At 43.2% G+C, this 144,179-nt stretch overlaps 1 long non-coding RNA gene across 1 annotated transcript; it reads left to right on the top strand.

The window, feature by feature from the left end:
• Positions 1 to 49,966: 49,966 nt before the first annotated feature.
• LOC144383405 (uncharacterized) lies at positions 49,967 to 51,696 on the top strand. The gene is made up of 2 exons (XR_013450767.1): positions 49,967 to 50,932; positions 51,460 to 51,696. It is a non-coding gene; the product is annotated as an uncharacterized LOC144383405 (long non-coding RNA).
• The last annotated feature ends 92,483 nt before the right edge of the window (positions 51,697 to 144,179 follow it).

Raw genomic sequence — 144,179 nt, forward strand, 5'->3', positions numbered from 1 at the left:
AGACGACGCACACACGATGACCTGCTCACCGAGCCACGCCGCTGAGACCGCTCCAGGTGCAGCGTCAGCTAAACCGCAACACGGACGGCTGCTGATGAAGGTGACGGCTTCGTGTTTACTTTTAACAAATAAATAACAGTTTAATAATAGAAAACTGGAGGCTGGAGACGGAGGACAACAGGAGGCTGCGTGGATGTTCGGGACTGCGGGACCTGTCCGGTTTGATGGACCGTGCACCGACAGTGGTCTTCGGACCGCTGTCCCAACCCTTTCACCCCTAACCAGCCAGTGCCTCGCCGGTCTGGGTCCTGTCTTCGCTGGACGTCTGTGCGGTCCCCGATGTTCCTGTCCCTAAGCCTAACCACAGAGGTTTTAAGCCCTAATCACAACCACAGTGACTCACCTGCAATCCACTAACATGGACTATTTCATACTTTAATATGTATTCCTGCTATTAGGATTCTTCATCTGTGTGTACAATACTGTTTGCAATTATTTAAGAGACAAAGTTAACTCCCAGAATGTTATGCATATTTATATACAGGACGTAGCTCAAAATGAAGCACAATTTGATTCCTAGTAATGTTTGCAACTCTGGTGAAGGTATGACAAATGTATAATTATTATAATGCACTGTATTGATAACGCCAATAGGGATGACTTTATGCTTGAAGGCAACATTGAAGGGCAATGGACCCATTCTTCAGTGGTTTGTATCTATCAGGGTGTTTTTAGATGAGACACCGGAAGGTGACCGGATGTCGTCATACCCAGCTCTATTATCATTGGCTCCGCTTCTTCTTCTCTCTCTCTCTCCTGGACCGTTGGTGGAGTAACATCTCCCCGTCCTTGGCTCCCGTTATGTAGCCGCTAACTGCTGTTTATTGTCCCTGAAGAAGACCTAAACCTGGTCGAAACGTTGGATGTACAGTAAGACGATTCTCATGTTTTGTCGGGCTCAAGAAAAATAAACGGCAAAGAACAATCCTTTCTCCGTTTTTTTTGCTAAAAGCTAAGTCATGCTGGAGCTAAATGCTAATGCTAAGCGGGCCCATAAGCTAACTGAGGCTATCCTAGCACAGCCCGCTAGCGAGTCCATAGACATTGAGGCGTACTACGCACAACATGAGGCGAACGCGAATGCGGCACGACGTATGACGATGCAATAACATCGAAGCAAGGGGACCGGAGAGAGGAGAGAGACGACGCACACACGATGACCTGCTAACCGAGCCACGCCGCTGAGACCGCTCCAGGTGCAGCGTCAGCTAAACCGCAACACGGACGGCTGCTGATGAAGGTGACGGCTTCGTGTTTACTTTTAACAAATAAATAACAGTTTAATAATAGAAAACTGGAGGCTGGAGATGGAGGACAACAGGAGGCTGCGTGGATGTTCGGGACTGCGGGACCTGTCCGGTTTGATGGACCGTGCACCGACAGTGGTCTTCGGACCGCTGTCCCAACCCTTTCACCCCTAACCAGCCAGTGCCTCGCCGGTCTGGGTCCTGTCTTCGCTGGACGTCTGTGCGGTCCCCGATGTTCCTGTCCCTAAGCCTAACCACAGAGGTTTTAAGCCCTAATCACAACCACAGTGACTCACCTGCAATCCACTAACATGGACTATTTCATACTTTAATATGTATTCCTGCTATTAGGATTCTTCATCTGTGTGTACAATACTGTTTGCAATTATTTAAGAGACAAAGTTAACTCCCAGAATGTTATGCATATTTATATACAGGACGTAGCTCAAAATGAAGCACAATTTGATTCCTAGTAATGTTTGCAACTCTGGTGAAGGTATGACAAATGTATAATTATTATAATGCACTGTATTGATAACGCCAATAGGGATGACTTTATGCTTGAAGGCAACATTGAAGGGCAATGGACCCATTCTTCAGTGGTTTGTATCTATCAGGGTGTTTTTAGATGAGACACCGGAAGGTGACCGGATGTCGTCATACCCAGCTCTATTATCATTGGCTCCGCTTCTTCTTCTCTCTCTCTCTCCTGGACCGTTGGTGGAGTAACATCTCCCCGTCCTTGGCTCCCGTTATGTAGCCGCTAACTGCTGTTTATTGTCCCTGAAGAAGACCTAAACCTGGTCGAAACGTTGGATGTACAGTAAGACGATTCTCATGTTTTGTCGGGCTCAAGAAAAATAAACGGCAAAGAACAATCCTTTCTCCGTTTTTTTTGCTAAAAGCTAAGTCATGCTGGAGCTAAATGCTAATGCTAAGCGGGCCCATAAGCTAACTGAGGCTATCCTAGCACAGCCCGCTAGCGAGTCCATAGACATTGAGGCGTACTACGCACAACATGAGGCGAACGCGAATGCGGCACGACGTATGACGATGCAATAACATCGAAGCAAGGGGACCGGAGAGAGGAGAGAGACGACGCACACACGATGACCTGCTAACCGAGCCACGCCGCTGAGACCGCTCCAGGTGCAGCGTCAGCTAAACCGCAACACGGACGGCTGCTGATGAAGGTGACGGCTTCGTGTTTACTTTTAACAAATAAATAACAGTTTAATAATAGAAAACTGGAGGCTGGAGACGGAGGACAACAGGAGGCTGCGTGGATGTTCGGGACTGCGGGACCTGTCCGGTTTGATGGACCGTGCACCGACAGTGGTCTTCGGACCGCTGTCCCAACCCTTTCACCCCTAACCCTAACCCTAACCCTTTTCAGCACAGGTGGGGACAATATTCATTGGTCTCGGGGCACAGCCAGTCGCATTTTTGATCACTGGGTTCACTACCTAAACTAATAGTCCCCACAAGCCTGCCTACTCAGGAGGGGGATAAGACGGTTCTAAACCTCACCAAAGATTTCAAACTCACTGACACGCAGTTTGCTCTACTCAGCAGGGGTTTAAATTTTATTCCTACAAAAGGAATTAACAAAAATCTTTTACCACAGAGTCGTTTTGATCTACAACAATATCATCGAAAACTTAAGTTGGCGGCTTATTTCGAGCTCTCTAAGGAGTCGGAACCCCTGCCGTTTATCAATAAATCTACCTGGTCTCCTCCACTGACACATATCCCCATAATTATTCGTGACCTCATTCAAGCCGACATCACACATTTCGATAAACATTTCAGGGGTCGCCAGGTGCCTCCTAACCTCAGTAGGGAGGAAGTGAGTGCACTTGAGCACCTGTCTAATAACAAACACATAGTCATCAAGCCAGCAGACAAGGGCAGCGCCATAGTTATTCTGGACAGAGAACAATACTTATGGGAGGGTTATAGACAATTGAACGACACAAAATATTACACCAAATTGGCCGAACCCATCTATTTAAACACTATTCCAAAAGTGATCACGATAATAAACACCCTACATGAGAAAAAATTCGTCACCTTAAAACAAAAACATTATCTCATGGGGGACACGGTACCGAGGCCCAGACTCTTTTATATGTTGCCCAAGATCCACAAAGACCCTGCTAAGTGGAGCAAACCGTATGTGATCCCCCCCGGTCGTCCTATTGTCTCCGACTGTAGCAGCGAGACCTACCGTACGGCTGAGTACATCGACCACTTTCTTAATCCTCTCTCGACCACACATCCTAGTTACATTAAGGACACGTACCACTTCGTGGACATAATCAGAGGACTCCAAATTTCGGATAACTCCATTTTATTTACCATTGATATTGATAGTCTTTACACTAATATTGACATTAAAGAAGGCATACAGGCCGTTAAAAATGCATTTCGGAAACACCCCAACAAAAAGAGACCAGAGAAAGAGCTCCTACAGCTACTGGAAATTAATCTGACCCAAAATGATTTTGAATTTAATGGGGAATTTTTTCTGCAAATTAAGGGTACGGCGATGGGGAAGAAGTTTGCCCCCGCATACGCCAATATTTTTATGGCTGAGTGGGAGGACTCAGTCCTGAAAATGTGTCCCAAAAAACCGTCACAATACTACAGATATTTGGACGACATCTGGGGTGTGTGGCCTCACTCGCGAGAGGATTTTGACATCTTTCTTGGAATCCTCAACAGCTTTAATCCATCCATCACCATTAAATCCACTAGCAGCCCCACATCAGTTGATTTTTTGGACACTACAACATTTAAAGACACTACATTCAAGGAAACCCATAGACTGGACATTAAAGTTTTCTTTAAAGAAACAGACACCCATGCACTTCTTTTTAAAACCAGCTTTCATCCCGGACACACTTACGCTGGTTTAATCAAATCTCAGCTGTTGAGGTTCCATAGAATTTGCAGCAGAGAGGTGGACTTTTATTCTGCTGTCAAAGTGTTGTTTCGCGCTCTGTCCAGCAGAGGGTACTCTCGCTCTTTCCTTAGAAAGTGCCAGAGGAATTTCCTTGTTAAAAAGCCCATCATGGTTGGTTCAAGCCTCACCTTTGTGACCACATACTCACCGTCCACCAGAGACTTGGTTAGAGGCTGCAGGGAAAGATTCCTTCACCACACCAGAGACAAGGACGTCCTGCAGGATTTTAGAATTATTCCGGCTTTCCGGAGAAATAGAAATCTGCAGGATTTTTTGGTTAAAGCTAAAATAAGACCTCTATATATTCCACAAGTCAGGAACCCGGTGGACTATTTTAAGCAGCGGACATGGCTCCAGAGCCATAGCACAAAAGAGGTCTTCCACATTATGGTTCGGGGTCATGTCAAATGTAAAAATTGTGTTTATCTTATTATGTGCCAGACTTGTGGCCTGCAGTATGTGGGGGAGACGGGCAACAGCATCGCCACCAGGATGGCACAACACAAATATAACATCACAAACAGAAAAAAAGTACAGACGCCATTAGTGGCTCATTTCACAGTACATGGATGGAAATCCTTATCCACTAGCATTCTCCAGTGCAACCCCAGGTGGAGTGCTCCCCTGAGGAGGAGAGCTGAGAGGCTGTGGATCAACAAGCTGGACACCTTGCATCCTAAAGGCCTCAATGAGGGTTGAGAGGTGCAGACAGTGGGGTGGTGCTGGACTGTGCATCGATGGTCCTGTTCGCAGGACTTTCACAATCTTTTAATCCCTAACCAGCCCGTGCCGCCTGCCTCGCAGTCTGTGTTCTCCTTTTCCTTCATGCAGCCTACCCTGTCACTTTACCCTAAACCCAACCACTCATCTCCCACGCCTAACCTTAACCACTTATCTCCCACGCCTAACCCTAACCAGGGAACCCATCCCCTATTGAAAGCTCTTCATTACGGGTGATCAGAGATTTTTCTTGTGGTTTCTTTGGTAATGGCGTGAGTTTGATTTACAGCTAGTTATAACAGGTCACATTATTCCTTTTTGATTTATGACTGCCAACGTCAACAACATGTGTAAATATGCTTTTTGCTCTATAATGGGTTATTATGTACGGTTTATTTGCATAACACATGTTCCTTGTATATTATGTGTTCCTCTCCGAATACATCTTTCATGTTTGTGGGCGTTCTTGATGTGACCACTCATCTTTATATTTACATATATATATGAATAATTATTCAGTTATTTAAGTGTGGTTTTGAGAATTCTTTGTATGTACAGTTTTTATTGAAGGGACTGAGGCCCTATTTTGTTACATACTACTCCATTCGAAATTCTAAGGGATATTTTATTTCTCAATGCTTTTATTCTGTTATGCAATGCCATTTGAGTTTATTCCTTGTTTACCACTGTGTATTTCTTAGTTCTGTTTTATGGGACGGTTCTATATTTTTATATATAATATATTATATTATATCGGGACGAGTGCTTATTACTGCGTGATAAGCGGAGGGCACCCTGGTATCCCGCCGCCTGTTTTCGCGGAGTGATTGGTCGGTAGGACCATATAAGGCAAAGTTCACGGCCGCCATGTTGGCTAACGCTAAAGGGAGCCGGACTTTGTTTTTAGCGAGAGGTCCTTAGGAGTAACACTTGCTCCCGTCATTGCCTCTCTGAACAAGCACCTTATAACAAGCCTGAAGAAGAATACTTTCGTATTCGAAACGTCGCTATTTCTATAGTTCTATTTAGACTTGTTCCGTTTGTTGTTTTATTTTTGTTACCACTTTGTTCGAGAATAATAAAAGGTAAAAAGACACCTTTTCTCTTGCCGTTTTTTTTCGTGCTAAGTTAGCCACCACGAGGCTGCTAGCTTAAACATGTACGAAGACGAGTATGATGACGAGGGGGATTGGACGGTGGTTCGCTACGGGAGACGTCGCGGAGGTAATAACCGCTTCCGTACGCAAGCACAGCGGGGACCTCCACCAGCCCAGCCACGACCGCGGGCTCAACAGCCTCCGCAGTACCGCCAGCCTCCGCATCCACAACATCGGCAGCAGAGGCCCCGTTTCCAGCGCGCTTCGTACGCAGATGCTACTCGGCCAGCGCAACAGTGGAGAGGAGGTCCTCAACGGCGCTACGACTACGGCCATAACACAAGGTACGCGGGTCGCCCCAACAACCCGGGACCCCGCCAGAGACCCCCCCAACCCCGTCTTTTTGCCTCCCGTTTCCAACGGCCCAGAGACAATGGTAACGATTTTAATTACAACGTTAGTAACTACCGTCCCGTTCAGAATCAGAACATTCAGGGCGCTCCGGAGCGACCCATGTCGGATGACCCGCTATTTACACACAAGTGTAGAATTCTGCACAAGATTATTAAAGTGGCCCATCATTTCACAAACACTGCCGGAAAAAACCCTCCGGCTAATATTGCTAAAATGACGCAACAATTAGCCGCTTTCATCAAGCCTGCAATCCCCAACGCAGCCACACAGGCCCTCTTAGGGGGCAACGCCCAAAACTGGGAGCACACCACATTGGTGATCCTCCAAGATCATTATGAGACTATTATGAAAAGTGAGATTCTCAATCTCTATCGGCTTAACAGCCCCGTGTGGGATGCCCCTTTTGAGGTGGCCTCAGCCTGGGCCAGAAAAGACTTTGGTCGCAGACTGAACCCGCAGACGCTGTCGGAGGCTAAGGAGGCTGTTGCTGACTGGATGGCCGTGCTGTTGGTGGAGGAACCGCAACCGCCCCCCCCTGTGGTGGCAGCGCCAGCTGCCGTGGTGGTCCAGCCCGATCCGGTAACACACCCCCTGAGGCGCCTGAGACCCGGGGACACAACACGGCCGGCGGGGGCGTCGCCCACACCCGCCGCTGAGGTTCAGCGAGACCCACAACCAGGGCAACCCACCGCTGCAGCACCACAAACACCACGTGCCGCTGTCACCCAGTCCCAGAGGGAGCCGACGCAGCTCCGCGCAGCAGCCGAGGAGCCATTGGGGCCCCCTGCAGCTGCCACGAGACCTCCACAGCCGCGCAGAGCAGCGCCGACGACAACGGCGACCCAGACCGAGGTGGCCCAAATCCACTCGGCACCGGCGGAGGCAGACCTGATTTTGGTGACGCCCTCTTCCTCGTCTGCATCACTGCCTCCGCCCCCCAGCACTCCAGAGAGAGCCTCCAACATCATGGACTCCATCATCGATCCGTGTTTCAGCCTGGGCACCCTCTCCCCTCTCTCTCCGCTTCAAGGTGAGGGCTCACAACGGGGGTCCCCACACGCCCCTGACACACAATTGCCTGCACCACTGCCACAGAGGGATCAGAGACTACGTGGTAGCAGACGTGATCCTGTGTCGAGCTCGGCTTCAGTGGCCTCATCAGAGTCCTCTCCAGCGCTCGCAACGACCCCACACCCCACTGCTTGGTCCCTCAGGCGTCACAACCCAGCTGTGGCCCCTAACGATGATGTTGTGATGGAGCTCTCTCAACAGAACGTGACTCAACTATTGCAGCAGGAGAAGCCGCGATCACTGTCCCGGATGCAGGAGGAGCTGAGCCGTGTCCCCCTGACGCCCGTCCGCAGACTTCGTGCTGCGGTGCAGACCCACCTGCTGCACACGTCGTCCACTCCGGCTCCCGGTCCGGACGCACCGACCCGGCGCCGACTACAACGGCCCACCAGGCACCAGACGACCCTGAGAAAGGCCCAGGAGTGGAGTCTCCATGTAACCAGGAAATGGTTAATCATTGGAGACTCCAATGTCTGCAAACTGCCTGCATATACAAACGAGCACCTGCAAATCGACGGCTTTCCTGGTGCTACGTTCCGGAACGTGGAGCTGCTGATGGACAAAACCACCGCTCAGGTAGACGTTGAAAAAGTTATTGTGGCTGTGGGCCTTAATAACCGGGTCCAAAAGACCCGTGAGACTGCTTTAAAACAGCTGCAAAGTGCCATGAACAATGTGAGGCGCACTTTTCCTTCTGCTGAGATTTTTGTGTCGCAGATAAACTTCTCCAGTGGTCTTCCTCAGAAGGAGAAACTGCGGCTCACACACTTGAACTCGGCCATATCCAGCAGGTATGAGTACATTCCGGCCCTGCCTACGAGTCTTTTCAGCACAGGTGGGGACAATATTCATTGGTCTCGGGGCACAGCCAGTCGCATTTTTGATCACTGGGTTCACTACCTAAACTAATAGTCCCCACAAGCCTGCCTACTCAGGAGGGGGATAAGACGGTTCTAAACCTCACCAAAGATTTCAAACTCACTGACACGCAGTTTGCTCTACTCAGCAGGGGTTTAAATTTTATTCCTACAAAAGGAATTAACAAAAATCTTTTACCACAGAGTCGTTTTGATCTACAACAATATCATCGAAAACTTAAGTTGGCGGCTTATTTCGAGCTCTCTAAGGAGTCGGAACCCCTGCCGTTTATCAATAAATCTACCTGGTCTCCTCCACTGACACATATCCCCATAATTATTCGTGACCTCATTCAAGCCGACATCACACATTTCGACAAACATTTCAGGGGTCGCCAGGTGCCTCCTAACCTCAGTAGGGAGGAAGTGAGTGCACTCGAGCACCTGTCTAATAACAAACACATAGTCATTAAGCCAGCAGACAAGGGCAGCGCCATAGTTATTCTGGACAGAGAACAATACTTATGGGAGGGTTATAGACAATTGAACGACACAAAATATTACACCAAATTGGCCGAACCCATCTATTTAAACACTATTCCAAAAGTGATCACGATAATAAACACCCTACATGAGAAAAAATTCGTCACCTTAAAACAAAAACATTATCTCATGGGGGACACGGTACCGAGGCCCAGACTCTTTTATATGTTGCCCAAGATCCACAAAGACCCTGCTAAGTGGAGCAAACCGTATGTGATCCCCCCCGGTCGTCCTATTGTCTCCGACTGTAGCAGCGAGACCTACCGTACGGCTGAGTACATCGACCACTTTCTTAATCCTCTCTCGACCACACATCCTAGTTACATTAAGGACACGTACCACTTCGTGGACATAATCAGAGGACTCCAAATTTCGGATAACTCCATTTTATTTACCATTGATATTGATAGTCTTTACACTAATATTGACATTAAAGAAGGCATACAGGCCGTTAAAAATGCATTTCGGAAACACCCCAACAAAAAGAGACCAGAGAAAGAGCTCTTACAGCTACTGGAAATTAATCTGACCCAAAATGATTTTGAATTTAATGGGGAATTTTTTCTGCAAATTAAGGGTACGGCGATGGGGAAGAAGTTTGCCCCCGCATACGCCAATATTTTTATGGCTGAGTGGGAGGACTCAGTCCTGAAAATGTGTCCCAAAAAACCGTCACAATACTACAGATATTTGGACGACATCTGGGGTGTGTGGCCTCACTCGCGAGAGGATTTTGACATCTTTCTTGGAATCCTCAACAGCTTTAATCCATCCATCACCATTAAATCCACTAGCAGCCCCACATCAGTTGATTTTTTGGACACTACAACATTTAAAGACACTACATTCAAGGAAACCCATAGACTGGACATTAAAGTTTTCTTTAAAGAAACAGACACCCATGCACTTCTTTTTAAAACCAGCTTTCATCCCGGACACACTTACGCTGGTTTAATCAAATCTCAGCTGTTGAGGTTCCATAGAATTTGCAGCAGAGAGGTGGACTTTTATTCTGCTGTCAAAGTGTTGTTTCGCGCTCTGTCCAGCAGAGGGTACTCTCGCTCTTTCCTTAGAAAGTGCCAGAGGAATTTCCTTGTTAAAAAGCCCATCATGGTTGGTTCAAGCCTCACCTTTGTGACCACATACTCACCGTCCACCAGAGACTTGGTTAGAGGCTGCAGGGAAAGATTCCTTCACCACACCAGAGACAAGGACGTCCTGCAGGATTTTAGAATTATTCCGGCTTTCCGGAGAAATAGAAATCTGCAGGATTTTTTGGTTAAAGCTAAAATAAGACCTCTATATATTCCACAAGTCAGGAACCCGGTGGACTATTTTAAGCAGCGGACATGGCTCCAGAGCCATAGCACAAAAGAGGTCTTCCACATTATGGTTCGGGGTCATGTCAAATGTAAAAATTGTGTTTATCTTATTATGTGCCAGACTTGTGGCCTGCAGTATGTGGGGGAGACGGGCAACAGCATCGCCACCAGGATGGCACAACACAAATATAACATCACAAACAGAAAAAAAGTACAGACGCCATTAGTGGCTCATTTCACAGTACATGGATGGAAATCCTTATCCACTAGCATTCTCCAGTGCAACCCCAGGTGGAGTGCTCCCCTGAGGAGGAGAGCTGAGAGGCTGTGGATCAACAAGCTGGACACCTTGCATCCTAAAGGCCTCAATGAGGGTTGAGAGGTGCAGACAGTGGGGTGGTGCTGGACTGTGCATCGATGGTCCTGTTCGCAGGACTTTCACAATCTTTTAATCCCTAACCCTAACCCTAACCCTAACCCTAACCCAACCCCTTAACCCCTAACCAGCCTGTGCCTCTTGGGTCTAGCCCCGGGGGTTCCCCCATTTGTTTATGCAGTCTCTCCATCACCTAGCCCTAAACACAACCACACAGTTTTCTATTGTCGGAGCGAGGCTGTGACCTAATCAGGTCCCCTTCTCCTAAACACAACCACACAGTTTTCTATTGTTGGAGGGAGGCTGTGACCTAACCTGGTCCCCTTTTCCTAAACACAACATTAGTACATGTATTATTTGCAAGCCTAATCTGGCCCTTTAATGCATGGACAGAATAAAACAACACATTTTATAGCGGATCTATGACATCTCACTCCTTCACAAATCTTAATAGTCAAGTTATAATTTACTGACATGCATAGAATGCCTACCTGGTGTCATGCTATTATATTCCATCACTTGTGTGTACAGGATTACAATCTTTTAAACAATGCTGACTCTTAGAAATGTATGCACTATTCTTTAAGGACGACGCTCTATTGAAGCACAATTACGGATCCACAGAAAGAAGCACGATTGAGAGTACGGCCAATATATTGTTTTATGATGTTTTGCACTGTGAACACAATAAGAGGATGTGAAATTTCAGTTTAATATTACTGACAGGCATTGAATACTAACTTTGTGTCATGCTTTGAAGGATTCCACCACTCATGTGTACAGGATTGTGATCGTTTTTATTTAAACAATGCTTATTCTTGACAATGTATACATAATTATAAATCCACGGGGATATGGTCGGTCGAGAATAGGGCGGATATATTGTTTTAATGATACAATACCTGCTAACGCTAAATATCATGATGTGTTGTGTTGAGTTTGAGATAAAATAGATCCAGCGGTGCCGGATCACGCCGGTCCGCACCTCCGATATCACTGCGCCGCCGACTCACGTCATTTTCGCCAGCGTGTCCGGAGGGAAAGGAGTCCCCGGCACGAGCTCCGCTGTTTTGTTAAATGCACACTTTTTAAACCTGCCTGAAGAAGGTCTAGTTGAGACCGAAACGTTGCGGTGTTGTTTTGTGCTTGTTCCCATGTTCCTGCTGGAGAAAATAAACGATGGCGGAGCAACAAGTGAGCAGATTATGGACGTGAGCGAGCCGGGTGCCATGGGTCACTGCGAGGCTGCTGATGCTGAGGTGAGGAGCGCAGTTCTTCCGGTCCACATCACGGAGGGAGAAGGCACCTGCACCAGCACCACGGCTAAGGCGAGCAGAGGTACACGGACCCGGACGGAGGTGATGACGCGACATCAAAGTGATGGAGAAAGCGGAGGCGCCATGTCTGTGGGTAACTGGGACTAAGGGAAACTTGATTCTGTGTTTACTTTTGGGTCCTCGGAGCCGGGCCTGACGATGGACCGTGCACTGACAGTGGTCTTAGGACCGCTGTCCCAACCCCTTAACCCCTAACCCTAACCCTAACCCTAACCCTAACCCTAACCCTAACCCTAACCCCCTAACCCTAACCCGCTAACCGCGGTCCCCGTCCAAGACCCGCACAGCCCCGGTCCTTTGACTCCCGCTTTCAACGCGCCCCCTATAATAATAATAGCAATAACAATAGCAACTTAAATAACAATAACACACGGTACCAGCGAAACCAGAACCAGAACAATGAGGGCGCTCAGAATAGGCCCAGATCTGACGACCCACTTTTCACTGTTAAATGCCGGATCCTCCATAAGATCATTAAAGCGGCACATCACTTTTCTAACATTGTTATAACACACCCACCGGTCACGATCTCTAGAATGACCCAGCAGTTAGCCGCATTCATTAAGCCGGCTATTCCCAACACGGCCACGCAGATGCTTATTGAAGGCAACGCTAAGAACTGGGAGCACACTGCGTTGGTCATTTTACAGGACCACTATGAGTCTGTGATAAAGGAGGAAATCCGGAACCTTCACAGACTCAATAGTCCTGAGTGGAGTGACCCGTTCGAGGTGGCGGCAGCCTGGGCCAAAAGGCAGTTTGGCCGCAGACTCGGCCCGGACACATTAAAAGAGGCCAGAGAGACAGTTGTGGACTGGATGGCCGGTCTGGCGGTAGATGAGCCAATACAGGCCCCTGCAGCGGCGGCGCCGGCGACAACAGCAGCACCAGCGGCCCAGACTGACCCGGCGAGTCACCCCCTGAGGCGAGTGAGACCTGTGGCCAGAGCGGAACCGGTAAACGCACCGCCCACACACACTATCGAGGCCCAGAGACGCCCAGACTCACCTCAGCCCGCCGCAGCAGCAGCAGCAGCAGCAGCACCTGTGGCACCTGTCATCACCACGACGGCGGCCCAGGTCCACGCGGGACCGCATGCTCCAGCGGCGGCGCTGGTGACGCCCTCCTCACCAGTGACGGCAGAACGGCGGCCCAGCACTCCTCCACTGATCCAGAACCTGTTAGACTTCCCGATCGAGGTTAGTTTCAACTCTGACACCCTCTCCCCCGACACGCCACAGTCGGCAGGGGGCTCACAGCAGGTGGTTTCACCCACTCCGTCTTCCCAGCTGCCCCGGCCACAGAGACTGAACTTTCGCAGACCACAGTTCACAATAGAACTTTCACCCAGCTCGTCGTCAGTGGCTTCAGCAGAGGCAGCAGCAGCAGCAGAGACGGAGGCGGAGGAGGCAGCAGCAGCAGAGACGGAGGCGGAGGAGGCGGCAGCAACAGCGCCATCATCAGCAGCGACATCACCGCCGACACCTCCACCGGCGGCAGCGACGCCCTCAATATCTGCTGTATGGTCCTTCGCACCGCGCAATCCGTGTGTGGCCCCGAACACGGACGAGGTGGAGTTCTCCCAGAGGAACCTGGAGGAGCTGGTGCAGCAGGAGGCGAGAGAGCCGTGGTCCCGAATGCAGAGGGACGTGAGGCACGTTCCCTTAACGCCCATCAGCACCACCAGGTTGAGGACAGCGGTGCAGACCCAGCTGATCCGGCCGGTGGCCACTCCCACTTCCGGCCTGCAGACACCGCAGGGAGCTCAGCGACCATGCAGACACCAGTCCACCGCGCGGAAGGCACAGGATTGGAGTCTCCATGTGACCAAGAAGTGGCTCATCATTGGAGACTCCAATGTGTACAAACTGCCAGCCCACAACATCGAGGATCTGCAGGTGGATGCTTTTCCAGGGGGCACCTTCAGGAACGCAGATCTCCTGATGAACAAGACGACCTCTGAGGTCACGGTGCAGAAGGTCATTTTGGCCTTCGGCATTAACAACCGTGTCCAAAAAACGCAGGAGACGGCCATCAAACAGCTGCAGAGGGCCCTCCGAAGCGTTAGACTGACCTTTCCATCTGCTGACGTTTTTGTGCCACAGGTCAACTTCTCCGGAGATCTTCCCCCGAAGGAGAAACTGCGCCTCACACATCTGAACACTGCTATTGCGAGAATGTGTGAGTACATCCCAGCGCTGCCAGCAGGTCTCTTTCACACAGGTCCGGATCACATCCACTGGACCCGAGCCACAGCTGCCCGCATATTTGACAATTGGGTTCACTACTTAAACTAATTGTCCCCATAAACCTGCCTACTCAGGAGGGGGATAAGTTAGTCATCAACCTCACTAAGCACTTTAAACTCACTGAAGCACAGCGCACTCTCCTTGGCAGGGGGTTAAATTTCATTCCCACTAAGGGAACTAATAAACAGATTGTGGAGCAGAGCCGCTTTGATCTACAGCAGTATCACAGGAGGTTAAAGCTGGCGGCTTATTTTGAAAACTCGAGAGAGTGTGAACGACTCCCGTTCATTTATAAATCGTCCTGGGCTCCTGTACAGGCACAAATACCACACACCATAACTGCTCTAATACAATCAGACATTCGGTATTTTAACACACGCTTCAAAATTCATCACGTGCCTCCTAACCTCAGTAGGGAGGAAGTGCGGGCACTTGATGAACTAGTTAATAACAAACACATAGTTATTAAACCAGCAGATAAGGGCAGCTCTATAGTGATCTTGGACAGGGAGCAATATTTATGGGAAGGCTACAGACAGCTTAATGATCCCAAATACTACACCAAATTGACCCACCCCATTTATCCAAACACTGTCCCGATTGTAAATAAAATCATCCTAACTCTACATGAGAAGAAGTTTATTAATCTGAAACAAAAGCATTATTTAATGGGTGACGCTGTACCTAGAGCCAGATTATTCTATATGCTGCCCAAAATACACAAGGACCCTGCCAAGTGGAGTAAACCACATGAAATCCCTCCCGGCAGGCCCATCGTGTCTGACTGCAGCAGTGAGACTTATCACACTGCAGAGTACCTCGACCACTTTTTGAATCCTCTGTCGACCACACACCCGAGTTACATAAAGGACACGTACCACTTTGTAGAGATAATTAAAAGACTCCGCATTCCGGACAACTCAATTTTATTCACCATTGATATTGATAGTCTCTATACAAACATTGACATAAAAGAAGGCATGCAGGCCGTTAAGAATTCATTTCGGAAACACCCCGACAAAAAGCGACCAGAAAAAGAATTATTACAGTTACTGGAGATCAATCTGACCCAAAATGATTTTGAATTTAATGGGGAATTTTTCCTTCAAATCAAGGGTACAGCGATGGGGAAGAAGTTTGCTCCCGCATACGCTAACATTTTTATGGCTGAGTGGGAGGAATCAGTCCTGAAAATATGTCCTAAAAAGCCACTGCATTATTATAGATATTTGGACGACATCTGGGGTGTGTGGCCCCACTCGAGGGAGGATTTTGAAGTGTTTCTGTGCACCCTCAACAATCACAATCAGTCTATTAAAATTAAATCCACCGACAATTTGACTTCTGTTGACTTTCTGGACACCACAACGTTTAAAAGTAACACATTTAAGGAAACCCACACATTGGACATTAAGGTATTTTTTAAGGAGACAGACACACATGCTCTGCTCTTCAAGACCAGCTTCCACCCAAAGCACACATATGCTGGCTTAATCAAATCCCAACTGTTGAGGTTTCACAGAATATGCAGCAGAGAAGAGGATTTCCGTGTTGCAGTCGGGGTGCTCTTTCACGCTTTGTCCACCAGGGGGTACTCTAGGACCTTTCTTAGAAAATGCCAGAGGTCATTTCTAGAGAAGAAGCCTATTACTGTGGGCTCCAGTCTCCCCTTTGTCACCACATATTCACCTTCCACCATGGCATTGGTCAGAGGATGCAGAAGGAGATTCCTCTCCCACACCACAGGGTCTTCTGTCCTGCAGGACCACAGGATCATCCCGGCCTACAGGAGAAACAAGAATTTACTGGACTATCTGGTAAAGGCCAAATTAAAACCTCTGCACAGCACTAAGGGGAGAGGTCAGAGTGATGCCTTTTATAAACACAGAAAATGGCTGCAAAGCCACAGCACGGGAGACGTTTTCCTGAACTCAGCCAGGGGAAACACCAAGTCTAAGAACTGTGTTTACCTCATCACGTGTGTACAATGTGGATTACAATATGTGGGGGAGACGGGGAACACCATCGCGACCCGCTTCACACAACACAAACACAACATCATTAAAAAGAAAAAAACACTGACGCCACTTGTGGCACATTTTATTTCGCACGGTTGGAAATCTGTGTCTGTGTGTGTGATCCAGATGAACCCCGGATGGAGCGCTCCCCAGAGGAGGAGAGCGGAGAGGGGCTGGATCAATAAATTAAAAACCAGGTATCCTAAGGGCTTAAATGAGGACTAAGAGCTGCGGGCTGTGAGGCAGTGCTGGACAGTGCACAGATGGTCCTGCTCGCAGGTCCATCCAAAACTATTTATTCCCTAACCGGCCCGTGCCGCCTGCTGAGCAGCCTGCGGTCTCTACGGTTCTCTTATACAGCCCACCCTGTCATTTTGTCCTAAACACAACCACTCCATAACCCATGCCTAAACCTAATCCTATACAGCCCACCCGGTTATTTTTTCCTAAACACAACCACTCCATAACCTATGCCTAATCTTAACCCTTCATCATGTGTGGTTGTATTGTAAATATTTCTGCTTATTGGAAAAAATGTGTGTATTATTCCATATTCCATTACTGTTTCTAATTTTAATAATTCAATGTATGATGTTTGCTGATGTTATTATCATGTTTTTGCTGTATTACTAAGTGATTCATGTTTCTGGTTTCGACGATGCTGGTATTTCGGATTGTGAGACGGGTGCATTGAACGTCTCACTGTATGCGATGCACCTAGAGATTTGTAGTTCAGCGCAGCTATTGGTCAGCTACACCGGAGAGGGGAAAGGTCACGGCCGCCATATTGGCGACGCCCCAGCCGGACCGTCATGTCACCGAGCTGACCAGAGCGACAACAACAGCGCGCATCTTTAGCTCACACTTTTTTACAAGTTTTATAGCCTGAGGAAGGATATTCTTTATATCCGAAACGTTGCTAAACTGTTTAAACTTGTTCCGTTTATTGTTTTATTTTTGTTGCTATTGTTCCATTTAATAAAAGGTAAAAAGAACAACTTTTCCTTCGCCTTTTTTTCGTGGCTAGTGAACACGAGGCTTCACTAGCTAGCGACATGTACGGGCGTGGCCGGGAGGATGAAGGCGAGTGGACGCTGGTGCAGTACGGCAGACGCGGTAGGCGCCGCAATCAGCACGCTCCGCCACAGGACCAGCGCCGAGCCCCGCAACAGTTCCAGCCGCAACAGCCCCGCTTTCAGCAGAACGCACCGCCACGTTTCCAGCGACAGCAGCCCCGCTATCCACGCGACACCTACGCGAACGCTGTCCGGAGACCCGCGGATCGGGGAGGCGCCCCGCGGTGGCGCTATGATGGCGGCCAGGATGACAGGTACACGGGACGTCCCGCTAACCGCGGTCCCCGTCCAAGACCCGCACAGCCCCGGTCCTTTGACTCCCGCTTTCAACGCGCCCCCTATAATAATAATAGCAATAACAATAGCAACTTAAATAACAATAACACACGGTACCAGCGAAACCAGAACCAGAACAATGAGGGCGCTCAGAATAGGCCCAGATCTGACGACCCACTTTTCACTGTTAAATGCCGGATCCTCCATAAGATCATTAAAGCGGCACATCACTTTTCTAACATTGTTATAACACACCCACCGGTCACGATCTCTAGAATGACCCAGCAGTTAGCCGCATTCATTAAGCCGGCTATTCCCAACACGGCCACGCAGATGCTTATTGAAGGCAACGCTAAGAACTGGGAGCACACTGCGTTGGTCATTTTACAGGACCACTATGAGTCTGTGATAAAGGAGGAAATCCGGAACCTTCACAGACTCAATAGTCCTGAGTGGAGTGACCCGTTCGAGGTGGCGGCAGCCTGGGCCAAAAGGCAGTTTGGCCGCAGACTCGGCCCGGACACATTAAAAGAGGCCAGAGAGACAGTTGTGGACTGGATGGCCGGTCTGGCGGTAGATGAGCCAATACAGGCCCCTGCAGCGGCGGCGCCGGCGACAACAGCAGCACCAGCGGCCCAGACTGACCCGGCGAGTCACCCCCTGAGGCGAGTGAGACCTGTGGCCAGAGCGGAACCGGTAAACGCACCGCCCACACACACTATCGAGGCCCAGAGACGCCCAGACTCACCTCAGCCCGCCGCAGCAGCAGCAGCAGCAGCAGCACCTGTGGCACCTGTCATCACCACGACGGCGGCCCAGGTCCACGCGGGACCGCATGCTCCAGCGGCGGCGCTGGTGACGCCCTCCTCACCAGTGACGGCAGAACGGCGGCCCAGCACTCCTCCACTGATCCAGAACCTGTTAGACTTCCCGATCGAGGTTAGTTTCAACTCTGACACCCTCTCCCCCGACACGCCACAGTCGGCAGGGGGCTCACAGCAGGTGGTTTCACCCACTCCGTCTTCCCAGCTGCCCCGGCCACAGAGACTGAACTTTCGCAGACCACAGTTCACAATAGAACTTTCACCCAGCTCGTCGTCAGTGGCTTCAGCAGAGGCAGCAGCAGCAGCAGAGACGGAGGCGGAGGAGGCAGCAGCAGCAGAGACGGAGGCGGAGGAGGCGGCAGCAACAGCGCCATCATCAGCAGCGACATCACCGCCGACACCTCCACCGGCGGCAGCGACGCCCTCAATATCTGCTGTATGGTCCTTCGCACCGCGCAATCCGTGTGTGGCCCCGAACACGGACGAGGTGGAGTTCTCCCAGAGGAACCTGGAGGAGCTGGTGCAGCAGGAGGCGAGAGAGCCGTGGTCCCGAATGCAGAGGGACGTGAGGCACGTTCCCTTAACGCCCATCAGCACCACCAGGTTGAGGACAGCGGTGCAGACCCAGCTGATCCGGCCGGTGGCCACTCCCACTTCCGGCCTGCAGACACCGCAGGGAGCTCAGCGACCATGCAGACACCAGTCCACCGCGCGGAAGGCACAGGATTGGAGTCTCCATGTGACCAAGAAGTGGCTCATCATTGGAGACTCCAATGTGTACAAACTGCCAGCCCACAACATCGAGGATCTGCAGGTGGATGCTTTTCCAGGGGGCACCTTCAGGAACGCAGATCTCCTGATGAACAAGACGACCTCTGAGGTCACGGTGCAGAAGGTCATTTTGGCCTTCGGCATTAACAACCGTGTCCAAAAAACGCAGGAGACGGCCATCAAACAGCTGCAGAGGGCCCTCCGAAGCGTTAGACTGACCTTTCCATCTGCTGACGTTTTTGTGCCACAGGTCAACTTCTCCGGAGATCTTCCCCCGAAGGAGAAACTGCGCCTCACACATCTGAACACTGCTATTGCGAGAATGTGTGAGTACATCCCAGCGCTGCCAGCAGGTCTCTTTCACACAGGTCCGGATCACATCCACTGGACCCGAGCCACAGCTGCCCGCATATTTGACAATTGGGTTCACTACTTAAACTAATTGTCCCCATAAACCTGCCTACTCAGGAGGGGGATAAGTTAGTCATCAACCTCACTAAGCACTTTAAACTCACTGAAGCACAGCGCACTCTCCTTGGCAGGGGGTTAAATTTCATTCCCACTAAGGGAACTAATAAACAGATTGTGGAGCAGAGCCGCTTTGATCTACAGCAGTATCACAGGAGGTTAAAGCTGGCGGCTTATTTTGAAAACTCGAGAGAGTGTGAACGACTCCCGTTCATTTATAAATCGTCCTGGGCTCCTGTACAGGCACAAATACCACACACCATAACTGCTCTAATACAATCAGACATTCGGTATTTTAACACACGCTTCAAAATTCATCACGTGCCTCCTAACCTCAGTAGGGAGGAAGTGCGGGCACTTGATGAACTAGTTAATAACAAACACATAGTTATTAAACCAGCAGATAAGGGCAGCTCTATAGTGATCTTGGACAGGGAGCAATATTTATGGGAAGGCTACAGACAGCTTAATGATCCCAAATACTACACCAAATTGACCCACCCCATTTATCCAAACACTGTCCCGATTGTAAATAAAATCATCCTAACTCTACATGAGAAGAAGTTTATTAATCTGAAACAAAAGCATTATTTAATGGGTGACGCTGTACCTAGAGCCAGATTATTCTATATGCTGCCCAAAATACACAAGGACCCTGCCAAGTGGAGTAAACCACATGAAATCCCTCCCGGCAGGCCCATCGTGTCTGACTGCAGCAGTGAGACTTATCACACTGCAGAGTACCTCGACCACTTTTTGAATCCTCTGTCGACCACACACCCGAGTTACATAAAGGACACGTACCACTTTGTAGAGATAATTAAAAGACTCCGCATTCCGGACAACTCAATTTTATTCACCATTGATATTGATAGTCTCTATACAAACATTGACATAAAAGAAGGCATGCAGGCCGTTAAGAATTCATTTCGGAAACACCCCGACAAAAAGCGACCAGAAAAAGAATTATTACAGTTACTGGAGATCAATCTGACCCAAAATGATTTTGAATTTAATGGGGAATTTTTCCTTCAAATCAAGGGTACAGCGATGGGGAAGAAGTTTGCTCCCGCATACGCTAACATTTTTATGGCTGAGTGGGAGGAATCAGTCCTGAAAATATGTCCTAAAAAGCCACTGCATTATTATAGATATTTGGACGACATCTGGGGTGTGTGGCCCCACTCGAGGGAGGATTTTGAAGTGTTTCTGTGCACCCTCAACAATCACAATCAGTCTATTAAAATTAAATCCACCGACAATTTGACTTCTGTTGACTTTCTGGACACCACAACGTTTAAAAGTAACACATTTAAGGAAACCCACACATTGGACATTAAGGTATTTTTTAAGGAGACAGACACACATGCTCTGCTCTTCAAGACCAGCTTCCACCCAAAGCACACATATGCTGGCTTAATCAAATCCCAACTGTTGAGGTTTCACAGAATATGCAGCAGAGAAGAGGATTTCCGTGTTGCAGTCGGGGTGCTCTTTCACGCTTTGTCCACCAGGGGGTACTCTAGGACCTTTCTTAGAAAATGCCAGAGGTCATTTCTAGAGAAGAAGCCTATTACTGTGGGCTCCAGTCTCCCCTTTGTCACCACATATTCACCTTCCACCATGGCATTGGTCAGAGGATGCAGAAGGAGATTCCTCTCCCACACCACAGGGTCTTCTGTCCTGCAGGACCACAGGATCATCCCGGCCTACAGGAGAAACAAGAATTTACTGGACTATCTGGTAAAGGCCAAATTAAAACCTCTGCACAGCACTAAGGGGAGAGGTCAGAGTGATGCCTTTTATAAACACAGAAAATGGCTGCAAAGCCACAGCACGGGAGACGTTTTCCTGAACTCAGCCAGGGGAAACACCAAGTCTAAGAACTGTGTTTACCTCATCACGTGTGTACAATGTGGATTACAATATGTGGGGGAGACGGGGAACACCATCGCGACCCGCTTCACACAACACAAACACAACATCATTAAAAAGAAAAAAACACTGACGCCACTTGTGGCACATTTTATTTCGCACGGTTGGAAATCTGTGTCTGTGTGTGTGATCCAGATGAACCCCGGATGGAGCGCTCCCCAGAGGAGGAGAGCGGAGAGGGGCTGGATCAATAAATTAAAAACCAGGTATCCTAAGGGCTTAAATGAGGACTAAGAGCTGCGGGCTGTGAGGCAGTGCTGGACAGTGCACAGATGGTCCTGCTCGCAGGTCCATCCAAAACTATTTATTCCCTAACCGGCCCGTGCCGCCTGCTGAGCAGCCTGCGGTCTCTACGGTTCTCTTATACAGCCCACCCTGTCATTTTGTCCTAAACACAACCACTCCATAACCCATGCCTAAACCTAATCCTATACAGCCCACCCGGTTATTTTTTCCTAAACACAACCACTCCATAACCTATGCCTAATCTTAACCCTTCATCATGTGTGGTTGTATTGTAAATATTTCTGCTTATTGGAAAAAATGTGTGTATTATTCCATATTCCATTACTGTTTCTAATTTTAATAATTCAATGTATGATGTTTGCTGATGTTATTATCATGTTTTTGCTGTATTACTAAGTGATTCATGTTTCTGGTTTCGACGATGCTGGTATTTCGGATTGTGAGACGGGTGCATTGAACGTCTCACTGTATGCGATGCACCTAGAGATTTGTAGTTCAGCGCAGCTATTGGTCAGCTACACCGGAGAGGGGAAAGGTCACGGCCGCCATATTGGCGACGCCCCAGCCGGACCGTCATGTCACCGAGCTGACCAGAGCGACAACAACAGCGCGCATCTTTAGCTCACACTTTTTTACAAGTTTTATAGCCTGAGGAAGGATATTCTTTATATCCGAAACGTTGCTAAACTGTTTAAACTTGTTCCGTTTATTGTTTTATTTTTGTTGCTATTGTTCCATTTAATAAAAGGTAAAAAGAACAACTTTTCCTTCGCCTTTTTTTCGTGGCTAGTGAACACGAGGCTTCACTAGCTAGCGACATGTACGGGCGTGGCCGGGAGGATGAAGGCGAGTGGACGCTGGTGCAGTACGGCAGACGCGGTAGGCGCCGCAATCAGCACGCTCCGCCACAGGACCAGCGCCGAGCCCCGCAACAGTTCCAGCCGCAACAGCCCCGCTTTCAGCAGAACGCACCGCCACGTTTCCAGCGACAGCAGCCCCGCTATCCACGCGACACCTACGCGAACGCTGTCCGGAGACCCGCGGATCGGGGAGGCGCCCCGCGGTGGCGCTATGATGGCGGCCAGGATGACAGGTACACGGGACGTCCCGCTAACCGCGGTCCCCGTCCAAGACCCGCACAGCCCCGGTCCTTTGACTCCCGCTTTCAACGCGCCCCCTATAATAATAATAGCAATAACAATAGCAACTTAAATAACAATAACACACGGTACCAGCGAAACCAGAACCAGAACAATGAGGGCGCTCAGAATAGGCCCAGATCTGACGACCCACTTTTCACTGTTAAATGCCGGATCCTCCATAAGATCATTAAAGCGGCACATCACTTTTCTAACATTGTTATAACACACCCACCGGTCACGATCTCTAGAATGACCCAGCAGTTAGCCGCATTCATTAAGCCGGCTATTCCCAACACGGCCACGCAGATGCTTATTGAAGGCAACGCTAAGAACTGGGAGCACACTGCGTTGGTCATTTTACAGGACCACTATGAGTCTGTGATAAAGGAGGAAATCCGGAACCTTCACAGACTCAATAGTCCTGAGTGGAGTGACCCGTTCGAGGTGGCGGCAGCCTGGGCCAAAAGGCAGTTTGGCCGCAGACTCGGCCCGGACACATTAAAAGAGGCCAGAGAGACAGTTGTGGACTGGATGGCCGGTCTGGCGGTAGATGAGCCAATACAGGCCCCTGCAGCGGCGGCGCCGGCGACAACAGCAGCACCAGCGGCCCAGACTGACCCGGCGAGTCACCCCCTGAGGCGAGTGAGACCTGTGGCCAGAGCGGAACCGGTAAACGCACCGCCCACACACACTATCGAGGCCCAGAGACGCCCAGACTCACCTCAGCCCGCCGCAGCAGCAGCAGCAGCAGCAGCACCTGTGGCACCTGTCATCACCACGACGGCGGCCCAGGTCCACGCGGGACCGCATGCTCCAGCGGCGGCGCTGGTGACGCCCTCCTCACCAGTGACGGCAGAACGGCGGCCCAGCACTCCTCCACTGATCCAGAACCTGTTAGACTTCCCGATCGAGGTTAGTTTCAACTCTGACACCCTCTCCCCCGACACGCCACAGTCGGCAGGGGGCTCACAGCAGGTGGTTTCACCCACTCCGTCTTCCCAGCTGCCCCGGCCACAGAGACTGAACTTTCGCAGACCACAGTTCACAATAGAACTTTCACCCAGCTCGTCGTCAGTGGCTTCAGCAGAGGCAGCAGCAGCAGCAGAGACGGAGGCGGAGGAGGCAGCAGCAGCAGAGACGGAGGCGGAGGAGGCGGCAGCAACAGCGCCATCATCAGCAGCGACATCACCGCCGACACCTCCACCGGCGGCAGCGACGCCCTCAATATCTGCTGTATGGTCCTTCGCACCGCGCAATCCGTGTGTGGCCCCGAACACGGACGAGGTGGAGTTCTCCCAGAGGAACCTGGAGGAGCTGGTGCAGCAGGAGGCGAGAGAGCCGTGGTCCCGAATGCAGAGGGACGTGAGGCACGTTCCCTTAACGCCCATCAGCACCACCAGGTTGAGGACAGCGGTGCAGACCCAGCTGATCCGGCCGGTGGCCACTCCCACTTCCGGCCTGCAGACACCGCAGGGAGCTCAGCGACCATGCAGACACCAGTCCACCGCGCGGAAGGCACAGGATTGGAGTCTCCATGTGACCAAGAAGTGGCTCATCATTGGAGACTCCAATGTGTACAAACTGCCAGCCCACAACATCGAGGATCTGCAGGTGGATGCTTTTCCAGGGGGCACCTTCAGGAACGCAGATCTCCTGATGAACAAGACGACCTCTGAGGTCACGGTGCAGAAGGTCATTTTGGCCTTCGGCATTAACAACCGTGTCCAAAAAACGCAGGAGACGGCCATCAAACAGCTGCAGAGGGCCCTCCGAAGCGTTAGACTGACCTTTCCATCTGCTGACGTTTTTGTGCCACAGGTCAACTTCTCCGGAGATCTTCCCCCGAAGGAGAAACTGCGCCTCACACATCTGAACACTGCTATTGCGAGAATGTGTGAGTACATCCCAGCGCTGCCAGCAGGTCTCTTTCACACAGGTCCGGATCACATCCACTGGACCCGAGCCACAGCTGCCCGCATATTTGACAATTGGGTTCACTACTTAAACTAATTGTCCCCATAAACCTGCCTACTCAGGAGGGGGATAAGTTAGTCATCAACCTCACTAAGCACTTTAAACTCACTGAAGCACAGCGCACTCTCCTTGGCAGGGGGTTAAATTTCATTCCCACTAAGGGAACTAATAAACAGATTGTGGAGCAGAGCCGCTTTGATCTACAGCAGTATCACAGGAGGTTAAAGCTGGCGGCTTATTTTGAAAACTCGAGAGAGTGTGAACGACTCCCGTTCATTTATAAATCGTCCTGGGCTCCTGTACAGGCACAAATACCACACACCATAACTGCTCTAATACAATCAGACATTCGGTATTTTAACACACGCTTCAAAATTCATCACGTGCCTCCTAACCTCAGTAGGGAGGAAGTGCGGGCACTTGATGAACTAGTTAATAACAAACACATAGTTATTAAACCAGCAGATAAGGGCAGCTCTATAGTGATCTTGGACAGGGAGCAATATTTATGGGAAGGCTACAGACAGCTTAATGATCCCAAATACTACACCAAATTGACCCACCCCATTTATCCAAACACTGTCCCGATTGTAAATAAAATCATCCTAACTCTACATGAGAAGAAGTTTATTAATCTGAAACAAAAGCATTATTTAATGGGTGACGCTGTACCTAGAGCCAGATTATTCTATATGCTGCCCAAAATACACAAGGACCCTGCCAAGTGGAGTAAACCACATGAAATCCCTCCCGGCAGGCCCATCGTGTCTGACTGCAGCAGTGAGACTTATCACACTGCAGAGTACCTCGACCACTTTTTGAATCCTCTGTCGACCACACACCCGAGTTACATAAAGGACACGTACCACTTTGTAGAGATAATTAAAAGACTCCGCATTCCGGACAACTCAATTTTATTCACCATTGATATTGATAGTCTCTATACAAACATTGACATAAAAGAAGGCATGCAGGCCGTTAAGAATTCATTTCGGAAACACCCCGACAAAAAGCGACCAGAAAAAGAATTATTACAGTTACTGGAGATCAATCTGACCCAAAATGATTTTGAATTTAATGGGGAATTTTTCCTTCAAATCAAGGGTACAGCGATGGGGAAGAAGTTTGCTCCCGCATACGCTAACATTTTTATGGCTGAGTGGGAGGAATCAGTCCTGAAAATATGTCCTAAAAAGCCACTGCATTATTATAGATATTTGGACGACATCTGGGGTGTGTGGCCCCACTCGAGGGAGGATTTTGAAGTGTTTCTGTGCACCCTCAACAATCACAATCAGTCTATTAAAATTAAATCCACCGACAATTTGACTTCTGTTGACTTTCTGGACACCACAACGTTTAAAAGTAACACATTTAAGGAAACCCACACATTGGACATTAAGGTATTTTTTAAGGAGACAGACACACATGCTCTGCTCTTCAAGACCAGCTTCCACCCAAAGCACACATATGCTGGCTTAATCAAATCCCAACTGTTGAGGTTTCACAGAATATGCAGCAGAGAAGAGGATTTCCGTGTTGCAGTCGGGGTGCTCTTTCACGCTTTGTCCACCAGGGGGTACTCTAGGACCTTTCTTAGAAAATGCCAGAGGTCATTTCTAGAGAAGAAGCCTATTACTGTGGGCTCCAGTCTCCCCTTTGTCACCACATATTCACCTTCCACCATGGCATTGGTCAGAGGATGCAGAAGGAGATTCCTCTCCCACACCACAGGGTCTTCTGTCCTGCAGGACCACAGGATCATCCCGGCCTACAGGAGAAACAAGAATTTACTGGACTATCTGGTAAAGGCCAAATTAAAACCTCTGCACAGCACTAAGGGGAGAGGTCAGAGTGATGCCTTTTATAAACACAGAAAATGGCTGCAAAGCCACAGCACGGGAGACGTTTTCCTGAACTCAGCCAGGGGAAACACCAAGTCTAAGAACTGTGTTTACCTCATCACGTGTGTACAATGTGGATTACAATATGTGGGGGAGACGGGGAACACCATCGCGACCCGCTTCACACAACACAAACACAACATCATTAAAAAGAAAAAAACACTGACGCCACTTGTGGCACATTTTATTTCGCACGGTTGGAAATCTGTGTCTGTGTGTGTGATCCAGATGAACCCCGGATGGAGCGCTCCCCAGAGGAGGAGAGCGGAGAGGGGCTGGATCAATAAATTAAAAACCAGGTATCCTAAGGGCTTAAATGAGGACTAAGAGCTGCGGGCTGTGAGGCAGTGCTGGACAGTGCACAGATGGTCCTGCTCGCAGGTCCATCCAAAACTATTTATTCCCTAACCGGCCCGTGCCGCCTGCTGAGCAGCCTGCGGTCTCTACGGTTCTCTTATACAGCCCACCCTGTCATTTTGTCCTAAACACAACCACTCCATAACCCATGCCTAAACCTAATCCTATACAGCCCACCCGGTTATTTTTTCCTAAACACAACCACTCCATAACCTATGCCTAATCTTAACCCTTCATCATGTGTGGTTGTATTGTAAATATTTCTGCTTATTGGAAAAAATGTGTGTATTATTCCATATTCCATTACTGTTTCTAATTTTAATAATTCAATGTATGATGTTTGCTGATGTTATTATCATGTTTTTGCTGTATTACTAAGTGATTCATGTTTCTGGTTTCGACGATGCTGGTATTTCGGATTGTGAGACGGGTGCATTGAACGTCTCACTGTATGCGATGCACCTAGAGATTTGTAGTTCAGCGCAGCTATTGGTCAGCTACACCGGAGAGGGGAAAGGTCACGGCCGCCATATTGGCGACGCCCCAGCCGGACCGTCATGTCACCGAGCTGACCAGAGCGACAACAACAGCGCGCATCTTTAGCTCACACTTTTTTACAAGTTTTATAGCCTGAGGAAGGATATTCTTTATATCCGAAACGTTGCTAAACTGTTTAAACTTGTTCCGTTTATTGTTTTATTTTTGTTGCTATTGTTCCATTTAATAAAAGGTAAAAAGAACAACTTTTCCTTCGCCTTTTTTTCGTGGCTAGTGAACACGAGGCTTCACTAGCTAGCGACATGTACGGGCGTGGCCGGGAGGATGAAGGCGAGTGGACGCTGGTGCAGTACGGCAGACGCGGTAGGCGCCGCAATCAGCACGCTCCGCCACAGGACCAGCGCCGAGCCCCGCAACAGTTCCAGCCGCAACAGCCCCGCTTTCAGCAGAACGCACCGCCACGTTTCCAGCGACAGCAGCCCCGCTATCCACGCGACACCTACGCGAACGCTGTCCGGAGACCCGCGGATCGGGGAGGCGCCCCGCGGTGGCGCTATGATGGCGGCCAGGATGACAGGTACACGGGACGTCCCGCTAACCGCGGTCCCCGTCCAAGACCCGCACAGCCCCGGTCCTTTGACTCCCGCTTTCAACGCGCCCCCTATAATAATAATAGCAATAACAATAGCAACTTAAATAACAATAACACACGGTACCAGCGAAACCAGAACCAGAACAATGAGGGCGCTCAGAATAGGCCCAGATCTGACGACCCACTTTTCACTGTTAAATGCCGGATCCTCCATAAGATCATTAAAGCGGCACATCACTTTTCTAACATTGTTATAACACACCCACCGGTCACGATCTCTAGAATGACCCAGCAGTTAGCCGCATTCATTAAGCCGGCTATTCCCAACACGGCCACGCAGATGCTTATTGAAGGCAACGCTAAGAACTGGGAGCACACTGCGTTGGTCATTTTACAGGACCACTATGAGTCTGTGATAAAGGAGGAAATCCGGAACCTTCACAGACTCAATAGTCCTGAGTGGAGTGACCCGTTCGAGGTGGCGGCAGCCTGGGCCAAAAGGCAGTTTGGCCGCAGACTCGGCCCGGACACATTAAAAGAGGCCAGAGAGACAGTTGTGGACTGGATGGCCGGTCTGGCGGTAGATGAGCCAATACAGGCCCCTGCAGCGGCGGCGCCGGCGACAACAGCAGCACCAGCGGCCCAGACTGACCCGGCGAGTCACCCCCTGAGGCGAGTGAGACCTGTGGCCAGAGCGGAACCGGTAAACGCACCGCCCACACACACTATCGAGGCCCAGAGACGCCCAGACTCACCTCAGCCCGCCGCAGCAGCAGCAGCAGCAGCAGCACCTGTGGCACCTGTCATCACCACGACGGCGGCCCAGGTCCACGCGGGACCGCATGCTCCAGCGGCGGCGCTGGTGACGCCCTCCTCACCAGTGACGGCAGAACGGCGGCCCAGCACTCCTCCACTGATCCAGAACCTGTTAGACTTCCCGATCGAGGTTAGTTTCAACTCTGACACCCTCTCCCCCGACACGCCACAGTCGGCAGGGGGCTCACAGCAGGTGGTTTCACCCACTCCGTCTTCCCAGCTGCCCCGGCCACAGAGACTGAACTTTCGCAGACCACAGTTCACAATAGAACTTTCACCCAGCTCGTCGTCAGTGGCTTCAGCAGAGGCAGCAGCAGCAGCAGAGACGGAGGCGGAGGAGGCAGCAGCAGCAGAGACGGAGGCGGAGGAGGCGGCAGCAACAGCGCCATCATCAGCAGCGACATCACCGCCGACACCTCCACCGGCGGCAGCGACGCCCTCAATATCTGCTGTATGGTCCTTCGCACCGCGCAATCCGTGTGTGGCCCCGAACACGGACGAGGTGGAGTTCTCCCAGAGGAACCTGGAGGAGCTGGTGCAGCAGGAGGCGAGAGAGCCGTGGTCCCGAATGCAGAGGGACGTGAGGCACGTTCCCTTAACGCCCATCAGCACCACCAGGTTGAGGACAGCGGTGCAGACCCAGCTGATCCGGCCGGTGGCCACTCCCACTTCCGGCCTGCAGACACCGCAGGGAGCTCAGCGACCATGCAGACACCAGTCCACCGCGCGGAAGGCACAGGATTGGAGTCTCCATGTGACCAAGAAGTGGCTCATCATTGGAGACTCCAATGTGTACAAACTGCCAGCCCACAACATCGAGGATCTGCAGGTGGATGCTTTTCCAGGGGGCACCTTCAGGAACGCAGATCTCCTGATGAACAAGACGACCTCTGAGGTCACGGTGCAGAAGGTCATTTTGGCCTTCGGCATTAACAACCGTGTCCAAAAAACGCAGGAGACGGCCATCAAACAGCTGCAGAGGGCCCTCCGAAGCGTTAGACTGACCTTTCCATCTGCTGACGTTTTTGTGCCACAGGTCAACTTCTCCGGAGATCTTCCCCCGAAGGAGAAACTGCGCCTCACACATCTGAACACTGCTATTGCGAGAATGTGTGAGTACATCCCAGCGCTGCCAGCAGGTCTCTTTCACACAGGTCCGGATCACATCCACTGGACCCGAGCCACAGCTGCCCGCATATTTGACAATTGGGTTCACTACTTAAACTAATTGTCCCCATAAACCTGCCTACTCAGGAGGGGGATAAGTTAGTCATCAACCTCACTAAGCACTTTAAACTCACTGAAGCACAGCGCACTCTCCTTGGCAGGGGGTTAAATTTCATTCCCACTAAGGGAACTAATAAACAGATTGTGGAGCAGAGCCGCTTTGATCTACAGCAGTATCACAGGAGGTTAAAGCTGGCGGCTTATTTTGAAAACTCGAGAGAGTGTGAACGACTCCCGTTCATTTATAAATCGTCCTGGGCTCCTGTACAGGCACAAATACCACACACCATAACTGCTCTAATACAATCAGACATTCGGTATTTTAACACACGCTTCAAAATTCATCACGTGCCTCCTAACCTCAGTAGGGAGGAAGTGCGGGCACTTGATGAACTAGTTAATAACAAACACATAGTTATTAAACCAGCAGATAAGGGCAGCTCTATAGTGATCTTGGACAGGGAGCAATATTTATGGGAAGGCTACAGACAGCTTAATGATCCCAAATACTACACCAAATTGACCCACCCCATTTATCCAAACACTGTCCCGATTGTAAATAAAATCATCCTAACTCTACATGAGAAGAAGTTTATTAATCTGAAACAAAAGCATTATTTAATGGGTGACGCTGTACCTAGAGCCAGATTATTCTATATGCTGCCCAAAATACACAAGGACCCTGCCAAGTGGAGTAAACCACATGAAATCCCTCCCGGCAGGCCCATCGTGTCTGACTGCAGCAGTGAGACTTATCACACTGCAGAGTACCTCGACCACTTTTTGAATCCTCTGTCGACCACACACCCGAGTTACATAAAGGACACGTACCACTTTGTAGAGATAATTAAAAGACTCCGCATTCCGGACAACTCAATTTTATTCACCATTGATATTGATAGTCTCTATACAAACATTGACATAAAAGAAGGCATGCAGGCCGTTAAGAATTCATTTCGGAAACACCCCGACAAAAAGCGACCAGAAAAAGAATTATTACAGTTACTGGAGATCAATCTGACCCAAAATGATTTTGAATTTAATGGGGAATTTTTCCTTCAAATCAAGGGTACAGCGATGGGGAAGAAGTTTGCTCCCGCATACGCTAACATTTTTATGGCTGAGTGGGAGGAATCAGTCCTGAAAATATGTCCTAAAAAGCCACTGCATTATTATAGATATTTGGACGACATCTGGGGTGTGTGGCCCCACTCGAGGGAGGATTTTGAAGTGTTTCTGTGCACCCTCAACAATCACAATCAGTCTATTAAAATTAAATCCACCGACAATTTGACTTCTGTTGACTTTCTGGACACCACAACGTTTAAAAGTAACACATTTAAGGAAACCCACACATTGGACATTAAGGTATTTTTTAAGGAGACAGACACACATGCTCTGCTCTTCAAGACCAGCTTCCACCCAAAGCACACATATGCTGGCTTAATCAAATCCCAACTGTTGAGGTTTCACAGAATATGCAGCAGAGAAGAGGATTTCCGTGTTGCAGTCGGGGTGCTCTTTCACGCTTTGTCCACCAGGGGGTACTCTAGGACCTTTCTTAGAAAATGCCAGAGGTCATTTCTAGAGAAGAAGCCTATTACTGTGGGCTCCAGTCTCCCCTTTGTCACCACATATTCACCTTCCACCATGGCATTGGTCAGAGGATGCAGAAGGAGATTCCTCTCCCACACCACAGGGTCTTCTGTCCTGCAGGACCACAGGATCATCCCGGCCTACAGGAGAAACAAGAATTTACTGGACTATCTGGTAAAGGCCAAATTAAAACCTCTGCACAGCACTAAGGGGAGAGGTCAGAGTGATGCCTTTTATAAACACAGAAAATGGCTGCAAAGCCACAGCACGGGAGACGTTTTCCTGAACTCAGCCAGGGGAAACACCAAGTCTAAGAACTGTGTTTACCTCATCACGTGTGTACAATGTGGATTACAATATGTGGGGGAGACGGGGAACACCATCGCGACCCGCTTCACACAACACAAACACAACATCATTAAAAAGAAAAAAACACTGACGCCACTTGTGGCACATTTTATTTCGCACGGTTGGAAATCTGTGTCTGTGTGTGTGATCCAGATGAACCCCGGATGGAGCGCTCCCCAGAGGAGGAGAGCGGAGAGGGGCTGGATCAATAAATTAAAAACCAGGTATCCTAAGGGCTTAAATGAGGACTAAGAGCTGCGGGCTGTGAGGCAGTGCTGGACAGTGCACAGATGGTCCTGCTCGCAGGTCCATCCAAAACTATTTATTCCCTAACCGGCCCGTGCCGCCTGCTGAGCAGCCTGCGGTCTCTACGGTTCTCTTATACAGCCCACCCTGTCATTTTGTCCTAAACACAACCACTCCATAACCCATGCCTAAACCTAATCCTATACAGCCCACCCGGTTATTTTTTCCTAAACACAACCACTCCATAACCTATGCCTAATCTTAACCCTTCATCATGTGTGGTTGTATTGTAAATATTTCTGCTTATTGGAAAAAATGTGTGTATTATTCCATATTCCATTACTGTTTCTAATTTTAATAATTCAATGTATGATGTTTGCTGATGTTATTATCATGTTTTTGCTGTATTACTAAGTGATTCATGTTTCTGGTTTCGACGATGCTGGTATTTCGGATTGTGAGACGGGTGCATTGAACGTCTCACTGTATGCGATGCACCTAGAGATTTGTAGTTCAGCGCAGCTATTGGTCAGCTACACCGGAGAGGGGAAAGGTCACGGCCGCCATATTGGCGACGCCCCAGCCGGACCGTCATGTCACCGAGCTGACCAGAGCGACAACAACAGCGCGCATCTTTAGCTCACACTTTTTTACAAGTTTTATAGCCTGAGGAAGGATATTCTTTATATCCGAAACGTTGCTAAACTGTTTAAACTTGTTCCGTTTATTGTTTTATTTTTGTTGCTATTGTTCCATTTAATAAAAGGTAAAAAGAACAACTTTTCCTTCGCCTTTTTTTCGTGGCTAGTGAACACGAGGCTTCACTAGCTAGCGACATGTACGGGCGTGGCCGGGAGGATGAAGGCGAGTGGACGCTGGTGCAGTACGGCAGACGCGGTAGGCGCCGCAATCAGCACGCTCCGCCACAGGACCAGCGCCGAGCCCCGCAACAGTTCCAGCCGCAACAGCCCCGCTTTCAGCAGAACGCACCGCCACGTTTCCAGCGACAGCAGCCCCGCTATCCACGCGACACCTACGCGAACGCTGTCCGGAGACCCGCGGATCGGGGAGGCGCCCCGCGGTGGCGCTATGATGGCGGCCAGGATGACAGGTACACGGGACGTCCCGCTAACCGCGGTCCCCGTCCAAGACCCGCACAGCCCCGGTCCTTTGACTCCCGCTTTCAACGCGCCCCCTATAATAATAATAGCAATAACAATAGCAACTTAAATAACAATAACACACGGTACCAGCGAAACCAGAACCAGAACAATGAGGGCGCTCAGAATAGGCCCAGATCTGACGACCCACTTTTCACTGTTAAATGCCGGATCCTCCATAAGATCATTAAAGCGGCACATCACTTTTCTAACATTGTTATAACACACCCACCGGTCACGATCTCTAGAATGACCCAGCAGTTAGCCGCATTCATTAAGCCGGCTATTCCCAACACGGCCACGCAGATGCTTATTGAAGGCAACGCTAAGAACTGGGAGCACACTGCGTTGGTCATTTTACAGGACCACTATGAGTCTGTGATAAAGGAGGAAATCCGGAACCTTCACAGACTCAATAGTCCTGAGTGGAGTGACCCGTTCGAGGTGGCGGCAGCCTGGGCCAAAAGGCAGTTTGGCCGCAGACTCGGCCCGGACACATTAAAAGAGGCCAGAGAGACAGTTGTGGACTGGATGGCCGGTCTGGCGGTAGATGAGCCAATACAGGCCCCTGCAGCGGCGGCGCCGGCGACAACAGCAGCACCAGCGGCCCAGACTGACCCGGCGAGTCACCCCCTGAGGCGAGTGAGACCTGTGGCCAGAGCGGAACCGGTAAACGCACCGCCCACACACACTATCGAGGCCCAGAGACGCCCAGACTCACCTCAGCCCGCCGCAGCAGCAGCAGCAGCAGCAGCACCTGTGGCACCTGTCATCACCACGACGGCGGCCCAGGTCCACGCGGGACCGCATGCTCCAGCGGCGGCGCTGGTGACGCCCTCCTCACCAGTGACGGCAGAACGGCGGCCCAGCACTCCTCCACTGATCCAGAACCTGTTAGACTTCCCGATCGAGGTTAGTTTCAACTCTGACACCCTCTCCCCCGACACGCCACAGTCGGCAGGGGGCTCACAGCAGGTGGTTTCACCCACTCCGTCTTCCCAGCTGCCCCGGCCACAGAGACTGAACTTTCGCAGACCACAGTTCACAATAGAACTTTCACCCAGCTCGTCGTCAGTGGCTTCAGCAGAGGCAGCAGCAGCAGCAGAGACGGAGGCGGAGGAGGCAGCAGCAGCAGAGACGGAGGCGGAGGAGGCGGCAGCAACAGCGCCATCATCAGCAGCGACATCACCGCCGACACCTCCACCGGCGGCAGCGACGCCCTCAATATCTGCTGTATGGTCCTTCGCACCGCGCAATCCGTGTGTGGCCCCGAACACGGACGAGGTGGAGTTCTCCCAGAGGAACCTGGAGGAGCTGGTGCAGCAGGAGGCGAGAGAGCCGTGGTCCCGAATGCAGAGGGACGTGAGGCACGTTCCCTTAACGCCCATCAGCACCACCAGGTTGAGGACAGCGGTGCAGACCCAGCTGATCCGGCCGGTGGCCACTCCCACTTCCGGCCTGCAGACACCGCAGGGAGCTCAGCGACCATGCAGACACCAGTCCACCGCGCGGAAGGCACAGGATTGGAGTCTCCATGTGACCAAGAAGTGGCTCATCATTGGAGACTCCAATGTGTACAAACTGCCAGCCCACAACATCGAGGATCTGCAGGTGGATGCTTTTCCAGGGGGCACCTTCAGGAACGCAGATCTCCTGATGAACAAGACGACCTCTGAGGTCACGGTGCAGAAGGTCATTTTGGCCTTCGGCATTAACAACCGTGTCCAAAAAACGCAGGAGACGGCCATCAAACAGCTGCAGAGGGCCCTCCGAAGCGTTAGACTGACTTTTCCATCTGCTGACGTTTTTGTGCCACAGGTCAACTTCTCCGGAGATCTTCCCCCGAAGGAGAAACTGCGCCTCACACATCTGAACACTGCTATTGCGAGAATGTGTGAGTACATCCCAGCGCTGCCAGCAGGTCTCTTTCACACAGGTCCGGATCACATCCACTGGACCCGAGCCACAGCTGCCCGCATATTTGACAATTGGGTTCACTACTTAAACTAATTGTCCCCATAAACCTGCCTACTCAGGAGGGGGATAAGTTAGTCATCAACCTCACTAAGCACTTTAAACTCACTGAAGCACAGCGCACTCTCCTTGGCAGGGGGTTAAATTTCATTCCCACTAAGGGAACTAATAAACAGATTGTGGAGCAGAGCCGCTTTGATCTACAGCAGTATCACAGGAGGTTAAAGCTGGCGGCTTATTTTGAAAACTCGAGAGAGTGTGAACGACTCCCGTTCATTTATAAATCGTCCTGGGCTCCTGTACAGGCACAAATACCACACACCATAACTGCTCTAATACAATCAGACATTCGGTATTTTAACACACGCTTCAAAATTCATCACGTGCCTCCTAACCTCAGTAGGGAGGAAGTGCGGGCACTTGATGAACTAGTTAATAACAAACACATAGTTATTAAACCAGCAGATAAGGGCAGCTCTATAGTGATCTTGGACAGGGAGCAATATTTATGGGAAGGCTACAGACAGCTTAATGATCCCAAATACTACACCAAATTGACCCACCCCATTTATCCAAACACTGTCCCGATTGTAAATAAAATCATCCTAACTCTACATGAGAAGAAGTTTATTAATCTGAAACAAAAGCATTATTTAATGGGTGACGCTGTACCTAGAGCCAGATTATTCTATATGCTGCCCAAAATACACAAGGACCCTGCCAAGTGGAGTAAACCACATGAAATCCCTCCCGGCAGGCCCATCGTGTCTGACTGCAGCAGTAAGACTTATCACACTGCAGAGTACCTCGACCACTTTTTGAATCCTCTGTCGACCACACACCCGAGTTACATAAAGGACACGTACCACTTTGTAGAGATAATTAAAAGACTCCGCATTCCGGACAACTCAATTTTATTCACCATTGATATTGATAGTCTCTATACAAACATTGACATAAAAGAAGGCATGCAGGCCGTTAAGAATTCATTTCGGAAACACCCCGACAAAAAGCGACCAGAAAAAGAATTATTACAGTTACTGGAGATCAATCTGACCCAAAATGATTTTGAATTTAATGGGGAATTTTTCCTTCAAATCAAGGGTACAGCGATGGGGAAGAAGTTTGCTCCCGCATACGCTAACATTTTCATGGCTGAGTGGGAGGAATCAGTCCTGAAAATATGTCCTAAAAAGCCACTGCATTATTATAGATATTTGGACGACATCTGGGGTGTGTGGCCCCACTCGAGGGAGGATTTTGAAGTGTTTCTGTGCACCCTCAACAATCACAATCAGTCTATTAAAATTAAATCCACCGACAATTTGACTTCTGTTGACTTTCTGGACACCACAACGTTTAAAAGTAACACATTTAAGGAAACCCACACATTGGACATTAAGGTATTTTTTAAGGAGACAGACACACATGCTCTGCTCTTCAAGACCAGCTTCCACCCAAAGCACACATATGCTGGCTTAATCAAATCCCAACTGTTGAGGTTTCACAGAATATGCAGCAGAGAAGAGGATTTCCGTGTTGCAGTCGGGGTGCTCTTTCACGCTTTGTCCACCAGGGGGTACTCTAGGACCTTTCTTAGAAAATGCCAGAGGTCATTTCTAGAGAAGAAGCCTATTACTGTGGGCTCCAGTCTCCCCTTTGTCACCACATATTCACCTTCCACCATGGCATTGGTCAGAGGATGCAGAAGGAGATTCCTCTCCCACACCACAGGGTCTTCTGTCCTGCAGGACCACAGGATCATCCCGGCCTACAGGAGAAACAAGAATTTACTGGACTATCTGGTAAAGGCCAAATTAAAACCTCTGCACAGCACTAAGGGGAGAGGTCAGAGTGATGCCTTTTATAAACACAGAAAATGGCTGCAAAGCCACAGCACGGGAGACGTTTTCCTGAACTCAGCCAGGGGAAACACCAAGTCTAAGAACTGTGTTTACCTCATCACGTGTGTACAATGTGGATTACAATATGTGGGGGAGACGGGGAACACCATCGCGACCCGCTTCACACAACACAAACACAACATCATTAAAAAGAAAAAAACACTGACGCCACTTGTGGCACATTTTATTTCGCACGGTTGGAAATCTGTGTCTGTGTGTGTGATCCAGATGAACCCCGGATGGAGCGCTCCCCAGAGGAGGAGAGCGGAGAGGGGCTGGATCAATAAATTAAAAACCAGGTATCCTAAGGGCTTAAATGAGGACTAAGAGCTGCGGGCTGTGAGGCAGTGCTGGACAGTGCACAGATGGTCCTGCTCGCAGGTCCATCCAAAACTATTTATTCCCTAACCGGCCCGTGCCGCCTGCTGAGCAGCCTGCGGTCTCTACGGTTCTCTTATACAGCCCACCCTGTCATTTTGTCCTAAACACAACCACTCCATAACCCATGCCTAAACCTAATCCTATACAGCCCACCCGGTTATTTTTTCCTAAACACAACCACTCCATAACCTATGCCTAATCTTAACCCTTCATCATGTGTGGTTGTATTGTAAATATTTCTGCTTATTGGAAAAAATGTGTGTATTATTCCATATTCCATTACTGTTTCTAATTTTAATAATTCAATGTATGATGTTTGCTGATGTTATTATCATGTTTTTGCTGTATTACTAAGTGATTCATGTTTCTGGTTTCGACGATGCTGGTATTTCGGATTGTGAGACGGGTGCATTGAACGTCTCACTGTATGCGATGCACCTAGAGATTTGTAGTTCAGCGCAGCTATTGGTCAGCTACACCGGAGAGGGGAAAGGTCACGGCCGCCATATTGGCGACGCCCCAGCCGGACCGTCATGTCACCGAGCTGACCAGAGCGACAACAACAGCGCGCATCTTTAGCTCACACTTTTTTACAAGTTTTATAGCCTGAGGAAGGATATTCTTTATATCCGAAACGTTGCTAAACTGTTTAAACTTGTTCCGTTTATTGTTTTATTTTTGTTGCTATTGTTCCATTTAATAAAAGGTAAAAAGAACAACTTTTCCTTCGCCTTTTTTTCGTGGCTAGTGAACACGAGGCTTCACTAGCTAGCGACATGTACGGGCGTGGCCGGGAGGATGAAGGCGAGTGGACGCTGGTGCAGTACGGCAGACGCGGTAGGCGCCGCAATCAGCACGCTCCGCCACAGGACCAGCGCCGAGCCCCGCAACAGTTCCAGCCGCAACAGCCCCGCTTTCAGCAGAACGCACCGCCACGTTTCCAGCGACAGCAGCCCCGCTATCCACGCGACACCTACGCGAACGCTGTCCGGAGACCCGCGGATCGGGGAGGCGCCCCGCGGTGGCGCTATGATGGCGGCCAGGATGACAGGTACACGGGACGTCCCGCTAACCGCGGTCCCCGTCCAAGACCCGCACAGCCCCGGTCCTTTGACTCCCGCTTTCAACGCGCCCCCTATAATAATAATAGCAATAACAATAGCAACTTAAATAACAATAACACACGGTACCAGCGAAACCAGAACCAGAACAATGAGGGCGCTCAGAATAGGCCCAGATCTGACGACCCACTTTTCACTGTTAAATGCCGGATCCTCCATAAGATCATTAAAGCGGCACATCACTTTTCTAACATTGTTATAACACACCCACCGGTCACGATCTCTAGAATGACCCAGCAGTTAGCCGCATTCATTAAGCCGGCTATTCCCAACACGGCCACGCAGATGCTTATTGAAGGCAACGCTAAGAACTGGGAGCACACTGCGTTGGTCATTTTACAGGACCACTATGAGTCTGTGATAAAGGAGGAAATCCGGAACCTTCACAGACTCAATAGTCCTGAGTGGAGTGACCCGTTCGAGGTGGCGGCAGCCTGGGCCAAAAGGCAGTTTGGCCGCAGACTCGGCCCGGACACATTAAAAGAGGCCAGAGAGACAGTTGTGGACTGGATGGCCGGTCTGGCGGTAGATGAGCCAATACAGGCCCCTGCAGCGGCGGCGCCGGCGACAACAGCAGCACCAGCGGCCCAGACTGACCCGGCGAGTCACCCCCTGAGGCGAGTGAGACCTGTGGCCAGAGCGGAACCGGTAAACGCACCGCCCACACACACTATCGAGGCCCAGAGACGCCCAGACTCACCTCAGCCCGCCGCAGCAGCAGCAGCAGCAGCAGCACCTGTGGCACCTGTCATCACCACGACGGCGGCCCAGGTCCACGCGGGACCGCATGCTCCAGCGGCGGCGCTGGTGACGCCCTCCTCACCAGTGACGGCAGAACGGCGGCCCAGCACTCCTCCACTGATCCAGAACCTGTTAGACTTCCCGATCGAGGTTAGTTTCAACTCTGACACCCTCTCCCCCGACACGCCACAGTCGGCAGGGGGCTCACAGCAGGTGGTTTCACCCACTCCGTCTTCCCAGCTGCCCCGGCCACAGAGACTGAACTTTCGCAGACCACAGTTCACAATAGAACTTTCACCCAGCTCGTCGTCAGTGGCTTCAGCAGAGGCAGCAGCAGCAGCAGAGACGGAGGCGGAGGAGGCAGCAGCAGCAGAGACGGAGGCGGAGGAGGCGGCAGCAACAGCGCCATCATCAGCAGCGACATCACCGCCGACACCTCCACCGGCGGCAGCGACGCCCTCAATATCTGCTGTATGGTCCTTCGCACCGCGCAATCCGTGTGTGGCCCCGAACACGGACGAGGTGGAGTTCTCCCAGAGGAACCTGGAGGAGCTGGTGCAGCAGGAGGCGAGAGAGCCGTGGTCCCGAATGCAGAGGGACGTGAGGCACGTTCCCTTAACGCCCATCAGCACCACCAGGTTGAGGACAGCGGTGCAGACCCAGCTGATCCGGCCGGTGGCCACTCCCACTTCCGGCCTGCAGACACCGCAGGGAGCTCAGCGACCATGCAGACACCAGTCCACCGCGCGGAAGGCACAGGATTGGAGTCTCCATGTGACCAAGAAGTGGCGCATCATTGGAGACTCCAATGTGTACAAACTGCCAGCCCACAACATCGAGGATCTGCAGGTGGATGCTTTTCCAGGGGGCACCTTCAGGAACGCAGATCTCCTGATGAACAAGACGACCTCTGAGGTCACGGTGCAGAAGGTCATTTTGGCCTTCGGCATTAACAACCGTGTCCAAAAAACGCAGGAGACGGCCATCAAACAGCTGCAGAGGGCCCTCCGAAGCGTTAGACTGACTTTTCCATCTGCTGACGTTTTTGTGCCACAGGTCAACTTCTCCGGAGATCTTCCCCCGAAGGAGAAACTGCGCCTCACACATCTGAACACTGCTATTGCGAGAATGTGTGAGTACATCCCAGCGCTGCCAGCAGGTCTCTTTCACACAGGTCCGGATCACATCCACTGGACCCGAGCCACAGCTGCCCGCATATTTGACAATTGGGTTCACTACTTAAACTAATTGTCCCCATAAACCTGCCTACTCAGGAGGGGGATAAGTTAGTCATCAACCTCACTAAGCACTTTAAACTCACTGAAGCACAGCGCACTCTCCTTGGCAGGGGGTTAAATTTCATTCCCACTAAGGGAACTAATAAACAGATTGTGGAGCAGAGCCGCTTTGATCTACAGCAGTATCACAGGAGGTTAAAGCTGGCGGCTTATTTTGAAAACTCGAGAGAGTGTGAACGACTCCCGTTCATTTATAAATCGTCCTGGGCTCCTGTACAGGCACAAATACCACACACCATAACTGCTCTAATACAATCAGACATTCGGTATTTTAACACACGCTTCAAAATTCATCACGTGCCTCCTAACCTCAGTAGGGAGGAAGTGCGGGCACTTGATGAACTAGTTAATAACAAACACATAGTTATTAAACCAGCAGATAAGGGCAGCTCTATAGTGATCTTGGACAGGGAGCAATATTTATGGGAAGGCTACAGACAGCTTAATGATCCCAAATACTACACCAAATTGACCCACCCCATTTATCCAAACACTGTCCCGATTGTAAATAAAATCATCCTAACTCTACATGAGAAGAAGTTTATTAATCTGAAACAAAAGCATTATTTAATGGGTGACGCTGTACCTAGAGCCAGATTATTCTATATGCTGCCCAAAATACACAAGGACCCTGCCAAGTGGAGTAAACCACATGAAATCCCTCCCGGCAGGCCCATCGTGTCTGACTGCAGCAGTGAGACTTATCACACTGCAGAGTACCTCGACCACTTTTTGAATCCTCTGTCGACCACACACCCGAGTTACATAAAGGACACGTACCACTTTGTAGAGATAATTAAAAGACTCCGCATTCCGGACAACTCAATTTTATTCACCATTGATATTGATAGTCTCTATACAAACATTGACATAAAAGAAGGCATGCAGGCCGTTAAGAATTCATTTCGGAAACACCCCGACAAAAAGCGACCAGAAAAAGAATTATTACAGTTACTGGAGATCAATCTGACCCAAAATGATTTTGAATTTAATGGGGAATTTTTCCTTCAAATCAAGGGTACAGCGATGGGGAAGAAGTTTGCTCCCGCATACGCTAACATTTTTATGGCTGAGTGGGAGGAATCAGTCCTGAAAATATGTCCTAAAAAGCCACTGCATTATTATAGATATTTGGACGACATCTGGGGTGTGTGGCCCCACTCGAGGGAGGATTTTGAAGTGTTTCTGTGCACCCTCAACAATCACAATCAGTCTATTAAAATTAAATCCACCGACAATTTGACTTCTGTTGACTTTCTGGACACCACAACGTTTAAAAGTAACACATTTAAGGAAACCCACACATTGGACATTAAGGTATTTTTTAAGGAGACAGACACACATGCTCTGCTCTTCAAGACCAGCTTCCACCCAAAGCACACATATGCTGGCTTAATCAAATCCCAACTGTTGAGGTTTCACAGAATATGCAGCAGAGAAGAGGATTTCCGTGTTGCAGTCGGGGTGCTCTTTCACGCTTTGTCCACCAGGGGGTACTCTAGGACCTTTCTTAGAAAATGCCAGAGGTCATTTCTAGAGAAGAAGCCTATTACTGTGGGCTCCAGTCTCCCCTTTGTCACCACATATTCACCTTCCACCATGGCATTGGTCAGAGGATGCAGAAGGAGATTCCTCTCCCACACCACAGGGTCTTCTGTCCTGCAGGACCACAGGATCATCCCGGCCTACAGGAGAAACAAGAATTTACTGGACTATCTGGTAAAGGCCAAATTAAAACCTCTGCACAGCACTAAGGGGAGAGGTCAGAGTGATGCCTTTTATAAACACAGAAAATGGCTGCAAAGCCACAGCACGGGAGACGTTTTCCTGAACTCAGCCAGGGGAAACACCAAGTCTAAGAACTGTGTTTACCTCATCACGTGTGTACAATGTGGATTACAATATGTGGGGGAGACGGGGAACACCATCGCGACCCGCTTCACACAACACAAACACAACATCATTAAAAAGAAAAAAACACTGACGCCACTTGTGGCACATTTTATTTCGCACGGTTGGAAATCTGTGTCTGTGTGTGTGATCCAGATGAACCCCGGATGGAGCGCTCCCCAGAGGAGGAGAGCGGAGAGGGGCTGGATCAATAAATTAAAAACCAGGTATCCTAAGGGCTTAAATGAGGACTAAGAGCTGCGGGCTGTGAGGCAGTGCTGGACAGTGCACAGATGGTCCTGCTCGCAGGTCCATCCAAAACTATTTATTCCCTAACCCTAACCCTAACCCTAACCCTAACCCTAACCCTAACCCCATCGCCCTCCCCCTTGTGCCAGTACCCCCGTGGCCCCCTTCGGAGGACCGCGTTCACCACACAACCTAACCCTGTCAGTGCCTAGGGGGACCTTACTTATGAATTTAAAGAGTCGCATGTATATCATACCTCTTTATCTTATCCGTTATTCTTTTGGTCTTATTCCCTCTCCCCTCCCCCCCCCCCTTTTTTTTAAATGTCTTTTATTCCTTTATTTTTATCATCTTAAATTCCTTTTACCTTCCCTGAAACCCCCGCCTTTTTTTATTTCTTTTACCTTCGACGCTGGTGACCGACCCTTCTCCGACCCTGGACCCAATTGCCATTTTTCCAGTCCCTTGTGGTTTTTATCCTTCCCGGACTCAACAGCCATCTCTGTAGTCCCTTGTAGTTTTTATCAGGGGCCCCACCCGCCATCTTTGTAGTCCCTTGTAGTTTCTTACCATTAACCTGGGTTTATCCTTCAAGTAACCCACTCCCTTATTTCTTATCCTAAACTTAACCACTCGGACCCTTGGCCCTAACCCTAACCACCCAACACTTCCATTTTAGATCATTGGGAAGTCGGAACCCTAATTTCTTTACTTTATCGCTTTTTGTTTGTGGATATTTAATTTCTTTTCAATAAAATGTTGTTTTACTTTTATTTATTTTTTTTCATATTATTCTTCATCTTATATTCCTTTCTTTTGATCATTTCTCTTATTTTACAATACACAATTAACCCTTTTGAAGGTTTTACACAAACAAGTACAATCTCATCCCTATTTGTGTTCCTCGCCCCCTTGGGCCCCCTTCATCCCATGCCACCTGATGGAAGAATGAGCTGGACCAATCCTACTCACGCTGAGGGATGTCCAGCCCCCAAACTTTTCTTTTTAAACCACTGCTGATCAGGTGGCCCCCTCACATTCTCCTGAAGAAGCCTACACGGCGAAACGTCGGGATTTTATCCTCTTAGTGTTTTATCTTTTTACCTTTCCTTTACCAAAAACTGTTACTTGGTTTTTAAACCACTTTTTATTTTTTCCAAGGAATGGATTTTACCTCACTTTTTTAACAATGGAACCTCCTGGGTATTGACGCTGAACGGTGAGTCCCACAAACAATCTTTTTTCAAGGTGTGCACACCAGAGACTCACTTTTTAACCTTACTTTAAAGCCTCTTTTACCCCAACCCTGAACAGTAATACGGTCTTTTTATGAAGTTTTGAACCTGAGGGGGATAAGCCTATTTCTCCTGCACGGCCTCCCCCTCCCACTTTTTAACACCCTGGTTTTTTAAAGGTTTACTTCAAACAGCAACGAAAAAATCATTTTAAGACCTGTAAGTTCCACCTTCCTTTTTTTCACGCCTGATTATTTTTTCTTGCTTCCTTAATTGTGTATGGTATTTTATTCCTTTATTGATTTCTGGTTTTTTATCTCCTCCATTTTTTATTGTTAATAAAAGTATCTCTTTCTGGTTGTCTCCCCTGCTTTTCCTGTGGATCAAACCGGTTTCAACCTTGTCACTTTTCGGCCATCTTTCCCCTCACTCACCCCATTACCCTTTTTTCTTCCCCCTTTCCCCCTTTTCTTTCCTCCCCTTTCCGGCTCTTAACCATGTCCCTTCCCCTCCAAAACCGCTTTTCTCTGCTGGGTTCTCCTCCCGGGTTGAGAGGGGGTGGGGGCCTTCGCCATGGCCCTCGACCCCTTCTCCCCCTTTCAGGGAGAACCCTACATAAGGCACACACACATAATCGCCCATCCCCCTTGTGCCAGTACCCCCGTGGCCCCCTTCGGAGGACCGCGTTCACCACACAACCTAACCCTAACCCTAACCCTAACCCTAACCCTAACCCAACCCTAACCCTAACCCTAAACCCTAACCCTAACCCTAACCCTAACCTAACCCTAACCCTAACCCTAACCCTAACCCTAACCCACAACAACCACCAACCCAGTCCCTCGTCCCTCTGGTTCTAACTTATAATAGCTGCACGCACAAGTTCTTGAAGACCGTGAAGCAGAACTTCCAGGGGACGAGGGAACGCTGTGCCGCACTGGAGGACACTCGTGTGATCTCCGCCTTTCGCCGGAACAAGAACCTTAAGGATTTCCTGGTTCACACTAATTTAAATAAAAAAGAAAATAAAAAGGAAGCGTCTCGAGAATCGGAGATCTGTTTTATTCGTCTTCCCCACATTTTTAACCCCCAGTCTAGAATTGGCTACAACATCGGGCAGGTCCTACGACCTATTGACTGCAACGTCATCTATGCCATCAGGTGCGGGACCTGCCACAAGCTGTATGTGGGGGAGACCAAGAATGAACTGCACCTCCGCATAAAGCAGCATTTTAACTTGATCAAGAGTGGCAAAGGCACCAGCGTCCTTTATAATCATTTTAAACTCCATGGCTCGCTTGGCCTCCACAGTTTGGGCCTCGAGGGCAGCAGGCAGTGGAGCACAACACAACGGCAAGCGGCAGAGAGGAGATGGATCCACAGACTGGGAACTATAGACCCCTTTGGCCTCAATGAGAAGTACTAACCCAGTCTGTCTTTTAACTTCCCACCCCCCTACACTCCTAATTAACTTGCCCCCCTCCTTTTTCCAAACCACTCACCTTTTAACCTTCCTTCTGGAGTCTCCCTTGCAGGACGAATTGAAAGCCGACCTATACATTTGGAAGGAACCCTTGGATAAACTTTAACACCCTTACGGCACTTATCCTCCCCCAGTGTTCCCGTTTTTTGCATTTTTTCTTACCTTCCCCATCCCTTGAGCACTTTTGTCTCAATATGAATTCTTTCTACTTCCATTTTTTTATATATATTTTATATTTATTTATTCTTCTTATATTTTCATTTATTTATATATTTATCCTTATCTATATTTATTTATCTTTTATAAATCTTTTTTTCCTAGATGTGGTGTATTTAACTTATTTTCCTGACATGTGAATATTTAGCTATTTATTTATTTATTTATTTATTTTTATTTTTATTTTTTTTTTTATTTTTTTTTTAAATCTAGATGTGGTGTATTTGTACTATGCATATGAATTTTAAATGCCCTTCTTTTCTCAGGGAACACCGGTGTTTCAGTTTATCTTTCTTTTTCCCATTCCACTCATATTCCTTCCCCCACCAAAACAGCCCCCCTCCCCTTTCTTTTTCTTCCCCCCCCCCCCCCCCCTCCCTTTTAGCTCACATTCTTATCTCTTTTTATCCCTTATTTTTGACGATTTATTTCCCTCCCTCTCCTCCTGCCCAGCCACCACTGCTTCTGCCAGCCTATTATACAGCCTTGTTTTATTCCTCATTTTTTTCCCCCCTTCTTTTTAAACCTCTCCCCCTGCTTTTTATCTGTTTTATTCCAGTTTTAATTTTTCTAAAAAAAACCCTTTTTAACCATGGTCCCCCTTGTGCCAGTACCCCCGTGGCCCCCTTCGGAGGACCGCGTTCACCACACAACCTAACCCTAACCCTAACCCTAACCCTAACCCTAACCCAGGACTCACCTTCATCCCCACTCCCAAACCTCCAACCCGGCCGGAGCTCAGGGGGGATCTCCACACTTTTCACAGGAGGCTTAAACTGCTAGATCACTTCTGGGGAGCCCCGAGGCGGGAGCCTGTACCCTTTACCGGACCGTCCTCCTGGGAACCGTCCCCAAACACCATCTCACCAGAAATCAACCAACTCATTCAGGACAACTTGCTAGCACTGACAAAATGGAGCCCCCATATGCACACACAGTCCAACATTAGCTTACAACACAAACACATTCTTAAAACATTGGGCAATAGCAAACACATAGTCATCAAACCAGCGGACAAAGGGGGCCAAATAGTTTTACAGGACAGACATAATTACATATTAGAAGCAGACAGACAATTAAAAAACCACACATATTATGCACCACTCACACATTCATTACAAATAGCTACACAACATTAAAATTCGAGACATCACACATAGCCTTTTAAACAATCATTATATCAACTCAAAACAGAAACAGTATTTGGACGGTCCGGAGGAACCCAGGCCCCGCCTCTTCTACTTGCTCCCCAAGATTCATAAGCCTCCGGAAACCTGGACGGTCCCCTTTGTTGTTCCGGTCGGCCGCCCCATAGTCAGCGATTGCGGTTCCGAGTCCTACAATATCACAGAATACATTGATCATTATATCAACCCTCTCTCCAAATTACACCCCAGTTATCTTAAAGACACATATCAATTCGTCCAGATAATCAATAATGTTAAAGTACCCGGTCATAGTTTTCTTTTCTCCATAGACATAGACTCCCTCTACACGAATATTGAAACTTCATTAGGCCTCATTGCCATTCAGGACATTTTTAAACAGCACCCCGACCCGGCCAGACCAGATAAAGAACTGTTGCAACTACTACACATCACCCTGACTCGGAACGATTTCTCATTTAATAACAAATATTATCTCCAGTTGTGTGGGTGCGCTATGGGCCGGAAGTATTCCCCGGCCTATGCGGATATATACCTGGCCCATTGGGAGAGAGCAGCCTTCACCAAACTCCAATACAAGCCCCTCATCTACTTCCGGTACTTGGACGACATCTTCGGCGTCTGGGACCACACTGAGGAACAGTTTCACACATTTTTGGACACTTTAAATGCACATCACCCTAAAATCAAACTCAAACACAACCTTCAACATCTGGCAGTTGAGTTCCTTGATACGATTGCCTTCTTTCGGACCTCCGACGACCAGACCAAAACTCTGGCCACTAAGGTATACTTTAAAGACACGGACCGTCACGCCCTTTTACACAAATCGAGTTACCACCCCAAACACACGTACAGAGGTCTCATCAAATCCCAGTTGATCCGGTTCCACAGGATTTGCACCCTCCCTGCCCATGTGGAGGAGGCAACCGTCACCCTTTTTAAAGCATTGAGGTCCAGGGGCTACTCGAGGCGCTTCCTTAGAACGATCAAGGCGGAGGTTGCCGAATCCTTCAGGAGCGGCGACAGCAACCAACAACCACCAACCCAGTCCCTCGTCCCTCTGGTTCTAACTTATAATAGCTGCACGCACAAGTTCTTGAAGACCGTGAAGCAGAACTTCCAGGGGACGAGGGAACGCTGTGCCGCACTGGAGGACACTCGTGTGATCTCCGCCTTTCGCCGGAACAAGAACCTTAAGGATTTCCTGGTTCACACTAATTTAAATAAAAAAGAAAATAAAAAGGAAGCGTCTCGAGAATCGGAGATCTGTTTTATTCGTCTTCCCCACATTTTTAACCCCCAGTCTAGAATTGGCTACAACATCGGGCAGGTCCTACGACCTATTGACTGTAACGTCATCTATGCCATCAGGTGCGGGACCTGCCACAAGCTGTATGTGGGGGAGACCAAGAATGAACTGCACCTCCGCATAAAGCAGCATTTTAACTTGATCAAGAGTGGCAAAGGCACCAGCGTCCTTTATAATCATTTTAAACTCCATGGCTCGCTTGGCCTCCACAGTTTGGGCCTCGAGGGCAGCAGGCAGTGGAGCACAACACAACGGCAAGCGGCAGAGAGGAGATGGATCCACAGACTGGGAACTATAGACCCCTTTGGCCTCAATGAGAAGTACTAACCCAGTCTGTCTTTTAACTTCCCACCCCCCTACACTCCTAATTAACTTGCCCCCCTCCTTTTTCCAAACCACTCACCTTTTAACCTTCCTTCTGGAATCTCCCTTGCAGGACGAATTGAAAGCCGACCTATACATTCGGAAGGAACCCTTGGATAAACTTTAACACCCTTACGGCACTTATCTTCCCCCAGTGTTCCCGTTTTTTGCATGTTTTCTTACCTTCCCCATCCCTTGAGCACTTTTGTCTCAATATGAATTCTTTCTACTTCCATTTTTTTATATATATTTTATATTTATTTACTCTTCTTATATTTTCATTCATTTATATATTTATCCTTATCTATATTTATTTATCTTTTATAAATCTTTTTTTCCTAGATGTGGTGTATTTAACTTATTTTCCTGACATGTGAATATTTAGCTATTTATTTATTTATTTTTTTTAAATCTAGATGTGGTGTATTTGTACTATGCATATGAATTTTAAATGCCCTTCTTTTCTCAGGGAACACCGGTGTTTCAGTTTATCTTTCTTTTTCCCATTCCACTCATATTCCTTCCCCCACCAAAACAGCCCCCCTCCCCTTTCTTTTTTCTTTTCCCCCCCCCCCTCCCTTTTAGCTCACATTCTTATCTCTTTTTATCCCTTATTTTTGACGATTTATTTCCCTCCCTCTCCTCCTGCCCAGCCACCACTGCCTCTGCCAGCCTATTATACAGCCTTGTTTTATTCCTCATTTTTTCCCCCCTTCTTTTTAAACCTCTCCCCCTGCTTTTTATCTGTTTTATTCCAGTTTTAATTTTTCTAAAAAAAACCCTTTTTAACCATGGTCCCCCTTGTGCCAGTACCCCCGTGGCCCCCTTCGGAGGACCGCGTTCACCACACAACCTAACCCCCTAACCCTAACCCTAACCCTAACCCTAACCCAATGCACACTTTTTAAACCTGCCTGAAGAAGGTCTAGTTGAGACCGAAACGTTGCGGTGTTGTTTTGTGCCTGTTCCCATGTTCCTGCTGGAGAAAATAAACGATGGCGGAGCAACGAGTGAGCAGATTATGGACGTGAGCGAGCCGGGTGCCATGGGTGACTGCGAGGCTGCTGATGCTGAGGTGAGGAGCGCAGTTCTTCCGGTCCACATCACGGAGGGAGAAGGCACCTGCACCAGCACCACGGCTAAGGCGAGCAGAGGTACCCGGACCCGGACGGAGGTGATGACGCGACATCAAAGTGATGGAGAAAGCGGAGGCGCCATGTCTGTGGGTAACTGGGACTAAGGGAAACTTGATTCTGTGTTTACTTTTGGGTCCTCGGAGCCGGGCCTGACGATGGACCGTGCACTGACAGTGGTCTTAGGACCGCTGTCCCAACCCCTTTAACCCCTAACCAGCCTGTGCCTCTTGGGTCTAGCCCCGGGGGTTCCCCCATTTGTTTATGCAGTCTCTCCATCACCTAGCCCTAAACACAACCACACAGTTTTCTATTGTTGGAGCGAGGCTGTGACCTAATCAGGTCCCCTTCTCCTAAACACAACCACACAGTTTTCTATTGTTGGAGGGAGGCTGTGACCTAACCTGGTCCCCTTTTCCTAAACACAACATTAGTACATGTATTATTTGCAAGCCTAATCTGGCCCTTTAATGCATGGACAGAATAAAACAACACATTTTATAGCGGATCTATGACATCTCACTCCTTCACAAATCTTAATAGTCAAGTTATAATTTACTGACATGCATAGAATGCCTACCTGGTGTCATGCTATTATATTCCATCACTTGTGTGTACAGGATTACAATCTTTTAAACAATGCTGACTCTTAGAAATGTATGCACTATTCTTTAAGGACGACGCTCTATTGAAGCACAATTACGGATCCACAGAAAGAAGCACGATTGAGAGTACGGCCAATATATTGTTTTATGATGTTTTGCACTGTGAACACAATAAGAGGATGTGAAATTTCAGTTTAATATTACTGACAGGCATTGAATACTAACTTTGTGTCATGCTTTGAAGGATTCCACCACTCATGTGTACAGGATTGTGATCGTTTTTATTTAAACAATGCTTATTCTTGACAATGTATACATAATTATGAATCCACGGGGATATGGACGGTCGAGAATAGGGCGGATATATTGTTTTAATGATACAATACCTGCTAACGCTAAATACCATGATGTGTTGTGTTGAGTTTGAGATAAAATAGATCCAGCGGTGCCGGATCACGCCGGTCCGCACCTCCGATATCACTGCGCCGCCGACTCACGTCATTTTCGCCAGCGTGTCCGGAGGGAAAGGAGTCCCCGGCACGAGCTCCGCTGTTTTGTTAAATGCACACTTTTTAAACCTGCCTGAAGAAGGTCTAGTTGAGACCGAAACGTTGCGGTGTTGTTTTGTGCCTGTTCCCATGTTCCTGCTGGAGAAAATAAACGATGGCGGAGCAACGAGTGAGCAGATTATGGACGTGAGCGAGCCGGGTGCCATGGGTGACTGCGAGGCTGCTGATGCTGAGGTGAGGAGCGCAGTTCTTCCGGTCCACATCACGGAGGGAGAAGGCACCTGCACCAGCACCACGGCTAAGGCGAGCAGAGGTACCCGGACCCGGACGGAGGTGATGACGCGACATCAAAGTGATGGAGAAAGCGGAGGCGCCATGTCTGTGGGTAACTGGGACTAAGGGAAACTTGATTCTGTGTTTACTTTTGGGTCCTCGGAGCCGGGCCTGACGATGGACCGTGCACTGACAGTGGTCTTAGGACCGCTGTCCCAACCCCTTTAACCCCTAACCCTAACCCTTTTTTCCATTACCTTTACAAGCATGGAGTGAACCCCATGCAGGCTTAGCCTACACCAAAGGCGCCACTGGGTGGAGTTGAACCCGAGGCATCTGTCTGGGAGGCGAGAGTGCTAACCACTACACCACTGTACCCTGTCACCTGCTGCCATTAGAAGGTCTTATGACTCGAATTTAGAAAAAATTCAGATTTTTATTCAAAAGTACGTTTTCTCACCATCTTCCCCCTTCATATGACTAAAGATAGAATTTCATGACTTTTTGCAAAAAATGTTGGCATTCTTTTCAGACTTGGAAGTTTAAAAAAAGTTTTTTTCCATTACTTTTACAAGTATGGAGTGAACCCCATGCAGGCTTAGCCTAAACCACCTAACACAGAAGCGCCACTGGGCAGAGTTGAACACGAGGCATCTCTCTGGGAGGCGAGAGTGCTAACCACTACTCCACTGTACCCTGTCACCTGCTGCCATTAGAAGGTCTTATGACTCCAATTTAGAAAAAATTCAGATTTTTATTCAAAAGTACGTTTTCTCACCATCTTCCCCCTTCATATGACTAAAGATAGAATTTCATGACTTTTTGCAAAAAATGTTGGCATTCTTTTCAGACTTGGAAGTTTAAAAAAAGTTTTTTCCATTTGTTTTAAAAGTATGGCGTGAACCCCATGCAGGCTTAGCCTACACCAAAGGCGCCACTGGATGGAGTTGAACCTGAGGCATCTGTCTGGGAGGCGAGAGTGCTAACCACTACACCACTGTACCGTGTCAACTGCTGCCATTAGAATGTCGTATGACTCCGATTTAGAAAAAATTCAGATTTTTATTCAAAAGTACGTTTTCTCACCATCTTCCCCCTTCATATGACTAAAGATAGAATTTCATGACTTTTTGCTAAATATTTTGCCATTCTTTTTAGACTCGGAAGTTTAAAAAAAAAAACTTGAATTACTTTTACAAGTATGGAGTGAACCCCATGCAAGCTCAGCCTACACCACCTAACACAGAGGCGCCAGTGGGTGGAGTTGAACCCGAGGGATCTGTCTTGGAGGCGAGAGTGCTAACCACTACACCACTGTACCGTGTCAACTGCTTTAATTAGAATGTCTTATGACTCCGATTTAGAAAAAATTCAGATTTTTATTCAAAAGTACGTTTTCTCACCATCTTCCCCCTTCATATGACTAAAGATAGAATTTCATGACTTTTTGCAAAATATTTTGGCATTCTTTTCAGACTTGGAAGTTTAAAAAAAAAATCTTCCATTACTTTTACAAGTATGGAGTGAAACCCATGCAAGCTTAGCCTACACCACCTAACACAGAGGCGCCAGTGGGTGGAGTTGAACCCGAGGGATCTGTCTTGGAGGCGAGAGTGCTAACCACTACACCACTGTACCGTGTCAACTGCTTTAATTAGAATGTCTTATGACTCCGATTTAGAAAAAATTCAGATTTTTATTCAAAAGTACGTTTTCTCACCATCTTCCCCCTTCATATGACTAAAGATAGAATTTCATGACTTTTTGCCAAAATATTTTGGCATTCTTTTCAGACTTGGAAGTTTAAAAAAAAAAATCTTCCATTACTTTTACAAGTATGGAGTGAACCCCATGCAAGCTTAGCCTACACCACCTAACACAGAGGCGCCAGTGGGTGGAGTTGAACCCGAGGGATCTGTCTTGGAGGCGAGAGTGCTAACCACTACAACACTGTACCCTGTCAACTGCTGCCATTAGAATGTCTTATGACTCCAATTTAGAAAAAATTCAGATTTTTATTCAAAAGTACGTTTTCTCACCATCTTCCCCCTTCATATGACTAAAGATAGAATTTCATGACTTTTTGCAAAATATTTTGGCATTCTTTTCAGACTTGGAAGTTTAAAAAAAAATCTTCCATTACTTTTACAAGTATGGAGTGAACCCCATGCAAGCTTAGCCCACACCACCTAACACAGAGGCGCCAGTGGGTGGAGTTGAACCCGAGGCATCTGTCTGGGAGGCGAGAGTGCTGACCACTACACCACTGTACCGTGTCAACTGCTGCCATTAGAATGTCTTATGACTCCAATTTAGAAAATATCCGGATTTTTATTCAAAAGTACGTTTTCTCACCATCTTCCCCCTTCATATGACTAAAGATAGAATTTCATGACTTTTTGCAAAATATTTTGGCATTCTTTTCAGACTTGGAAGTTTAAAAAAAAATGTTTCCATTACTTTTACACGTATGGAGTGAACCCCATGCAGGCTTAGCCTAAACCACCTAACACAGAAGCGCCACTGGGCAGAGTTGAACACGAGGCATCTGTCTGGGAGGCGAGAGTGCTAACCACTACTCCACTGTACCCTGTCAACTGCTGCCATTAGAAGGTCTTATGACTCCAATTTAGAAAAAATTCAGATTTTTATTCAAAAGTACCTTTTCTCACTATCTTCCCCCTTCATATGACTAAAGATAGAATTTCATCACTTTTTGCTAAATATTTTGCCATTCTTTTTAGACTCGGAAGTTTAAAAAAAAAATCTTGCATTACTTTTACAAGTATGGAGTGAACCCCATGCAAGCTTAGCCTACACCACCTAACACAGAGGCGCCAGTGGGTGGAGTTGAACCCGAGGGATCTGTCTTGGAGGCGAGAGTGCTAACCACTACACCACTGTACCGTGTCAACTGCTTTAATTAGAATGTCTTATGACTCCAATTTAGAAAAAATTCTGATTTTTATTCAAAAGTACGTTTTCTCACCATCTTCCCCCTTCATATGACTAAAGATAGAATTTCATGACTTTTTGCTAAATATTTTGCCATTCTTTTTAGACTCGGAAGTTTAAAAAAAAAATCTTGCATTACTTTTACAAGTATGGAGTGAACCCCATGCAAGCTTAGCCTACACCACCTAACACAGAGGCGCCAGTGGGTGGAGTTGAACCCGAGGGATCTGTCTTGGAGGCGAGAGTGCTAACCACTACACCACTGTACCGTGTCAACTGCTTTAATTAGAATGTCTTATGACTCCAATTTAGAAAAAATTCAGATTTTTTTCAAAAGTACGTTTTCTCACCGTCATCCCCCTTCATATGACTAAAGATAGAATTTCATGACTTTTTGCAAAAAATGTTGGCATTCTTTTCAGACTTGGAAGTTTAAAAAAAGTTTTTCCCATTAGTTTTAAAAGTATGGCGTGAACCCCATGCAGACTTAGCCTACACCAAAGGCGCCACTGGGTGGAGTTGAACCCGAGGCATCTGTCTGGGAGGCGAGAGTGCTAACCACTACACCACTGTACCGTGTCAACTGCTGCCATTAGAATGTCGTATGACTCCAATTTAGAAAATATCCGGATTTTTATTCAAAAGTACGTTTTCTCACCATCTTCCCCCTTCATATGACTAAAGATAGAATTTCATGACTTTTTGCTAAATATTTTGCCATTCTTTTCAGACTTGGAAGTTTAAAAAAAGTTTTTTCCATTACTTTTACAAGTATGGAGTGAACCCTATGCAGGCTAAGCCTACACCACCTAAGACAGATTCGCCACTGGGTGGAGTTGAACCCTAGGCATCTGTCTGGGAGGCGAGAGTGCTAACCACTACACCACTGTACCGTGTCAACTGCTTTAATTAGAATGTCTTATGACTCAGATTTAGAAAAAATTCAGATTTTTATTCAAAAGTACGTTTTCTCACCGTCGTCCCCCTTCATATGACTAAAGATAGAATTTCATGACTTTTTGCAAAATATTTTGGCATTCTTTTCAGACTTGGAAGTTTAAAAAAAGTTTTTTCCATTACCTTTACAAGCATGGAGTGAACCCGATGCAGGCTTAGCCTACACCAAAGGCGCCACTGGGTGGAGTTGAACCCGAGGCATCTGTCTGGGAGGCGAGAGTGCTAACCACTACACCACTGTACCCTGTCACCTGCTGCCATTAGAAGGTCTTATGACTCCAATTTAGAAAAAATTCAGATTTTTATTCAAAAGTACGTTTTCTCACCATCTTCCCCCTTCATATGACTAAAGATAGAATTTCATGACTTTTTGCAAAAAATGTTGGCATTCTTTTCAGACTTGGAAGTTTAAAAAAAGTTTTTTCCATTACTTTTACAAGTATGGAGTGAACCCCATGCAGGCTTAGCCTAAACCACCTAACACAGAAGCGCCACTGGGCAGAGTTGAACACGAGGCATCTGTCTGGGAGGCGAGAGTGCTAACCACTACTCCACTGTACCCTGTCAACTGCTGCCATTAGAAGGTCTTATGACTCCAATTTAGAAAAAATTCAGATTTTTATTCAAAAGTACGTTTTCTCACCATCTTCCCCCTTCATATGACTAAAGATAGAATTTCATGACTTTTTGCAAAATATTTTGCCATTCTTTTTAGACTCGGAAGTTTAAAAAAAAAATCTTGCATTACTTTTACAAGTATGGAGTGAACCCCATGCAAGCTTAGCCTACACCACCTAACACAGAGGCGCCAGTGGGTGGAGTTGAACCCGAGGGATCTGTCTTGGAGGCGAGAGTGCTAACCACTACACCACTGTACCGTGTCAACTGCTTTAATTAGAATGTCTTATGACTCCGATTTAGAAAAAATTCAGATTTTTATTCAAAAGTACGTTTTCTCACCATCTTCCCCCTTCATATGACTAAAGATAGAATTTCATGACTTTTTGCAAAATATTTTGGCATTCTTTTCAGACTTGGAAGTTTAAAAAAAAAATCTTCCATTACTTTTACAAGTATGGAGTGAACCCCATGCAAGCTTAGCCTACACCACCTAACACAGAGGCGCCAGTGGGTGGAGTTGAACCCGAGGGATCTGTCTTGGAGGCGAGAGTGCTAACCACTACACCACTGTACCGTGTCAACTGCTTTAATTAGAATGTCTTATGACTCCAATTTAGAAAAAATTCAGATTTTTTTCAAAAGTACGTTTTTTCACCGTCGTCCCCCTTCATATGACTAAAGATAGAATTTCATGACTTTTTGCAAAAAATGTTGGCATTCTTTTCAGACTTGGAAGTTTAAAAAAAGTTTTTTCCATTAGTTTTACAAGTATGGAGTGAACCCCATGCAGCCTTAGCCTACACCAAAGGCGCCACTGGGTGGAGTTGAACCCGAGGCATCTGTCTGGGAGGCGAGAGTGCTAACCACTACACCACTGTACCGTGTCAACTGCTTTAATAAGAATGTCTTATGACTCCGATTTAGAAAAAATTCAGATTTTTATTCAAAAGTACGTTTTCTCACCGTCGTTCCCCTTCATATGACTAAAAATAGAATTTCATGATTTTTGCAAAATATTTTGGCATTTTTTTCAGACTTGGAAGTTAAAAAAAAGTTTTTTCCATTACTTTTACAAGTATGGAGTGAACCCCATGCAGGCTTAGCCTAAACCAAAGGCGCCACTGGGTGGAGTTGAACCCGAGGCATCTGTCTGGGAGGCGAGAGTGCTAACCACTACACCACTGTACCGTGTCAACTGCTGCCATTAGAATGTCGTATGACTCCAATTTAGAAAATATCCGGATTTTTATTCAAAAGTACGTTTTCTCACCATCTTCCCCCTTCATATGACTAAAGATAGAATTTCATGACTTTTTGCTAAATATTTTGCCATTCTTTTCAGACTTGGAAGTTTAAAAAAAGTTTTTTCCATTACTTTTACAAGTATGGAGTGAACCCTATGCAGGCTAAGCCTACACCACCTAAGACAGATTCGCCACTGGGTGGAGTTGAACCCTAGGCATCTGTCTGGGAGGCGAGAGTGCTAACCACTACACCACTGTACCGTGTCAACTGCTTTAATTAGAATGTCTTATGACTCCGATTTAGAAAAAATTCAGATTTTTATTCAAAAGTACGTTTTCTCACCGTCGTCCCCCTTCATATGACTAAAGATAGAATTTCATGACTTTTTGCAAAATATTTTGGCATTCTTTTCAGACTTGGAAGTTTAAAAAAAGTTTTTTCCATTACCTTTACAAGCATGGAGTGAACCCCATGCAGGCTTAGCCTACACCAAAGGCGCCACTGGGTGGAGTTGAACCCGAGGCATCTGTCTGGGAGGCGAGAGTGCTAACCACTACACCACTGTACCCTGTCACCTGCTGCCATTAGAAGGTCTTATGACTCCAATTTAGAAAAAATTCAGATTTTTATTCAAAAGTACGTTTTCTCACCATCTTCCCCCTTCATATGACTAAAGATAGAATTTCATGACTTTTTGCAAAAAATGTTGGCATTCTTTTCAGACTTGGAAGTTTAAAAAAAGTTTTTTCCATTACTTTTACAAGTATGGAGTGAACCCCATGCAGGCTTAGCCTAAACCACCTAACACAGAAGCGCCACTGGGCAGAGTTGAACACGAGGCATCTGTCTGGGAGGCGAGAGTGCTAACCACTACTCCACTGTACCCTGTCAACTGCTGCCATTAGAAGGTCTTATGACTCCAATTTAGAAAAAATTCAGATTTTTATTCAAAAGTACGTTTTCTCACCATCTTCCCCCTTCATATGACTAAAGATAGAATTTCATGACTTTTTGCAAAATATTTTGCCATTCTTTTTAGACTCGGAAGTTTAAAAAAAAAATCTTGCATTACTTTTACAAGTATGGAGTGAAACCCATGCAAGCTTAGCCTACACCACCTAACACAGAGGCGCCAGTGGGTGGAGTTGAACCCGAGGGATCTGTCTTGGAGGCGAGCGTGCTAACCACTACACCACTGTACCGTGTCAACTGCTTTAATTAGAATGTCTTATGACTCCGATTTAGAAAAAATTCAGATTTTTATTCAAAAGTACGTTTTCTCACCATCTTCCCCCTTCATATGACTAAAGATAGAATTTCATGACTTTTTGCAAAATATTTTGGCATTCTTTTCAGACTTGGAAGTTTAAAAAAAAAATCTTCCATTACTTTTACAAGTATGGAGTGAACCCCATGCAAGCTTAGCCTACACCACCTAACACAGAGGCGCCAGTGGGTGGAGTTGAACCCGAGGGATCTGTCTTGGAGGCGAGAGTGCTAACCACTACACCACTGTACCGTGTCAACTGCTTTAATTAGAATGTCTTATGACTCCAATTTAGAAAAAATTCAGATTTTTTTCAAAAGTACGTTTTTTCACCGTCGTCCCCCTTCATATGACTAAAGATAGAATTTCATGACTTTTTGCAAAAAATGTTGGCATTCTTTTCAGACTTGGAAGTTTAAAAAAAGTTTTTTCCATTAGTTTTACAAGTATGGAGTGAACCCCATGCAGCCTTAGCCTACACCAAAGGCGCCACTGGGTGGAGTTGAACCCGAGGCATCTGTCTGGGAGGCGAGAGTGCTAACCACTACACCACTGTACCGTGTCAACTGCTTTAATAAGAATGTCTTATGACTCCGATTTAGAAAAAATTCAGATTTTTATTCAAAAGTACGTTTTCTCACCGTCGTTCCCCTTCATATGACTAAAAATAGAATTTCATGATTTTTGCAAAATATTTTGGCATTTTTTTCAGACTTGGAAGTTAAAAAAAAGTTTTTTCCATTACTTTTACAAGTATGGAGTGAACCCCATGCAGGCTTAGCCTAAACCACCTAACACAGAGGCGCCAGTGGGTGGAGTTGAACCCGAGGCATCTGTCTGGGAGGGGAGAGTGCTAACCACTACACCACTGTACCGTGTCAACTGCTGCCATTAGAATGTCGTATGACTCCAATTTAGAAAATATCCGGATTTTTATTCAAAAGTACGTTTTCTCACCGTCGTCCCCCTTCTTATGACTAAAAATAGAATTTCATGATTTTTGCTAAATATTTTGCCATTTTTCTCAGACTTGGAAGTTAAAAAAAAGTTTTTTCCATTACTTTTACAAGTATGGAGTGAACCCCATGCAGGCTTAGCCTAAACAACCTAACAAAGAGACGCCACTGGGTGGAGTTGAACCCGAGGCATCTGTCTGGGAGGCGAGAGGGCTAACCACTACTCCACTGTACCCTGTCAACTGCTGCCATTAGAATGTCTTATGACTACGATTTAGAAAAAATGCAGATTTATATTCAAAAGTACGTTTTCTCACCGTCGTCCCCCTTCTTATGACTAAAGATAGAATTTCATGACTTTTTGCAAAATATTTTCGCATTCTTTTCAGCCTTTGAAGTTTAAAAAAAGTTTTTTCCATTACCTTTACAAGCATGGAGTGAACCCCATGCAGGCTTAGCCTACACCAAAGGCGCCACTGGGTGGAGTTGAACCCGAGGCATCTGTCTGGGAGGCAAGAGTGCTAACCACTACACCACTGTACCGTGTCAACTGCTTTAATTAGAATGTCTTATGACTCCGATTTAGAAAATATCCTGATTTTTATTCAAAAGTACGTTTTCTCACCGTCGTCCCCCTTCATATGACTAAAGATAGAATTTCATGACTTTTTGCAAAATATTTTGGCCTTCTTTTCAGACTTGGAAGTTTAAAAAAAGTTTTCTCCATTACTTTTACAAGTATGGAGTGAACCCCATGCAGGCTTAGCCTAAACCACCTAACACAGAGGCGCCAGTGGGTGGAGTTGAACCCGAGGCATCTGTCTGGGAGGGGAGAGTGCTAACCACTACACCACTGTACCGTGTCAACTGCTGCCATTAGAATGTCGTATGACTCCAATTTAGAAAATATCCGGATTTTTATTCAAAAGTACGTTTTCTCACCATCTTCCCCCTTCATATGACTAAAGATAGAATTTCATGACTTTTTGCTAATTATTTTGCCATTCTTTTCAGACTTGGAAGTTTAAAAAAAGTTTTTTCCATTACTTTTACAAGTATGGAGTGAACCCTTTGCAGGCTAAGCCTACACCACCTAAGACAGATTCGCCACTGGGTGGAGTTGAACTCTAGGCATCTGTCTGGGAGGCGAGAGTGCTAACCACTACACCACTGTACCATGTCAACTGCTTTAATTAGAATGTCTTATGACTCCGATTTAGAAAAAATTCAGATTTTTATTCAAAAGTACGTTTTCTCACCGTCGTCCCCCTTCTTATGACTAAAAATAGAATTTCATGATTTTTGCAAAATATTTTGGCATTTTTCTCAGACTTGGAAGTTAAAAAAAAGTTTTTTCCATTACTTTTACAAGTATGGAGTGAACCCCATGCAGGCTTAGCCTAAACAACCTAACAAAGAGACGCCACTGGGTGGAGTTGAACCCGAGGCATCTGTCTGGGAGGCGAGAGTGCTAACCACTACTCCACTGTACCCTGTCAACTGCTGCCATTAGAATGTCTTATGACTACGATTTAGAAAAAATGCAGATTTATATTCAAAAGTACGTTTTCTCACCGTCGTCCCCCTTCTTATGACTAAAGATAGAATTTCATGACTTTTTGCAAAATATTTTCGCATTCTTTTCAGCCTTTGAAGTTTAAAAAAAGTTTTTTCCATTACCTTTACAAGCATGGAGTGAACCCCATGCAGGCTTAGCCTACACCAAAGGCGCCACTGGGTGGAGTTGAACCCGAGGCATCTGTCTGGGAGGCAAGAGTGCTAACCACTACACCACTGTACCGTGTCAACTGCTTTAATTAGAATGTCTTATGACTCCGATTTAGAAAATATCCTGATTTTTATTCAAAAGTACGTTTTCTCACCGTCGTCCCCCTTCATATGACTAAAGATAGAATTTCATGACTTTTTGCAAAATATTTTGGCCTTCTTTTCAGACTTGGAAGTTTAAAAAAAGTTTTTTCCATTACTTTTACAAGTATGGAGTGAACCCCATGCAGGCTTAGCCTAAACCACCTAACACAGAAGCGCCACTGGGCAGAGTTGAACACGAGGCATCTGTGTGGGAGGCGAGAGTGCTAACCACTACTCCACTGTACCCTGTCAACTGCTGCCATTAGAAGGTCTTATGACTCCAATTTAGAAAAAATTCAGATTTTTATTCAAAAGTACGTTTTCTCACCATCTTCCCCCTTCATATGACTAAAGATAGAATTTCATGACTTTTTGCTAAATATTTTGCCATTCTTTTTAGACTCGGAAGTTTAAAAAAAGTTTTCTCCATTACTTTTACAAGTATGGAGTGAACCCTATGCAGGCTAAGCCTACACCACCTAAGACAGATTCGCCACTGGGTGGAGTTGAACTCTAGGCATCTGTCTGGGAGGCGAGAGTGCTAACCACTACACCACTGTACCATGTCAACTGCTTTAATTAGAATGTCTTATGACTCCGATTTAGAAAAAATTCAGATTTTTATTCAAAAGTACGTTTTCTCACCGTCGTCCCCCTTCTTATGACTAAAAATAGAATTTCATGATTTTTGCAAAATATTTTGGCATTTTTCTCAGACTTGGAAGTTAAAAAAAAGTTTTTTCCATTACTTTTACAAGTATGGAGTGAACCCCATGCAGGCTTAGCCTAAACAACCTAACAAAGAGACGCCACTGGGTGGAGTTGAACCCGAGGCATCTGTCTGGGAGGCGAGAGGGCTAACCACTACTCCACTGTACCCTGTCAACTGCTGCCATTAGAATGTCTTATGACTACGATTTAGAAAAAATGCAGATTTATATTCAAAAGTACGTTTTCTCACCGTCGTCCCCCTTCTTATGACTAAAGATAGAATTTCATGACTTTTTGCAAAATATTTTCGCATTCTTTTCAGCCTTTGAAGTTTAAAAAAAGTTTTTTCCATTACCTTTACAAGCATGGAGTGAACCCCATGCAGGCTTAGCCTACACCAAAGGCGCCACTGGGTGGAGTTGAACCCGAGGCATCTGTCTGGGAGGCAAGAGTGCTAACCACTACACCACTGTACCGTGTCAACTGCTTTAATTAGAATGTCTTATGACTCCGATTTAGAAAATATCCTGATTTTTATTCAAAAGTACGTTTTCTCACCGTCGTCCCCCTTCATATGACTAAAGATAGAATTTCATGACTTTTTGCAAAATATTTTGGCCTTCTTTTCAGACTTGGAAGTTTAAAAAAAGTTTTCTCCATTACTTTTACAAGTATGGAGTGAACCCCATGCAGGCTTAGCCTAAACCACCTAACACAGAGGCGCCAGTGGGTGGAGTTGAACCCGAGGCATCTGTCTGGGAGGGGAGAGTGCTAACCACTACACCACTGTACCGTGTCAACTGCTGCCATTAGAATGTCGTACGACTCCAATTTAGAAAATATCCGGATTTTTATTCAAAAGTACGTTTTCTCACCATCTTCCCCCTTCATATGACTAAAGATAGAATTTCATGACTTTTTGCTAAATATTTTGCCATTCTTTTCAGACTTGGAAGTTTAAAAAAAGTTTTTTCCATTACTTTTACAAGTATGGAGTGAACCCTATGCAGGCTAAGCCTACACCACCTAAGACAGATTCGCCACTGGGTGGAGTTGAACTCTAGGCATCTGTCTGGGAGGCGAGAGTGCTAACCACTACACCACTGTACCATGTCAACTGCTTTAATTAGAATGTCTTATGACTCCGATTTAGAAAAAATTCAGATTTTTATTCAAAAGTACGTTTTCTCACCGTCGTCCCCCTTCTTATGACTAAAAATAGAATTTCATGATTTTTGCAAAATATTTTGGCATTTTTCTCAGACTTGGAAGTTAAAAAAAAGTTTTTTCCATTACTTTTACAAGTATGGAGTGAACCCCATGCAGGCTTAGCCTAAACAACCTAACAAAGAGACGCCACTGGGTGGAGTTGAACCCGAGGCATCTGTCTGGGAGGCGAGAGTGCTAACCACTACTCCACTGTACCCTGTCAACTGCTGCCATTAGAATGTCTTATGACTACGATTTAGAAAAAATGCAGATTTATATTCAAAAGTACGTTTTCTCACCGTCGTCCCCCTTCTTATGACTAAAGATAGAATTTCATGACTTTTTGCAAAATATTTTCGCATTCTTTTCAGCCTTTGAAGTTTAAAAAAAGTTTTTTCCATTACCTTTACAAGCATGGAGTGAACCCCATGCAGGCTTAGCCTACACCAAAGGCGCCACTGGGTGGAGTTGAACCCGAGGCATCTGTCTGGGAGGCAAGAGTGCTAACCACTACACCACTGTACCGTGTCAACTGCTTTAATTAGAATGTCTTATGACTCCGATTTAGAAAATATCCTGATTTTTATTCAAAAGTACGTTTTCTCACCGTCGTCCCCCTTCATATGACTAAAGATAGAATTTCATGACTTTTTGCAAAATATTTTGGCCTTCTTTTCAGACTTGGAAGTTTAAAAAAAGTTTTTTCCATTACTTTTACAAGTATGGAGTGAACCCCATGCAGGCTTAGCCTAAACCACCTAACACAGAAGCGCCACTGGGCAGAGTTGAACACGAGGCATCTGTGTGGGAGGCGAGAGTGCTAACCACTACTCCACTGTACCCTGTCAACTGCTGCCATTAGAAGGTCTTATGACTCCAATTTAGAAAAAATTCAGATTTTTATTCAAAAGTACGTTTTCTCACCATCTTCCCCCTTCATATGACTAAAGATAGAATTTCATGACTTTTTGCTAAATATTTTGCCATTCTTTTTAGACTCGGAAGTTTAAAAAAAGTTTTCTCCATTACTTTTACAAGTATGGAGTGAACCCTATGCAGGCTAAGCCTACACCACCTAAGACAGATTCGCCACTGGGTGGAGTTGAACTCTAGGCATCTGTCTGGGAGGCGAGAGTGCTAACCACTACACCACTGTACCATGTCAACTGCTTTAATTAGAATGTCTTATGACTCCGATTTAGAAAAAATTCAGATTTTTATTCAAAAGTACGTTTTCTCACCGTCGTCCCCCTTCTTATGACTAAAAATAGAATTTCATGATTTTTGCAAAATATTTTGGCATTTTTCTCAGACTTGGAAGTTAAAAAAAAGTTTTTTCCATTACTTTTACAAGTATGGAGTGAACCCCATGCAGGCTTAGCCTAAACAACCTAACAAAGAGACGCCACTGGGTGGAGTTGAACCCGAGGCATCTGTCTGGGAGGCGAGAGGGCTAACCACTACTCCACTGTACCCTGTCAACTGCTGCCATTAGAATGTCTTATGACTACGATTTAGAAAAAATGCAGATTTATATTCAAAAGTACGTTTTCTCACCGTCGTCCCCCTTCTTATGACTAAAGATAGAATTTCATGACTTTTTGCAAAATATTTTCGCATTCTTTTCAGCCTTTGAAGTTTAAAAAAAGTTTTTTCCATTACCTTTACAAGCATGGAGTGAACCCCATGCAGGCTTAGCCTACACCAAAGGCGCCACTGGGTGGAGTTGAACCCGAGGCATCTGTCTGGGAGGCAAGAGTGCTAACCACTACACCACTGTACCGTGTCAACTGCTTTAATTAGAATGTCTTATGACTCCGATTTAGAAAATATCCTGATTTTTATTCAAAAGTACGTTTTCTCACCGTCGTCCCCCTTCATATGACTAAAGATAGAATTTCATGACTTTTTGCAAAATATTTTGGCCTTCTTTTCAGACTTGGAAGTTTAAAAAAAGTTTTCTCCATTACTTTTACAAGTATGGAGTGAACCCCATGCAGGCTTAGCCTAAACCACCTAACACAGAGGCGCCAGTGGGTGGAGTTGAACCCGAGGCATCTGTCTGGGAGGGGAGAGTGCTAACCACTACACCACTGTACCGTGTCAACTGCTGCCATTAGAATGTCGTATGACTCCAATTTAGAAAATATCCGGATTTTTATTCAAAAGTACGTTTTCTCACCATCTTCCCCCTTCATATGACTAAAGATAGAATTTCATGACTTTTTGCTAAATATTTTGCCATTCTTTTCAGACTTGGAAGTTTAAAAAAAGTTTTTTCCATTACTTTTACAAGTATGGAGTGAACCCTATGCAGGCTAAGCCTACACCACCTAAGACAGATTCGCCACTGGGTGGAGTTGAACTCTAGGCATCTGTCTGGGAGGCGAGAGTGCTAACCACTACACCACTGTACCATGTCAACTGCTTTAATTAGAATGTCTTATGACTCCGATTTAGAAAAAATTCAGATTTTTATTCAAAAGTACGTTTTCTCACCGTCGTCCCCCTTCTTATGACTAAAAATAGAATTTCATGATTTTTGCAAAATATTTTGGCATTTTTCTCAGACTTGGAAGTTAAAAAAAAGTTTTTTCCATTACTTTTACAAGTATGGAGTGAACCCCATGCAGGCTTAGCCTAAACAACCTAACAAAGAGACGCCACTGGGTGGAGTTGAACCCGAGGCATCTGTCTGGGAGGCAAGAGTGCTAACCACTACACCACTGTACCGTGTCAACTGCTTTAATTAGAATGTCTTATGACTCCGATTTAGAAAATATCCTGATTTTTATTCAAAAGTACGTTTTCTCACCGTCGTCCCCCTTCATATGACTAAAGATAGAATTTCATGACTTTTTGCAAAATATTTTGGCCTTCTTTTCAGACTTGGAAGTTTAAAAAAAGTTTTTTCCATTACTTTTACAAGTATGGAGTGAACCCCATGCAGGCTTAGCCTAAACCACCTAACACAGAAGCGCCACTGGGCAGAGTTGAACACGAGGCATCTGTGTGGGAGGCGAGAGTGCTAACCACTACTCCACTGTACCCTGTCAACTGCTGCCATTAGAAGGTCTTATGACTCCAATTTAGAAAAAATTCAGATTTTTATTCAAAAGTACGTTTTCTCACCATCTTCCCCCTTCATATGACTAAAGATAGAATTTCATGACTTTTTGCTAAATATTTTGCCATTCTTTTTAGACTCGGAAGTTTAAAAAAAAATCTTCCATTACTTTTACAAGTATGGAGTGAACCCCATGCAAGCTTAGCCTACACCACCTAACACAGAGGCGCCAGTGGGTGGAGTTGAACCCGAGGGATCTGTCTTGGAGGCAAGAGTGCTAACCACTACACCACTGTACCGTGTCAACTGCTTTAATTAGAATGTCTTATGACTCCAATTTAGAAAAAATTCAGATTTTTTTCAAAAGTACGTTTTCTCACCATCTTCCCCCTTCATATGACTAAAGATAGAATTTCATGACTTTTTGCAAAATATTTTGGCATTCTTTTCAGACTTGGAAGTTTAAAAAAAAAATCTTCCATTACTTTTACAAGTATGGAGTGAACCCCATTCAAGCTTAGCCTACACCACCTAACACAGAGGCGCCAGTGGGTGGAGTTGAACCCGAGGGATCTGTCTTGGAGGCGAGAGTGCTAACCACTACACCACTGTACCGTGTCAACTGCTTTAATTAGAATGTCTTATGACTCCATATTTAGAAAAAATTCAGATTTTTTTCAAAAGTACGTTTTCTCACCGTCGTCCCCCTTCATATGACTAAAGATAGAATTTCATGACTTTTTGCACAAAATGTTGGCATTCTTTTAAGACTTGGAAGTTTAAAAAAAGTTTTTTCCATTAGTTTTAAAAGTATGGCGTGAACCCCATGTAGACTTAGCCTACACCAAAGGCGCCACTGGGTGGAGTTGAACCCGAGGCATCTGTCTGGGAGGCGAGAGTGCTAACCACTACACCACTGTACCGTGTCAACTGCTGCCATTAGAATGTCGTATGACTCCAATTTAGAAAATATCCGGATTTTTATTCAAAAGTACGTTTTCTCACCATCTTCCCCCTTCATATGACTAAAGATAGAATTTCATGACTTTTTGCTAAATATTTTGCCATTCTTTTCAGACTTGGAAGTTTAAAAAAAGTTTTTTCCATTACTTTTACAAGTATGGAGTGAACCCTATGCAGGCTAAGCCTACACCACCTAAGACAGATTCGCCACTGGGTGGAGTTGAACCCTAGGCATCTGTCTGGGAGGCGAGAGTGCTAACCACTACACCACTGTACCGTGTCAACTGCTTTAATTAGAATGTTTTATGACTCCGATTTAGAAAAAATTCAGATTTTTATTCAAAAGTACGTTTTCTCACCGTCGTCCCCCTTCATATGACTAAAGATAGAATTTCATGACTTTTTGCAAAATATTTTGGCATTCTTTTCAGACTTGGAAGTTTAAAAAAAGTTTTTTCCATTACCTTTACAAGCATGGAGTGAACCCCATGCAGGCTTAGCCTACACCAAAGGCGCCACTGGGTGGAGTTGAACCCGAGGCATCTGTCTGGGAGGCGAGAGTGCTAACCACTACACCACTGTACCGTGTCAACTGCTTTAATAAGAATGTCTTATGACTCCGATTTAGAAAAAAATTCAGATTTTTATTCAAAAGTACGTTTTCTCACCGTCGTTCCCCTTCATATGACTAAAAATAGAATTTCATGATTTTTACAAAATATTTTGGCATTTTTTTCAGACTTGGAAGTTAAAAAAAAGTTTTTTCCATTACTTTTACAAGTATGGAGTGAACCCCATGCAGGCTTAGCCTAAACCACCTAACAAAGAGACGCCACTGGGTGGAGTTGAACCCGAGGCATCTGTCTGGGAGGCGAGAGTGCTAACCACTACTCCACTGTACCCTGTCAACTGCTGCCATTAGAATGTCTTATGACTACGATTTAGAAAAAATGCAGATTTATATTCAAAAGTACGTTTTCTCACCGTCGTCCCCCTTCTTATGACTAAAGATAGAATTTCATGACTTTTTGCAAAATATTTTCGCATTCTTTTCAGCCTTTGAAGTTTAAAAAAAGTTTTTTCCATTACCTTTACAAGCATGGAGTGAACCCCATGCAGGCTTAGCCTACACCAAAGGCGCCACTGGGTGGAGTTGAACCCGAGGCATCTGTCTGGGAGGCGAGAGTGCTAACCACTACACCACTGTACCGTGTCAACTGCTTTAATTAGAATGTCTTATGACTCCGATTTAGAAAATATCCTGATTTTTATTCAAAAGTACGTTTTCTCACCGTCGTCCCCCTTCATATGACTAAAGATAGAATTTCATGACTTTTTGCAAAATATTTTGGCCTTCTTTTCAGACTTGGAAGTTTAAAAAAAGTTTTTTCCATTACTTTTACAAGTATGGAGTGAACCCCATGCAGGCTTAGCCTAAACCACCTAACACAGAAGCGCCACTGGGCAGAGTTGAACACGAGGCATCTGTGTGGGAGGCGAGAGTGCTAACCACTACTCCACTGTACCCTGTCAACTGCTGCCATTAGAAGGTCTTATGACTCCAATTTAGAAAAAATTCAGATTTTTATTCAAAAGTACGTTTTCTCACCATCTTCCCCCTTCATATGACTAAAGATAGAATTTCATGACTTTTTGCAAAAAATGTTGGCATTCTTTTAAGACTTGGTAGTTTAAAAAAAGTTTTTTCCATTAGTTTTAAAAGTATGGCGTGAACCCCATGTAGACTTAGCCTACACCAAAGGCACAACTGGGTGGAGTTGAACCCGAGGCATCTGTCTGGGAGGCGAGAGTGCTAACCACTACACCACTGTACCGTGTCAACTGCTGCCATTAGAATGTCGTATGACTCCAATTTAGAAAATATCCGGATTTTTATTCAAAAGTACGTTTTCTCACCATCTTCCCCCTTCATATGACTAAAGATAGAATTTCATGACTTTTTGCTAAATATTTTGCCATTCTTTTTAGACTCGGAAGTTTAAAAAAAAAATCTTGCATTACTTTTACAAGTATGGAGTGAACCCCATGCAAGCTTAGCCTACACCACCTAACACAGAGGCGCCAGTGGGTGGAGTTGAACCCGAGGGATCTGTCTTGGAGGTGAGAGTGCTAACCACTACACCACTGTACCGTGTCAACTGCTTTAATTAGAATGTCTTATGACTCCAATTTAGAAAAAATTCTGATTTTTTTCAAAAGTACGTTTTCTCACCGTCGTCCCCCTTCATATGACTAAAGATAGAATTTCATGACTTTTTGCAAAATATTTTGGCATTCTTTTCAGACTTGGAAGTTTAAAAAAAGTTTTCTCCATTACTTTTACAAGTATGGAGTGAACCCCATGCAGGCTTAGCCTAAACAACCTAACACAGAAGCGCCACTGGGCAGAGTTGAACACGAGGCATCTGTCTGGGAGGCGAGAGTGCTAACCACTACTCCACTGTACCCTGTCAACTGCTGCCATTAGAAGGTCTTATGACTCCAATTTAGAAAAAATTCAGATTTTTATTCAAAAGTACGTTTTCTCACCATCTTCCCCCTTCATATGACTAAAGATAGAATTTCATGACTTTTTGCTAAATATTTTGGCATTCTTTTCATACTCTGAAGTTTAAAAAAAGTTTTTTCCATTACTTTTTCAAGTATGGAGTGAACCCCATGCAGGCTTAGCCTACACCAAAGGGGCCACTGGGTGGAGTTGAACCCGAGGCATCTGTCTGGGAGGCGAGAGTGCTAACCACTACACCACTGTACTGTGTCAACTGCTTTAATTAGAATGTCTTATGACTCCAATTTAGAACAAATTCAGATTTTTTTCAAAAGTACGTTTTCTCACCGTCGTCCCCCTTCATATGACTAAAGATAGAATTTCATGACTTTTTGCAAAAAATGTTGGCATTCTTTTCAGACTTGGAAGTTTAAAAAAAGTTTTTTCCATTAGTTTTAAAAGTATGGCGTGAACCCCATGCAGACTTAGCCTACACCAAAGGCGCCACTGGGTGGAGTTGAACCCAAGGCATCTGTCTGGGAGGAGAGAGTGCTAACCACTACACCACTGTACCGTGTCAACTGCTGCCATTAGAATGTCTTATGACTCCAATTTAGAAAATATCCGGATTTTTATTCAAAAGTACATAATCTCACCATCGTGCCCCTTCATATGACTAAAGATAGAATTTAATGACTTTTTGCAAAATATTTTGGCATTTTTTTCAGACTTGGAAGTTAAAAAAAAGTTTTTTCCATTACTTTTACGAGTATGGAGTGAACCCCATGCAGGCTTTGCCTAAACCACCTAACACAGAAGCGCCACTGGGCAGAGTTGAACACGAGGCACCTGTCTGGGAGGCGAGATTGCTAACCACTACACCACTGTACAGTGTCAACTGCTGCCATTAGAATGTCTTATGACTCCGATTTAGAAAAAATTCAGATTTTTATTCAAAAGTACGTTTTCTCACCGTCGTCCCCCTTCATATGACTAAAAATAGAATTTCATGATTTTTGCAAAATATTTTGGCATTCTTTTCAGACTTGGAAGTTTAAAAAAAGTCTTTTCCATTACTTTTAAAAGCATGGAGTGAACCCTCTGCAGGCTAAGCCTACACCACCTAAGACAGATTCGCCACTGGGCAGAGTTGAACCCGAGGCATCTGTCTTGGAGGCGAGAGTGCTAACCACTACACCACTGTACCGTGTCAACTGCTGCCATTAGAATGTCTTATGACTCCAATTTAGAAAATATCTGGATTTTTATTCAAAAGTACGTTTTCTCACCGTCGTCCCCCTTCATATGACTAAAGATAGAATTCCATGACTTTTTGCAAAATATTTTGGCATTCTTTTCAGACTTGGAAGTTTAAAAAAAGTCTTTTCCATTACTTTTAAAAGCATGGAGTGAACCCTCTGCAGGCTAAGCCTACACCACCTAAGACAGATTCGCCACTGGGTGGAGTTGAACCCGAGGCATCTGTCTTGGAGGCGAGAGTGCTAACCACTACACCACTTTACCGTGTCAACTGCTGCCTTTAGAATGTCTTATGACTCCAATTTAGAAAATATCCGGATTTTTATTCAAAAGTACATAATCTCACCATCGTGCCCCTTCATATGACTAAAGATAGAATTTAATGACTTTTTGCAAAATATTTTGGCATTTTTTTCAGACTTGGAAGTTAAAAAAAAAAATGTTCCATTACTTTTACAAGTATGGAGTGAACCGCATGCAGGCTTAGCCTACACCACCTAACACCGAGGCGCCAGTGGGTGGAGTCGAACCCGAGGGATCTGTCTTGGAGGCAAGAGTGCTAACCACTACACCACTGTACCGTGTCAACTGCTTTAATTAGAATGTCTTATGACTCCGATTTAGAAAAAATTCAGATTTTTATTCAAAAGTACGTTTTCTCACCATCTTCCCCCTTCATATGACTAAAGATAGAATTTCATGACTTTTTGCAAAATATTTTGGCATTCTTTTCAGACTTGGAAGTTTAAAAAAAAAATCTTCCATTACTTTTACAAGTATGGAGCGAACCCCATGCAAGCTTAGCCTACACCACCTAACACAGAGGCTCCAGTGGGTGGAGTTGAACCCGAGGGATCTGTCTTGGAGGCGAGAGTGCTAACCACTACACCACTGTACCGTGTCAACTGCTGCCATTAGAATGTCGTATGACTCCCATTCAGAAAATATCCGGATTTTTTCTCAAAAGTACGTTTTCTCACCATCTTCCCCCTTCATATGACTAAAGATAGAATTTCATGACTTTTTGCAAAATATTTTGGCATTCTTTTCAGACTTGGAAGTTTAAAAAAAGTTTTTTCCATTACTTTTACAAGTATGGAGTGAACCCCATGCAAGCGTAGCCTACACCACCTAACACAGAGGCGCCAGTGGGTGGAGTTGAACCCGAGGGATCTGTCTTGGAGGCGAGATTGGTAACCACTACACCACTGTACAGTGTCAACTGCTGCCATTAGAATGTCTTATGACTCCGATTTAGAAAAAATTCAGATTTTTATTCAAAAGTACGTTTTCTCACCGTCGTCCCCCTTCATATGACTAAAAATAGAATTTCATGATTTTTGCAAAATATTTTCACATTCTTTTCAGACTTGGAAGTTTAAAAAAAGGTTTTTCCATTACTTTTAAAAGCATGGAGTGAACCCTATGCAGGCTAAGCCTACACCACCTAAGACAGATTTGCCACTGGGTGGAGTTGAACCCGAGGCATCTGTCTTGGAGGCGAGAGTGCTAACCACTACACCACTGTACCGTGTCAACTGCTTTAATTAGAATGTCTTATGACTCCAATTTAGAAAATATCTGGATTTTTTTCAAAAGTACGTTTTCTCACCGTCGTCCCCCTTCATATGACTAAAGATAGAATTTCATGACTTTTTGCAAAAAATGTTGGCATTCTTTTCAGACTTGGAAGTTTAAAAAAAGTTTTTTCCATTAGTTTTACAAGTATGGAGTGAACCCCATGCAGCCTTAGCCTACACCAAAGGCGCCACTGGGTGGAGTTGAACCCGAGGCATCTGTCTGGGAGGCGAGAGTGCTAACCACTACTCCACCGTACCCTGTCAACTGCTGCCATTAGAATGTCTTATGACTCCGATTTAGAAAAAATGCAGATTTATATTCAAAAGTACGTTTTCTCACTGTCGTCCCCCTTCTTATGACTAAAGATAGAATTTCATGACTTTTTGCAAAATATTTTCGCATTCTTTTCAGACTTGGAAGTTTAAAATTTTTTTCTTCCATTACTTTTACAAGTATGGAGTGAACCGCATGCAGGCTTAGCCTACACCACCTAACACCGAGGCGCCAGTGGGTGGAGTCGAACCCGAGGGATCTGTCTTGGAGGCAAGAGTGCTAACCACTACACCACTGTACCGTGTCAACTGCTTTAATTAGAATGTCTTATGACTCCGATTTAGAAAAAATTCAGATTTTTATTCAAAAGTACGTTTTCTCACCATCTTCCCCCTTCATATGACTAAAGATAGAATTTCATGACTTTTTGCAAAATATTTTGGCATTCTTTTCAGACTTGGAAGTTTAAAAAAAAAATCTTCCATTACTTTTACAAGTATGGAGCGAACCCCATGCAAGCTTAGCCTACACCACCTAACACAGAGGCTCCAGTGGGTGGAGTTGAACCCGAGGGATCTGTCTTGGAGGCGAGAGTGCTAACCACTACACCACTGTACCGTGTCAACTGCTGCCATTAGAATGTCGTATAACTCCCATTCAGAAAATATCCGGATTTTTTTTCAAAAGTACGTTTTCTCACCATCTTCCCCCTTCATATGACTAAAGATAGAATTTCATGACTTTTTGCAAAATATTTTGGCATTCTTTTCAGACTTGGAAGTTTAAAAAAAGTTTTTTCCATTACTTTTACAAGTATGGAGTGAACCCCATGCAAGCGTAGCCTACACCACCTAACACAGAGGCGCCAGTGGGTGGAGTTGAACCCGAGGGATCTGTCTTGGAGGCGAGAGTGCTAACCACTACACCACTGTACCGTGTCAACTGCTTTAATTAGAATGTCTTATGACTCCAATTTAGAAAAAATTCAGATTTTTTTCAAAAGTACGTTTTCTCACCGTCGTCCCCCTTCATATGACTAAAGATAGAATTTCATGACTTTTTGCAAAAAATGTTGGCATTCTTTTCAGACTTGGAAGTTTAAAAAAAGTTTTTTCCATTAGTTTTAAAAGTATGGCGTGAACCCCATGCAAGCTTAGCCTACACCACCTAACACAGAGGCGCCAGTGGGTGGAGTTGAACCCGAGGGATCTGTCTTGGAGGCGAGAGTGCTAACCACTACACCACTGTACCGTGTCAACTGCTTTAATTAGAATGTCTTATGACTCCGATTTAGAAAAAATTCAGATTTTTATTCAAAAGTACGTTTTCTCACCATCTTCCCCCTTCATATGACTAAAGATAGAATTTCATGACTTTTTGCAAAATATTTTGGCATTCTTTTCAGACTTGGAAGTTTAAAAAAAAAATCTTCCATTACTTTTACAAGTATGGAGTGAACCCCATGCAAGCTTAGCCTACACCACGTAACACAGAGGCGCCAGTGGGTGGAGTTGAACCCGAGGGATCTGTCTTGGAGGCGAGAGTGCTAACCACTACAACACTGTACCCTGTCAACTGCTGCCATTAGAATGTCTTATGACTCCAATTTAGAAAAAATTCAGATTTTTATTCAAAAGTACGTTTTCTCACCATCTTCCCCCTTCTTATGACTAAAGATAGAATTTCATGACTTGTTGCAAAATATTTTCGCATTCTTTTCAGACTTGGAAGTTTTAAAAAAATTTCTTCCATTACTTTTACAAGTATGGAGTGAACCCCATGCAAGCTTAGCCTACACCACCTAACACAGAGGCGCCAGTGGGTGGAGTTGAACCCGAGGGATCTGTCTTGGAGGCGAGAGTGCTAACCACTACACCACTGTACCGTGTCAACTGCTTTAATTAGAATGTCTTATGACTCCAATTTAGAAAAAATTCAGATTTTTTTCAAAAGTACGTTTTCTCACCATCTTCCCCCTTCATATGACTAAAGATAGAATTTCATGACTTTTTGCAAAATATTTTGGCATTCTTTTCAGACTTGGAAGTTTAAAAAAAGTTTTTTCCATTACTTTTACAAGTATGGAGTGAACCCCATGCAGGCTTAGCCTAAACCACCTAACACAGAAGCGCCACTGGGCAGAGTTGAACACGAGGCATCTGTCTGGGAGGCGAGAGTGCTAACCACTACTCCACTGTACCCTGTCAACTGCTGCGATTAGAAGGTCTTATGACTCCAATTTAGAAAAAATTCAGATTTTTATTCAAAAGTACGTTGTCTCACCATCTTCCCCCTTCATATGACTAAAGATAGAATTTCATGACTTTTTGCTAAATATTTTGCCATTCTTTATAGACTCGGAAGTTTAAAAAAAAATCTTGCATTACTTTTACAAGTATGGAGTGAACACCATGCAAGCTTAGCCTACACCACCTAACACAGAGGCGCCAGTGGGTGGAGTTGAACCCGAGGGATCTGTCTTGGAGGCGAGAGTGCTAACCACTACACCACTGTACCGTGTCAACTGCTTTAATTAGAATGTCTTATGACTCCAATTTAGAAAAAATTCTGATTTTTATTCAAAAGTACGTTTTCTCACCGTCGTCCCCCTTCATATGACTAAAGATAGAATTTCATGACTTTTTGCAAAATATTTTGGCATTCTTTTCAGACTTGGAAGTTTAAAAAAAGTTTTTTTCATTACCTTTACAAGCATGGAGTGAACCCCATGCAGGCTTAGCCTACACGAAAGGCGCCACTGGGTGGAGTTGAACCCGAGGCATCTGTCTGGGAGGCGAGAGTGCTAACCACTACACCACTGTACCGTGTCAACTGCTTTAATAAGAATGTCTTATGACTCCGATTTAGAAAAAATTCAGATTTTTATTCAAAAGTACGTTTTCTCACCGTCGTTCCCCTTCATATGACTAAAAATAGAATTTCATGATTTTTGCAAAATATTTTGGCATTTTTTTCAGACTTGGAAGTTTAAAAAAAGTTTTTTCCATTACTTTTACAAGTATGGAGTGAACCCCATGCAGGCTTAGCCTAAACCACCTAACAAAGAGACGCCACTGGGTGGAGTTGAACCCGAGGCATCTGTCTGGGAGGCGAGAGTGCTAACCACTACTCCACTGTACCCTGTCAACTGCTGCCATTAGAAGGTCTTATGACTCCAATTTAGAAAAAATTCAGATTTTTATTCAAAAGTACGTTTTCTCACCATCTTCCCCCTTCATATGACTAAAGATAGAATTTCATGACTTTTTGCTAAATATTTTGCCATTCTTTTTAGACTCGGAAGTTTAAAAAAAAATCTTCCATTACTTTTACAAGTATGGAGTGAACCCCATGCAAGCTTAGCCTACACCACCTAACACAGAGGCGCCAGTGGGTGGAGTTGAACCCGAGGGATCTGTCTTGGAGGCGAGAGTGCTAACCACTACACCACTGTACCGTGTCAACTGCTTTAATTAGAATGTCTTATGACTCCAATTTAGAAAAAATTCAGATTTTTTTCAAAAGTACGTTTTCTCACCGTCGTCCCCCTTCATATGACTAAAGATAGAATTTCATGACTTTTTGCAAAATATATTGGCATTCTTTTCAGACTTGGAAGTTTAAAAAAAGTTTTTTCCATTACTTTTACAAGTATGGAGTGAACCCCATGCAGGCTTAGCCTAAACCACCTAACACAGAAGCGCCACTGGGCAGAGTTGAACACGAGGCATCTCTCTGGGAGGCGAGAGTGCTAACCACTACACCACTGTACCGTGTCAACTGCTTTAATTAGAATGTCTTATGACTCCGATTTAGAAAAAATTCAGATTTTTATTCAAAAGTACGTTTTCTCACCATCTTCCCCCTTCATATGACTAAAGATAGAATTTCATGACTTTTTGCTAAATATTTTGGCATTCTTTTCAGACTTGGAAGTTTAAAAAAAAAATCTTCCATTACTTTTACAAGTATGGAGTGAACCCCATGCAAGCTTAGCCTACACCACCTAACACAGAGGCGCCAGTGGGTGGAGTTGAACCCGAGGGATCTGTCTTGGAGGCGAGAGTGCTAACCACTACACCACTGTACCGTGTCAACTGCTTTAATTAGAATGTCTTATGACTCCAATTTAGAAAAAATTCAGATTTTTTTCAAAAGTACGTTTTCTCACCGTCGTCCCCCTTCATATGACTAAAGATAGAATTTCATGACTTTTTGCAAAAAATGTTGGCATTCTTTTCAGACTTGGAAGTTTAAAAAAAGTTTTTTCCATTAGTTTTACAAGTATGGAGTGAACCCCATGCAGCCTTAGCCTACACCAAAGGCGCCACTGGGTGGAGTTGAACCCGAGGCATCTGTCTGGGAGGCGAGAGTGCTAACCACTACACCACTGTACCGTGTCAACTGCTGCCATTAGAATGTCTTATGACTCCAATTTAGAAAATATCCGGATTTTTATTCAAAAGTACATAATTTCACCATCGTGCCCCTTCATATGACTAAAAATAGAATTTCATGATTTTTGCAAAATATTTTTGCATTCTTTTCAGACTTGGAAGTTTAAAAAAAGTTTTTTCCATTACTTTTACAGGTATGGAGTGAACCCTATGCAGGCTAAGCCTACACCACCTAAGACAGATTCGCCACTGGGTGGAGTTGAACCCTAGGCATCTGTCTGGGAGGCGAGAGTGCTAGCCACTACACCACTGTACCGTGTCAACTGCTTTAATTAGAATGTCTTATGACTCCGATTTAGAAAAAATTCAGATTTTTTTCAAAAGTACGTTTTCTGACGGTCGTCCCCCTTCATATGACTAAAGATAGAATTTCATGACTTTTTGCAAAAAATGTTGGCATTCTTTTCAGACTTGGAAGTTTAAAAAAAGTTTTTTCCATTAGTTTTAAAAGTATGGCGTGAACCCCATGCAGACTTAGACTACACCAAAGGCGCCACTGGGTGGAGTTGAACCCGAGGCATCTGTCTGGGAGGCGAGAGTGCTAACCACTACACCACTGTACCGTGTCAACTGCTGCCATTAGAATGTCTTATGACTCCAATTTAGAAAATATCCGGATTTTTATTCAAAAGTACGTTTTCTCACCATCTTCCCCCTTCATATGACTAAAGATAGAATTTCATGACTTTTTGCAAAATATTTTGGCATTCTTTTCAGACTTGGAAGTTTAAAAAAAAATGTTTCCATTACTTTTACAAGTATGGAGTGAACCCCATGCAGGCTTAGCCTAAACCACCTAACACAAAAGCGCCACTGGGCAGAGTTGAACACGAGGCATCTGTCTGGGAGGCGAGAGTGCTAACCACTACTCCACTGTACCCTGTCAACTGCTGCCATTAGAAGGTCTTATGACTCCAATTTAGAAAAAATTCAGATTTCATGACTTTTTCCAAAATATTTTGGCATTCTTTTCAGACTTGGAAGTTTAAAAAAAAATGTTTCCATTACTTTTACACGTATGGAGTGAACCCCATGCAGGCTTAGCCTAAACCACCTAACACAGAAGCGCCACTGGGCAGAGTTGAACACGAGGCATCTGTCTGGGAGGCGAGAGTGCTAACCACTACTCCACTGTACCCTGTCAACTGCTGCCATTAGAAGGTCTTATGACTCCAATTTAGAAAAAATTCAGATTTTTATTCAAAAGTACGTTTTCTCACTATCTTCCCCCTTCATATGAATAAAGATAGAATTTCATGACTTTTTGCTAAATATTTTGCCATTCTTTTTAGACTCGGAAGTTTAAAAAAAAAATCTTGCATTACTTTTACAAGTATGGAGTGAACCCCATGCAAGCTTAGCCTACACCACCTAACACAGAGGCGCCAGTGGGTGGAGTTGAACCCGAGGGATCTGTCTTGGAGGCGAGAGTGCTAACCACTACACCACTGTACCGTGTCAACTGCTTTAATTAGAATGTCTTATGACTCCAATTTAGAAAAAATTCTGATTTTTATTCAAAAGTACGTTTTCTCACCATCTTCCCCCTTCATATGACTAAAGATAGAATTTCATGACTTTTTGCTAAATATTTTGCCATTCTTTTTAGACTCGGAAGTTTAAAAAAAAAATCTTGCATTACTTTTACAAGTATGGAGTGAACCCCATGCAAGCTTAGCCTACACCACCTAACACAGAGGGGCCAGTGGGTGGAGTTGAACCCGAGGGATCTGTCTTGGAGGCGAGAGTGCTAACCACTACACCACTGTACCGTGTCAACTGCTTTAATTAGAATGTCTTATGACTCCAATTTAGAAAAAATTCAGATTTTTTTCAAAAGTACGTTTTCTCACCGTCATCCCCCTTCATATGACTAAAGATAGAATTTCATGACTTTTTGCAAAAAATGTTGGCATTCTTTTCAGACTTGGAAGTTTAAAAAAAGTTTTTCCCATTAGTTTTAAAAGTATGGCGTGAACCCCATGCAGACTTAGCCTACACCAAAGGCGCCACTGGGTGGAGTTGAACCCGAGGCATCTGTCTGGGAGGCGAGAGTGCTAACCACTACACCACTGTACCGTGTCAACTGCTGCCATTAGAATGTCGTATGACTCCAATTTAGAAAATATCCGGATTTTTATTCAAAAGTACGTTTTCTCACCATCTTCCCCCTTCATATGACTAAAGATAGAATTTCATGACTTTTTGCTAAATATTTTGCCATTCTTTTCAGACTTGGAAGTTTAAAAAAAGTTTTTTCCATTACTTTTACAAGTATGGAGTGAACCCTATGCAGGCTAAGCCTACACCACCTAAGACAGATTCGCCACTGGGTGGAGTTGAACCCTAGGCATCTGTCTGGGAGGCGAGAGTGCTAACCACTACACCACTGTACCGTGTCAACTGCTTTAATTAGAATGTCTTATGACTCCGATTTAGAAAAAATTCAGATTTTTATTCAAAAGTACGTTTTCTCACCGTCGTCCCCCTTCATATGACTAAAGATAGAATTTCATGACTTTTTGCAAAATATTTTGGCATTCTTTTCAGACTTGGAAGTTTAAAAAAAGTTTTTTCCATTACCTTTACAAGCATGGAGTGAACCCCATGCAGGCTTAGCCTACACCAAAGGCGCCACTGGGTGGAGTTGAACCCGAGGCATCTGTCTGGGAGGCGAGAGTGCTAACCACTACACCACTGTACCCTGTCACCTGCTGCCATTAGAAGGTCTTATGACTCCAATTTAGAAAAAATTCAGATTTTTATTCAAAAGTACGTTTTCTCACCCTCTTCCCCCTTCATATGACTAAAGATAGAATTTCATGACTTTTTGCAAAAAATGTTGGCATTCTTTTCAGACTTGGAAGTTTAAAAAAAGTTTTTTTCCATTACTTTTACAAGTATGGAGTGAACCCCATGCAGGCTTAGCCTAAACCACCTAACACAGAAGCGCCACTGGGCAGAGTTGAACACGAGGCATCTCTCTGGGAGGCGAGAGTGCTAACCACTACTCCACTGTACCCTGTCACCTGCTGCCATTAGAAGGTCTTATGACTCCAATTTAGAAAAAATTCAGATTTTTATTCAAAAGTACGTTTTCTCACCATCTTCCCCCTTCATATGACTAAAGATAGAATTTCATGACTTTTTGCAAAAAATGTTGGCATTCTTTTCAGACTTGGAAGTTTAAAAAAAGTTTTTTCCATTAGTTTTACAAGTATGGAGTGAACCCCATGCAGCCTTAGCCTACACCAAAGGCGCCACTGGGTGGAGTTGAACCCGAGGCATCTGTCTGGGAGGCGAGAGTGCTAACCACTACTCCACCGTACCCTGTCAACTGCTGCCATTAGAATGTCTTATGACTCCGATTTAGAAAAAATGCAGATTTATATTCAAAAGTACGTTTTCTCACTGTCGTCCCCCTTCTTATGACTAAAGATAGAATTTCATGACTTTTTGCAAAATATTTTCGCATTCTTTTCAGACTTGGAAGTTTAAAATTTTTTTCTTCCATTACTTTTACAAGTATGGAGTGAACCGCATGCAGGCTTAGCCTACACCACCTAACACCGAGGCGCCAGTGGGTGGAGTCGAACCCGAGGGATCTGTCTTGGAGGCAAGAGTGCTAACCACTACACCACTGTACCGTGTCAACTGCTTTAATTAGAATGTCTTATGACTCCGATTTAGAAAAAATTCAGATTTTTATTCAAAAGTACGTTTTCTCACCATCTTCCCCCTTCATATGACTAAAGATAGAATTTCATGACTTTTTGCAAAATATTTTGGCATTCTTTTCAGACTTGGAAGTTTAAAAAAAAAATCTTCCATTACTTTTACAAGTATGGAGCGAACCCCATGCAAGCTTAGCCTACACCACCTAACACAGAGGCTCCAGTGGGTGGAGTTGAACCCGAGGGATCTGTCTTGGAGGCGAGAGTGCTAACCACTACACCACTGTACCGTGTCAACTGCTGCCATTAGAATGTCGTATGACTCCCATTCAGAAAATATCCGGATTTTTTTTCAAAAGTACGTTTTCTCACCATCTTCCCCCTTCATATGACTAAAGATAGAATTTCATGACTTTTTGCAAAATATTTTGGCATTCTTTTCAGACTTGGAAGTTTAAAAAAAGTTTTTTCCATTACTTTTACAAGTATGGAGTGAACCCCATGCAAGCGTAGCCTACACCACCTAACACAGAGGCGCCAGTGGGTGGAGTTGAACCCGAGGGATCTGTCTTGGAGGCGAGAGTGCTAACCACTACACCACTGTACCGTGTCAACTGCTTTAATTAGAATGTCTTATGACTCCAATTTAGAAAAAATTCAGATTTTTTTCAAAAGTACGTTTTCTCACCGTCGTCCCCCTTCATATGACTAAAGATAGAATTTCATGACTTTTTGCAAAAAATGTTGGCATTCTTTTCAGACTTGGAAGTTTAAAAAAAGTTTTTTCCATTAGTTTTAAAAGTATGGCGTGAACCCCATGCAAGCTTAGCCTACACCACCTAACACAGAGGCGCCAGTGGGTGGAGTTGAACCCGAGGGATCTGTCTTGGAGGCGAGAGTGCTAACCACTACACCACTGTACCGTGTCAACTGCTTTAATTAGAATGTCTTATGACTCCGATTTAGAAAAAATTCAGATTTTTATTCAAAAGTACGTTTTCTCACCATCTTCCCCCTTCATATGACTAAAGATAGAATTTCATGACTTTTTGCAAAATATTTTGGCATTCTTTTCAGACTTGGAAGTTTAAAAAAAAAATCTTCCATTACTTTTACAAGTATGGAGTGAACCCCATGCAAGCTTAGCCTACACCACGTAACACAGAGGCGCCAGTGGGTGGAGTTGAACCCGAGGGATCTGTCTTGGAGGCGAGAGTGCTAACCACTACAACACTGTACCCTGTCAACTGCTGCCATTAGAATGTCTTATGACTCCAATTTAGAAAAAATTCAGATTTTTATTCAAAAGTACGTTTTCTCACCATCTTCCCCCTTCTTATGACTAAAGATAGAATTTCATGACTTGTTGCAAAATATTTTCGCATTCTTTTCAGACTTGGAAGTTTTAAAAAAATTTCTTCCATTACTTTTACAAGTATGGAGTGAACCCCATGCAAGCTTAGCCTACACCACCTAACACAGAGGCGCCAGTGGGTGGAGTTGAACCCGAGGGATCTGTCTTGGAGGCGAGAGTGCTAACCACTACACCACTGTACCGTGTCAACTGCTTTAATTAGAATGTCTTATGACTCCAATTTAGAAAAAATTCAGATTTTTTTCAAAAGTACGTTTTCTCACCATCTTCCCCCTTCATATGACTAAAGATAGAATTTCATGACTTTTTGCAAAATATTTTGGCATTCTTTTCAGACTTGGAAGTTTAAAAAAAGTTTTTTCCATTACTTTTACAAGTATGGAGTGAACCCCATGCAGGCTTAGCCTAAACCACCTAACACAGAAGCGCCACTGGGCAGAGTTGAACACGAGGCATCTGTCTGGGAGGCGAGAGTGCTAACCACTACTCCACTGTACCCTGTCAACTGCTGCGATTAGAAGGTCTTATGACTCCAATTTAGAAAAAATTCAGATTTTTATTCAAAAGTACGTTGTCTCACCATCTTCCCCCTTCATATGACTAAAGATAGAATTTCATGACTTTTTGCTAAATATTTTGCCATTATTTTTAGACTCGGAAGTTTAAAAAAAAATCTTGCATTACTTTTACAAGTATGGAGTGAACACCATGCAAGCTTAGCCTACACCACCTAACACAGAGGCGCCAGTGGGTGGAGTTGAACCCGAGGGATCTGTCTTGGAGGCGAGAGTGCTAACCACTACACCACTGTACCGTGTCAACTGCTTTAATTAGAATGTCTTATGACTCCAATTTAGAAAAAATTCTGATTTTTATTCAAAAGTACGTTTTCTCACCGTCGTCCCCCTTCATATGACTAAAGATAGAATTTCATGACTTTTTGCAAAATATTTTGGCATTCTTTTCAGACTTGGAAGTTTAAAAAAAGTTTTTTTCATTACCTTTACAAGCATGGAGTGAACCCCATGCAGGCTTAGCCTACACCAAAGGCGCCACTGGGTGGAGTTGAACCCGAGGCATCTGTCTGGGAGGCGAGAGTGCTAACCACTACACCACTGTACCGTGTCAACTGCTTTAATAAGAATGTCTTATGACTCCGATTTAGAAAAAATTCAGATTTTTATTCAAAAGTACGTTTTCTCACCGTCGTTCCCCTTCATATGACTAAAAATAGAATTTCATGATTTTTGCAAAATATTTTGGCATTTTTTTCAGACTTGGAAGTTTAAAAAAAGTTTTTTCCATTACTTTTACAAGTATGGAGTGAACCCCATGCAGGCTTAGCCTAAACCACCTAACAAAGAGACGCCACTGGGTGGAGTTGAACCCGAGGCATCTGTCTGGGAGGCGAGAGTGCTAACCACTACTCCACTGTACCCTGTCAACTGCTGCCATTAGAAGGTCTTATGACTCCAATTTAGAAAAAATTCAGATTTTTATTCAAAAGTACGTTTTCTCACCATCTTCCCCCTTCATATGACTAAAGATAGAATTTCATGACTTTTTGCTAAATATTTTGCCATTCTTTTTAGACTCGGAAGTTTAAAAAAAAATCTTCCATTACTTTTACAAGTATGGAGTGAACCCCATGCAAGCTTAGCCTACACCACCTAACACAGAGGCGCCAGTGGGTGGAGTTGAACCCGAGGGATCTGTCTTGGAGGCGAGAGTGCTAACCACTACACCACTGTACCGTTTCAACTGCTTTAATTAGAATGTCTTATGACTCCAATTTAGAAAAAATTCAGATTTTTTTCAAAAGTACGTTTTCTCACCGTCGTCCCCCTTCATATGACTAAAGATAGAATTTCATGACTTTTTGCAAAATATATTGGCATTCTTTTCAGACTTGGAAGTTTAAAAAAAGTTTTTTCCATTACTTTTACAAGTATGGAGTGAACCCCATGCAGGCTTAGCCTAAACCACCTAACACAGAAGCGCCACTGGGCAGAGTTGAACACGAGGCATCTCTCTGGGAGGCGAGAGTGCTAACCACTACACCACTGTACCGTGTCAACTGCTGCCATTAGAATGTCGTATGACTCCAATTTAGAAAAAATTCAGATTTTTATTCAAAAGTACGTTTTCTCACCATCTTCCCCCTTCATATGACTAAAGATAGAATTTCATGACTTTTTGCAAAATATTTTGGCATTCTTTTCAGACTTGGAAGTTTAAAAAAAAATCTTCCATTACTTTTACAAGTATGGAGTGAACCCCATGCAAGCTTAGCCCACACCACCTAACACAGAGGCGCCAGTGAGTGGAGTTGAACCCGAGGGATCTGTCTTGGAGGCGAGAGTGCTAACCACTACACCACTGTACCGTGTCAACTGCTTTAATTAGAATGTCTTATGACTCCGATTTAGAAAAAATTCAGATTTTTATTCAAAAGTACGTTTTCTCACCATCATCCCCCTTCATATGACAAAAGATAGAATTTCATGACTTTTTGAAAAATATTTTGCCATTCTTTTTAGACTCGGAAGTTTAAAAAAAAAATCTTGCATTACTTTTACAAGTATGGAGTGAACCCCATGCAAGCTTAGCCTACACCACCTAACACAGAGGCGCCAGTGGGTGGAGTTGAACCCGAGGGATCTGTCTTGGAGGCGAGAGTGCTAACCACTACACCACTGTACCGTGTCAACTGCTTTAATTAGAATGTCTTATGACTCCGATTTAGAAAAAATTCAGATTTTTATTCAAAAGTACGTTTTCTCACCATCTTCCCCCTTCATATGACTAAAGATAGAATTTCATGACTTTTTGCAAAATATTTTGGCATTCTTTTCAGACTTGGAAGTTTAAAAAAAAAATCTTCCATTACTTTTACAAGTATGGAGTGAACACCATGCAAGCTTAGCCTACACCACCTAACACAGAGGCGCCAGTGGGTGGAGTTGAACCCGAGGGATCTGTCTTGGAGGCGAGAGTGCTAACCACTACACCACTGTACCGTGTCAACTGCTTTAATTAGAATGTCTTATGACTCCAATTTAGAAAAAATTCTGATTTTTATTCAAAAGTACGTTTTCTCACCGTCGTCCCCCTTCATATGACTAAAGATAGAATTTCATGACTTTTTGCAAAATATTTTGGCATTCTTTTCAGACTTGGAAGTTTAAAAAAAGTTTTTTTCATTACCTTTACAAGCATGGAGTGAACCCCATGCAGGCTTAGCCTACACCAAAGGCGCCACTGGGTGGAGTTGAACCCGAGGCATCTGTCTGGGAGGCGAGAGTGCTAACCACTACACCACTGTACCGTGTCAACTGCTTTAATAAGAATGTCTTATGACTCCGATTTAGAAAAAATTCAGATTTTTATTCAAAAGTACGTTTTCTCACCGTCGTTCCCCTTCATATGACTAAAAATAGAATTTCATGATTTTTGCAAAATATTTTGGCATTTTTTTCAGACTTGGAAGTTTAAAAAAAGTTTTTTCCATTACTTTTACAAGTATGGAGTGAACCCCATGCAGGCTTAGCCTAAACCACCTAACAAAGAGACGCCACTGGGTGGAGTTGAACCCGAGGCATCTGTCTGGGAGGCGAGAGTGCTAACCACTACTCCACTGTACCCTGTCAACTGCTGCCATTAGAAGGTCTTATGACTCCAATTTAGAAAAAATTCAGATTTTTATTCAAAAGTACGTTTTCTCACCATCTTCCCCCTTCATATGACTAAAGATAGAATTTCATGACTTTTTGCTAAATATTTTGCCATTCTTTTTAGACTCGGAAGTTTAAAAAAAAATCTTCCATTACTTTTACAAGTATGGAGTGAACCCCATGCAAGCTTAGCCTACACCACCTAACACAGAGGCGCCAGTGGGTGGAGTTGAACCCGAGGGATCTGTCTTGGAGGCGAGAGTGCTAACCACTACACCACTGTACCGTTTCAACTGCTTTAATTAGAATGTCTTATGACTCCAATTTAGAAAAAATTCAGATTTTTTTCAAAAGTACGTTTTCTCACCGTCGTCCCCCTTCATATGACTAAAGATAGAATTTCATGACTTTTTGCAAAATATATTGGCATTCTTTTCAGACTTGGAAGTTTAAAAAAAGTTTTTTCCATTACTTTTACAAGTATGGAGTGAACCCCATGCAGGCTTAGCCTAAACCACCTAACACAGAAGCGCCACTGGGCAGAGTTGAACACGAGGCATCTCTCTGGGAGGCGAGAGTGCTAACCACTACACCACTGTACCGTGTCAACTGCTGCCATTAGAATGTCGTATGACTCCAATTTAGAAAAAATTCAGATTTTTATTCAAAAGTACGTTTTCTCACCATCTTCCCCCTTCATATGACTAAAGATAGAATTTCATGACTTTTTGCAAAATATTTTGGCATTCTTTTCAGACTTGGAAGTTTAAAAAAAAATCTTCCATTACTTTTACAAGTATGGAGTGAACCCCATGCAAGCTTAGCCCACACCACCTAACACAGAGGCGCCAGTGAGTGGAGTTGAACCCGAGGGATCTGTCTTGGAGGCGAGAGTGCTAACCACTACACCACTGTACCGTGTCAACTGCTTTAATTAGAATGTCTTATGACTCCGATTTAGAAAAAATTCAGATTTTTATTCAAAAGTACGTTTTCTCACCATCATCCCCCTTCATATGACAAAAGATAGAATTTCATGACTTTTTGAAAAATATTTTGCCATTCTTTTTAGACTCGGAAGTTTAAAAAAAAAATCTTGCATTACTTTTACAAGTATGGAGTGAACCCCATGCAAGCTTAGCCTACACCACCTAACACAGAGGCGCCAGTGGGTGGAGTTGAACCCGAGGGATCTGTCTTGGAGGCGAGAGTGCTAACCACTACACCACTGTACCGTGTCAACTGCTTTAATTAGAATGTCTTATGACTCCGATTTAGAAAAAATTCAGATTTTTATTCAAAAGTACGTTTTCTCACCATCTTCCCCCTTCATATGACTAAAGATAGAATTTCATGACTTTTTGCAAAATATTTTGGCATTCTTTTCAGACTTGGAAGTTTAAAAAAAAAATCTTCCATTACTTTTACAAGTATGGAGTGAACCCCATGCAAGCTTAGCCTACACCACCTAACACAGAGGCGCCAGTGGGTGGAGTTGAACCCGAGGGATCTGTCTTGGAGGCGAGAGTGCTAACCACTACACCACTGTACCGTGTCAACTGCTTTAATTAGAATGTCTTATGACTCCAATTTAGAAAAAATTCAGATTTTTTTCAAAAGTACGTTTTCTCACCGTCGTCCCCCTTCATATGACTAAAGATAGAATTTCATGACTTTTTGCAAAAAATGTTGGCATTCTTTTCAGACTTGGAAGTTTAAAAAAAGTTTTTTCCATTAGTTTTACAAGTATGGAGTGAACCCCATGCAGCCTTAGCCTACACCAAAGGCGCCACTGGGTGGAGTTGAACCCGAGGCATCTGTCTGGGAGGCGAGAGTGCTAACCACTACACCACTGTACCGTGTCAACTGCTGCCATTAGAATGTCTTATGACTCCAATTTAGAAAATATCCGGATTTTTATTCAAAAGTACATAATTTCACCATCGTGCCCCTTCATATGACTAAAAATAGAATTTCATGATTTTTGCAAAATATTTTGGCATTCTTTTCAGACTTGGAAGTTTAAAAAAAGTTTTTTCCATTACTTTTACAGGTATGGAGTGAACCCTATGCAGGCTAAGCCTACACCACCTAAGACAGATTCGCCACTGGGTGGAGTTGAACCCTAGGCATCTGTCTGGGAGGCGAGAGTGCTAGCCACTACACCACTGTACCGTGTCAACTGCTTTAATTAGAATGTCTTATGACTCCGATTTAGAAAAAATTCAGATTTTTTTCAAAAGTACGTTTTCTGACGGTCGTCCCCCTTCATATGACTAAAGATAGAATTTCATGACTTTTTGCAAAAAATGTTGGCATTCTTTTCAGACTTGGAAGTTTAAAAAAAGTTTTTTCCATTAGTTTTAAAAGTATGGCGTGAACCCCATGCAGACTTAGACTACACCAAAGGCGCCACTGGGTGGAGTTGAACCCGAGGCATCTGTCTGGGAGGCGAGAGTGCTAACCACTACACCACTGTACCGTGTCAACTGCTGCCATTAGAATGTCTTATGACTCCAATTTAGAAAATATCCGGATTTTTATTCAAAAGTACGTTTTCTCACCATCTTCCCCCTTCATATGACTAAAGATAGAATTTCATGACTTTTTGCAAAATATTTTGGCATTCTTTTCAGACTTGGAAGTTTAAAAAAAAATGTTTCCATTACTTTTACAAGTATGGAGTGAACCCCATGCAGGCTTAGCCTAAACCACCTAACACAAAAGCGCCACTGGGCAGAGTTGAACACGAGGCATCTGTCTGGGAGGCGAGAGTGCTAACCACTACTCCACTGTACCCTGTCAACTGCTGCCATTAGAAGGTCTTATGACTCCAATTTAGAAAAAATTCAGATTTCATGACTTTTTCCAAAATATTTTGGCATTCTTTTCAGACTTGGAAGTTTAAAAAAAAATGTTTCCATTACTTTTACACGTATGGAGTGAACCCCATGCAGGCTTAGCCTAAACCACCTAACACAGAAGCGCCACTGGGCAGAGTTGAACACGAGGCATCTGTCTGGGAGGCGAGAGTGCTAACCACTACTCCACTGTACCCTGTCAACTGCTGCCATTAGAAGGTCTTATGACTCCAATTTAGAAAAAATTCAGATTTTTATTCAAAAGTACGTTTTCTCACTATCTTCCCCCTTCATATGAATAAAGATAGAATTTCATGACTTTTTGCTAAATATTTTGCCATTCTTTTTAGACTCGGAAGTTTAAAAAAAAAATCTTGCATTACTTTTACAAGTATGGAGTGAACCCCATGCAAGCTTAGCCTACACCACCTAACACAGAGGCGCCAGTGGGTGGAGTTGAACCCGAGGGATCTGTCTTGGAGGCGAGAGTGCTAACCACTACACCACTGTACCGTGTCAACTGCTTTAATTAGAATGTCTTATGACTCCAATTTAGAAAAAATTCTGATTTTTATTCAAAAGTACGTTTTCTCACCATCTTCCCCCTTCATATGACTAAAGATAGAATTTCATGACTTTTTGCTAAATATTTTGCCATTCTTTTTAGACTCGGAAGTTTAAAAAAAAAATCTTGCATTACTTTTACAAGTATGGAGTGAACCCCATGCAAGCTTAGCCTACACCACCTAACACAGAGGGGCCAGTGGGTGGAGTTGAACCCGAGGGATCTGTCTTGGAGGCGAGAGTGCTAACCACTACACCACTGTACCGTGTCAACTGCTTTAATTAGAATGTCTTATGACTCCAATTTAGAAAAAATTCAGATTTTTTTCAAAAGTACGTTTTCTCACCGTCATCCCCCTTCATATGACTAAAGATAGAATTTCATGACTTTTTGCAAAAAATGTTGGCATTCTTTTCAGACTTGGAAGTTTAAAAAAAGTTTTTCCCATTAGTTTTAAAAGTATGGCGTGAACCCCATGCAGACTTAGCCTACACCAAAGGCGCCACTGGGTGGAGTTGAACCCGAGGCATCTGTCTGGGAGGCGAGAGTGCTAACCACTACACCACTGTACCGTGTCAACTGCTGCCATTAGAATGTCGTATGACTCCAATTTAGAAAATATCCGGATTTTTATTCAAAAGTACGTTTTCTCACCATCTTCCCCCTTCATATGACTAAAGATAGAATTTCATGACTTTTTGCTAAATATTTTGCCATTCTTTTCAGACTTGGAAGTTTAAAAAAAGTTTTTTCCATTACTTTTACAAGTATGGAGTGAACCCTATGCAGGCTAAGCCTACACCACCTAAGACAGATTCGCCACTGGGTGGAGTTGAACCCTAGGCATCTGTCTGGGAGGCGAGAGTGCTAACCACTACACCACTGTACCGTGTCAACTGCTTTAATTAGAATGTCTTATGACTCCGATTTAGAAAAAATTCAGATTTTTATTCAAAAGTACGTTTTCTCACCGTCGTCCCCCTTCATATGACTAAAGATAGAATTTCATGACTTTTTGCAAAATATTTTGGCATTCTTTTCAGACTTGGAAGTTTAAAAAAAGTTTTTTCCATTACCTTTACAAGCATGGAGTGAACCCCATGCAGGCTTAGCCTACACCAAAGGCGCCACTGGGTGGAGTTGAACCCGAGGCATCTGTCTGGGAGGCGAGAGTGCTAACCACTACACCACTGTACCCTGTCACCTGCTGCCATTAGAAGGTCTTATGACTCCAATTTAGAAAAAATTCAGATTTTTATTCAAAAGTACGTTTTCTCACCATCTTCCCCCTTCATATGACTAAAGATAGAATTTCATGACTTTTTGCAAAAAATGTTGGCATTCTTTTCAGACTTGGAAGTTTAAAAAAAGTTTTTTTCCATTACTTTTACAAGTATGGAGTGAACCCCATGCAGGCTTAGCCTACACCAAAGGCGCCACTGGATGGAGTTGAACCTGAGGCATCTGTCTGGGAGGCGAGAGTGCTAACCACTACACCACTGTACCGTGTCAACTGCTGCCATTAGAATGTCGTATGACTCCGATTTAGAAAAAATTCAGATTTTTATTCAAAAGTACGTTTTCTCACCATCTTCCCCCTTCATATGACTAAAGATAGAATTTCATGACTTTTTGCTAAATATTTTGCCATTCTTTTTAGACTCGGAAGTTTAAAAAAAAAATCTTGCATTACTTTTACAAGTATGGAGTGAACCCCATGCAAGCTCAGCCTAAACCACCTAACACAGAGGCGCCAGTGGGTGGAGTTGAACCCGAGGGATCTGTCTTGGAGGCGAGAGTGCTAACCACTACACCACTGTACCGTGTCAACTGCTTTAATTAGAATGTCTTATGACTCCGATTTAGAAAAAATTCTGATTTTTATTCAAAAGTACGTTTTCTCACCATCTTCCCCCTTCATATGACTAAAGATAGAATTTCATGACTTTTTGCAAAATATTTTGGCATTCTTTTCAGACTTGGAAGTTTAAAAAAAAAATCTTCCATTACTTTTACAAGTATGGAGTGAAACCCATGCAAGCTTAGCCTACACCACCTAACACAGAGGCGCCAGTGGGTGGAGTTGAACCCGAGGGATCTGTCTTGGAGGCGAGAGTGCTAACCACTACACCACTGTACCGTGTCAACTGCTTTAATTAGAATGTCTTATGACTCCAATTTAGAAAAAATTCAGATTTTTTTCAAAAGTACGTTTTCTCACCGTCATCCCCCTTCATATGACTAAAGATAGAATTTCATGACTTTTTGCAAAAAATGTTGGCATTCTTTTCAGACTTGGAAGTTTAAAAAAAGTTTTTCCCATTAGTTTTAAAAGTATGGCGTGAACCCCATGCAGACTTAGCCTACACCAAAGGCGCCACTGGGTGGAGTTGAACCCGAGGCATCTGTCTGGGAGGCGAGAGTGCTAACCACTACACCACTGTACCGTGTCAACTGCTGCCATTAGAATGTCGTATGACTCCAATTTAGAAAATATCCGGATTTTTATTCAAAAGTACGTTTTCTCACCATCTTCCCCCTTCATATGACTAAAGATAGAATTTCATGACTTTTTGCTAAATATTTTGCCATTCTTTTCAGACTTGGAAGTTTAAAAAAAGTTTTTTCCATTACTTTTACAAGTATGGAGTGAACCCTATGCAGGCTAAGCCTACACCACCTAAGAATTCTATCTTTAGTCATATGAAGGGGGAAGATGGTGAGAAAACGTACTTTTGAATAAAAATCCGGATATTTTCTAAATTGGAGTCATAAGACATTCTAATGGCAGCAGTTGACACGGTACAGTGGTGTAGTGGTCAGCACTCTCGCCTCCCAGACAGATGCCTCGGGTTCAACTCCACCCACTGGCGCCTCTGTGTTAGGTGGTGTGGGCTAAGCTTGCATGGGGTTCACTCCATACTTGTAAAAGTAATGGAAGATTTTTTTTTAAACTTCCAAGTCTGAAAAGAATGCCAAAATATTTTGCAAAAAGTCATGAAATTCTATCTTTAGTCATATGAAGGGGGAAGATGGTGAGAAAACGTACTTTTGAATAAAAATCTGAATTTTTTCTAAATTGGAGTCATAAGACATTCTAATGGCAGCAGTTGACAGGGTACAGTGTTGTAGTGGTTAGCACTCTCGCCTCCAAGACAGATCCCTCGGGTTCAACTCCACCCACTGGCGCCTCTGTGTTAGGTGGTGTAGGCTAAGCTTGCATGGGGTTCACTCCATACTTGTAAAAGTAATGGAAGATTTTTTTTTTTAAACTTCCAAGTCTGAAAAGAATGCCAAAATATTTTGGCAAAAAGTCATGAAATTCTATCTTTAGTCATATGAAGGGGGAAGATGGTGAGAAAACGTACTTTTGAATAAAAATCTGAATTGTTTCTAAATCGGAGTCATAAGACATTCTAATTAAAGCAGTTGACACGGTACAGTGGTGTAGTGGTTAGCACTCTCGCCTCCAAGACAGATCCCTCGGGTTCAACTCCACCCACTGGCGCCTCTGTGTTAGGTGGTGTAGGCTAAGCTTGCATGGGTTTCACTCCATACTTGTAAAAGTAATGGAAGATTTTTTTTTTAAACTTCCAAGTCTGAAAAGAATGCCAAAATATTTTGCAAAAAGTCATGAAATTCTATCTTTAGTCATATGAAGGGGGAAGATGGTGAGAAAACGTACTTTTGAATAAAAATCAGAATTTTTTCTAAATCGGAGTCATAAGACATTCTAATTAAAGCAGTTGACACGGTACAGTGGTGTAGTGGTTAGCACTCTCGCCTCCAAGACAGATCCCTCGGGTTCAACTCCACCCACTGGCGCCTCTGTGTTAGGTGGTTTAGGCTGAGCTTGCATGGGGTTCACTCCATACTTGTAAAAGTAATGCAAGATTTTTTTTTTAAACTTCCGAGTCTAAAAAGAATGGCAAAATATTTAGCAAAAAGTCATGAAATTCTATCTTTAGTCATATGAAGGGGGAAGATGGTGAGAAAACGTACTTTTGAATAAAAATCTGAATTTTTTCTAAATCGGAGTCATACGACATTCTAATGGCAGCAGTTGACACGGTACAGTGGTGTAGTGGTTAGCACTCTCGCCTCCCAGACAGATGCCTCAGGTTCAACTCCATCCAGTGGCGCCTTTGGTGTAGGCTAAGCCTGCATGGGGTTCACGCCATACTTTTAAAACTAATGGAAAAAACTTTTTTTAAACTTCCAAGTCTGAAAAGAATGCCAACATTTTTTGCAAAAAGTCATGAAATTCTATCTTTAGTCATATGAAGGGGGAAGATGGTGAGAAAACGTACTTTTGAATAAAAATCTGAATTTTTTCTAAATTGGAGTCATAAGACCTTCTAATGGCAGCAGGTGACAGGGTACAGTGGTGTAGTGGTTAGCACTCTCGCCTCCCAGACAGATGCCTCGGGTTCAACTCCACCCAGTGGCGCCTTTGGTGTAGGCTAAGCCTGCATGGGGTTCACTCCATGCTTGTAAAGGTAATGGAAAAAACTTTTTTTAAACTTCCAAGTCTGAAAAGAATGCCAAAATATTTTGCAAAAAGTCATGAAATTCTATCTTTAGTCATATGAAGGGGGACGACGGTGAGAAAACGTACTTTTGAATAAAAATCTGAATTTTTTCTAAATCGGAGTCATAAGACATTCTTATTAAAGCAGTTGACACGGTACAGTGGTGTAGTGGTTAGCACTCTCGCCTCCCAGACAGATGCCTAGGGTTCAACTCCACCCAGTGGCGAATCTGTCTTAGGTGGTGTAGGCTTAGCCTGCATAGGGTTCACTCCATACTTGTAAAAGTAATGGAAAAAACTTTTTTTAAACTTCCAAGTCTGAAAAGAATGCCAAAATATTTTGCAAAAAGTCACGAAATTCTATCTTTAGTCATATGAAGGGGGAAGATGGTGAGAAAACGTACTTTTGAATAAAAATCCGGATATTTTCTAAATTGGAGTCATACGACATTCTAATGGCAGCAGTTGACACGGTACAGTGGTGTAGTGGTTAGCACTCTCGCCTCCCAGACAGATGCCTCGGGTTCAACTCCACCCAGTGGCGCCTTTGGTGTAGGCTAAGTCTACATGGGGTTCACGCCATACTTTTAAAACTAATGGAAAAAACTTTTTTTAAACTACCAAGTCTTAAAAGAATGCCAACATTTTTTGCAAAAAGTCATGAAATTCTATCTTTAGTCATATGAAGGGGGAAGATGGTGAGAAAACGTACTTTTGAATAAAAATCTGAATTTTTTCTAAATTGGAGTCATAAGACCTTCTAATGGCAGCAGTTGACAGGGTACAGTGGAGTAGTGGTTAGCACTCTCGCCTCCCACACAGATGCCTCGTGTTCAACTCTGCCCAGTGGCGCTTCTGTGTTAGGTGGTTTAGGCTAAGCCTGCATGGGGTTCACTCCATACTTGTAAAAGTAATGGAAAAAACTTTTTTTTAACTTCCAAGTCTGAAAAGAATGCCAAAATATTTTGCAAAAAGTCATGAAATTCTATCTTTAGTCATATGAAGGGGGACGACGGTGAGAAAACGTACTTTTGAATAAAAATCAGGATATTTTCTAAATCGGAGTCATAAGACATTCTAATTAAAGCAGTTGACACGGTACAGTGGTGTAGTGGTTAGCACTCTCGCCTCCCAGACAGATGCCTCGGGTTCAACTCCACCCAGTGGCGCCTTTGGTGTAGGCTAAGCCTGCATGGGGTTCACTCCATGCTTGTAAAGGTAATGGAAAAAACTTTTTTTAAACTTCAAAGGCTGAAAAGAATGCGAAAATATTTTGCAAAAAGTCATGAAATTCTATCTTTAGTCATAAGAAGGGGGACGACGGTGAGAAAACGTACTTTTGAATATAAATCTGCATTTTTTCTAAATCGTAGTCATAAGACATTCTAATGGCAGCAGTTGACAGGGTACAGTGGAGTAGTGGTTAGCACTCTCGCCTCCCAGACAGATGCCTCGGGTTCAACTCCACCCAGTGGCGCCTTTGGTGTAGGCTAAGTCTACATGGGGTTCACGCCATACTTTTAAAACTAATGGAAAAAACTTTTTTTAAACTACCAAGTCTTAAAAGAATGCCAACATTTTTTGCAAAAAGTCATGAAATTCTATCTTTAGTCATATGAAGGGGGAAGATGGTGAGAAAACGTACTTTTGAATAAAAATCTGAATTTTTTCTAAATTGGAGTCATAAGACCTTCTAATGGCAGCAGTTGACAGGGTACAGTGGAGTAGTGGTTAGCACTCTCGCCTCCCACACAGATGCCTCGTGTTCAACTCTGCCCAGTGGCGCTTCTGTGTTAGGTGGTTTAGGCTAAGCCTGCATGGGGTTCACTCCATACTTGTAAAAGTAATGGAAAAAACTTTTTTTTAACTTCCAAGTCTGAAAAGAATGCCAAAATATTTTGCAAAAAGTCATGAAATTCTATCTTTAGTCATATGAAGGGGGACGACGGTGAGAAAACGTACTTTTGAATAAAAATCAGGATATTTTCTAAATCGGAGTCATAAGACATTCTAATTAAAGCAGTTGACACGGTACAGTGGTGTAGTGGTTAGCACTCTCGCCTCCCAGACAGATGCCTCGGGTTCAACTCCACCCAGTGGCGCCTTTGGTGTAGGCTAAGCCTGCATGGGGTTCACTCCATGCTTGTAAAGGTAATGGAAAAAACTTTTTTTAAACTTCCAAGTCTGAAAAGAATGCCAAAATATTTTGCAAAAAGTCATGAAATTCTATCTTTAGTCATATGAAGGGGGACGACGGTGAGAAAACGTACTTTTGAATAAAAATCTGAATTTTTTCTAAATCGGAGTCATAAGACATTCTAATGGCAGCAGTTGACAGGGTACAGTGGAGTAGTGGTTAGCACTCTCGCCTCCCAGACAGATGCCTCGGGTTCAACTCCACCCAGTGGCGTCTCTTTGTTAGGTGGTTTAGGCTAAGCCTGCATGGGGTTCACTCCATACTTGTAAAAGTAATGGAAAAAACTTTTTTTTAACTTCCAAGTCTGAAAAAAATGCCAAAATATTTTGTAAAAATCATGAAATTCTATTTTTAGTCATATGAAGGGGAACGACGGTGAGAAAACGTACTTTTGAATAAAAATCTGAATTTTTTTCTAAATCGGAGTCATAAGACATTCTTATTAAAGCAGTTGACACGGTACAGTGGTGTAGTGGTTAGCACTCTCGCCTCCCAGACAGATGCCTCGGGTTCAACTCCACCCAGTGGCGCCTTTGGTGTAGGCTAAGCCTGCATGGGGTTCACTCCATGCTTGTAAAGGTAATGGAAAAAACTTTTTTTAAACTTCCAAGTCTGAAAAGAATGCCAAAATATTTTGCAAAAAGTCATGAAATTCTATCTTTAGTCATATGAAGGGGGACGACGGTGAGAAAACGTACTTTTGAATAAAAATCTGAATTTTTTCTAAATCGGAGTCATAAAACATTCTAATTAAAGCAGTTGACACGGTACAGTGGTGTAGTGGTTAGCACTCTCGCCTCCCAGACAGATGCCTAGGGTTCAACTCCACCCAGTGGCGAATCTGTCTTAGGTGGTGTAGGCTTAGCCTGCATAGGGTTCACTCCATACTTGTAAAAGTAATGGAAAAAACTTTTTTTAAACTTCCAAGTCTGAAAAGAATGGCAAAATATTTAGCAAAAAGTCATGAAATTCTATCTTTAGTCATATGAAGGGGGAAGATGGTGAGAAAACGTACTTTTGAATAAAAATCCGGATATTTTCTAAATTGGAGTCATACGACATTCTAATGGCAGCAGTTGACACGGTACAGTGGTGTAGTGGTTAGCACTCTCGCCTCCCAGACAGATGCCTCGGGTTCAACTCCACCCAGTGGCGCCTTTGGTGTAGGCTAAGTCTACATGGGGTTCACGCCATACTTTTAAAACTAATGGAAAAAACTTTTTTTAAACTTCCAAGTCTTAAAAGAATGCCAACATTTTGTGCAAAAAGTCATGAAATTCTATCTTTAGTCATATGAAGGGGGACGACGGTGAGAAAACGTACTTTTGAAAAAAATCTGAATTTTTTCTAAATATGGAGTCATAAGACATTCTAATTAAAGCAGTTGACACGGTACAGTGGTGTAGTGGTTAGCACTCTCGCCTCCAAGACAGATCCCTCGGGTTCAACTCCACCCACTGGCGCCTCTGTGTTAGGTGGTGTAGGCTAAGCTTGCATGGGGTTCACTCCATACTTGTAAAAGTAATGGAAGATTTTTTTTTTAAACTTCCAAGTCTGAAAAGAATGCCAAAATATTTTGCAAAAAGTCATGAAATTCTATCTTTAGTCATATGAAGGGGGAAGATGGTGAGAAAACATACTTTTGAAAAAAATCTGAATTTTTTCTAAATTGGAGTCATAAGACATTCTAATTAAAGCAGTTGACACGGTACAGTGGTGTAGTGGTTAGCACTCTTGCCTCCAAGACAGATCCCTCGGGTTCAACTCCACCCACTGGCGCCTCTGTGTTAGGTGGTGTAGGCTAAGCTTGCATGGGGTTCACTCCATACTTGTAAAAGTAATGGAAGATTTTTTTTTAAACTTCCGAGTCTAAAAAGAATGGCAAAATATTTAGCAAAAAGTCATGAAATTCTATCTTTAGTCATATGAAGGGGGAAGATGGTGAGAAAACGTACTTTTGAATAAAAATCTGAATTTTTTCTAAATTGGAGTCATAAGACCTTCTAATGGCAGCAGTTGACAGGGTACAGTGGAGTAGTGGTTAGCACTCTCGCCTCCCACACAGATGCCTCGTGTTCAACTCTGCCCAGTGGCGCTTCTGTGTTAGGTGGTTTAGGCTAAGCCTGCATGGGGTTCACTCCATACTTGTAAAAGTAATGGAAAAAACTTTTTTTAAACTTCCAAGTCTGAAAAGAAGGCCAAAATATTTTGCAAAAAGTCATGAAATTCTATCTTTAGTCATATGAAGGGGGACGACGGTGAGAAAACGTACTTTTGAATAAAAATCAGGATATTTTCTAAATCGGAGTCATAAGACATTCTAATTAAAGCAGTTGACACGGTACAGTGGTGTAGTGGTTAGCACTCTTGCCTCCCAGACAGATGCCTCGGGTTCAACTCCACCCAGTGGCGCCTTTGGTGTAGGCTAAGCCTGCATGGGGTTCACTCCATGCTTGTAAAGGTAATGGAAAAAACTTTTTTTAAACTTCAAAGGCTGAAAAGAATGCGAAAATATTTTGCAAAAAGTCATGAAATTCTATCTTTAGTCATAAGAAGGGGGACGACGGTGAGAAAACGTACTTTTGAATATAAATCTGCATTTTTTCTAAATCGTAGTCATAAGACATTCTAATGGCAGCAGTTGACAGGGTACAGTGGAGTAGTGGTTAGCACTCTCGCCTCCCAGACAGATGCCTCGGGTTCAACTCCACCCAGTGGCGTCTCTTTGTTAGGTTGTTTAGGCTAAGCCTGCATGGGGTTCACTCCATACTTGTAAAAGTAATGGAAAAAACTTTTTTTTAACTTCCAAGTCTGAGAAAAATGCCAAAATATTTTGCAAAAATCATGAAATTCTATTTTTAGTCATAAGAAGGGGGACGACGGTGAGAAAACGTACTTTTGAATAAAAATCTGAATTTTTTCTAAATCGGAGTCATAAGACATTCTAATTAAAGCAGTTGACATGGTACAGTGGTGTAGTGGTTAGCACTCTCGCCTCCCAGACAGATGCCTAGAGTTCAACTCCACCCAGTGGCGAATCTGTCTTAGGTGGTGTAGGCTTAGCCTGCATAGGGTTCACTCCATACTTGTAAAAGTAATGGAAAAAACTTTTTTTAAACTTCCAAGTCTGAAAAGAATGGCAAAATATTTAGCAAAAAGTCATGAAATTCTATCTTTAGTCATATGAAGGGGGAAGATGGTGAGAAAACGTACTTTTGAATAAAAATCCGGATATTTTCTAAATTGGAGTCATACGACATTCTAATGGCAGCAGTTGACACGGTACAGTGGTGTAGTGGTTAGCACTCTCCCCTCCCAGACAGATGCCTCGGGTTCAACTCCACCCACTGGCGCCTCTGTGTTAGGTGGTTTAGGCTAAGCCTGCATGGGGTTCACTCCATACTTGTAAAAGTAATGGAAAAAACTTTTTTTTAACTTCCAAGTCTGAAAAAAATGCCAAAATATTTTGCAAAAATCATGAAATTCTATTTTTAGTCATATGAAGGGGAACGACGGTGAGAAAACGTACTTTTGAATAAAAATCTGAATTTTTTCTAAATCGGAGTCATAAGACATTCTTATTAAAGCAGTTGACACGGTACAGTGGTGTAGTGGTTAGCACTCTCGCCTCCCAGACAGATGCCTCGGGTTCAACTCCACCCAGTGGCGCCTTTGGTGTAGGCTAAGGCTGCATGGGGTTCACTCCATACTTGTAAAACTAATGGAAAAAACTTTTTTTAAACTTCCAAGTCTGAAAAGAATGCCAACATTTTTTGCAAAAAGTCATGAAATTCTATCTTTAGTCATATGAAGGGGGACGACGGTGAGAAAACGTACTTTTGAAAAAAATCTGAATTTTTTCTAAATTGGAGTCATAAGACATTCTAATTAAAGCAGTTGACACGGTACAGTGGTGTAGTGGTTAGCACTCTCGCCTCCAAGACAGATCCCTCGGGTTCAACTCCACCCACTGGCGCCTCTGTGTTAGGTGGTGTAGGCTAAGCTTGCATGGGGTTCACTCCATACTTGTAAAAGTAATGGAAGATTTTTTTTTAAACTTCCAAGTCTGAAAAGAATGCCAAAATATTTTGCAAAAAGTCATGAAATTCTATCTTTAGTCATATGAAGGGGGAAGATGGTGAGAAAACGTACTTTTGAATAAAAATCTGAATTTTTTCTAAATCGGAGTCATAAGACATTCTAATTAAAGCAGTTGACATGGTACAGTGGTGTAGTGGTTAGCACTCTCGCCTCCAAGACAGATCCCTCGGGTTCAACTCCACCCACTGGCGCCTCTGTGTTAGGTGGTGTAGGCTAAGCTTGCATGGGGTTCACTCCATACTTGTAAAAGTAATGGAAGATTTTTTTTTAAACTTCCGAGTCTAAAAAGAATGGCAAAATATTTAGCAAAAAGTCATGAAATTCTATCTTTAGTCATATGAAGGGGGAAGATGGTGAGAAAACGTACTTTTGAATAAAAATCTGAATTTTTTCTAAATTGGAGTCATAAGACCTTCTAATGGCAGCAGTTGACAGGGTACAGTGGAGTAGTGGTTAGCACTCTCGCCTCCCACACAGATGCCTCGTGTTCAACTCTGCCCAGTGGCGCTTCTGTGTTAGGTGGTTTAGGCTAAGCCTGCATGGGGTTCACTCCATACTTGTAAAAGTAATGGAAAAAACTTTTTTTAAACTTCCAAGTCTGAAAAGAAGGCCAAAATATTTTGCAAAAAGTCATGAAATTCTATCTTTAGTCATATGAAGGGGGACGACGGTGAGAAAACGTACTTTTGAATAAAAATCAGGATATTTTCTAAATCGGAGTCATAAGACATTCTAATTAAAGCAGTTGACACGGTACAGTGGTGTAGTGGTTAGCACTCTTGCCTCCCAGACAGATGCCTCGGGTTCAACTCCACCCAGTGGCGCCTTTGGTGTAGGCTAAGCCTGCATGGGGTTCACTCCATGCTTGTAAAGGTAATGGAAAAAACTTTTTTTAAACTTCAAAGGCTGAAAAGAATGCGAAAATATTTTGCAAAAAGTCATGAAATTCTATCTTTAGTCATAAGAAGGGGGACGACGGTGAGAAAACGTACTTTTGAATATAAATCTGCATTTTTTCTAAATCGTAGTCATAAGACATTCTAATGGCAGCAGTTGACAGGGTACAGTGGAGTAGTGGTTAGCACTCTCGCCTCCCAGACAGATGCCTCGGGTTCAACTCCACCCAGTGGCGTCTCTTTGTTAGGTTGTTTAGGCTAAGCCTGCATGGGGTTCACTCCATACTTGTAAAAGTAATGGAAAAAACTTTTTTTTAACTTCCAAGTCTGAGAAAAATGCCAAAATATTTTGCAAAAATCATGAAATTCTATTTTTAGTCATAAGAAGGGGGACGACGGTGAGAAAACGTACTTTTGAATAAAAATCTGAATTTTTTCTAAATCGGAGTCATAAGACATTCTAATTAAAGCAGTTGACATGGTACAGTGGTGTAGTGGTTAGCACTCTCGCCTCCCAGACAGATGCCTAGAGTTCAACTCCACCCAGTGGCGAATCTGTCTTAGGTGGTGTAGGCTTAGCCTGCATAGGGTTCACTCCATACTTGTAAAAGTAATGGAAAAAACTTTTTTTAAACTTCCAAGTCTGAAAAGAATGGCAAAATATTTAGCAAAAAGTCATGAAATTCTATCTTTAGTCATATGAAGGGGGAAGATGGTGAGAAAACGTACTTTTGAATAAAAATCCGGATATTTTCTAAATTGGAGTCATACGACATTCTAATGGCAGCAGTTGACACGGTACAGTGGTGTAGTGGTTAGCACTCTCCCCTCCCAGACAGATGCCTCGGGTTCAACTCCACCCACTGGCGCCTCTGTGTTAGGTGGTTTAGGCTAAGCCTGCATGGGGTTCACTCCATACTTGTAAAAGTAATGGAGAAAACTTTTTTTAAACTTCCAAGTCTGAAAAGAAGGCCAAAATATTTTGCAAAAAGTCATGAAATTCTATCTTTAGTCATATGAAGGGGGACGACGGTGAGAATACGTACTTTTGAATAAAAATCAGGATATTTTCTAAATCGGAGTCATAAGACATTCTAATTAAAGCAGTTGACACGGTACAGTGGTGTAGTGGTTAGCACTCTTGCCTCCCAGACAGATGCCTCGGGTTCAACTCCACCCAGTGGCGCCTTTGGTGTAGGCTAAGCCTGCATGGGGTTCACTCCATGCTTGTAAAGGTAATGGAAAAAACTTTTTTTAAACTTCAAAGGCTGAAAAGAATGCGAAAATATTTTGCAAAAAGTCATGAAATTCTATCTTTAGTCATAAGAAGGGGGACGACGGTGAGAAAACGTACTTTTGAATATAAATCTGCATTTTTTCTAAATCGTAGTCATAAGACATTCTAATGGCAGCAGTTGACAGGGTACAGTGGAGTAGTGGTTAGCACTCTCGCCTCCCAGACAGATGCCTCGGGTTCAACTCCACCCAGTGGCGTCTCTTTGTTAGGTTGTTTAGGCTAAGCCTGCATGGGGTTCACTCCATACTTGTAAAAGTAATGGAAAAAACTTTTTTTTAACTTCCAAGTCTGAGAAAAATGCCAAAATATTTTGCAAAAATCATGAAATTCTATTTTTAGTCATAAGAAGGGGGACGACGGTGAGAAAACGTACTTTTGAATAAAAATCTGAATTTTTTCTAAATCGGAGTCATAAGACATTCTAATTAAAGCAGTTGACATGGTACAGTGGTGTAGTGGTTAGCACTCTCGCCTCCCAGACAGATGCCTAGAGTTCAACTCCACCCAGTGGCGAATCTGTCTTAGGTGGTGTAGGCTTAGCCTGCATAGGGTTCACTCCATACTTGTAAAAGTAATGGAAAAAACTTTTTTTAAACTTCCAAGTCTGAAAAGAATGGCAAAATATTTAGCAAAAAGTCATGAAATTCTATCTTTAGTCATATGAAGGGGGAAGATGGTGAGAAAACGTACTTTTGAATAAAAATCCGGATATTTTCTAAATCGGAGTCATAAGACATTCTTATTAAAGCAGTTGACACGGTACAGTGGTGTAGTGGTTAGCACTCTCGCCTCCCAGACAGATGCCTCGGGTTCAACTCCACCCAGTGGCGCCTTTGGTGTAGGCTAAGGCTGCATGGGGTTCACTCCATACTTGTAAAACTAATGGAAAAAACTTTTTTTAAACTTCCAAGTCTGAAAAGAATGCCAACATTTTTTGCAAAAAGTCATGAAATTCTATCTTTAGTCATATGAAGGGGGACGACGGTGAGAAAACGTACTTTTGAAAAAAATCTGAATTTTTTCTAAATTGGAGTCATAAGACATTCTAATTAAAGCAGTTGACACGGTACAGTGGTGTAGTGGTTAGCACTCTCGCCTCCAAGACAGATCCCTCGGGTTCAACTCCACCCACTGGCGCCTCTGTGTTAGGTGGTGTAGGCTAAGCTTGCATGGGGTTCACTCCATACTTGTAAAAGTAATGCAAGATTTTTTTTTTAAACTTCCGAGTCTAAAAAGAATGGCAAAATATTTTGCAAAAAGTCATGAAATTCTATCTTTAGTCATATGAAGGGGGAAGATGGTGAGAAAACGTACTTTTGAATAAAAATCTGAATTTTTTCTAAATTGGAGTCATAAGACCTTCTAATGGCAGCAGTTGACAGGGTACAGTGGAGTAGTGGTTAGCACTCTCGCCTCCCAGACAGATGCCTCGTGTTCAACTCTGCCCAGTGGCGCTTCTGTGTTAGGTGGTTTAGGCTAAGCCTGCATGGGGTTCACTCCATACTTGTAAAAGTAATGGAAAAAACTTTTTTTAAACTTCCAAGTCTGAAAAGAATGCCAACATTTTTTGCAAAAAGTCATGAAATTCTATCTTTAGTCATATGAAGGGGGAAGATGGTGAGAAAACGTACTTTTGAATAAAAATCTGAATTTTTTCTAAATTGGAGTCATAAGACCTTCTAATGGCAGCAGGTGACAGGGTACAGTGGTGTAGTGGTTAGCACTCTCGCCTCCCAGACAGATGCCTCGGGTTCAACTCCACCCAGTGGCGCCTTTGGTGTAGGCTAAGCCTGCATGGGGTTCACTCCATGCTTGTAAAGGTAATGGAAAAAACTTTTTTTAAACTTCCAAGTCTGAAAAGAATGCCAAAATATTTTGCAAAAAGTCATGAAATTCTATCTTTAGTCATATGAAGGGGGACGACGGTGAGAAAACGTACTTTTGAATATAAATCTGCATTTTTTCTAAATCGTAGTCATAAGACATTCTAATGGCAGCAGTTGACAGGGTACAGTGGAGTAGTGGTTAGCACTCTCGCCTCCCAGACAGATGCCTCGGGTTCAACTCCACCCAGTGGCGTCTCTTTGTTAGGTTGTTTAGGCTAAGCCTGCATGGGGTTCACTCCATACTTGTAAAAGTAATGGAAAAAACTTTTTTTAAACTTCCAAGTCTGAAAAGAATGCCAACATTTTTTGCAAAAAGTCATGAAATTCTATCTTTAGTCATATGAAGGGGGAAGATGGTGAGAAAACGTACTTTTGAATAAAAATCTGAATTTTTTCTAAATTGGAGTCATAAGACCTTCTAATGGCAGCAGTTGACAGGGTACAGTGGAGTAGTGGTTAGCACTCTCGCCTCCCAGACAGATGCCTCGTGTTCAACTCTGCCCAGTGGCGCTTCTGTGTTAGGTGGTTTAGGCTAAGCCTGCATGGGGTTCACTCCATACGTGTAAAAGTAATGGAAACATTTTTTTTTAAACTTCCAAGTCTGAAAAGAATGCCAAAATATTTTGCAAAAAGTCATGAAATTCTATCTTTAGTCATATGAAGGGGGAAGATGGTGAGAAAACGTACTTTTGAATAAAAATCCGGATATTTTCTAAATTGGAGTCATAAGACATTCTAATGGCAGCAGTTGACACGGTACAGTGGTGTAGTGGTCAGCACTCTCGCCTCCCAGACAGATGCCTCGGGTTCAACTCCACCCACTGGCGCCTCTGTGTTAGGTGGTGTGGGCTAAGCTTGCATGGGGTTCACTCCATACTTGTAAAAGTAATGGAAGATTTTTTTTTAAACTTCCAAGTCTGAAAAGAATGCCAAAATATTTTGCAAAAAGTCATGAAATTCTATCTTTAGTCATATGAAGGGGGAAGATGGTGAGAAAACGTACTTTTGAATAAAAATCTGAATTTTTTCTAAATTGGAGTCATAAGACATTCTAATGGCAGCAGTTGACAGGGTACAGTGTTGTAGTGGTTAGCACTCTCGCCTCCAAGACAGATCCCTCGGGTTCAACTCCACCCACTGGCGCCTCTGTGTTAGGTGGTGCAGGCTAAGCTTGCATGGGGTTCACTCCATACTTGTAAAAGTAATGGAAGATTTTTTTTTTTAAACTTCCAAGTCTGAAAAGAATGCCAAAATATTTTGGCAAAAAGTCATGAAATTCTATCTTTAGTCATATGAAGGGGGAAGATGGTGAGAAAACGTACTTTTGAATAAAAATCTGAATTTTTTCTAAATCGGAGTCATAAGACATTCTAATTAAAGCAGTTGACACGGTACAGTGGTGTAGTGGTTAGCACTCTCGCCTCCAAGACAGATCCCTCGGGTTCAACTCCACCCACTGGCGCCTCTGTGTTAGGTGGTGTAGGCTAAGCTTGCATGGGTTTCACTCCATACTTGTAAAAGTAATGGAAGATTTTTTTTTTAAACTTCCAAGTCTGAAAAGAATGCCAAAATATTTTGCAAGAAGTCATGAAATTCTATCTTTAGTCATATGAAGGGGGAAGATGGTGAGAAAACGTACTTTTGAATAAAAATCTGAATTTTTTCTAAATCGGAGTCATAAGACATTCTAATTAAAGCAGTTGACACGGTACAGTGGTGTAGTGGTTACCACTCTCGCCTCCAAGACAGATCCCTCGGGTTCAACTCCACCCACTGGCGCCTCTGTGTTAGGTGGTGTAGGCTGAGCTTGCATGGGGTTCACTCCATACTTGTAAAAGTAATGCAAGATTTTTTTTTTAAACTTCCGAGTCTAAAAAGAATGGCAAAATATTTAGCAAAAAGTCATGAAATTCTATCTTTAGTCATATGAAGGGGGAAGATGGTGAGAAAACGTACTTTTGAATAAAAATCTGAATTTTTTCTAAATCGGAGTCATACGACATTCTAATGGCAGCAGTTGACACGGTACAGTGGTGTAGTGGTTAGCACTCTCGCCTCCCAGACAGATGCCTCAGGTTCAACTCCATCCAGTGGCGCCTTTGGTGTAGGCTAAGCCTGCATGGGGTTCACGCCATACTTTTAAAACTAATGGAAAAAACTTTTTTTAAACTTCCAAGTCTGAAAAGAATGCCAACATGTTTTGCAAAAAGTCATGAAATTCTATCTTTAGTCATATGAAGGGGGAAGATGGTGAGAAAACGTACTTTTGAATAAAAATCTGAATTTTTTCTAAATTGGAGTCATAAGACCTTCTAATGGCAGCAGGTGACAGGGTACAGTGGAGTAGTGGTTAGCACTCTCGCCTCCCAGAGAGATGCCTCGTGTTCAACTCTGCCCAGTGGCGCTTCTGTGTTAGGTGGTTTAGGCTAAGCCTGCATGGGGTTCACTCCATACTTGTAAAAGTAATGGAAAAAACTTTTTTTAAACTTCCAAGTCTGAAAAGAATGCCAACATTTTTTGCAAAAAGTCATGAAATTCTATCTTTAGTCATATGAAGGGGGAAGATGGTGAGAAAACGTACTTTTGAATAAAAATCTGAATTTTTTCTAAATTGGAGTCATAAGACCTTCTAATGGCAGCAGGTGACAGGGTACAGTGGTGTAGTGGTTAGCACTCTCGCCTCCCAGACAGATGCCTCGGGTTCAACTCCACCCAGTGGCGCCTTTGGTGTAGGCTAAGCCTGCATGGGGTTCACTCCATGCTTGTAAAGGTAATGGAAAAAACTTTTTTTAAACTTCCAAGTCTGAAAAGAATGCCAAAATATTTTGCAAAAAGTCATGAAATTCTATCTTTAGTCATATGAAGGGGGACGACGGTGAGAAAACGTACTTTTGAATAAAAATCTGAATTTTTTCTAAATCGGAGTCATAAGACATTCTAATTAAAGCAGTTGACACGGTACAGTGGTGTAGTGGTTAGCACTCTCGCCTCCCAGACAGATGCCTAGGGTTCAACTCCACCCAGTGGCGAATCTGTCTTAGGTGGTGTAGGCTTAGCCTGCATAGGGTTCACTCCATACTTGTAAAAGTAATGGAAAAAACTTTTTTTAAACTTCCAAGTCTGAAAAGAATGCCAACATTTTTTGCAAAAAGTCATGAAATTCTATCTTTAGTCATATGAAGGGGGAAGATGGTGAGAAAACGTACTTTTGAATAAAAATCTGAATTTTTTCTAAATTGGAGTCATAAGACCTTCTAATGGCAGCAGTTGACAGGGTACAGTGGAGTAGTGGTTAGCACTCTCGCCTCCCAGACAGATGCCTCGTGTTCAACTCTGCCCAGTGGCGCTTCTGTGTTAGGTGGTTTAGGCTAAGCCTGCATGGGGTTCACTCCATACGTGTAAAAGTAATGGAAACATTTTTTTTTAAACTTCCAAGTCTGAAAAGAATGCCAAAATATTTTGCAAAAAGTCATGAAATTCTATCTTTAGTCATATGAAGGGGGAAGATGGTGAGAAAACGTACTTTTGAATAAAAATCCGGATATTTTCTAAATTGGAGTCATAAGACATTCTAATGGCAGCAGTTGACACGGTACAGTGGTGTAGTGGTCAGCACTCTCGCCTCCCAGACAGATGCCTCGGGTTCAACTCCACCCACTGGCGCCTCTGTGTTAGGTGGTGTGGGCTAAGCTTGCATGGGGTTCACTCCATACTTGTAAAAGTAATGGAAGATTTTTTTTTAAACTTCCAAGTCTGAAAAGAATGCCAAAATATTTTGCAAAAAGTCATGAAATTCTATCTTTAGTCATATGAAGGGGGAAGATGGTGAGAAAACGTACTTTTGAATAAAAATCTGAATTTTTTCTAAATTGGAGTCATAAGACATTCTAATGGCAGCAGTTGACAGGGTACAGTGTTGTAGTGGTTAGCACTCTCGCCTCCAAGACAGATCCCTCGGGTTCAACTCCACCCACTGGCGCCTCTGTGTTAGGTGGTGTAGGCTAAGCTTGCATGGGGTTCACTCCATACTTGTAAAAGTAATGGAAGATTTTTTTTTTTAAACTTCCAAGTCTGAAAAGAATGCCAAAATATTTTGGCAAAAAGTCATGAAATTCTATCTTTAGTCATATGAAGGGGGAAGATGGTGAGAAAACGTACTTTTGAATAAAAATCTGAATTTTTTCTAAATCGGAGTCATAAGACATTCTAATTAAAGCAGTTGACACGGTACAGTGGTGTAGTGGTTAGCACTCTCGCCTCCAAGACAGATCCCTCGGGTTCAACTCCACCCACTGGCGCCTCTGTGTTAGGTGGTGTAGGCTAAGCTTGCATGGGTTTCACTCCATACTTGTAAAAGTAATGGAAGATTTTTTTTTTAAACTTCCAAGTCTGAAAAGAATGCCAAAATATTTTGCAAGAAGTCATGAAATTCTATCTTTAGTCATATGAAGGGGGAAGATGGTGAGAAAACGTACTTTTGAATAAAAATCTGAATTTTTTCTAAATCGGAGTCATAAGACATTCTAATTAAAGCAGTTGACACGGTACAGTGGTGTAGTGGTTACCACTCTCGCCTCCAAGACAGATCCCTCGGGTTCAACTCCACCCACTGGCGCCTCTGTGTTAGGTGGTGTAGGCTGAGCTTGCATGGGGTTCACTCCATACTTGTAAAAGTAATGCAAGATTTTTTTTTTAAACTTCCGAGTCTAAAAAGAATGGCAAAATATTTAGCAAAAAGTCATGAAATTCTATCTTTAGTCATATGAAGGGGGAAGATGGTGAGAAAACGTACTTTTGAATAAAAATCTGAATTTTTTCTAAATCGGAGTCATACGACATTCTAATGGCAGCAGTTGACACGGTACAGTGGTGTAGTGGTTAGCACTCTCGCCTCCCAGACAGATGCCTCAGGTTCAACTCCATCCAGTGGCGCCTTTGGTGTAGGCTAAGCCTGCATGGGGTTCACGCCATACTTTTAAAACTAATGGAAAAAACTTTTTTTAAACTTCCAAGTCTGAAAAGAATGCCAACATGTTTTGCAAAAAGTCATGAAATTCTATCTTTAGTCATATGAAGGGGGAAGATGGTGAGAAAACGTACTTTTGAATAAAAATCTGAATTTTTTCTAAATTGGAGTCATAAGACCTTCTAATGGCAGCAGGTGACAGGGTACAGTGGAGTAGTGGTTAGCACTCTCGCCTCCCAGAGAGATGCCTCGTGTTCAACTCTGCCCAGTGGCGCTTCTGTGTTAGGTGGTTTAGGCTAAGCCTGCATGGGGTTCACTCCATACTTGTAAAAGTAATGGAAAAAACTTTTTTTAAACTTCCAAGTCTGAAAAGAATGCCAACATTTTTTGCAAAAAGTCATGAAATTCTATCTTTAGTCATATGAAGGGGGAAGATGGTGAGAAAACGTACTTTTGAATAAAAATCTGAATTTTTTCTAAATTGGAGTCATAAGACCTTCTAATGGCAGCAGGTGACAGGGTACAGTGGTGTAGTGGTTAGCACTCTCGCCTCCCAGACAGATGCCTCGGGTTCAACTCCACCCAGTGGCGCCTTTGGTGTAGGCTAAGCCTGCATGGGGTTCACTCCATGCTTGTAAAGGTAATGGAAAAAATTTTTTTTAAACTTCCAAGTCTGAAAAGAATGCCAAAATATTTTGCAAAAAGTCATGAAATTCTATCTTTAGTCATATGAAGGGGGACGACGGTGAGAAAACGTACTTTTGAATAAAAATCTGAATTTTTTCTAAATCGGAGTCATAAGACATTCTAATTAAAGCAGTTGACACGGTACAGTGGTGTAGTGGTTAGCACTCTCGCCTCCCAGACAGATGCCTAGGGTTCAACTCCACCCAGTGGCGAATCTGTCTTAGGTGGTGTAGGCTTAGCCTGCATAGGGTTCACTCCATACTTGTAAAAGTAATGGAAAAAACTTTTTTTAAACTTCCAAGTCTGAAAAGAATGCCAACATTTTTTGCAAAAAGTCATGAAATTCTATCTTTAGTCATATGAAGGAGGAAGATGGTGAGAAAACGTACTTTTGAATAAAAATCCGGATATTTTCTAAATTGGAGTCATACGACATTCTAATGGCAGCAGTTGACACGGTACAGTGGTGTAGTGGTTAGCACTCTCGCCTCCCAGACAGATGCCTCGGGTTCAACTCCACCCAGTGGCGCCTTTGGTGTAGGCTAAGTCTGCATGGGGTTCACGCCATACTTTTAAAACTAATGGGAAAAACTTTTTTTAAACTTCCAAGTCTGAAAAGAATGCCAACATTTTTTGCAAAAAGTCATGAAATTCTATCTTTAGTCATATGAAGGGGGATGACGGTGAGAAAACGTACTTTTGAAAAAAATCTGAATTTTTTCTAAATTGGAGTCATAAGACATTCTAATTAAAGCAGTTGACACGGTACAGTGGTGTAGTGGTTAGCACTCTCGCCTCCAAGACAGATCCCTCGGGTTCAACTCCACCCACTGGCGCCTCTGTGTTAGGTGGTGTAGGCTAAGCTTGCATGGGGTTCACTCCATACTTGTAAAAGTAATGCAAGATTTTTTTTTTAAACTTCCGAGTCTAAAAAGAATGGCAAAATATTTAGCAAAAAGTCATGAAATTCTATCTTTAGTCATATGAAGGGGGAAGATGGTGAGAAAACGTACTTTTGAATAAAAATCAGAATTTTTTCTAAATTGGAGTCATAAGACATTCTAATTAAAGCAGTTGACACGGTACAGTGGTGTAGTGGTTAGCACTCTCGCCTCCAAGACAGATCCCTCGGGTTCAACTCCACCCACTGGCGCCTCTGTGTTAGGTGGTGTAGGCTAAGCTTGCATGGGGTTCACTCCATACTTGTAAAAGTAATGCAAGATTTTTTTTTTAAACTTCCGAGTCTAAAAAGAATGGCAAAATATTTAGCAAAAAGTCATGAAATTCTATCTTTAGTCATATGAAGGGGGAAGATAGTGAGAAAACGTACTTTTGAATAAAAATCTGAATTTTTTCTAAATTGGAGTCATAAGACCTTCTAATGGCAGCAGTTGACAGGGTACAGTGGAGTAGTGGTTAGCACTCTCGCCTCCCAGACAGATGCCTCGTGTTCAACTCTGCCCAGTGGCGCTTCTGTGTTAGGTGGTTTAGGCTAAGCCTGCATGGGGTTCACTCCATACGTGTAAAAGTAATGGAAACATTTTTTTTTAAACTTCCAAGTCTGAAAAGAATGCCAAAATATTTTGCAAAAAGTCATGAAATTCTATCTTTAGTCATATGAAGGGGGAAGATGGTGAGAAAACGTACTTTTGAATAAAAATCCGGATATTTTCTAAATTGGAGTCATAAGACATTCTAATGGCAGCAGTTGACACGGTACAGTGGTGTAGTGGTTAGCACTCTCGCCTCCCAGACAGATGCCTCGGGTTCAACTCCACCCACTGGCGCCTCTGTGTTAGGTGGTGTAGGCTAAGCTTGCATGGGGTTCACTCCATACTTGTAAAAGTAATGCAAGATTTTTTTTTTAAACTTCCGAGTCTAAAAAGAATGGCAAAATATTTAGCAAAAAGTCATGAAATTCTATCTTTAGTCATATGAAGGGGGAAGATGGTGAGAAAACGTACTTTTGAATAAAAATCAGAATTTTTTCTAAATTGGAGTCATAAGACATTCTAATTAAAGCAGTTGACACGGTACAGTGGTGTAGTGGTTAGCACTCTCGCCTCCAAGACAGATCCCTCGGGTTCAACTCCACCCACTGGCGCCTCTGTGTTAGGTGGTGTAGGCTAAGCTTGCATGGGGTTCACTCCATACTTGTAAAAGTAATGCAAGATTTTTTTTTAAACTTCCGAGTCTAAAAAGAATGGCAAAATATTTAGCAAAAAGTCATGAAATTCTATCTTTAGTCATATGAAGGGGGAAGATGGTGAGAAAACGTACTTTTGAATAAAAATCTGAATTTTTTCTAAATTGGAGTCATAAGACCTTCTAATGGCAGCAGTTGACAGGGTACAGTGGAGTAGTGGTTAGCACTCTCGCCTCCCAGACAGATGCCTCGTGTTCAACTCTGCCCAGTGGCGCTTCTGTGTTAGGTGGTTTAGGCTAAGCCTGCATGGGGTTCACTCCATACTTGTAAAAGTAATGGAAACATTTTTTTTTAAACTTCCAAGTCTGAAAAGAATGCCAAAATATTTTGCAAAAAGTCATGAAATTCTATCTTTAGTCATATGAAGGGGGAAGATGGTGAGAAAACGTACTTTTGAATAAAAATCCGGATATTTTCTAAATTGGAGTAATAAGACATTCTAATGGCAGCAGTTGACACGGTACAGTGGTGTAGTGGTTAGCACTCTCGCCTCCCAGACAGATGCCTCGGGTTCAACTCCACCCAGTGGCGCCTTTGGTGTAGTCTAAGTCTGCATGGGGTTCACGCCATACTTTTAAAACTAATGGAAAAAACTTTTTTTAAACTTCCAAGTCTGAAAAGAATGCCAACATTTTTTGCAAAAAGTCATGAAATTCTATCTTTAGTCATATGAAGGGGGACGACGGTCAGAAAACGTACTTTTGAAAAAAATCTGAATTTTTTCTAAATCGGAGTCATAAGACATTCTAATGGCAGCAGTTGACAGGGTACAGTGGAGTAGTGGTTAGCACTCTCGCCTCCCAGACAGATGCCTCGTGTTCAACTCTGCCCAGTGGCGCTTCTGTGTTAGGTGGTTTAGGCTAAGCCTGCATGGGGTTCACTCCATACGTGTAAAAGTAATGGAAACATTTTTTTTTAAACTTCCAAGTCTGAAAAGAATGCCAAAATATTTTGCAAAAAGTCATGAAATTCTATCTTTAGTCATATGAAGGGGGAAGATGGTGAGAAAACGTACTTTTGAATAAAAATCCGGATATTTTCTAAATCGGAGTCATAAGACATTCTAATTAAAGCAGTTGACACGGTACAGTGGTGTAGTGGCTAGCACTCTCGCCTCCCAGACAGATGCCTAGGGTTCAACTCCACCCAGTGGCGAATCTGTCTTAGGTGGTGTAGGCTTAGCCTGCATAGGGTTCACTCCATACCTGTAAAAGTAATGGAAAAAACTTTTTTTAAACTTCCAAGTCTGAAAAGAATGCAAAAATATTTTGCAAAAATCATGAAATTCTATTTTTAGTCATATGAAGGGGCACGATGGTGAAATTATGTACTTTTGAATAAAAATCCGGATATTTTCTAAATTGGAGTCATAAGACATTCTAATGGCAGCAGTTGACACGGTACAGTGGTGTAGTGGTTAGCACTCTCGCCTCCCAGACAGATGCCTCGGGTTCAACTCCACCCAGTGGCGCCTTTGGTGTAGGCTAAGGCTGCATGGGGTTCACTCCATACTTGTAAAACTAATGGAAAAAACTTTTTTTAAACTTCCAAGTCTGAAAAGAATGCCAACATTTTTTGCAAAAAGTCATGAAATTCTATCTTTAGTCATATGAAGGGGGACGACGGTGAGAAAACGTACTTTTGAAAAAAATCTGAATTTTTTCTAAATTGGAGTCATAAGACATTCTAATTCAAGCAGTTGACACGGTACAGTGGTGTAGTGGTTAGCACTCTCGCCTCCAAGACAGATCCCTCGGGTTCAACTCCACCCACTGGCGCCTCTGTGTTAGGTGGTGTAGGCTAAGCTTGCATGGGGTTCACTCCATACTTGTAAAAGTAATGGAAGATTTTTTTTTTATACTTCCAAGTCTGAAAAGAATGCCAAAATATTTTGCAAAAAGTCATGAAATTCTATCTTTAGTCATATGAAGGGGGAAGATGGTGAGAAAACGTACTTTTGAATAAAAATCTGAATTTTTTCTAAATCGGAGTCATAAGACATTCTAATTAAAGCAGTTGACACGGTACAGTGGTGTAGTGGTTAGCACTCTCGCCTCCAAGACAGATCCCTCGGGTTCAACTCCACCCACTGGCGCCTCTGTGTTAGGTGGTGTAGGCTAAGCTTGCATGGGGTTCACTCCATACTTGTAAAAGTAATGCAAGATTTTTTTTTAAACTTCCGAGTCTAAAAAGAATGGCAAAATATTTTGCAAAAAGTCATGAAATTCTATCTTTTGTCATATGAAGGGGGATGATGGTGAGAAAACGTACTTTTGAATAAAAATCTGAATTTTTTCTAAATCGGAGTCATAAGACATTCTAATTAAAGCAGTTGACACGGTACAGTGGTGTAGTGGTTAGCACTCTCGCCTCCAAGACAGATCCCTCGGGTTCAACTCCACCCACTGGCGCCTCTGTGTTAGGTGGTGTGGGCTAAGCTTGCATGGGGTTCACTCCATACTTGTAAAAGTAATGGAAGATTTTTTTTTAAACTTCCAAGTCTGAAAAGAATGCCAAAATATTTTGCAAAAAGTCATGAAATTCTATCTTTAGTCATATGAAGGGGGAAGATGGTGAGAAAACGTACTTTTGAATAAAAATCTGAATTTTTTCTAAATTGGAGTCATACGACATTCTAATGGCAGCAGTTGACACGGTACAGTGGTGTAGTGGTTAGCACTCTCGCCTCCCAGACAGATGCCTCAGGTTCAACTCCACCCAGTGGCGCCTTTGGTGTAGGCTAAGCCTGCATGGGGTTCACGCCATACTTTTAAAACTAATGGAAAAAACTTTTTTTAAACTTCCAAGTCTGAAAAGAATGCCAACATTTTTTGCAAAAAGTCATGAAATTCTATCTTTAGTCATATGAAGGGGGAAGATTGTGAGAAAACGTACTTTTGAATAAAAATCTGAATTTTTTCTAAATTGGAGTCATAAGACCTTCTAATGGCAGCAGGTGACAGGGTACAGTGGAGTAGTGGTTAGCACTCTCGCCTCCCAGAGAGATGCCTCGTGTTCAACTCTGCCCAGTGGCGCTTCTGTGTTAGGTGGTTTAGGCTAAGCCTGCATAGGGTTCACTCCATACTTGTAAAAGTAATGGAAAAAACTTTTTTTAAACTTCCAAGTCTGAAAAGAATGCCAATATATTTTGCAAAAAGTCATGAAATTCTATCTTTAGTCATATGAAGGGGGAAGATGGTGAGAAAACGTACTTTTGAATAAAAATCCGGATATTTTCTAAATTGGAGTAATAAGACATTCTAATGGCAGCAGTTGACACGTTACAGTGGTGTAGTGGTTAGCACTCTCGCCTCCCAGACAGATGCCTCGGGTTCAACTCCACCCAGTGGCGCCTTTGGTGTAGTCTAAGTCTGCATGGGGTTCACGCCATACTTTTAAAACTAATGGAAAAAACTTTTTTTAAACTTCCAAGTCTGAAAAGAATGCCAACATTTTTTGCAAAAAGTCATGAAATTCTATCTTTAGTCATATGAAGGGGGACGACGGTCAGAAAACGTACTTTTGAAAAAAATCTGAATTTTTTCTAAATCGGAGTCATAAGACATTCTAATTAAAGCAGTTGACACGGTACAGTGGTGTAGTGGCTAGCACTCTCGCCTCCCAGACAGATGCCTAGGGTTCAACTCCACCCAGTGGCGAATCTGTCTTAGGTGGTGTAGGCTTAGCCTGCATAGGGTTCACTCCATACCTGTAAAAGTAATGGAAAAAACTTTTTTTAAACTTCCAAGTCTGAAAAGAATGCAAAAATATTTTGCAAAAATCATGAAATTCTATTTTTAGTCATATGAAGGGGCACGATGGTGAAATTATGTACTTTTGAATAAAAATCCGGATATTTTCTAAATTGGAGTCATAAGACATTCTAATGGCAGCAGGTGACAGGGTACAGTGGAGTAGTGGTTAGCACTCTCGCCTCCCAGAGAGATGCCTCGTGTTCAACTCTGCCCAGTGGCGCTTCTGTGTTAGGTGGTTTAGGCTAAGCCTGCATAGGGTTCACTCCATACTTGTAAAAGTAATGGAAAAAACTTTTTTTAAACTTCCAAGTCTGAAAAGAATGCCAATATATTTTGCAAAAAGTCATGAAATTCTATCTTTAGTCATATGAAGGGGGAAGATGGTGAGAAAACGTACTTTTGAATAAAAATCTGGATATTTTCTAAATTGGAGTCATACGACATTCTAATGGCAGCAGTTGACACGGTACAGTGGTGTAGTGGTTAGCACTCTCGCCTCCCAGACAGATGCCTCGGGTTCAACTCCACCCAGTGGCGCCTTTGTTGTAGGCTAAGTCTGCATGGGGTTCACGCCATACTTTTAAAACTAATGGGAAAAACTTTTTTTAAACTTCCAAGTCTGAAAAGAATGCCAACATTTTTTGCAAAAAGTCATGAAATTCTATCTTTAGTCATATGAAGGGGGATGACGGTGAGAAAACGTACTTTTGAAAAAAATCTGAATTTTTTCTAAATTGGAGTCATAAGACATTCTAATTCAAGCAGTTGACACGGTACAGTGGTGTAGTGGTTAGCACTCTCGCCTCCAAGACAGATCCCTCGGGTTCAACTCCACCCACTGGCGCCTCTGTGTTAGGTGGTGTAGGCTAAGCTTGCATGGGGTTCACTCCATACTTGTAAAAGTAATGCAAGATTTTTTTTTTAAACTTCCGAGTCTAAAAAGAATGGCAAAATATTTAGCAAAAAGTCATGAAATTCTATCTTTAGTCATATGAAGGGGGAAGATGGTGAGAAAACGTACTTTTGAATAAAAATCTGAATTTTTTCTAAATTGGAGTCATAAGACCTTCTAATGGCAGCAGTTGACAGGGTACAGTGGAGTAGTGGTTAGCACTCTCGCCTCCAAGACAGATGCCTCGTGTTCAAATCCACCCACTGGCGCCTCTGTGTTAGGTGGTGTAGGCTAAGCTTGCATGGGGTTCACTCCATACTTGTAAAAGTAATGCAAGATTTTTTTTTTAAACTTCCGAGTCTAAAAAGAATGGCAAAATATTTAGCAAAAAGTCATGAAATTCTATCTTCAGTCATATGAAGGGGGAAGATAGTGAGAAAACGTACTTTTGAATAAAAATCTGAATTTTTTCTAAATTGGAGTCATAAGACCTTCTAATGGCAGCAGTTGACAGGGTACAGTGGAGTAGTGGTTAGCACTCTCGCCTCCCAGACAGATGCCTCGTGTTCAACTCTGCCCAGTGGCGCTTCTGTGTTAGGTGGTTTAGGCTAAGCCTGCATGGGGTTCACTCCATACGTGTAAAAGTAATGGAAACATTTTTTTTTAAACTTCCAAGTCTGAAAAGAATGCCAAAATATTTTGCAAAAAGTCATGAAATTCTATCTTTAGTCATATGAAGGGGGAAGATTGTGAGAAAACGTACTTTTGAATAAAAATCCGGATATTTTCTAAATTGGAGTCATAAGACATTCTAATGGCAGCAGTTGACACGGTACAGTGGTGTAGTGGTTAGCACTCTCGCCTCCCAGACAGATGCCTCGGGTTCAACTCCACCCACTGGCGCCTCTGTGTTAGGTGGTGTAGGCTAAGCTTGCATGGGGTTCACTCCATACTTGTAAAAGTAATGCAAGATTTTTTTTTTAAACTTCCGAGTCTAAAAAGAATGGCAAAATATTTAGCAAAAAGTCATGAAATTCTATCTTTAGTCATATGAAGGGGGAAGATGGTGAGAAAACGTACTTTTGAATAAAAATCAGAATTTTTTCTAAATTGGAGTCATAAGACATTCTAATTAAAGCAGTTGACACGGTACAGTGGTGTAGTGGTTAGCACTCTCGCCTCCAAGACAGATCCCTCGGGTTCAACTCCACCCACTGGCGCCTCTGTGTTAGGTGGTGTAGGCTAAGCTTGCATGGGGTTCACTCCATACTTGTAAAAGTAATGCAAGATTTTTTTTTTAAACTTCCGAGTCTAAAAAGAATGGCAAAATATTTAGCAAAAAGTCATGAAATTCTATCTTTAGTCATATGAAGGGGGAAGATGGTGAGAAAACGTACTTTTGAATAAAAATCTGAATTTTTTCTAAATTGGAGTCATAAGACCTTCTAATGGCAGCAGTTGACAGGGTACAGTGGAGTAGTGGTTAGCACTCTCGCCTCCCAGACAGATGCCTCGTGTTCAACTCTGCCCAGTGGCGCTTCTGTGTTAGGTGGTTTAGGCTAAGCCTGCATGGGGTTCACTCCATACTTGTAAAAGTAATGGAAACATTTTTTTTTAAACTTCCAAGTCTGAAAAGAATGCCAAAATATTTTGCAAAAAGTCATGAAATTCTATCTTTAGTCATATGAAGGGGGAAGATGGTGAGAAAACGTACTTTTGAATAAAAATCCGGATATTTTCTAAATTGGAGTAATAAGACATTCTAATGGCAGCAGTTGACACGGTACAGTGGTGTAGTGGTTAGCACTCTCGCCTCCCAGACAGATGCCTCGGGTTCAACTCCACCCAGTGGCGCCTTTGGTGTAGTCTAAGTCTGCATGGGGTTCACGCCATACTTTTAAAACTAATGGAAAAAACTTTTTTTAAACTTCCAAGTCTGAAAAGAATGCCAACATTTTTTGCAAAAAGTCATGAAATTCTATCTTTAGTCATATGAAGGGGGACGACGGTCAGAAAACGTACTTTTGAAAAAAATCTGAATTTTTTCTAAATCGGAGTCATAAGACATTCTAATTAAAGCAGTTGACACGGTACAGTGGTGTAGTGGCTAGCACTCTCGCCTCCCAGACAGATGCCTAGGGTTCAACTCCACCCAGTGGCGAATCTGTCTTAGGTGGTGTAGGCTTAGCCTGCATAGGGTTCACTCCATACCTGTAAAAGTAATGGAAAAAACTTTTTTTAAACTTCCAAGTCTGAAAAGAATGCAAAAATATTTTGCAAAAATCATGAAATTCTATTTTTAGTCATATGAAGGGGCACGATGGTGAAATTATGTACTTTTGAATAAAAATCCGGATATTTTCTAAATTGGAGTCATAAGACATTCTAATGGCAGCAGTTGACACGGTACAGTGGTGTAGTGGTTAGCACTCTCGCCTCCCAGACAGATGCCTCGGGTTCAACTCCACCCAGTGGCGCCTTTGGTGTAGGCTAAGGCTGCATGGGGTTCACTCCATACTTGTAAAACTAATGGAAAAAACTTTTTTTAAACTTCCAAGTCTGAAAAGAATGCCAACATTTTTTGCAAAAAGTCATGAAATTCTATCTTTAGTCATATGAAGGGGGAAGATGGTGAGAAAACGTACTTTTGAATAAAAATCTGAATTTTTTCTAAATTGGAGTCATACGACATTCTAATGGCAGCAGTTGACACGGTACAGTGGTGTAGTGGTTAGCACTCTCGCCTCCCAGACAGATGCCTCAGGTTCAACTCCACCCAGTGGCGCCTTTGGTGTAGGCTAAGCCTGCATGGGGTTCACGCCATACTTTTAAAACTAATGGAAAAAACTTTTTTTAAACTTCCAAGTCTGAAAAGAATGCCAACATTTTTTGCAAAAAGTCATGAAATTCTATCTTTAGTCATATGAAGGGGGAAGATTGTGAGAAAACGTACTTTTGAATAAAAATCTGAATTTTTTCTAAATTGGAGTCATAAGACCTTCTAATGGCAGCAGGTGACAGGGTACAGTGGAGTAGTGGTTAGCACTCTCGCCTCCCAGAGAGATGCCTCGTGTTCAACTCTGCCCAGTGGCGCTTCTGTGTTAGGTGGTTTAGGCTAAGCCTGCATGGGGTTCACTCCATACTTGTAAAAGTAATGGAAAAAACTTTTTTTAAACTTCCAAGTCTGAAAAGAATGCCAATATATTTTGCAAAAAGTCATGAAATTCTATCTTTAGTCATATGAAGGGGGAAGATGGTGAGAAAACGTACTTTTGAATAAAAATCCGGATATTTTCTAAATTGGAGTCATACGACATTCTAATGGCAGCAGTTGACACGGTACAGTGGTGTAGTGGTTAGCACTCTCGCCTCCCAGACAGATGCCTCGGGTTCAACTCCACCCAGTGGCGCCTTTGTTGTAGGCTAAGTCTGCATGGGGTTCACGCCATACTGTTAAAACTAATGGGAAAAACTTTTTTTAAACTTCCAAGTCTGAAAAGAATGCCAACATTTTTTGCAAAAAGTCATGAAATTCTATCTTTAGTCATATGAAGGGGGATGACGGTGAGAAAACGTACTTTTGAAAAAAATCTGAATTTTTTCTAAATTGGAGTCATAAGACATTCTAATTAAAGCAGTTGACACGGTACAGTGGTGTAGTGGTTAGCACTCTCGCCTCCAAGACAGATCCCTCGGGTTCAACTCCACCCACTGGCGCCTCTGTGTTAGGTGGTGTAGGCTAAGCTTGCATGGGGTTCACTCCATACTTGTAAAAGTAATGCAAGATTTTTTTTTTAAACTTCCGAGTCTAAAAAGAATGGCAAAATATTTAGCAAAAAGTCATGAAATTCTATCTTTAGTCATATGAAGGGGGAAGATGGTGAGAAAACGTACTTTTGAATAAAAATCTGAATTTTTTCTAAATTGGAGTCATAAGACCTTCTAATGGCAGCAGTTGACAGGGTACAGTGGAGTAGTGGTTAGCACTCTCGCCTCCAAGACAGATGCCTCGTGTTCAACTCCACCCACTGGCGCCTCTGTGTTAGGTGGTGTAGGCTAAGCTTGCATGGGGTTCACTCCATACTTGTAAAAGTAATGCAAGATTTTTTTTTTAAACTTCCGAGTCTAAAAAGAATGGCAAAATATTTAGCAAAAAGTCATGAAATTCTATCTTTAGTCATATGAAGGGGGAAGATAGTGAGAAAACGTACTTTTGAATAAAAATCTGAATTTTTTCTAAATTGGAGTCATAAGACCTTCTAATGGCAGCAGTTGACAGGGTACAGTGGAGTAGTGGTTAGCACTCTCGCCTCCCAGACAGATGCCTCGTGTTCAACTCTGCCCAGTGGCGCTTCTGTGTTAGGTGGTTTAGGCTAAGCCTGCATGGGGTTCACTCCATACGTGTAAAAGTAATGGAAACATTTTTTTTTAAACTTCCAAGTCTGAAAAGAATGCCAAAATATTTTGCAAAAAGTCATGAAATTCTATCTTTAGTCATATGAAGGGGGAAGATGGTGAGAAAACGTACTTTTGAATAAAAATCAGAATTTTTTCTAAATTGGAGTCATAAGACATTCTAATTAAAGCAGTTGACACGGTACAGTGGTGTAGTGGTTAGCACTCTCGCCTCCAAGACAGATCCCTCGGGTTCAACTCCACCCACTGGCGCCTCTGTGTTAGGTGGTGTAGGCTAAGCTTGCATGGGGTTCACTCCATACTTGTAAAAGTAATGCAAGATTTTTTTTTTAAACTTCCGAGTCTAAAAAGAATGGCAAAATATTTAGCAAAAAGTCATGAAATTCTATCTTTAGTCATATGAAGGGGGAAGATGGTGAGAAAACGTACTTTTGAATAAAAATCTGAATTTTTTCTAAATTGGAGTCATAAGACCTTCTAATGGCAGCAGTTGACAGGGTACAGTGGAGTAGTGGTTAGCACTCTCGCCTCCCAGACAGATGCCTCGTGTTCAACTCTGCCCAGTGGCGCTTCTGTGTTAGGTGGTTTAGGCTAAGCCTGCATGGGGTTCACTCCATACTTGTAAAAGTAATGGAAAAAACTTTTTTTAAACTTCCAAGTCTGAAAAGAATGCCAAAATACTTTGCAAAAAGTCATGAAATTCTATCTTTAGTCATATGAAGGGGGAAGATGGTGAGAAAACGTACTTTTGAATAAAAATCCGGATATTTTCTAAATTGGAGTCGTACGACATTCTAATGGCAGCAGTTGACACGGCACAGTGGTGTAGTGGTTAGCACTCCCGCCTCCCAGACAGATGCCTCGGGTTCAACTCCACCCAGTGGCGCCTTTGGTGTAGGCTTAGCCTGCATAGGGTTCACTCCATACCTGTAAAAGTAATGGAAAATTTTTTTTTTAAACTTCCAAGTCTGAAAAGAATGCAAAAATATTTTGCAAAAATCATGAAATTCTATTTTTAGTCATATGAAGGGGCACGATGGTGAAATTATGTACTTTTGAATAAAAATCCGGATATTTTCTAAATTGGAGTCATAAGACATTCTAATGGCAGCAGTTGACACGGTACAGTGGTGTAGTGGTTAGCACTCTCGCCTCCCAGACAGATGCCTCGGGTTCAACTCCACCCAGTGGCGCCTTTGGTGTAGGCTAAGGCTGCATGGGGGTTCACTCCATACTTGTAAAACTAATGGAAAAAACTTTTTTTAAACTTCCAAGTCTGAAAAGAATGCCAACATTTTTTGCAAAAAGTCATGAAATTCTATCTTTAGTCATATGAAGGGGGACGACGGTGAGAAAACGTACTTTTGAAAAAAATCTGAATTTTTTCTAAATTGGAGTCATAAGACATTCTAATTAAAGCAGTTGACACGGTACAGTGGTGTAGTGGTTAGCACTCTCGCCTCCAAGACAGATCCCTCGGGTTCAACTCCACCCACTGGCGTCTGTGTTAGGTGGTGTAGGCTAAGCTTGCATGGGGTTCACTCCAAACTTGTAAAAGTAATGGAAGATTTTTTTTTTAAACTTCCAAGTCTGAAAAGAATGCCAAAATATTTTGCAAAAAGTCATGAAATTCTATCTTTAGTCATATGAAGGGGGAAGATGGTGAGAAAACGTACTTTTGAATAAAAATCTGAATTTTTTCTAAATCGGAGTCTAAAGACATTCTAATTAAAGCAGTTGACACGGTACAGTGGTGTAGTGGTTAGCACTCTCGCCTCCAAGACAGATCCCTCGGGTTCAACTCCACCCACTGGCGCCTCTGTGTTAGGTGGTGTAGGCTAAGCTTGCATGGGGTTCACTCCATACTTGTAAAAGTAATGGAAATTTTTTTTTTTAAACTTCCAAGTCTGAAAAGAATGCCAAAATATTTTGCAAAAAGTCATGAAATTCTATCTTTAGTCATATGAAGGGGGAAGATGGTGAGAAAACGTACTTTTGAATAAAAATCTGAATTTTTTCTAAATTGGAGTCATAAGACCTTCTAATGGCAGCAGTTGACAGGGTACAGTGGAGTAGTGGTTAGCACTCTTGCCTCCCAGACAGATGCCTCGGGTTCAACTCCACCCAGTGGCGCCTTTGGTGTAGGCTAAGCCTGCATGGGGTTCACTCCATATTTGTAAAAGTAATGGAAAAAACTTTTTTTAAACTTCCAAGTCTGAAAAGAATGCCAAAATATTTTGCAAAAAGTCATGAAATTCTATCTTTAGTCATATGAAGGGGGAAGATGGTGAGAAAACGTACTTTTGAATAAAAATCCGGATATTTTCTAAATTGGAGTCATACGACATTCTAATGGCAGCAGTTGACACGGTACAGTGGTGTAGTGGTTAGCACTCTCGCCTCCCAGACAGATGCCTCGGGTTCAACTCCACCCAGTGGCGCCTTTGGTGTAGGCTAAGTCTGCATGGGGTTCATGCCATACTTTTAAAACTAATGGAAAAAACTTTTTTTAAACTTCCAAGTCTGAAAAGAATGCCAACATTTTTTGCAAAAAGTCATGAAATTCTATCTTTAGTTATATGAAGGGGGAAGATGGTGAGAAAACGTACTTTTGAAAAAAAATCTGAATTTTTTCTAAATCGGAGTCATAAGAAATTCTAATTAAAGCAGTTGACACGGTACAGTGGTGTAGTGGTTAGCACTCTCGCCTCCCAGACAGATGCCTCGGGTTCAACTCCACCCAGTGGCGCCTTTGGTGTAGGCTAAGTCTGCATGGGGTTCATGCCATACTTTTAAAACTAATGGAAAAAACTTTTTTTAAACTTCCAAGTCTGAAAAGAATGCCAACATTTTTTGCAAAAAGTCATGAAATTCTATCTTTAGTCATATGAAGGGGGACGACGGTGAGAAAACGTACTTTTGAAAAAAATCTGAATTTTTTCTAAATTGGAGTCATAAGACATTCTAATTAAAGCAGTTGAAACGGTACAGTGGTGTAGTGGTTAGCACTCTCGCCTCCAAGACAGATCCCTCGGGTTCAACTCCACCCACTGGCGCCTCTGTGTTAGGTGGTGTAGGCTAAGCTTGGATGGGGTTCACTCCATACTTGTAAAAGTAATGGAAGATTTTTTTTTAAACTTCCAAGTCTGAAAAGAATGCCAAAATATTTTGCAAAAAGTCATGAAATTCTATCTTTAGTCATATGAAGGGGGAAGATGGTGAGAAAACGTACTTTTGAATAAAAATCTGAATTTTTTCTAAATTGGAGTCATAAGACCTTCTAATGGCAGCAGTTGACAGGGTACAGTGGAGTAGTTCTTAGCACTCTTGCCTCCCAGACCGATGCCTCGGGTTCATCTCCACCCAGTGGCGCCTTTGGTGTAGGCTAAGCCTGCATGGGGTTCACTCCATATTTGTAAAAGTAATGGAAAAAACTTTTTTTAAACTTCCAAGTCTGAAAAGAATGCCAAAATATTTTGCAAAAAGTCATGAAATTCTATCTTTAGTCATATGAAGGGGGAAGATGGTGAGAAAACGTACTTTTGAATAAAAATCCGGATATTTTCTAAACTGGAGTCATACGACATTCTAATGGCAGCAGTTGACACGGTACAGTGGTGTAGTGGTTAGCACTCTCGCCTCCCAGACAGATGCCTCGGGTTCAACTCCACCCAGTGGCGCCTTTGGTGTAGGCTAAGTCGGCATGGGGTTCATGCCATACTTTTAAAACTAATGGAAAAAACTTTTTTTAAACTTCCAAGTCTGAAAAGAATGCCAACATTTTTTGCAAAAAGTCATGAAATTCTATCTTTAGTCATATGAAGGGGGAAGATGGTGAGAAAACGTACTTTTGAATAAAAATCCGGATATTTTCTAAATTGGAGTCATACGACATTCTAATGGCAGCAGTTGACACGGTACAGTGGTGTAGTGGTTAGCACTCTCGCCTCCCAGACAGATGCCTCGGGTTCAACTCCACCCAGTGGCGCCTTTGGTGTAGGCTAAGTCTGCATGGGGTTCATGCCATACTTTTAAAACTAATGGAAAAAACTTTTTTTAAACTTCCAAGTCTGAAAAGAATGCCAACATTTTTTGCAAAAAGTCATGAAATTCTATCTTTAGTCATATGAAGGGGGAAGATGGTGAGAAAACGTACTTTTGAATAAAAATCCGGATATTTTCTAAATTGGAGTCATACGACATTCTAATGGCAGCAGTTGACACGGTACAGTGGTGTAGCGGTTAGCACTCTCGCCTCCCAGACAGATGCCTCGGGTTCAACTCCACCCAGTGGCGCCTTTGGTGTAGGCTAAGTCTGCATGGGGTTCACGCCATACTTTTAAAACTAATGGAAAAAACTTTTTTTAAACTTCCAAGTCTGAAAAGAATGCCAACATTTTTTGCAAAAAGTCATGAAATTCTATCTTTAGTCATATGAAGGGGGACGACGGTGAGAAAACGTACTTTTGAAAAAATCTGAATTTTTTCTAAATTGGAGTCATAAGACAATCTAATGGCAGCAGTTGACACGGTACAGTGGTGTAGTGGTTAGCACTCTCGCCTCCAAGACAGATCCCTCGGGTTCAACTCCACCCACTGGCGCCTCTGTGTTAGGTGGTGTAGGCTAAGCTTGCATGGGGTTCACTCCATACTTGTAAAAGTAATGCAAGATTTTTTTTTTAAACTTCCGAGTCTAAAAAGAATGGCAAAATATTTAGCAAAAAGTCATGAAATTCTATCTTTAGTCATATGAAGGGAGAAGATGGTGAGAAAACGTACTTTTGAATAAAAATCTGAATTTTTTCTAAATTGGAGTCATAAGACCTTCTAATGGCAGCAGTTGACAGGGTACAGTGGAGTAGTGGTTAGCACTCTCGCCTCCCAGACAGATGCCTCGTGTTCAACTCTGCCCAGTGGCGCTTCTGTGTTAGGTGGTTTAGGCTAAGCCTGCATGGGGTTCACTCCATACTTGTAAAACTAATGGAAAAAACTTTTTTTAAACTTCCAAGTCTGAAAAGAATGCCAACATTTTTTGCAAAAAGTCATGAAATTCTATCTTTAGTCATATGAAGGGGGACGACGGTGAGAAAACGTACTTTTGAAAAAAATCTGATTTTTTTCTAAATTGGAGTCATAAGACATTCTAATTAAAGCAGTTGACACGGTACAGTGGTGTAGTGGTTAGCACTCTCGCCTCCAAGACAGATCCCTCGGGTTCAACTCCACCCACTGGCGCCTCTGTGTTAGGTGGTGTAGGCTAAGCTTGCATGGGGTTCACTCCATACTTGTAAAAGTAATGGAAGATTTTTTTAAACTTCCAAGTCTGAAAAGAATGCCAAAATATTTTGCAAAAAGTCATGAAATTCTATCTTTAGTCATATGAAGGGGGAAGATGGTGAGAAAACGTACTTTTGAATAAAAATCCGGATATTTTCTAAATTGGAGTCATACGACATTCTAATGGCAGCAGTTGACACGGTACAGTGGTGTAGTGGTTAGCACTCTCGCCTCCCAGACAGATGCCTCGGGTTCAACTCCACCCAGTGGCGCCTTTGGTGTAGGCTAAGTCTGCATGGGGTTCATGCCATACTTTTAAAACTAATGGAAAAAACTTTTTTTAAACTTCCAAGTCTGAAAAGAATGCCAACATTTTTTGCAAAAAGTCATGAAATTCTATCTTTAGTCATATGAAGGGGGAAGATGGTGAGAAAACGTACTTTTGAATAAAAATCCGGATATTTTCTAAATTGGAGTCATACGACATTCTAATGGCAGCAGTTGACACGGTACAGTGGTGTAGCGGTTAGCACTCTCGACTCCCAGACAGATGCCTCGGGTTCAACTCCACCCAGTGGCGCCTTTGGTGTAGGCTAAGTCTGCATGGGGTTCACGCCATACTTTTAAAACTAATGGAAAAAACTTTTTTTAAACTTCCAAGTCTGAAAAGAATGCCAACATTTTTTGCAAAAAGTCATGAAATTCTATCTTTAGTCATATGAAGGGGGACGACGGTGAGAAAACGTACTTTTGAAAAAATCTGAATTTTTTCTAAATTGGAGTCATAAGACATTCTAATTAAAGCAGTTGACACGGTACAGTGGTGTAGTGGTTAGCACTCTCGCCTCCAAGACAGATCCCTCGGGTTCAACTCCACCCACTGGCGCCTCTGTGTTAGGTGGTGTAGGCTAAGCTTGCATGGGGTTCACTCCATACTTGTAAAAGTAACGGAAGATTTTTTTTTTAAACTTCCAAGTCTGAAAAGAATGCCAAAATATTTTGCAAAAAGTCATGAAATTCTATCTTTAGTCATATGAAGGGGGAAGATGGTGAGAAAACGTACTTTTGAATAAAAATCTGAATTTTTTCTAAATCGGAGTCATAAGACATTCTAATTAAAGCAGTTGACACGGTACAGTGGTGTAGTGGTTAGCACTCTCGCCTCCCAGACAGATGCCTCGGGTTCAACTCCACCCAGTGGCGCCTTTGGTGTAGGCTAAGTCTGCATGGGGTTCATGCCATACTTTTAAAACTAATGGAAAAAACTTTTTTTAAACTTCCAAGTCTGAAAAGAATGCCAACATTTTTTGCAAAAAGTCATGAAATTCTATCTTTAGTCATATGAAGGGGGAAGATGGTGAGAAAACGTACTTTTGAATAAAAATCCGGATATTTTCTAAATTGGAGTCATACGACATTCTAATGGCAGCAGTTGACACGGTACAGTGGTGTAGTGGTTAGCACTCTCGCCTCCCAGACAGATGCCTCGGGTTCAACTCCACCCAGTGGCGCCTTTGGTGTAGGCTAAGTCTGCATGGGGTTCATGCCATACTTTTAAAACTAATGGAAAAAACTTTTTTTAAACTTCCAAGTCTGAAAAGAATGCCAACATTTTTTGCAAAAAGTCATGAAATTCTATCTTTAGTCATATGAAGGGGGAAGATGGTGAGAAAACGTACTTTTGAATAAAAATCCGGATATTTTCTAAATTGGAGTCATACGACATTCTAATGGCAGCAGTTGACACGGTACAGTGGTGTAGCGGTTAGCACTCTCGCCTCCCAGACAGATGCCTCGGGTTCAACTCCACCCAGTGGCGCCTTTGGTGTAGGCTAAGTCTGCATGGGGTTCACGCCATACTTTTAAAACTAATGGAAAAAACTTTTTTTAAACTTCCAAGTCTGAAAAGAATGCCAACATTTTTTGCAAAAAGTCATGAAATTCTATCTTTAGTCATATGAAGGGGGACGACGGTGAGAAAACGTACTTTTGAAAAAATCTGAATTTTTTCTAAATTGGAGTCATAAGACATTCTAATTAAAGCAGTTGACACGGTACAGTGGTGTAGTGGTTAGCACTCTCGCCTCCAAGACAGATCCCTCGGGTTCAACTCCACCCACTGGCGCCTCTGTGTTAGGTGGTGTAGGCTAAGCTTGCATGGGGTTCACTCCATACTTGTAAAAGTAACGGAAGATTTTTTTTTTAAACTTCCAAGTCTGAAAAGAATGCCAAAATATTTTGCAAAAAGTCATGAAATTCTATCTTTAGTCATATGAAGGGGGAAGATGGTGAGAAAACGTACTTTTGAATAAAAATCTGAATTTTTTCTAAATCGGAGTCATAAGACATTCTAATTAAAGCAGTTGACACGGTACAGTGGTGTAGTGGTTAGCACTCTCGCCTCCAAGACAGATCCCTCGAGTTCAACTCCACCCACTGGCGCCTCTGTGTTAGGTGGTGTAGGCTAAGCTTGCATGGGGTTCACTCCATACTTGTAAAAGTAATGCAAGATTTTTTTTTTAAACTTCCGAGTCTAAAAAGAATGGCAAAATATTTAGCAAAAAGTCATGAAATTCTATCTTTAGTCATATGAAGGGAGAAGATGGTGAGAAAACGTACTTTTGAATAAAAATCTGAATTTTTTCTAAATTGGAGTCATAAGACCTTCTAATGGCAGCAGTTGACAGGGTACAGTGGAGTAGTGGTTAGCACTCTCGCCTCCCAGACAGATGCCTCGTGTTCAACTCTGCCCAGTGGCGCTTCTGTGTTAGGTGGTTTAGGCTAAGCCTACATGGTGTTCACTCCATACTTGTAAAACTAATGGAAAAAACTTTTTTTAAACTTCCAAGTCTGAAAAGAATGCCAACATTTTTTGCAAAAAGTCATAAAATTCTATCTTTAGTCATATGAAGGGGGACGACGGTGAGAAAACGTACTTTTGAAAAAAATCTGAATTTTTTCTAAATTGGAGTCATAAGACATTCTAATTAAAGCAGTTGACACGGTACAGTGGTGTAGTGGTTAGCACTCTCGCCTCCAAGACAGATCCCTCGGGTTCAACTCCACCCACTGGCGCCTCTGTGTTAGGTGGTGTAGGCTAAGCTTGCATGGGGTTCACTCCATACTTGTAAAAGTAATGGAAGATTTTTTTTTTAAACTTCCAAGTCTGAAAAGAATGCCAAAATATTTTGCAAAAAGTCATGAAATTCTATCTTTAGTCATATGAAGGGGGAAGATGGTGAGAAAACGTACTTTTGAATAAAAATCTGAATTTTTTCTAAATCGGAGTCATAAGACATTCTAATTAAAGCAGTTGACACGGTACAGTGGTGTAGTGGTTAGCACTCTCGCCTCCAAGACAGATCCCTCGGGTTCAACTCCACCCACTGGCGCCTCTGTGTTAGGTGGTGTAGGCTAAGCTTGCATGGGGTTCACTCCATACTTGTAAAAGTAATGCAAGATTTTTTTTTTAAACTTCCGAGTCTAAAAAGAATGGCAAAATATTTTGCAAAAAGTCATGAAATTCTATCTTTAGTCATATGAAGGGGGATGATGGTGAGAAAACGTACTTTTGAATACAAATCTGAATTTTTTCTAAATCGGAGTCATAAGACATTCTAATTAAAGCAGTTGACACGGTACAGTGGTGTAGTGGTTAGCACTCTCGCCTCCAAGACAGATCCCTCGGGTTCAACTCCACCCACTGGCGCCTCTGTGTTAGGTGGTGTGGGCTAAGCTTGCATGGGGTTCACTCCATACTTGTAAAAGTAATGGAAGATTTTTTTTTAAACTTCCAAGTCTGAAAAGAATGCCAAAATATTTTGCAAAAAGTCATGAAATTCTATCTTTAGTCATATGAAGGGGGAAGATGGTGAGAAAACGTACTTTTGAAAAAAATCTGATTTTTTTCTAAATTGGAGTCATAAGACATTCTAATTAAAGCAGTTGACACGGTACAGTGGTGTAGTGGTTAGCACTCTCGCCTCCAAGACAGATCCCTCGGGTTCAACTCCACCCACTGGCGCCTCTGTGTTAGGTGGTGTAGGCTAAGCTTGCATGGGGTTCACTCCATACTTGTAAAAGTAATGCAAGATTTTTTTTTTAAACTTCCGAGTCTAAAAAGAATGGCAAAATATTTAGCAAAAAGTCATGAAATTCTATCTTTAGTCATATGAAGGGGGAAGATGGTGAGAAAACGTACTTTTGAATAAAAATCTGAATTTTTTCTAAATTGGAGTCATAAGACCTTCTAATGGCAGCAGTTGACAGGGTACAGTGGAGTAGTGGTTAGCACTCTCGCCTCCCAGACAGATGCCTCGTGTTCAACTCTGCCCAGTGGCGCTTCTGTGTTAGGTGGTTTAGGCTAAGCCTGCATGGGGTTCACTCCATACTTGTAAAAGTAATGCAAGATTTTTTTTTTAAACTTCCAAGTCTGAAAAGAATGCCAACATTTTTTGCAAAAAGTCATGAAATTCTATCTTTAGTCATATGAAGGGGGAAGATGGTGAGAAAACGTACTTTTGAATAAAAATCCGGATATTTTCTAAATTGGAGTCATACGACATTCTAATGGCAGCAGTTGACAGGGTACAGTGGAGTAGTGGTTAGCACTCTTGCCTCCCAGACAGATGCCTCGGGTTCAACTCCACCCAGTGGCGTCTTTGGTGTAGGCTAAGCCTGCATGGGGTTCACTCCATATTTGTAAAAGTAATGGAAAAAACTTTTTTTAAACTTCCAAGTCTGAAAAGAATGCCAAAATATTTTGCAAAAAGTCATGAAATTCTATCTTTAGTCATATGAAGGGGGAAGATGGTGAGAAAACGTACTTTTGAATAAAAATCCGGATATTTTCTAAATTGGAGTCATACGACATTCTAATGGCAGCAGTTGACACGGTACAGTGGTGTAGTGGTTAGCACTCTCGCCTCCCAGACAGATGCCTCGGGTTCAACTCCACCCAGTGGCGCCTTTGGTGTAGGCTAAGTCTGCATGGGGTTCATGCCATACTTTTAAAACTAATGGAAAAAACTTTTTTTAAACTTCCAAGTCTGAAAAGAATGCCAACATTTTTTGCAAAAAGTCATGAAATTCTATCTTTAGTCATATGAAGGGGGAAGATGGTGAGAAAACGTACTTTTGAATAAAAATCTGAATTTTTTCTAAATCGGAGTCATAAGACATTCTAATTAAAGCAGTTGACACGGTACAGTGGTGTAGTGGTTAGCACTCTCGCCTCCCAGACAGATGCCTCGGGTTCAACTCCACCCAGTGGCGCCTTTGGTGTAGGCTAAGTCTGCATGGGGTTCATGCCATACTTTTAAAACTAATGGAAAAAACTTTTTTTAAACTTCCAAGTCTGAAAAGAATGCCAACATTTTTTGCAAAAAGTCATGAAATTCTATCTTTAGTCATATGAAGGGGGACGACGGTGAGAAAACGTACTTTTGAAAAAAATCTGAATTTTTTCTAAATTGGAGTCATAAGACATTCTAATTAAAGCAGTTGACACGGTACAGTGGTGTAGTGGTTAGCACTCTCGCCTCCAAGACAGATCCCTCGGGTTCAACTCCACCCACTGGCGCCTCTGTGTTAGGTGGTGTAGGCTAAGCTTGGATGGGGTTCACTCCATACTTGTAAAAGTAATGGAAGATTTTTTTTTTAAACTTCCAAGTCTGAAAAGAATGCCAAAATATTTTGCAAAAAGTCATGAAATTCTATCTTTAGTCATATGAAGGGGGAAGATGGTGAGAAAACGTACTTTTGAATAAAAATCTGAATTTTTTCTAAATTGGAGTCATAAGACCTTCTAATGGCAGCAGTTGACAGGGTACAGTGGAGTAGTGGTTAGCACACTTGCCTCCCAGACAGATGCCTCGGGTTCAACTCCACCCAGTGGCGCCTTTGGTGTAGGCTAAGCCTGCATGGGGTTCACTCCATATTTGTAAAAGTAATGGAAAAAACTTTTTTTAAACTTCCGAGTCTGAAAAGAATGCCAAAATATTTTGCAAAAAGTCATGAAATTCTATCTTTAGTCATATGAAGGGGGACGACGGTGAGAAAACGTACTTTTGAATAGAAATCTGAATTTTTTCTAAATCGGAGTCATAAGACATTCTAATTAAAGCAGTTGACACGGTACAGTGGTGTAGTGGTTAGCACTCTCGCCTCCCAGACAGATGCCTCGGGTTCAACTCCACCCAGTGGCGAATCTGTCTTAGGTGGTGTAGGCTTAGCCTGCAGAGGGTTCACTCCATACTTGTAAAAGTAATGGAAAAAACTTTTTTTAAACTTCCAAGTCTGAAAAGAATGCGAAAATATTTTGCAAAAATCATGAAATTCTATTTTTAGTCATATGAAGGGGCACGATGGTGAGAAAACGTACTTTTGAAAAAAATCTGAATTTTTTCTAAATTGGAGTCATAAGACATTCTAATGGCAGCAGTTGACACGGTACAGTGGTGTAGTGGTTAGCACTCTCGCCTCCCACACAGATGCCTCGGGTTCAACTCCACCCAGTGGCGCCTTTGGTGTAGGCTAAGTCTGCATGGGGTTCACGCCATACTTTTAAAACTAATGGAAAAAACTTTTTTTTAAACTTCCAAGTCTGAAAAGAATGCCAACATTTTTTGCAAAAAGTCATGAAATTCTATCTTTAGTCATATGAAGGGGGACGACGGTGAGAAAACGTACTTTTGAAAAAAATCTGAATTTTTTCTAAATTGGAGTCATAAGACATTCTAATTAAAGCAGTTGACACGGTACAGTGGTGTAGTGGTTAGCACTCTCGCCTCCAAGACAGATCCCTCGGGTTCAACTCCACCCACTGGCGCCTCTGTGTTAGGTGGTGTAGGCTAAGCTTGCATGGGGTTCACTCCATACTTGTAAAAGTAATGCAAGATTTTTTTTTTAAACTTCCGAGTCTAAAAAGAATGGCAAAATATTTAGCAAAAAGTCATGAAATTCTATCTTTAGTCATATGAAGGGGGAAGATGGTGAGAAAACGTACTTTTGAATAAAAATCCGGATATTTTCTAAATTGGAGTCATACGACATTCTAATGGCAGCAGTTGACACGGTACAGTGGTGTAGTGGTTAGCACTCTCGCCTCCCAGACAGATGCCTCGGGTTCAACTCCACCCAGTGGCGCCTTTGGTGTAGGCTAAGTCTGCATGTGGTTCATGCCATACTTTTAAAACTAATGGAAAAAACTTTTTTTAAACTTCCAAGTCTGAAAAGAATGCCAACATTTTTTGCAAAAACTCATGAAATTCTATCTTTAGTCATATGAAGGGGGAAGATGGTGAGAAAACGTACTTTTGAATAAAAATCCGGATATTTTCTAAATTGGAGTCATACGACATTCTAATGGCAGCAGTTGACACGGTACAGTGGTGTAGTTGTTAGCACTCTCGCCTCCCAGACAGATGCCTCGGGTTCAACTCCACCCAGTGGCGCCTTTGGTGTAGGCTAAGTCTGCATGGGGTTCATGCCATACTTTTAAAACTAATGGAAAAAACTTTTTTTAAACTTCCAAGTCTGAAAAGAATGCCAACATTTTTTGCAAAAAGTCATGAAATTCTATCTTTAGTCATATGAAGGGGGAAGATGGTGAGAAAACGTACTTTTGAATAAAAATCCGGATATTTTCTAAATTGGAGTCATACGACATTCTAATGGCAGCAGTTGACACGGTACAGTGGTGTAGCGGTTAGCACTCTCGACTCCCAGACAGATGCCTCGGGTTCAACTCCACCCAGTGGCGCCTTTGGTGTAGGCTAAGTCTGCATGGGGTTCACGCCATACTTTTAAAACTAATGGAAAAAACTTTTTTTAAACTTCCAAGTCTGAAAAGAATGCCAACATTTTTTGCAAAAAGTCATGAAATTCTATCTTTAGTCATATGAAGGGGGACGACGGTGAGAAAACGTACTTTTGAAAAAATCTGAATTTTTTCTAAATTGGAGTCATAAGACATTCTAATTAAAGCAGTTGACACGGTACAGTGGTGTAGTGGTTAGCACTCTCGCCTCCAAGACAGATCCCTCGGGTTCAACTCCACCCACTGGCGCCTCTGTGTTAGGTGGTGTAGGCTAAGCTTGCATGGGGTTCACTCCATACTTGTAAAAGTAACGGAAGATTTTTTTTTTAAACTTCCAAGTCTGAAAAGAATGCCAAAATATTTTGCAAAAAGTCATGAAATTCTATCTTTAGTCATATGAAGGGGGAAGATGGTGAGAAAACGTACTTTTGAATAAAAATCTGAATTTTTTCTAAATCGGAGTCATAAGACATTCTAATTAAAGCAGTTGACACGGTACAGTGGTGTAGTGGTTAGCACTCTCGCCTCCAAGACAGATCCCTCGAGTTCAACTCCACCCACTGGCGCCTCTGTGTTAGGTGGTGTAGGCTAAGCTTGCATGGGGTTCACTCCATACTTGTAAAAGTAATGCAAGATTTTTTTTTTAAACTTCCGAGTCTAAAAAGAATGGCAAAATATTTAGCAAAAAGTCATGAAATTCTATCTTTAGTCATATGAAGGGAGAAGATGGTGAGAAAACGTACTTTTGAATAAAAATCTGAATTTTTTCTAAATTGGAGTCATAAGACCTTCTAATGGCAGCAGTTGACAGGGTACAGTGGAGTAGTGGTTAGCACTCTCGCCTCCCAGACAGATGCCTCGTGTTCAACTCTGCCCAGTGGCGCTTCTGTGTTAGGTGGTTTAGGCTAAGCCTACATGGTGTTCACTCCATACTTGTAAAACTAATGGAAAAAACTTTTTTTAAACTTCCAAGTCTGAAAAGAATGCCAACATTTTTTGCAAAAAGTCATAAAATTCTATCTTTAGTCATATGAAGGGGGACGACGGTGAGAAAACGTACTTTTGAAAAAAATCTGAATTTTTTCTAAATTGGAGTCATAAGACATTCTAATTAAAGCAGTTGACACGGTACAGTGGTGTAGTGGTTAGCACTCTCGCCTCCAAGACAGATCCCTCGGGTTCAACTCCACCCACTGGCGCCTCTGTGTTAGGTGGTGTAGGCTAAGCTTGCATGGGGTTCACTCCATACTTGTAAAAGTAATGGAAGATTTTTTTTTTAAACTTCCAAGTCTGAAAAGAATGCCAAAATATTTTGCAAAAAGTCATGAAATTCTATCTTTAGTCATATGAAGGGGGAAGATGGTGAGAAAACGTACTTTTGAATAAAAATCTGAATTTTTTCTAAATCGGAGTCATAAGACATTCTAATTAAAGCAGTTGACACGGTACAGTGGTGTAGTGGTTAGCACTCTCGCCTCCAAGACAGATCCCTCGGGTTCAACTCCACCCACTGGCGCCTCTGTGTTAGGTGGTGTAGGCTAAGCTTGCATGGGGTTCACTCCATACTTGTAAAAGTAATGCAAGATTTTTTTTTTAAACTTCCGAGTCTAAAAAGAATGGCAAAATATTTTGCAAAAAGTCATGAAATTCTATCTTTAGTCATATGAAGGGGGATGATGGTGAGAAAACGTACTTTTGAATACAAATCTGAATTTTTTCTAAATCGGAGTCATAAGACATTCTAATTAAAGCAGTTGACACGGTACAGTGGTGTAGTGGTTAGCACTCTCGCCTCCAAGACAGATCCCTCGGGTTCAACTCCACCCACTGGCGCCTCTGTGTTAGGTGGTGTGGGCTAAGCTTGCATGGGGTTCACTCCATACTTGTAAAAGTAATGGAAGATTTTTTTTTAAACTTCCAAGTCTGAAAAGAATGCCAAAATATTTTGCAAAAAGTCATGAAATTCTATCTTTAGTCATATGAAGGGGGAAGATGGTGAGAAAACGTACTTTTGAAAAAAATCTGATTTTTTTCTAAATTGGAGTCATAAGACATTCTAATTAAAGCAGTTGACACGGTACAGTGGTGTAGTGGTTAGCACTCTCGCCTCCAAGACAGATCCCTCGGGTTCAACTCCACCCACTGGCGCCTCTGTGTTAGGTGGTGTAGGCTAAGCTTGCATGGGGTTCACTCCATACTTGTAAAAGTAATGCAAGATTTTTTTTTTAAACTTCCGAGTCTAAAAAGAATGGCAAAATATTTAGCAAAAAGTCATGAAATTCTATCTTTAGTCATATGAAGGGGGAAGATGGTGAGAAAACGTACTTTTGAATAAAAATCTGAATTTTTTCTAAATTGGAGTCATAAGACCTTCTAATGGCAGCAGTTGACAGGGTACAGTGGAGTAGTGGTTAGCACTCTCGCCTCCCAGACAGATGCCTCGTGTTCAACTCTGCCCAGTGGCGCTTCTGTGTTAGGTGGTTTAGGCTAAGCCTGCATGGGGTTCACTCCATACTTGTAAAAGTAATGCAAGATTTTTTTTTTAAACTTCCAAGTCTGAAAAGAATGCCAACATTTTTTGCAAAAAGTCATGAAATTCTATCTTTAGTCATATGAAGGGGGAAGATGGTGAGAAAACGTACTTTTGAATAAAAATCCGGATATTTTCTAAATTGGAGTCATACGACATTCTAATGGCAGCAGTTGACAGGGTACAGTGGAGTAGTGGTTAGCACTCTTGCCTCCCAGACAGATGCCTCGGGTTCAACTCCACCCAGTGGCGTCTTTGGTGTAGGCTAAGCCTGCATGGGGTTCACTCCATATTTGTAAAAGTAATGGAAAAAACTTTTTTTAAACTTCCAAGTCTGAAAAGAATGCCAAAATATTTTGCAAAAAGTCATGAAATTCTATCTTTAGTCATATGAAGGGGGAAGATGGTGAGAAAACGTACTTTTGAATAAAAATCCGGATATTTTCTAAATTGGAGTCATACGACATTCTAATGGCAGCAGTTGACACGGTACAGTGGTGTAGTGGTTAGCACTCTCGCCTCCCAGACAGATGCCTCGGGTTCAACTCCACCCAGTGGCGCCTTTGGTGTAGGCTAAGTCTGCATGGGGTTCATGCCATACTTTTAAAACTAATGGAAAAAACTTTTTTTAAACTTCCAAGTCTGAAAAGAATGCCAACATTTTTTGCAAAAAGTCATGAAATTCTATCTTTAGTCATATGAAGGGGGAAGATGGTGAGAAAACGTACTTTTGAATAAAAATCTGAATTTTTTCTAAATCGGAGTCATAAGACATTCTAATTAAAGCAGTTGACACGGTACAGTGGTGTAGTGGTTAGCACTCTCGCCTCCCAGACAGATGCCTCGGGTTCAACTCCACCCAGTGGCGCCTTTGGTGTAGGCTAAGTCTGCATGGGGTTCATGCCATACTTTTAAAACTAATGGAAAAAACTTTTTTTAAACTTCCAAGTCTGAAAAGAATGCCAACATTTTTTGCAAAAAGTCATGAAATTCTATCTTTAGTCATATGAAGGGGGACGACGGTGAGAAAACGTACTTTTGAAAAAAATCTGAATTTTTTCTAAATTGGAGTCATAAGACATTCTAATTAAAGCAGTTGACACGGTACAGTGGTGTAGTGGTTAGCACTCTCGCCTCCAAGACAGATCCCTCGGGTTCAACTCCACCCACTGGCGCCTCTGTGTTAGGTGGTGTAGGCTAAGCTTGGATGGGGTTCACTCCATACTTGTAAAAGTAATGGAAGATTTTTTTTTTAAACTTCCAAGTCTGAAAAGAATGCCAAAATATTTTGCAAAAAGTCATGAAATTCTATCTTTAGTCATATGAAGGGGGAAGATGGTGAGAAAACGTACTTTTGAATAAAAATCTGAATTTTTTCTAAATTGGAGTCATAAGACCTTCTAATGGCAGCAGTTGACAGGGTACAGTGGAGTAGTGGTTAGCACACTTGCCTCCCAGACAGATGCCTCGGGTTCAACTCCACCCAGTGGCGCCTTTGGTGTAGGCTAAGCCTGCATGGGGTTCACTCCATATTTGTAAAAGTAATGGAAAAAACTTTTTTTAAACTTCCGAGTCTGAAAAGAATGCCAAAATATTTTGCAAAAAGTCATGAAATTCTATCTTTAGTCATATGAAGGGGGACGACGGTGAGAAAACGTACTTTTGAATAGAAATCTGAATTTTTTCTAAATCGGAGTCATAAGACATTCTAATTAAAGCAGTTGACACGGTACAGTGGTGTAGTGGTTAGCACTCTCGCCTCCCAGACAGATGCCTCGGGTTCAACTCCACCCAGTGGCGAATCTGTCTTAGGTGGTGTAGGCTTAGCCTGCAGAGGGTTCACTCCATACTTGTAAAAGTAATGGAAAAAACTTTTTTTAAACTTCCAAGTCTGAAAAGAATGCGAAAATATTTTGCAAAAATCATGAAATTCTATTTTTAGTCATATGAAGGGGCACGATGGTGAGAAAACGTACTTTTGAAAAAAATCTGAATTTTTTCTAAATTGGAGTCATAAGACATTCTAATGGCAGCAGTTGACACGGTACAGTGGTGTAGTGGTTAGCACTCTCGCCTCCCACACAGATGCCTCGGGTTCAACTCCACCCAGTGGCGCCTTTGGTGTAGGCTAAGTCTGCATGGGGTTCACGCCATACTTTTAAAACTAATGGAAAAAACTTTTTTTTAAACTTCCAAGTCTGAAAAGAATGCCAACATTTTTTGCAAAAAGTCATGAAATTCTATCTTTAGTCATATGAAGGGGGACGACGGTGAGAAAACGTACTTTTGAAAAAAATCTGAATTTTTTCTAAATTGGAGTCATAAGACATTCTAATTAAAGCAGTTGACACGGTACAGTGGTGTAGTGGTTAGCACTCTCGCCTCCAAGACAGATCCCTCGGGTTCAACTCCACCCACTGGCGCCTCTGTGTTAGGTGGTGTAGGCTAAGCTTGCATGGGGTTCACTCCATACTTGTAAAAGTAATGCAAGATTTTTTTTTTAAACTTCCGAGTCTAAAAAGAATGGCAAAATATTTAGCAAAAAGTCATGAAATTCTATCTTTAGTCATATGAAGGGGGAAGATGGTGAGAAAACGTACTTTTGAATAAAAATCCGGATATTTTCTAAATTGGAGTCATACGACATTCTAATGGCAGCAGTTGACACGGTACAGTGGTGTAGTGGTTAGCACTCTCGCCTCCCAGACAGATGCCTCGGGTTCAACTCCACCCAGTGGCGCCTTTGGTGTAGGCTAAGTCTGCATGTGGTTCATGCCATACTTTTAAAACTAATGGAAAAAACTTTTTTTAAACTTCCAAGTCTGAAAAGAATGCCAACATTTTTTGCAAAAACTCATGAAATTCTATCTTTAGTCATATGAAGGGGGAAGATGGTGAGAAAACGTACTTTTGAATAAAAATCCGGATATTTTCTAAATTGGAGTCATACGACATTCTAATGGCAGCAGTTGACACGGTACAGTGGTGTAGTGGTTAGCACTCTCGCCTCCCAGACAGATGCCTCGGGTTCAACTCCACCCAGTGGCGCCTTTGGTGTAGGCTAAGTCTGCATGGGGTTCATGCCATACTTTTAAAACTAATGGAAAAAACTTTTTTTAAACTTCCAAGTCTGAAAAGAATGCCAACATTTTTTGCAAAAAGTCATGAAATTCTATCTTTAGTCATATGAAGGGGGAAGATGGTGAGAAAACGTACTTTTGAATAAAAATCCGGATATTTTCTAAATTGGAGTCATACGACATTCTAATGGCAGCAGTTGACACGGTACAGTGGTGTAGCGGTTAGCACTCTCGACTCCCAGACAGATGCCTCGGGTTCAACTCCACCCAGTGGCGCCTTTGGTGTAGGCTAAGTCTGCATGGGGTTCACGCCATACTTTTAAAACTAATGGAAAAAACTTTTTTTAAACTTCCAAGTCTGAAAAGAATGCCAACATTTTTTGCAAAAAGTCATGAAATTCTATCTTTAGTCATATGAAGGGGGACGACGGTGAGAAAACGTACTTTTGAAAAAATCTGAATTTTTTCTAAATTGGAGTCATAAGACATTCTAATTAAAGCAGTTGACACGGTACAGTGGTGTAGTGGTTAGCACTCTCGCCTCCAAGACAGATCCCTCGGGTTCAACTCCACCCACTGGCGCCTCTGTGTTAGGTGGTGTAGGCTAAGCTTGCATGGGGTTCACTCCATACTTGTAAAAGTAACGGAAGATTTTTTTTTTAAACTTCCAAGTCTGAAAAGAATGCCAAAATATTTTGCAAAAAGTCATGAAATTCTATCTTTAGTCATATGAAGGGGGAAGATGGTGAGAAAACGTACTTTTGAATAAAAATCTGAATTTTTTCTAAATCGGAGTCATAAGACATTCTAATTAAAGCAGTTGACACGGTACAGTGGTGTAGTGGTTAGCACTCTCGCCTCCCAGACAGATGCCTCGGGTTCAACTCCACCCAGTGGCGCCTTTGGTGTAGGCTAAGTCTGCATGGGGTTCATGCCATACTTTTAAAACTAATGGAAAAAACTTTTTTTAAACTTCCAAGTCTGAAAAGAATGCCAACATTTTTTGCAAAAAGTCATGAAATTCTATCTTTAGTCATATGAAGGGGGAAGATGGTGAGAAAACGTACTTTTGAATAAAAATCCGGATATTTTCTAAATTGGAGTCATACGACATTCTAATGGCAGCAGTTGACACGGTACAGTGGTGTAGTGGTTAGCACTCTCGCCTCCCAGACAGATGCCTCGGGTTCAACTCCACCCAGTGGCGCCTTTGGTGTAGGCTAAGTCTGCATGGGGTTCATGCCATACTTTTAAAACTAATGGAAAAAACTTTTTTTAAACTTCCAAGTCTGAAAAGAATGCCAACATTTTTTGCAAAAAGTCATGAAATTCTATCTTTAGTCATATGAAGGGGGAAGATGGTGAGAAAACGTACTTTTGAATAAAAATCCGGATATTTTCTAAATTGGAGTCATACGACATTCTAATGGCAGCAGTTGACACGGTACAGTGGTGTAGCGGTTAGCACTCTCGCCTCCCAGACAGATGCCTCGGGTTCAACTCCACCCAGTGGCGCCTTTGGTGTAGGCTAAGTCTGCATGGGGTTCACGCCATACTTTTAAAACTAATGGAAAAAACTTTTTTTAAACTTCCAAGTCTGAAAAGAATGCCAACATTTTTTGCAAAAAGTCATGAAATTCTATCTTTAGTCATATGAAGGGGGACGACGGTGAGAAAACGTACTTTTGAAAAAATCTGAATTTTTTCTAAATTGGAGTCATAAGACATTCTAATTAAAGCAGTTGACACGGTACAGTGGTGTAGTGGTTAGCACTCTCGCCTCCAAGACAGATCCCTCGGGTTCAACTCCACCCACTGGCGCCTCTGTGTTAGGTGGTGTAGGCTAAGCTTGCATGGGGTTCACTCCATACTTGTAAAAGTAACGGAAGATTTTTTTTTTAAACTTCCAAGTCTGAAAAGAATGCCAAAATATTTTGCAAAAAGTCATGAAATTCTATCTTTAGTCATATGAAGGGGGAAGATGGTGAGAAAACGTACTTTTGAATAAAAATCTGAATTTTTTCTAAATCGGAGTCATAAGACATTCTAATTAAAGCAGTTGACACGGTACAGTGGTGTAGTGGTTAGCACTCTCGCCTCCAAGACAGATCCCTCGAGTTCAACTCCACCCACTGGCGCCTCTGTGTTAGGTGGTGTAGGCTAAGCTTGCATGGGGTTCACTCCATACTTGTAAAAGTAATGCAAGATTTTTTTTTTAAACTTCCGAGTCTAAAAAGAATGGCAAAATATTTAGCAAAAAGTCATGAAATTCTATCTTTAGTCATATGAAGGGAGAAGATGGTGAGAAAACGTACTTTTGAATAAAAATCTGAATTTTTTCTAAATTGGAGTCATAAGACCTTCTAATGGCAGCAGTTGACAGGGTACAGTGGAGTAGTGGTTAGCACTCTCGCCTCCCAGACAGATGCCTCGTGTTCAACTCTGCCCAGTGGCGCTTCTGTGTTAGGTGGTTTAGGCTAAGCCTACATGGGGTTCACTCCATACTTGTAAAACTAATGGAAAAAACTTTTTTTAAACTTCCAAGTCTGAAAAGAATGCCAACATTTTTTGCAAAAAGTCATAAAATTCTATCTTTAGTCATATGAAGGGGGACGACGGTGAGAAAACGTACTTTTGAAAAAAATCTGAATTTTTTCTAAATTGGAGTCATAAGACATTCTAATTAAAGCAGTTGACACGGTACAGTGGTGTAGTGGTTAGCACTCTCGCCTCCAAGACAGATCCCTCGGGTTCAACTCCACCCACTGGCGCCTCTGTGTTAGGTGGTGTAGGCTAAGCTTGCATGGGGTTCACTCCATACTTGTAAAAGTAATGGAAGATTTTTTTTTTAAACTTCCAAGTCTGAAAAGAATGCCAAAATATTTTGCAAAAAGTCATGAAATTCTATCTTTAGTCATATGAAGGGGGAAGATGGTGAGAAAACGTACTTTTGAATAAAAATCTGAATTTTTTCTAAATCGGAGTCATAAGACATTCTAATTAAAGCAGTTGACACGGTACAGTGGTGTAGTGGTTAGCACTCTCGCCTCCAAGACAGATCCCTCGGGTTCAACTCCACCCACTGGCGCCTCTGTGTTAGGTGGTGTAGGCTAAGCTTGCATGGGGTTCACTCCATACTTGTAAAAGTAATGCAAGATTTTTTTTTTAAACTTCCGAGTCTAAAAAGAATGGCAAAATATTTTGCAAAAAGTCATGAAATTCTATCTTTAGTCATATGAAGGGGGAAGATGGTGAGAAAACGTACTTTTGAAAAAAATCTGATTTTTTTCTAAATTGGAGTCATAAGACATTCTAATTAAAGCAGTTGACACGGTACAGTGGTGTAGTGGTTAGCACTCTCGCCTCCAAGACAGATCCCTCGGGTTCAACTCCACCCACTGGCGCCTCTGTGTTAGGTGGTGTAGGCTAAGCTTGCATGGGGTTCACTCCATACTTGTAAAAGTAATGCAAGATTTTTTTTTTAAACTTCCGAGTCTAAAAAGAATGGCAAAATATTTAGCAAAAAGTCATGAAATTCTATCTTTAGTCATATGAAGGGGGAAGATGGTGAGAAAACGTACTTTTGAATAAAAATCTGAATTTTTTCTAAATTGGAGTCATAAGACCTTCTAATGGCAGCAGTTGACAGGGTACAGTGGAGTAGTGGTTAGCACTCTCGCCTCCCAGACAGATGCCTCGTGTTCAACTCTGCCCAGTGGCGCTTCTGTGTTAGGTGGTTTAGGCTAAGCCTGCATGGGGTTCACTCCATACTTGTAAAAGTAATGCAAGATTTTTTTTTTAAACTTCCAAGTCTGAAAAGAATGCCAACATTTTTTGCAAAAAGTCATGAAATTCTATCTTTAGTCATATGAAGGGGGAAGATGGTGAGAAAACGTACTTTTGAATAAAAATCCGGATATTTTCTAAATTGGAGTCATACGACATTCTAATGGCAGCAGTTGACAGGGTACAGTGGAGTAGTGGTTAGCACTCTTGCCTCCCA

The sequence above is a fragment of the Gasterosteus aculeatus genome, chromosome 9, assembly GCF_964276395.1.
Source record: "Gasterosteus aculeatus chromosome 9, fGasAcu3.hap1.1, whole genome shotgun sequence".
Classification (NCBI taxonomy): domain Eukaryota; kingdom Metazoa; phylum Chordata; class Actinopteri; order Perciformes; family Gasterosteidae; genus Gasterosteus; species Gasterosteus aculeatus.